This window comes from Cyclospora cayetanensis, unplaced genomic scaffold (genome assembly GCF_002999335.1).
Source record: "Cyclospora cayetanensis isolate NF1_C8 unplaced genomic scaffold, CcayRef3 CcayRef3_contig_4, whole genome shotgun sequence".
NCBI lineage: Eukaryota > Apicomplexa > Conoidasida > Eucoccidiorida > Eimeriidae > Cyclospora > Cyclospora cayetanensis.
Window position 1 is genome coordinate 386,724 of NW_020312369.1, and position 130,394 is coordinate 517,117.

At 53.3% G+C, this 130,394-nt stretch overlaps 25 protein-coding genes across 25 annotated transcripts in view; 14 read left to right on the forward strand and 11 right to left on the reverse strand.

Annotated features, from left to right (window-relative positions):
* Nucleotides 1-7,431: 7,431 nt before the first annotated feature.
* Nucleotides 7,432-9,102, forward strand: LOC34621261 (ras-related protein Rab-2A). The gene is made up of 6 exons (XM_026334317.1): nucleotides 7,432-7,480; nucleotides 7,743-7,881; nucleotides 8,085-8,168; nucleotides 8,285-8,412; nucleotides 8,641-8,714; nucleotides 8,959-9,102. Exons 1-6 carry the CDS (start codon nucleotides 7,432-7,434, stop codon nucleotides 9,100-9,102), a joined length of 618 nt encoding a protein of 205 aa, XP_026190102.1.
* A 2,233-nt stretch (nucleotides 9,103-11,335) lies between these two features.
* LOC34621262 lies at nucleotides 11,336-17,611 on the forward strand. The gene is made up of 7 exons (XM_026334318.1): nucleotides 11,336-12,520; nucleotides 12,686-12,796; nucleotides 12,878-13,085; nucleotides 13,155-13,341; nucleotides 13,552-14,679; nucleotides 14,812-16,129; nucleotides 16,178-17,611. Exons 1-7 carry the CDS (start codon nucleotides 11,336-11,338, stop codon nucleotides 17,609-17,611), a joined length of 5,571 nt encoding a protein of 1,856 aa, XP_026190103.1.
* A 1,543-nt stretch (nucleotides 17,612-19,154) lies between these two features.
* Nucleotides 19,155-20,787, forward strand: LOC113146564. The gene is made up of 3 exons (XM_026334319.1): nucleotides 19,155-19,412; nucleotides 19,539-20,669; nucleotides 20,761-20,787. The coding sequence occupies exons 1-3, from the start codon at nucleotides 19,155-19,157 to the stop codon at nucleotides 20,785-20,787; spliced, it is 1,416 nt and encodes a 471-aa protein (XP_026190104.1).
* A 2,378-nt stretch (nucleotides 20,788-23,165) lies between these two features.
* Nucleotides 23,166-32,204, forward strand: LOC34621264 (the record flags this gene model as incomplete). The annotated part of the gene is made up of 17 exons (XM_026334320.1): nucleotides 23,166-23,316; nucleotides 23,541-23,624; nucleotides 24,024-24,115; nucleotides 24,394-25,164; nucleotides 25,314-25,462; nucleotides 26,094-26,187; nucleotides 26,494-26,770; nucleotides 26,900-27,078; nucleotides 27,244-27,786; nucleotides 27,943-28,173; nucleotides 28,350-28,502; nucleotides 28,708-28,798; nucleotides 29,085-29,248; nucleotides 29,428-29,540; nucleotides 30,446-30,590; nucleotides 30,912-31,104; nucleotides 31,378-32,204. Coding segments are annotated over exons 1-17 (4,257 nt in total), but the record flags the coding sequence as incomplete, so codon positions are not given.
* Nucleotides 32,205-32,272: 68 nt separating this feature from the next.
* On the reverse strand, nucleotides 32,273-34,177 carry LOC34621265. The gene is made up of 3 exons (XM_022734486.2): nucleotides 34,134-34,177; nucleotides 32,933-33,816; nucleotides 32,273-32,424 (listed from the first exon to the last, which is right to left on the reverse strand). The coding sequence occupies exons 1-3, from the start codon at nucleotides 34,175-34,177 to the stop codon at nucleotides 32,273-32,275; spliced, it is 1,080 nt and encodes a 359-aa protein (XP_022588139.2).
* A 448-nt stretch (nucleotides 34,178-34,625) lies between these two features.
* LOC34621266 lies at nucleotides 34,626-45,695 on the reverse strand. The gene is made up of 14 exons (XM_026334321.1): nucleotides 45,371-45,695; nucleotides 44,805-45,191; nucleotides 44,273-44,677; nucleotides 43,813-44,044; nucleotides 42,622-43,603; nucleotides 41,734-42,481; nucleotides 41,490-41,601; nucleotides 40,012-41,050; nucleotides 39,263-39,764; nucleotides 37,458-39,078; nucleotides 37,168-37,240; nucleotides 35,970-36,773; nucleotides 34,942-35,540; nucleotides 34,626-34,716 (listed from the first exon to the last, which is right to left on the reverse strand). Exons 1-14 carry the CDS (start codon nucleotides 45,693-45,695, stop codon nucleotides 34,626-34,628), a joined length of 7,920 nt encoding a protein of 2,639 aa, XP_026190106.1.
* Nucleotides 45,696-49,481: 3,786 nt separating this feature from the next.
* LOC113146565 lies at nucleotides 49,482-54,727 on the reverse strand. Its single transcript, XM_026334324.1, is given in 8 exon segments — nucleotides 49,482-49,763; nucleotides 50,178-50,552; nucleotides 51,297-51,428; nucleotides 52,201-52,313; nucleotides 52,845-53,321; nucleotides 53,469-53,517; nucleotides 53,744-54,000; nucleotides 54,649-54,727. Coding segments are annotated over 8 exon segments (1,764 nt in total).
* A 569-nt stretch (nucleotides 54,728-55,296) lies between these two features.
* Nucleotides 55,297-57,252, forward strand: LOC34621267. The gene has a single exon (XM_026334325.1). The coding sequence runs from the start codon at nucleotides 55,297-55,299 to the stop codon at nucleotides 57,250-57,252; it is 1,956 nt and encodes a 651-aa protein (XP_026190110.1).
* Nucleotides 57,253-57,808: 556 nt separating this feature from the next.
* Nucleotides 57,809-62,452, reverse strand: LOC34621268 (U4/U6.U5 tri-snRNP-associated protein 1). The gene is made up of 11 exons (XM_026334352.1): nucleotides 62,357-62,452; nucleotides 61,856-62,225; nucleotides 60,794-61,541; nucleotides 60,356-60,658; nucleotides 59,630-59,709; nucleotides 59,337-59,472; nucleotides 58,951-59,092; nucleotides 58,725-58,794; nucleotides 58,390-58,511; nucleotides 58,059-58,155; nucleotides 57,809-57,927 (listed from the first exon to the last, which is right to left on the reverse strand). Exons 1-11 carry the CDS (start codon nucleotides 62,450-62,452, stop codon nucleotides 57,809-57,811), a joined length of 2,283 nt encoding a protein of 760 aa, XP_026190137.1.
* Nucleotides 62,453-62,978: 526 nt separating this feature from the next.
* LOC113146566 lies at nucleotides 62,979-63,489 on the forward strand. The gene is made up of 2 exons (XM_026334326.1): nucleotides 62,979-63,223; nucleotides 63,336-63,489. The coding sequence occupies exons 1-2, from the start codon at nucleotides 62,979-62,981 to the stop codon at nucleotides 63,487-63,489; spliced, it is 399 nt and encodes a 132-aa protein (XP_026190111.1).
* A 623-nt stretch (nucleotides 63,490-64,112) lies between these two features.
* On the reverse strand, nucleotides 64,113-64,811 carry LOC34623681 (cytochrome b5 domain-containing protein 1). Its single transcript, XM_022736795.2, has one exon. The coding sequence runs from the start codon at nucleotides 64,809-64,811 to the stop codon at nucleotides 64,113-64,115; it is 699 nt and encodes a 232-aa protein (XP_022586600.2).
* A 3,461-nt stretch (nucleotides 64,812-68,272) lies between these two features.
* On the forward strand, nucleotides 68,273-69,957 carry LOC113146571. The gene is given in 3 exon segments (XM_026334353.1): nucleotides 68,273-68,653; nucleotides 68,784-69,473; nucleotides 69,703-69,957. Coding segments are annotated over 3 exon segments (1,326 nt in total).
* Nucleotides 69,958-71,543: 1,586 nt separating this feature from the next.
* Nucleotides 71,544-74,033, forward strand: LOC34623680 (kinesin-like protein KIN-1). Its single transcript, XM_026334327.1, has 4 exons — nucleotides 71,544-71,592; nucleotides 71,666-72,781; nucleotides 73,054-73,502; nucleotides 73,776-74,033. Exons 1-4 carry the CDS (start codon nucleotides 71,544-71,546, stop codon nucleotides 74,031-74,033), a joined length of 1,872 nt encoding a protein of 623 aa, XP_026190112.1.
* A 328-nt stretch (nucleotides 74,034-74,361) lies between these two features.
* On the reverse strand, nucleotides 74,362-78,154 carry LOC34623679. Its single transcript, XM_026334328.1, is given in 10 exon segments — nucleotides 74,362-74,482; nucleotides 74,707-74,940; nucleotides 75,125-75,304; nucleotides 75,566-75,870; nucleotides 76,201-76,318; nucleotides 76,395-76,633; nucleotides 76,712-76,991; nucleotides 77,174-77,335; nucleotides 77,606-77,751; nucleotides 77,990-78,154. Coding segments are annotated over 10 exon segments (1,950 nt in total).
* A 16-nt stretch (nucleotides 78,155-78,170) lies between these two features.
* On the forward strand, nucleotides 78,171-79,933 carry LOC113146567. The gene is made up of 4 exons (XM_026334329.1): nucleotides 78,171-78,299; nucleotides 78,566-78,867; nucleotides 79,219-79,628; nucleotides 79,773-79,933. Exons 1-4 carry the CDS (start codon nucleotides 78,171-78,173, stop codon nucleotides 79,931-79,933), a joined length of 1,002 nt encoding a protein of 333 aa, XP_026190114.1.
* A 3,613-nt stretch (nucleotides 79,934-83,546) lies between these two features.
* LOC34623678 (small nuclear ribonucleoprotein SmD3b) lies at nucleotides 83,547-84,853 on the forward strand. Its single transcript, XM_026334330.1, has 3 exons — nucleotides 83,547-83,631; nucleotides 84,096-84,202; nucleotides 84,686-84,853. Exons 1-3 carry the CDS (start codon nucleotides 83,547-83,549, stop codon nucleotides 84,851-84,853), a joined length of 360 nt encoding a protein of 119 aa, XP_026190115.1.
* Nucleotides 84,854-88,974: 4,121 nt separating this feature from the next.
* On the reverse strand, nucleotides 88,975-90,089 carry LOC34623676. The gene is made up of 3 exons (XM_026334351.1): nucleotides 89,893-90,089; nucleotides 89,183-89,416; nucleotides 88,975-89,092 (listed from the first exon to the last, which is right to left on the reverse strand). The coding sequence occupies exons 1-3, from the start codon at nucleotides 90,087-90,089 to the stop codon at nucleotides 88,975-88,977; spliced, it is 549 nt and encodes a 182-aa protein (XP_026190136.1).
* Nucleotides 90,090-91,133: 1,044 nt separating this feature from the next.
* LOC34623675 (serine--tRNA ligase) lies at nucleotides 91,134-93,719 on the reverse strand. The gene is made up of 7 exons (XM_026334331.1): nucleotides 93,603-93,719; nucleotides 93,440-93,501; nucleotides 92,573-92,723; nucleotides 92,272-92,349; nucleotides 91,836-91,926; nucleotides 91,438-91,571; nucleotides 91,134-91,226 (listed from the first exon to the last, which is right to left on the reverse strand). The coding sequence occupies exons 1-7, from the start codon at nucleotides 93,717-93,719 to the stop codon at nucleotides 91,134-91,136; spliced, it is 726 nt and encodes a 241-aa protein (XP_026190116.1).
* A 538-nt stretch (nucleotides 93,720-94,257) lies between these two features.
* Nucleotides 94,258-94,964, reverse strand: LOC113146568. Its single transcript, XM_026334332.1, has 3 exons — nucleotides 94,862-94,964; nucleotides 94,594-94,742; nucleotides 94,258-94,431 (listed from the first exon to the last, which is right to left on the reverse strand). The coding sequence occupies exons 1-3, from the start codon at nucleotides 94,962-94,964 to the stop codon at nucleotides 94,258-94,260; spliced, it is 426 nt and encodes a 141-aa protein (XP_026190117.1).
* An 808-nt stretch (nucleotides 94,965-95,772) lies between these two features.
* LOC34621669 lies at nucleotides 95,773-100,672 on the reverse strand. The gene is made up of 12 exons (XM_026334334.1): nucleotides 100,659-100,672; nucleotides 100,485-100,547; nucleotides 100,092-100,180; nucleotides 99,913-99,980; nucleotides 99,575-99,712; nucleotides 99,242-99,387; nucleotides 98,937-99,028; nucleotides 98,150-98,236; nucleotides 97,765-97,925; nucleotides 97,195-97,307; nucleotides 96,461-96,624; nucleotides 95,773-96,233 (listed from the first exon to the last, which is right to left on the reverse strand). Exons 1-12 carry the CDS (start codon nucleotides 100,670-100,672, stop codon nucleotides 95,773-95,775), a joined length of 1,596 nt encoding a protein of 531 aa, XP_026190119.1.
* Nucleotides 100,673-102,477: 1,805 nt separating this feature from the next.
* LOC34621668 (DNA-directed RNA polymerase II subunit rpb3) lies at nucleotides 102,478-106,418 on the forward strand. The gene is made up of 10 exons (XM_026334335.1): nucleotides 102,478-102,690; nucleotides 102,960-103,045; nucleotides 103,289-103,343; nucleotides 103,709-103,867; nucleotides 104,258-104,323; nucleotides 104,790-104,911; nucleotides 105,118-105,173; nucleotides 105,748-105,787; nucleotides 105,921-106,017; nucleotides 106,257-106,418. The coding sequence occupies exons 1-10, from the start codon at nucleotides 102,478-102,480 to the stop codon at nucleotides 106,416-106,418; spliced, it is 1,056 nt and encodes a 351-aa protein (XP_026190120.1).
* Nucleotides 106,419-109,719: 3,301 nt separating this feature from the next.
* On the forward strand, nucleotides 109,720-111,342 carry LOC34621667 (serpin-Z2A). Its single transcript, XM_026334336.1, has one exon. It carries the CDS (start codon nucleotides 109,720-109,722, stop codon nucleotides 111,340-111,342), a length of 1,623 nt encoding a protein of 540 aa, XP_026190121.1.
* A 1,777-nt stretch (nucleotides 111,343-113,119) lies between these two features.
* LOC34621666 (serine protease inhibitor 42Dd) lies at nucleotides 113,120-114,760 on the forward strand. The gene has a single exon (XM_022734864.2). The coding sequence runs from the start codon at nucleotides 113,120-113,122 to the stop codon at nucleotides 114,758-114,760; it is 1,641 nt and encodes a 546-aa protein (XP_022589047.2).
* Nucleotides 114,761-121,465: 6,705 nt separating this feature from the next.
* Nucleotides 121,466-124,685, reverse strand: LOC34621664 (nucleosome assembly protein 1;2). Its single transcript, XM_022734863.2, has 9 exons — nucleotides 124,668-124,685; nucleotides 124,300-124,342; nucleotides 123,967-124,052; nucleotides 123,421-123,582; nucleotides 122,472-122,972; nucleotides 122,103-122,159; nucleotides 121,864-121,955; nucleotides 121,654-121,729; nucleotides 121,466-121,525 (listed from the first exon to the last, which is right to left on the reverse strand). The coding sequence occupies exons 1-9, from the start codon at nucleotides 124,683-124,685 to the stop codon at nucleotides 121,466-121,468; spliced, it is 1,095 nt and encodes a 364-aa protein (XP_022589046.2).
* A 768-nt stretch (nucleotides 124,686-125,453) lies between these two features.
* Nucleotides 125,454-130,394, forward strand: part of LOC34621663 (dihydrofolate synthase/folylpolyglutamate synthase) — a 5,502-nt gene continuing 561 nt past the window's right edge. Inside the window, exons 1-8 of the mRNA XM_026334337.1 lie at nucleotides 125,454-125,742; nucleotides 125,889-125,945; nucleotides 126,247-126,404; nucleotides 126,714-126,849; nucleotides 127,331-127,423; nucleotides 127,954-128,077; nucleotides 128,463-128,766; nucleotides 129,697-129,790. Coding sequence (XP_026190122.1) covers nucleotides 125,454-125,742; nucleotides 125,889-125,945; nucleotides 126,247-126,404; nucleotides 126,714-126,849; nucleotides 127,331-127,423; nucleotides 127,954-128,077; nucleotides 128,463-128,766; nucleotides 129,697-129,790 — 1,255 coding nt within the window. The remainder of the gene's footprint in view (nucleotides 125,743-125,888; nucleotides 125,946-126,246; nucleotides 126,405-126,713; nucleotides 126,850-127,330; nucleotides 127,424-127,953; nucleotides 128,078-128,462; nucleotides 128,767-129,696; nucleotides 129,791-130,394) is intronic.

Below are 130,394 nucleotides of genomic sequence, written 5' to 3' on the forward strand. Positions count from 1 at the left end.
TCGCCACTATATTATGCTGCCGCACCACCGGACTGTGGCACTGCAACAGCCGATCTAAACAACCCAAACGAGAGAGGAATGGAATCCGTCCTTGAGGGTGTGGAGTGGCAAACCCACAGCCAGACGGGATCGAAACCTGTCCATCTATAAGGTTCTTAATTTGGGGGCATCAAATAAGCTTTTTCTAGATATCCTGGTGGGTATGCCTGAATGTAATGAGCAAGTAATAAGGAGGGGATTGGTCATGGCAATAAACAAACCGCGCTAAGCATGGCACCGTATTCCTACCTATTTTTTTTGTATGAGTATTTAGTCGAAAAGAAACACGCACTTGAATAGCTCGCAACTTCATTTCCGATGCAAAGGAGCTTACTCTTAGTTGGTTATGGCATCTATCTACGGCTGCGTACCGCGCCAAAAGGCCTAGTAAAAGACTTGTGCAAGGAGGGATGAGCGAAGCCGGCGAACTATAGCTGCCCTTTAGTGGACTGATACTATCGATTGCGCTTCCAGCTCTTTTTCTTGCAGGTGAAGGCGCTTTTCAAGCTCTTACACCAAAGGATTTGGAGGCCCTATGTGCTCGAAGACTCAGCCCATACAGCGGATTTACACACATGTATGCGAGGGTCTTGCACGACAACAATAACTATGGGGGAATGTGATTATACGGTCATCGTTTTAGGCTTATTTTATTATCCCATACCTAGGGGTAATACTGCAAGTAAGCTACAAAGACAGGATGCAAGGATGAGCAAGTGACATGAACACTTCAGCAAGGTGCTTGTGGTATCAGTGGCACCAGATTTATTGCGCAGGGAGTTATTTATTGCAATCACAGCTTCAACTGCACTCTGTGAAGTTAGCCGCGCTCTTGTCTCGTTTTATACATCCCTTATGCATGAGCTTGTCCCTGTGGCGTGTGGAGATAGTGGTTTTCAACACAGTGTAAAGTAGGGGAATAATCGATAATTAATATTAAATAAGAAAGTGCATGCTTCCATGTGCTTTTTAGAGCTAATTACGGTGTTAGCTGCTTTCTGTTTTGAGCCGTCAACTTTTGCACTTTTTCACAGAAAAAGGCTGCGAACGTTCTTCAGTGTAAGCAGCCAAATTTATTAGGCACTATTATAAGCAATGAGTGAGAACTTGGGTCCTTGAGAATCTATGTGAGGAAACTTCCCGCAGCCCCTAAACCTTTTGAAAGCGTCAGGCTGTCCGTGGAGCTCAGTCGTGTATGCAATTCTGTTTGATTTTACGTTCCAAGGTATTTGAACAGCATGTTGCTAAACAATGCATGCTTTGCGTTTTCTCTTTTTAACTACGGTGTAAAGTCATTAGGGAAAGAGGAACTAAAGGAGCTGGTTAGCTTCGAGAGAGATTTTTCTTTGGGAACCCAGCGGATGGCTCACAAGCCTAGGGATAGGGATACAGAGCAGCTCAACATTATTCCAGCATACCGAGCACTTCAAAGGCTAAAGTGGCGTCAATATCTCGGGACATGGCTAGGGGATCAAAAGGGTGGAAAATGCGTGGTTGCCCACAATTGCTTCATGGAACTGCACCGGTCACTCCGTGAGTGCCGTACCCCATGGTGTAAGGAGGTTACGGTTTAGCATCGAGCCATCAGCTGTAGCATTTTTGAGAATAACATGGCTGTGTGGGCTTGAGCCAATTGAGAAATGATTTATATGTTACGGGAGTGCGGTGCAACCAGGGGCGTCCAGTTAGTGCAAAAGATAGGCACATTCTTGAGGAGACCCTCTGCTCTTTCAGGCCCTAGTTTCGCTTTAACTGATAATTACCAGGAGGGTTTTACATACACTTGGGCCACTGGGGAAGCTATTCCACCGATGTTCTAAACAGTGGGGCTGGCTAGGAGCGCGGGCTCCCTTCGTGCGGAATGCGGGCAGCAAATGCATGGAGCCGGCAAACAGCACGCAGAACGCCGGCAAATTCGACGCACACTTCACTGCAGCAGCAGGAGCAACAGAAAATGCCCCTCAACTCACCCAAAGCGTAGTACTGAGCTCATAGAATTGGCACGATACGGATATATTGCTAGCTGTCCCTTTTCTGGCTTACCCAATTATCCAAAAGCTTCTAAACTCATTTGGGCATATAATGATGAGTAGAGAGTGTAGTAACTTCGGCAGGTAGACGACGTATGCAGCACAAAAGAGCAGCCACCATTGACTTGCTCCTTTGTAAAATGTACAAGCCACAAGGATCGCCAGCGTTGTTAGATCTCGGGGCACAAAGGGAGGAAGGTAGAAATGAAGTACCAAATGACCTGACAATTAAAAATACAGACGGCCTAAGAAAACGAAAGTGCTTGCAGATTGTATCAGCCGGTTAAAGATGTACCTCGCCTTACACCACACAGAAGCGAGAGACGATTCCTTCAAAAATCATTTTTATTGAAGGTTACCTGGGGGCTCTACTCATGCAATCGAAGTCGCCTGACTGCAAGGATTAAAGTGAAAGACCCACCGGCGCGGCTTGCAAAATTGTCAAGTATTGCTTATACCACTTGACTCTAATTGTAAAATGGATCTGCTTTCCCATGAACCAGCTTACAAGTAGAATGTGCGTATCCAGTTATAACGCCGGCAATATGCGGGCGGCTTAGCAGAGCAGAAGAATAATTCAATTTCGAGCATGCATCCCGTCTTACTGGCCCTGCAACAGCTCCCTTACCAGGGAACTGCCTCGAACGTTGAGCCTTAAGAAAATCAGCAATGGGCAAATAGCCAAGGAGTTCACGGATGTGAATTTAGGTAGTGTGCCAGCAGGCTGGCCGCCTGCCGGTCGTCCCGCGCACCGCATTTTGCGGACTCCCGAGTTGCCTCCACGCAATGCCTTAGGAGGTCAAAACCCCACAGTAAAGAGAAAGTGAGGCGCAAGCGGATAATTTGACGTAAAACGGAAAAGTGCAGGGACCCATCAGAGCGTCTAGACACAACTCTATGTTATTTCCGGAAAAGGATGTGAGGTGGCCCAAGTGATTTAGCGTCAAGCTCCAAGCAGAAGTTATTGTGGGGGGAAGTGTCCGATGCCTAGTGCTACCGCTCTACTTGACAACCCACACAGATCAATTGTCTGCTCGGTATTTGACCTGGCAGAGACCTTCCCACAAACGCCCATTCATCCTGAGTCATGAGAGATATAAAAATGTCTTCTCACATTCATTCACAAACTCAAGGATACCTGTATTCCGTTTGGGCTTGTGGAAGTCCCGGCTGAACTACAGCCACAAGCTAATCAGAGTTTCAATGAGCCCAAGAAGGAGGGCTGGATGGTGTCTACATGGACGACGTCCATGTCTCCACCCAAAACATTCAAAATCGTTTACTGCAAAGGGGGTAAGCAGTGCCATATGAAGGTACACAAGTTTTTGCTTTTTTAAGAGTAAGCTTCTTTCTGGACTTCCATACTTTTATTGCATAAGTTAAGTCAGATCCGGCAAAGTTGAAGCAGTCTAGGCGTAGCTTTTACCTAATCGCACTTGCAAGGATGCTGCAAGAATATACAGGCTCGTATCTTGTTATCGAAGCTTTATTCCTGGATATCTCGGATCGCTACTCCTTTGACTAATCTACTGCAGTCTTTAACCTGGATAGAGGAGACTGACGCTGCAACAAGGACGCGTTGCGGCCGCCTAACTACTTCTCCAACACTGTTGCTGCCCGCCCATGAGTGCCACTTTTCCTCTCAACGGAAGCTAGTGATGCAGCTGTGGGTGTCACTCTCTTCCAACAGGCGATTACTTAGCCATGACACCAAAGTATTGCTTCTTATTGTCATCGATTCATCAAATCAAGCAGCGGTATCCAGTAGGAAAATAAGAGCTTTCTGCGGTGTTGCGGACTATTTAGAAATCACAGCAGGATTAATGGAGTTGTCCTTTAGCTAATCCGACCGACCGCCAGTCTGTGATGTACAAACTAATTACATCGGTACTCCCCTCCGCAGCGCCGTTCTGCGCAAAGCACAAGATCATGCCCTTTGGAGCCGTAGTGAGATTCAAATTACATTAGAAAATATCTCCTGGTCTTCTTACTGGCATGTCCTGCGACCCGCAGCTAACGAGTGTTCACAATCACGCTTAGATTGTCAGCAGTTAAAGCCGCAAAGTCGTCCTGAGCTCCCCCCTTTTGCAAAGACCTCCAGTTTCTGAAAGGATTTGGACTACTGTGACTATGTGATTTAATGTTGGACTAGAGGATATCAAGGTTAAAGACAGCATCTACGTCGTTGTCGGCAAACTCCACATGAATGCCAGTTTCATCTCTTACTCCAGCTTTGCCACGGTTCAGAAAGTCACCCAACAAATCTGAGCCCATGCCTAAAAGCTTTACGGCTTTTCAGGAATATATCTCCGGAAAGAGAACGGAATTTTGTTAGTGCCTTCTGATGTGCCTTCATGACCCGCCTAGACATTGGCCAGGTTGTGGCAAATGCGAACCAGCCTGAGGCAGACGCGTAGGCAGAACACGCCCACCGCACTCTTCTTCGATTTGGGGGACTCTACGCTCACGCCCCCCATTAGCTTGGCATGCTTTTCTTCCTTATACCCAGTGGGTACATAATGCAGCAGTGCACTTGTCTATGTCCCCTCATCTGCATCCCCGGTATACACTGCGGAGCCCCTGCCGTAGCTGGGCCTGGACCTGGTGGGGCAGGGTAAGTAGCCACTTTTAGCAGCAAAGAAATATAGGAAGTAGCCCAATAGTGCACGCAAATGTATGGGCGAAAACGCCACCACATGGAATGGCTTGCGGCCAGGTGGCTGGAGACATTTGCGAATCCCTCGCCACTTAGTGCTTCTTTTACTCTGTCAATTTTCCCTCTAAAATTTGGATATGCCACAAATCTATATATGAAGGTTTTTAATAAATTTTCTAGAACGAACTAATTGGCGGATTTTGCCGCGCAGCCAAGTGATCCGTGTAGCTGCCGAGGATCCCCAAGAAGCCGTAGATGTGCTAGGTATCAGGATTCTTGAGTGTTGTGGACAAATTGAACGGGAACTTCTGGTGGAAAGGGATAAAAGCTGCCATCCTAATTGGCTGACGGAGGAGCACCTGCAATGTTTGTTGCCCCCAAGAGACTTCGCGGCTCTGTTTGGTAACAACGCTAGTCGCAATGGATGGTATTCCTCGCGTTCCTTGGTGGTTCTTCCCAGTGCACGCGTTGCCTGGAAGGGCTACCGTCGACATCAAATTTATACGCTAACACTCTCAGCCGTCATGCCTCTAAATGGTTGCGTATGCCGCTTTTGGGTCTTGGAAATAAGCTATGCTGCGTGCACTGGCAGTTCTTATATGCACACATTGCTCTATACTATAGGCACGGAAGCACTTCTGGGTCAAAGTATATTTCGTTTTTCTCTAGATATCATACTTGTGGCTATGTTGTGTTGTGTTAGAAGGCTTGAACATTCGAGCGCTCAGATGAGGGCAAGCCATCGCGCTACCGCGGTCATGTAAGCTTGGTCTTTCGGTTGTTCTGTTTCGCTTTTCTGCTTGCCGGGGGACTGGCGATAGGGCGAGAACTTTTTTGGTGTCGTGCAAGACAGTTGTTATCGATGAACGGCTACAGAACACGATGGAATGTAGTTTGAATTTGGCGGGTGGTGGAAAGGGAGATGCTGCAAGCTGAGATGCACCTAAAAGCTTTCTGCCCCACAAGGTATATTTAGCAAAGAAATAGCGAGAAACTGGCTAATTGGTGTATCCATTCGAAATGTGTTACACAATACAAAATATTGTTAGTATAGCACAGCCAAATACAACGTTTTGTACTAGTGGGTCATGCTATGTGGAGCTCCTTGTGAATTCCGGGAGTGCTCCGGGTGGAGCTTCTCGCAACCTAATCTCCCCTGTCATCTCAGGAACGTGGAGGAGCGCTTCCTGGGGAAAGACCGATTCTCCTGAGAACGATCAATAACCTTTTAAGGTTTGTTTTGAGATATAAGTTAAGTAATTGCCTACGAAGTGTTCAGAGTTACGTAGATATTGGATGGAGCCGTACTACCCCATCCTTCCCCTGCGCATACCCCTCAGCGTTCTGATGTGAGGGGAGAGGGGCAGATAGGGTCAGTATAGATTCACCCTCCAAGCACTTTGAGTAATCACAGGTAGTCTCACACTGCATGCAGCGCACACGCACCCAAAGTTGCGTCTTGTTTTATCGAGCTAGCGACACTGCAATAATACGAGATACGAATTGACAAACTAGTTGGTCAATTTTTATTCACTCTTGGCCAAATGAATGTAGTATAATGCAAGGTGTTGAAGTGTAACTCAGCCTGCTGCAGCGGAAGTGTACAATGGTTTAATACACAACTAGTTGTGTACAGGCTGCACTTGCATTATTCGGGCGAGAACCCGGTTTGACTGACAGGGAGAGTGGTGGCACGATTAATAATGCACATAACAAATCTCCACCATGCCCCTATCTTGTAGGGTTTGAGGTGCTGTGGACCGCTTCAGAGGGCGCAACTGTAGAAAGTTACAACCTACATCCACCGCGGTTACAATTTCTTCACTGGAGGACGCTGTTGCTAAGCCAATGTGTTACACCAGCAGAAGTAACGAGACTGGTATCTCAGTATGAGCTAGGCATGCGATTCCGCGTCAGGCGTTTGGCTATAGGGCTCAGGGTCACTTAGTAGTGTCTTACACTTCCTTTTTAAGGGGATGCTGCAAAGCTGAGGTGTCTATCTAAAAGGGAGCAAAAGTGGAGTGCTAGAAGTAATAGCTTGTTCTGTCCCTGATCATTTTCGTACAGTTTGTCTTATTAATGGTCCTTCGGGTATCCGCTGCTGTCACTGCATGCTGCAGAGGATGGACAACCGCGAGCCGGAAGCGCGGCAGCAGGCCACGAGTCTGCAAGGGGGGATGGGGTAGTCGTTCCTGATTAATCTTTTCGAATATTTCCCCCCTTCCCTTCCGTGGAATGTCTTTTTACTATATGTTTCTATTCATCGCCTTACTACATAGTTGGATTGCTCTGTGCTGTCTCTCATGCTGCCCCTGGTCCGTCACGGTGTACGCACCGCAACGCTGGGGCTTCTGCAGATACAGCTACAGACAAAAACTGCGTTAAAGCAACGTTTATTCATCTTGCGCAGCTTCTTGGCTAGGACGGGCCCCGACGCTGCTTCTGCAGCACAAGCCGTAGCGGCAGGCTCACCGCGAGAAACGGAACTTGAAGGGCGCTTATATAGCAACAGTACCAATAGCACCACAAGAAGGGACACTACAAGTGGTTCCCTCCGAGGTTTGACAGCACCCGCAGCAGGAGCAGCAGTGGTCTGGAAGCTTTGTGCGGGGAGCTTGGAACAGCGTCGGCAGTAGCAACTGTAAAGCCGTACTAGCACAACCACCGGAGGGGCAAGGCAACAACAACACGATTTTTGCTGTCATGATGTCTCCGTATCAGTATCTGTTCAAGTATATCATCATTGGAGATACTGGTTGGTTTCGTACCGTGTAAACTACTGACCACCAGGATTCAACTATATGTCCTCTCATTCGGCTGTAGATAGAGGTTTCCATCCGTGTGAAGCATGTAGAGCATCGTACTGGATAGGAGCCTCTCTAGGGGGCCTATTTAGAGGCACTCTAGACCTTATCAAGCTGCTTTGGTGTTTTATATTCCCTCAGTGAAACGCTTTCCAGGCAGCATGGGAAGTTGGCCTAGACTGTAAGCCATCAGCCGTGTGGTGCGCGTGTTAGGTGTGGGCAAGAGCTGTCTCTTGCTGCAGTTCACAGACAAGCGCTTTAGAACAGACCATGACCTGACCATTGGAGTAGAGTTTGGCGCGCGTCTTATCAACATCGATGGCCGACAAATCAAGCTTCAGATCTGGGACACGTAATAACCGCACAAGGCCAAAGCAGGAACTCCGAGCTTCGTGTTTGATTCCTCATGTAGCTTTGCTTTCTTTGAAACAGCAGCAGCTTGCTCAGAGCTGGGGAATAGCAGATCTCCCGAGTTGCCGCCTGGTGCCTCTCCTTTTCATCAGCTCGTTTGGACATCGCGCGCGGCTGCGAGTGATGCTCTTGTGTATGCTGCAGTGCTGGCCAGGAGTCATTCCGGTCCATAACCCGATCCTACTACCGGGGGGCAGCGGGAGCCCTTCTGGTATACGATATTTCGAGGTGAGACTCTGAACTCTTTCTTGAAAAGAGACGGCCACGTCAACAGGCGCGCCTTTATAATCGTAGCAGTCAGCTCTAATCGTACTTGGAACCCATGCTGGTGCCAATCGCTCTAGGAGGGACACGTTTATTCATTTGTCTCGATGGCTGGAAGAGGTTCGACAAAACTCCAACCCGCACATGACCATCATCCTCGTCGGCAACAAGGCCGATCTTGAAAGGAGAGAAGTTACCTTCCAGGAAGGTCTGGTCGTATTACATGTGCCTCCATGATGCCGCTTTCGTTACTCCCTGGCGCTCCCGCGACTGCACTTCTTGCACGTTCGGTGCCGGTGTGGCTGCTTGTGGGTTGCTCCGGCTGCCGCTGTTGCATCGGAAAAGGTGATAGTACTGTGGCTGTTCTGATAGTCTTGCATATTATAGGATCAGGGCGTAGATTCGAGGGTTTGGGGCTCATTTCCTGAATCTTCAGGGCAAGATTTCGCGCGGCAAAACAATCTGATTTTCCTGGAGACGTCCGCAAAGACATCGCAGAATGTTGAAGAGGTGAGAAGCCAGCCTGCTCCGCAGGGGTCCATCAGGTTGCCGCCGCGACATACCACGCGGGGGTGGGGGAGGGGGAGAAAAAGAGCTGTCCTGATTCCAAATGTAGCTTTCATCTTTCTTCACCGTGAACGTAGAAGGTCCCTGTGGGCGTAAGAGAAGGAGGGAGGGAAGCAGTACTGTGAAGAGCAACAGCGGTTCGAGACACTGCACGCGTTGCTTGCGCTGGCCTGGGGTTGCCCTCTAGGCGTTTATTCTAACAGCTCGGAAGATCTACGAGAATATACAAGCTGGCATTTATGATCTGTCAAACGACGCGCATGGAATCAAGTGCGGGCCAGTGGTCTCTCAACAAGCAACCAGGCTAGGTACATCAATGCGTGGCATTTAAAGACTGCGGCTGCCGTACCTGATGGTATTGATATTGTCTCTATTTAAGTCACTTTGTAGGCCCTCAATTTGTTGAAGCTAAATACATCAGGCCCCTAATGTTTGCTGCTGGTGCTGGGATTGCATATTTTGATGCCATTGCTGCTGCGATTTGCCTTGCAGAGTCAAACCGGCAGGAGCATCGCACTTCTTCTTGCTGCAGCTAGGGGCTTCCTGAGCCTCTTATAGACGTGGCTCTTATCTCGCTAGCGTTAGCAGCAGCAGCGACCACAACGGCGTAGAGCGTTATTGTACAAATGGAAGAGGCACGAGCTCGAGAGGCTGCTTGTTTTTGAGTGTTACCTGCAGGCGTGCGGTATTCTGTTGCAGTGTTTGTCTAGCAGCAAACGCAGCAGTTCGAGTAAGAGTATCGTTACGAGCACTAGTTTTGTTGATGCTGCTTGGTCAAGTCCTATCTGCACATGTAGTCGTGGCTGTCTGGCTCTCTTTTACGCCTCCAAAATAGGTGTTTTCGCAGCCCCGGCTGCAGTTCCTGCTGCAGACAGCAGTAGTAGTGGTAAGTACTGCAGGCAGCAGCGGCGGAAGCGGATGCTGTACGCAGCGATAGCAGCAGCACCAGGAGCTGCTGCTGCGGCAGTTTGCATTTCTTTGGAGGCAAACGTACAGGCAGGGGGCCTGGTCCCTCCTTTTGTTTAGGTGCTATAGTTTGGAGTGATGGGGTGTTGGGGTGTGTGTGTGCCTTTGTGTTGGGTCACCATCCGCTGCATATATACATTTCCATAGTAGCTTGCAACAGCAGCAGTGGCAGAGGATGAGTGTAGTAGTAGGGCTCTTATTTGCTCTGTGCTTAGTAGGCCTTTAGAACGTAACGACACGCGTTACGTAAATGAGGTAGCAACAACAGCTGCGTGAGCTGCGCGTCTCGGTGCCCATCGAGGTGATTCTCGAATTTCAGTCGTATTGTTGGCCAGTCCCCTTGAGTGTTGGTGAGTCACATACACTCAAGGGGACTGGCCGACAATACGACTGACGGCGGAATACCACTCCTACGATCTCTTGCTAAGTCTAGTGCTTAGCGTTTAGCAAATTCTTTGGCCAATTAGATTTGGTATGCAGTTGCCCCTATGAGAGCGGGAGTTTCCAGACTTGTCTGGCTGGAAAGACAGAACTTATCTGCTGAAAGCATCTAGGTTGGAGGCAGAGCGCATGGCCTTGACTTGAGGCTGCCCAAGAGCTCACAAATGCTTCCTGGTCTGGGGGATGTGGGGTTGGGGGGAAGCACTGGAAGCGAACGGTTGTGTCGTAAACGGGATGCCCGTGCACCCCACATGGCCCGGGTAGCTGGACGAGGTGTCAAGTCTTTGGCCAGAGAGAGCTAGAAGGATTGGTATGTGCGGGTTTAAGCAACTATTGACGTGATCTGCGTGTATGCTTCTATTCGCATGAATGCCACGCTAGAAAGTGCTACCCTGGCATTGCTTTTGCGCGCGCCCGCAAGTGTGCTCAGGCGGGCTCAGATCCCTTCGTTGCAGCATGCGTGCCATTCATAATCGAGTGTAGTCCTTGCGAACCCTTTGTCCACAAGCTTATTTGGCAAAGTGGGAAGAAGAACTGGTGAGGTGAACCAGCAATCCTGTGGAACACGTAGCGGCGTTTGCCCCCCTGTTCCCTCTAGCATGCTATAGGAGGGTTTAGGGGCGCACTGTTAAGCGTGCTATAGTTTAATCCGAAGACTGAAAAGGGCCTCCAGTCTAGCCATCGCTAGAAGTCGGGCTTACAGGACAAGCGCTAGAAGAATTGGGCGCCTTGGAGGCACTCACTTTCAGGGCACACAACAAGCACGAGCGTTCGCAAATGAAGGCTTTTGCGCCTTCGATGTGCCCTTCACAGCGTTGCTTTCAATAAACCGGTGGGTCTTCCTGGCTGGGGGCCATTTGCTAGGGGGCCCCCTAGGAGGGGCCCCCTGCAGCAATGGTGGATTCTTTGAAGCTCCACGAATTTCGTTTACCAAAAATATACGCGCCCACCTCCACAATTCAAGCTTAGGGCTTGGGACCTACATCGCTAGGGAGTTCCAAGTTCTTTACAAGGTCTCGATAGGCTTTCGATTCACTGGCTGCACATATTATGGCGCTGGTTGTTTGCCTTTAGTGGGAGTCGTTCGTCCACCTTCTAGTCCGCTAGTAGGGGCTAGAGGTGCTGCACATTTAGAATTGTTTCTGCGCTCGCCGATCATGTGCGCGCTTGGCGGGAACCCAGGGGAGCACTCAGCCTTTGAAGGCCTTTCGGGGGGCCCCCGTGTGGACTTTGCGAGGTCGAGCGCAACGGGCAGTGCAAAGGCTGTTGCAATCTCGGAATGTGGGGAGCTCCTATTTGCTGGAGTTGCCAACACGATTAGACTCTACCGAATCAATGTGACGGCTCCGCAGGATCGGGGGCCCCCACGAGGCAGGCACGTACCTGCAGGGGCCCTTGGGGAGGCCCTTCTATCTTGTCTGCACACAGAAGGAGAGTCCTTGTTCTCGGTACCATTGGGGCCTGCTGATGGGCATCTAGCTCAGCAGGAATCCCCCCTCGCCGCTGTCTTCTTCAGCCCGAGTGAGCACGTGCTCGGCCTCACAGAAAGCAGGGGGCTTCTCGCCGCATATGGCACTCGCCGACTTTCTGTCTACGCTATTGAGGGAAAGGGGTCCACATGGGGACTCGTGGAGGCCCCAGCGCAAGTGAAGGAACCCGTGCGACTGCAGCAGATCTTACTCGTCAAAGACACGCGTCGAATCCTAGCGGCGGAGTTTTTTTTCCTTGCATCAGCTGTACAGACAGCTCCTTCGGCAGCAGAGACAGCGGCAGTAACGAGGGCAGAGGGTTCCGAGGTCTCCGCCGCACAGACAGCACCGAAAATAGACGCAGGGTCACCTTGCTGCCGTCAGGCCTGTCTCCTTGTTGTTCTGTCTGACGGGTGCGTACGGCTGCTGCATGTAGCTACAGGCGAGGTGCTGCTTGAGCGGCAGTGCAGCAGCAGCGCGCTGCAGCTGCAGGCCGCAGCCGTCACACCCGTCGTGGTGCAGCTGTCTGGTCATATTACAAGTGCCAGCTGCTGCACGTCTTGCACTTGTTGCAGCAAAGGCTTGCAGCAGCGCCTGCTGCTCCTCGTGGCGGGGGGGACAGCCTTCTCTGACTTGCTCTTGTGGCTACTGCCAATCGACATGGCCCCAACTTCAGAGCAACCTGCAACAGCGCATGCAGCCTCAAACACGCCCCTTCAGCTGGTGCAGCGCCTAGAAGGACACAGAGGAGGCCTCTTTTCCCTCGCTTTCGCGGAGGGGGGCACTATCCTGGCTTCCGCTTCCGATGACAGGGAGATACGACTGTGGGCTAGCAAACCGTGTACAGCCGCCTGTGAAGCAGCAGCTGCAGTGGCAACGGCGGTGGATCAGAAGGCCCCTGCAGCAGCAGCACGTGCAGGTGCAGCAGCACTCGCGGAACTCCGGGCACTGTGGAGTGCGCCCTTTGGCGAAGCGTCCTGTGCAATGGGGGCCCCTTATAATGAACCCCGAAGGGCCCCTTGTGACTCTTTCCAGAAGCCGTTTACGTACCACTGCATCTCCGTGTTGCGCGGCCATAGGTCTCGAATCTGGATGGTCGCCTTCCTAGACTTGCTTCCTGGCTTACGCTTTCCGCAGCTCCAGCCCCACGCACTGCACCAAACCCGCAAACACCAATCGTCGGGCAGCGCCCAATGCAAAGGAGGCCTCTGCGAAGATGCGGGGGGGAAGGGCAGCTGCTCCTGCGGAGAGCTGCTGCTCCTGCAGTCCGCGACGTGCAGTCTGCTCCTCCTGTCTGCAGGGGAAGACTCGACCGTAAGAATATGGTCTCTTAGAGGCCCATGCTTGTACACTCTAGAAGCCCACAAGGGCCGCGGTGTCCGCTCACTGGCCGTATTAGGGAGCGCGTTGGGGGCTTCGCGTCTTGCGAATCGGCTTGGTTCGAGCTATTCCAGTGGGAGTGCGCAGCGGAGCGAGGCTGTGGGTGGAGAGAACGATGGAACTGGAGGCCCCTGGGGTCTCTTCGCAACCGGGGGAGAGGACGGGTGCATCAAGGTGTGGCCAGTTGAAGCACTGCATTCTCTGTGGGGAGCTCTTCAGCGACACGTACACTCCAGCAGCTTGGAGCTGCTAAGGATGTTGCGGCGCCACCCGCTAGATTCGCAGACTCTATCGGGGCCTGGTGAAAACGGCACGCTTGCTGCTGTTGTTGCTGCTGAGGAAGGCACAGCAAGCGCTGCAGCAACGGCCCAACTGGCAGACGTTTTTGCAGCAGGCGTCAAGCGGAAGATGTGCCGACACAGCCACCCGCCGCAAGAGCCGTTGCATCAACAGACGAATGTGCCGCAAGAGCCACGGGATGAACAAGCCCTCCAGCAGCGAAGACAGAAGCAGCAACGCCGCAGGCCAGGGGATGGGCAGGAACACCACTTGACCTCGGCAGCGGCCGCAGGGGGCTTCGAAGGCTGCACCTGGAGCTGTAGAGTGACGCCAACAGCAGCGGTGCAGGCAGCGAGTAGGGCTGTCTCGGCAGATTCAGGTGAAGAGACAGGCAAGCTTGTGGAGACGACAGGCCCTTGGGAGTTCAGCTGTACGTCCGCTGCCGTTGCCGCACCAGCAGGGCTAAACTCAACGCGCAACACCAGAACAAATGAAACAGCAAGGGTTTTACCGCCAGAAGCTGGATCAGGAGGCAGCCACCATCATTCGGCAGCAATCAAAGCTTCACTTTGCGGGGGACTGTGTGGCTGGTTAGGAGGCAGTGACAAGGATTTTGTCAGAGAAATCTTCTTCTGCTGGGGAGAGGAGACTGCAACAGACACGCTTATTCTGTCTACAAACTACGGACACGTTTACCTAGTGTGGCAGTGTGCAGCGACCTCAGGAGAAGCAGAGGTGGCCGCGGAAGCAGAAGCATCGACAGCAGCAGGAGGCGTTTCAATGGTGCCATTGGATGCAGCATTCACAACGGCAGGAGTGAGACAGGGCACTCAAGCAGTTGCAAGAGCTGCAGGAGCGGCAGCACGTACGTCGGGAGGGGGAGGATCATTTTGTTGGCTGTTGCTGTGCTGCGTACCGTCACCGGTGACTGCAACAGGTGTCTCCGACGAGTGTCTCTGCCTCGGGGGAGCCGACGGCTTCTTGCGGCTCTGTCACCTCCGGCCTCTCCGCCTTTCGATTGCCCGTATGCGGCAGCATTGCCAGCAGCGGCAGTGCTGTGACGATTCGCAAGTGAGGCCTGCCGCAGCTGGAGCCTTGACGGCAACAGAGGCCTTCAGCGATGCTCGCGTTTCCTCTGCCTTTGTGTTCTCCTTGGGAACCCTACAGAACCCGTCCTCTTTGGTTGCTGGGGTCTCTAGCAACACTGGAAATGGGAATACACTGCTGCTGCCGCTGGCGCGGTGTAGCAAGAGCAGCAGCAGCGTCTGGGCAGAAATGCGGCAAGCAAGGACAACACCAGTCCGCCCGCCCCACACAGGGGAAGACTGCCTTGGGGGCTTTGCTATTGCTGGCGACCATACGGGTACCTTCCAGCTATTCTTTTGGAATCTTCAGCAGCAGCATGCATCAGATCCTGCAGCAGCAGCAGCTGCTGCTGCTGCTGCTCCTGGGAACTGTCCTTTGAGGTTGGAAAGACTGGCAATTCTGAATCTTCCACGCCACAGACAGGCCCTCTCGGGAACGGCGGGTAGAACCCCCGTGCCGCGCGTCACAAACCGCTTTATGTGCTGTATCGCTTTGGCATCCTTGGCATCAGCGAGAACCTTCGAGGGCCATCAGATACTGTCAACGGTCTTCCTAGTCGGTGATGAGCACGGCACCTTGCACGTCCTGCTGCTGCAGGTTCCAGCTGTACGAGGGGGAGGCGCGGCAGAAGACAGAGGGCTCCCGCTCCAAAGGCAGCAGCAAGAGGCGCTTGAGTGGGATTGGCCGTCTTCGCGTGTTTTGGCACAGCAACCCTTAGCGGAGTTGCACCCCAGGCGACACGTTGCGTTGCTCACCTGCAGTAACGGCTTTGTTTTCTGCTGTGGCGGGGACGGGAGAATCCTTATTCTTCGCGTGTCCATCGGCAGCTCGAGGTCCAGCATCAGCAGCGTACCAGATCTCTGGGTGCCTCAGCAGGTTGTTGTCGAGCAGCTACAGGCTGTGAAGGTCTCTCAGATACGAACGTTCGTGTGTCTCCTGCCACAAGACGGCCCCTCTGCGTGTGTGGCTCCTTGGTGGGGTGCTTACGCCGCCACATGCGCGGCACCAACGTCCGCAGTGCTGCTGCCGCCTCAGCAGCAACAGCAGGATGGATTTGCGCTGCTGAAGCAGCATGTCGCAGTGGGCGTTAGGGGAGGCGACCTTGTGGGGTTTTCTTTTACGCAGGAGGCGCCGCTGCTGCAGCTGCCATGCGGAGACAGCAAGCGCTCCTTCGCTGTGGGAAGGGGACGGCTAGGAGGCCTCCGCCTGGCCTTCTCGAAGGGAGAGTGCGTGCACATCTACAGCAGCAGCAGCAGCAGCAGCAGCACTAGCAGCCAGAGCAACAGAAACGAGGGAATAAACGCCCAGGAGGCGGAGGAGAAGGAAGAGGCGGGACTGTTGCTGCACAGGCCGCAAGCGCGCTGCTGTGTCTCCTATAATTCGCACAACCCAGGGGGGGACATCCACGCCATTTCTTTCCTGTCTCCTTCGGTCATGTGCGCTGCTGCAGAGGACAACACTCTCAGCCTGATAGCATGCGAAGCGCCCCCCGTAGCAGCAGCACTTCCCCCAAGTCGCTGGAGCTTAACGCACAGTCTGAGCGTTTTCTCCATCACCACAAGGCATCATGCAGCAGTCCGTGCAACCGCAGAGCTGCACCAGTGGCCGCACGCTCGACCATACCCGCAGGCAGGAGGCCCTCTTCCCCGCCTCCTGGCTAGTGCTGGGGCTGCACAAACCCTGAATCTCTTCCAGCTGCTGACTGCAGCATCCACCCCAGCGTCAGCCACAAAGGGTGTACGGGCAGAAACCGAACCGCCAGAAGCTTCAGACGCTGCATCGCAGGGGCCTTTAGAACTCGCACATTCTGCATCCGATGCTGCTTCTGTCGGGATTCTACAGCTGGGGACGCTGTGCTTGGAGGACAGAAATGCCAAGGGCCCCTCCGCAAATGCGCGCTTCACCATGGTTTGCGGCTACGTGTCTATGCTACAGCAGCAATCGCAGTCGAACTGCGACGCCTACGTTCTTGTGGGGGTCTCGACTGCCAGGCTGCTTCTGGTGCGCTTCCGCCTGTCCGTCGCAAATGACCCTCCAGCCGTGGCCGCACCTGCATTACCAGCTAGGACCGAGTCTGTTAATCAGAAACATGGAGCTTCGCGGAGCAGAGCAGTGCGCGCACTGGGGGGCCCCCAGGTTGTCTGCTCCTTAAGCCTGAATGCCGTTCCCCTGTGTTGTCAGCTGGTTCGCCTGCCTTCTCACGCTGAAGCAACACAAATTCGGCCTCCCGCGGCGGCCCCAGATGCGGAAGCCAGCTGCAGCAACAGAGGCTTCGTTGTCTTCGGACAGACGGATGGGTGTGTTGCTTGTGCATTTTTAGAACAAAGAGACACACCCCCTTTGCTGCTGCCCGTAGCGGCTTTCCCAGCGCACCAGAGAGCCGTTACTGCCGTTTGTGTAGAGGTGCTAGAGCAGCACCCCGCAGCAGTAGCATCAAGCCCTGCAAATTCGGCAACTGAGTCATGCCGTCTCCTCATTTGCACTAGTGGAGATGATGACGCGATTTCCCTTGCTATCGTTTCCCTTGTCTGCTATCCAGCAGGGGCAGCAGCGGGGACAGCAGCAGGAGCTCGAGAAGGCGAAGGAACCAGTTGCTGCAGGTGGCGTTTACGCCTGCTGAGTCGTGTGATGCACCCAAATGTTCATGGGTCTTCAGTTCGCTGCCTCGCGTTGTGCTTCCCGTTTCTTTTTAGCGCCGGGTGGGACAGATGGCTGCAGGCTTGGATACTGCATAGAGGCACCGGCACTTGCTTCGACAATAACCGCGCTAGCAGCGGCAGCCATGGAAGCAGCGGAATGCGGACGTGTGTGCTGTGTGAGGAAGGAAGCGTAGGAGGAGCAGCACCAAGTTGCTGCTGCAGACCAACAATTGGGTGCTTTGCTTCCTTAGTTGCTGGTGCTCCTCGTTCGGCTGCACAGCAGAATGCGTGCCTTCTCGATAGGCAACTGGAGGCGCTTTGGAAGACACGAGGGTCTCCCGTACACCAAGGGCAGCGGCAAGAGCAGCAGGAAACTGAAGTTTTCATGCTACAGCGCATTGCATCCGTTCAGACGGGGGTTGCTGAGGTAGCTGCCCTGGCTGCTTGCCCCCTTGCAGAAAAAGACACTCCTAGGGGCCTGCAACGGGGCTTTAATAATGCAACCATCCGTCTGGGCTGTGCCGGTGCTAGTGGGGGTCTCGAGGTGTTTGAATTTCACTACAATCGTACACAGCAATGAGCGCAGACACGACCGCCGAGTCTTTTGTTTCTTTTTTCCCTATAGGGAGTGTCCCTCAGCGCTCAATGGCATGCAGATAGAAATACTAGTAACGTAACATACAGGTAGGTTGAAGAGTAGCTATGGGGAGGCCCTTGCGTACTGTGATGTGGATGGTCGTCCTACGGGTTTGGTCAGGCGCAAAGGAGGATGTGGCCTAGCAGGATGATGCGCATATACTTCCCATGCATTACAAATTGATCATTGTAATCCCGTTCACCTATTCAGAGAGCCCATCTTCCGAGATCGCTGTGCTATTTAGCCGACTGCCTTGTGAGGTCGCTGACTCCGGAGCACGCGATGTACCTACTCACTGGGCGTGCTAGCCACTCGCTAGGCAAGCTAATCGACGCCACCTCTATGCAATCAGTTTTCCAATATGCACGATCAAAGCTTGCGTTTTCGAAAACAGCAGTGCTATACGGCGCTGGAGGGTCGGGACAGAAGGCCGCGCTAGTACCGTTACAATCGGCGAAGTATTGCAGCTTATGGAGCCCCAAAACAAACGCTCCCCTCAAGGCCCCCTATTTAAAGTCTGTCGCCATACTCTTAACCTCTGTGCGCCTGTATGCCGTAGTATGGTCATACCTTTTGGCGTTTTCTAGCCGTACTGCGAAGGCCCCCACCCATTTTACATCCAAGATATGTACACCCCTCCGCCAGCGAATATCGCCCTTCCGCACCTCAACGGATGATATTTCAAAAGGCTGTAGCCTATGGGGGCTTCAGCTGAAACCCCCAAGAGAGGAGCATTGGCTGCGGATTTTGCCGCTGTTATGGAGAACAGGAGGGAAAAACATAAATTACGGCAGTTTTCCGAACACTATGGCTTTAACACTACATACCAGCTGCCGCGCTGTTGACTCCTGCCTTTTTCTGCCATTCGCTATGAATATACACCGAAAACCACCCCAGCAACAACTGCAGCAACAGAGGGCCCCCCGCGAGTCCCGCCCGGTCACCAGCCACTGTGCCACAACAGCAGCTGAACGATAATGCCTTTGTGCGTACATTTGCGATTAAAATATTTTATATTTCTTGGCATTGGCTTTAGGCAGAATTAAATCCAGAAAATTGGCGGTACCTATGCAGTTGCTGCGGCTGCTGGTGCCAGGGCGTGTCGTTGCTCCGCCTCGGTGTGGCGTGTCTAGGTGGTAGAAACCGCCCCCCGAGTACGACATTCTACTGACTCTGAATGTATTTGGCCCTACTCCATTCCCTCCAGACAGGGGCGAAGAGCAGTCCTACTCCCGCCACAGCCGCAGCGCTCCTCCCTCTCGGTGATCCCGAGGTTCAGCTTGACGAGTTCCTTGCGCGGTTGCCGCGAACTGCCGAGAAAATCGGAAACGGACTCGCCTCAGCGGCCTATCTCACTCGCAGCATTCCTAGAAGCAGGTGGGGGAGCGTTGGAACCGCAGCCGCAGTGTTCACCGCCTTTTTACTGAACCCCCGGTCGTTGACAAGAGTATGAACACCAGCAGCAACTCCAGGAAGCGCAAGGCCAATGGTGACCTGCCAAGGCTGTGGAGAGCCTACTGCATCCCGTCTCTGCTGCCCTAAGTGCACGGAGTGCGGTCGCACCTCCTTCTTCTGCTCACAAGACTGCTTTAAAGCCTCGTGGCCGTCTCACAGCAAGCTTCATGCTGTAATTCAGAGAGGAGCATTCGCCGGAGGGAGCTTCGTGGGCGGAAGGGCGCTCCTTGGAAACTCCCTTGAGGGCCACCTCACCGAGAGCACTGCGGACGGCAGAGACTGGAACAGCGCGCGAGAGGATTCCCCCAGCCCCGATGCACCCACGCACAAAAACAGCAGCAGCAGCAGCAGCAGCGGCAGCTCCAGCAGCCGAAACGACAGGGAGGCAGCAGCAGAGAGGAGGAAAGAGGATGAGGTGTCGAGCTCGTTGCCAGTTGTCCCTTCCCGCGTCTCTCGAGGCCTCAGCCTCATTCAGGCCCGCGGGGTCGCCCGCAGCAATATTAGCACCAAAGCTGGCAGCAGCGGCACTCCGTCGAAAAAGACGCTGAGCAGCGGGCTACTGTGGTCTCGTCTATTCGGCGGCAACAAGCCTGTGGAGATTCCCCTTCACGTCAGGGGAGACAAGAGGGACATGGCTGCGAAGGCGTGCCCGAGTGGTGCTGCTGCAGGAGACGCTTCAGGATCTGGAGTTATTTTGTCCCCTCGAGCTCCTCTGTTGCTTTTGCTGCTGCTGGGAGCTCTCCTGTGCTACATCACGTTCGGCGGCCTGCTGTTTACGTTCACCGGAGGCCTTCTAGGAGGACCCCCGCTTTCTGCGCAGCAGCAGCGTGACACAGCTGCAGGCGCCACAGCAGAAGCACCCGCTGATACGCCTACCCTGCAGGCTCTTGGGCAAGCTCTTGTGCAGCTGAGAGAACAGCTCTCAACAGTAGAAGGGGTGTTGAGGGAGCACGATGCCCTTCTAGGGGCCTTGGCCCCCGTCCCCCCGCTCAGTGTTTCCTCCGCTGCTGCCGGAGCCTCGCGCTTCCAACGAGCTAAGGGGGGGGCCTTGGGAGACAGTGTGGCGAGCCATGGGGTTGCTGTCGATCCCGCAGGAGCTGCCCTTGAGGCTGGAGCAGCGAGGGCTCAGCCTCTCTTGCAGTTGCTGGAGAGAGCTCGAGAGGCAGCAGCAACACAGGGGGCCTCAACCCAAGCAGAGGCGCCTTCCTCTGTCTCCCCTTCGCTGATGCAGAGGTCCTTTGCGGCCGATGTGGCCAGTGAGGGAAGGCATTCTCTTCCTGCAGTGTCGCAGCCTGCGATAGCACAAGACTCCGCGACCACCCAAGGGACTGATGGGTTCGAAACTTTGGAAAGTGCATCACAGAAAGAGGAACCCCATGCAGCGGAGAAGGCACAACAGGAGATAACGGAGGCGCAGGAAACTTTCGAGCCATCGTTCGGGGCAGGCGAGTCCGTGGAAGTAAACAAAGAAGACTCTCCGGTGTTATCCGGCGCAACAGACGGAGGAATGGCAAAAGGTAATGCAGAAGGAGGGGGAGGAGCAGCAGTAGCAGCAGCAGATAACGCAGAGGCTGTACCAGCAAGAGCAACTGCTGGATTACCCGAGGCCGAACGTGAGACAAACGTTGCGTCGATAGCCTCTAAAGCCAATCAAGCAAGCGTAAACCGTGGCCTGGGTGGTTCGGCTCTTCTTGGTTTGGGGTTGTATATGAAGCGTAACAAGAGGGGGCCCTTTATGCCCTAGTCGGGGGGTCTGCCTGACCGGGGGGCCTCTAATTCTGCATGACGACCGGTTCTTTCAGCCTGTAGTGAACGCCTAGTGCACGCACTTGTTGCTGCAGTCGTGCAGCAGTAGGCACGTCTACCGCTGTGTTCTGCACGGGGTACTCCACGAGAAGCTGGTGGTGTCTGTCTCAGCTTTGCAGCACTGCAGCACTTTTCCTGAGCAAAGGATACACAATAGTCACCTTGGCGAGGATGGGTACAGCTCTTCTCGGTAGTAGAGCAAAAGAGAGCAAAATAAAGAAAGAGAGAAAGCGAGAAGGCTAGAGAAAAAAGATAGAAGGAGCGAAATCGTGCCACATATACTTAGCGGCAAAGGGTTCGCCTCGATAAATGGCTTCAAAGGGAACAGCTCTTCTAGAGGTTGAGTCTGCTGAAATGATGTTTGGTCGGCTATCACTACCGCTGCTGCCGTAGCTGCTTTCTCGGCGAATGCAGGGGGTGCTAAATAGCATTATTGCTAAATCACCATGTCTGCGTAATCGTGGTTGCTATCGCAAGCAGAGAGCAATGCACTCTCGCCTTTCATCCATGAAGGGTATATGGCGTTTTCCGACATAAGACGAAGCACAGCGCAGGGACCCAAGCGAGCAGTCAAGGCTCACATTTGGGCAATTCAGCGTTCACTGGGAAGGATGAAACGTAGCAGTCGACGCGCTCGCTAGCGCACTTCTCGAATCGTGGCCCTGACCTCGCTAACCAGGTCCACAATCTCATGCAACTTCTGTGGGCAGCTTGGCGAACTGCTCTCGAGGAAATCTTGTCGTGTAGCCTTGTTGTGCCCGCGAGAAACATAGACAGGTGGTGCTTGGAGTTCTTGTCAGCAGCCAACGGCAGGGGCACAGCCTGCTTGCACTGTGAACTCCCCCCTCCCTTAAGAGGGTGGCGACCGCCCTGTGGCCTATCCTCATCCCTAGGGGCCCTCTTCATACTACAATGGGAGAGACCGAGGCCTAGGCCGCCGTTTCAGACACGCGATTCCACTAAACGTGGCTTGCCGATTTCTACGGAGCTGAGCGTTCGGACAGCAGGCTACGAGACACCGGCATGCTGAGACAACCCTTTCACTCCCGAGCCTACTTATTGCCCTTTTTTTTTGTTTTCTGTCTGTTTGCATTTGCCGTCCGCTGTTGCTATGGCCTCCTGCTACATAAGGGCGATGCTGCCTCCTCTTTGTGGGGTCTCGACAGTCAGAAGATTCTCTGTCCCTATAGGACGCGGCTGAGGCCCTGACGAAACTCTTCTTTGCAGCTGCCTAGGTCGCCCATAGAGGGAGGGGAGAAAGGGTAATAGCTGTAACCCTCAGCAGCAGAGCAAGCAGGCGGGCAGGCGTAAATAGGAGTTTCGGGGTTGTGCCTCCTGATTTAGCTCATCCCCTGCTCTGACTAATCGGTGATATGTGCGCAACAAAAGATGCGGCCTTTTAATTATTCTCAGGAGGAGAAGGAGGTTGGTAACTTGATTTGGTGCTGTCCTAAGGCACGCCTAGGTCACCCCGGAAGTTAAAGCCGGGGCCTGCCCTTGGGCAGGCTGCCAAAATAAGATGTAGGTACCCCTGGTTTGCGTGTCTCACCCCCTTAATGTTACACGTTCCTGCTTCCTTGCATGTTTACCTGCCGATATAACGGTTGGTGTGGCAGTTGTTGCCCCGTGCAGCAGCTCACGCGCTTGAGGGGGGAACTTTATAAAGGGCTGCCGCCAGGCTCGCTGTGGCGGCTCCTACGGCTGCTGCGGGTATCACGGCCGTTCTGCAGCTGCACAGCCTGTTTCATACACAAGCTAGGGCTTTAATGCCTTGATCTCATTGATGTTTCTCCAAACAAACCCCATAACAGCCTCAACGAAGCTTGCGCGAGGCCCGTTGCAGGAGCAGCAGCAGCGGCCGCGGCAGCGGCTGCAGCTGCTGCAATTGTTGCTGCGTGCAGCAACTGCCACCGAGACTTTTTAAAATCCGCACGCACAGTACCTTCAGATACCACTTTGTCTTTTCTGCTGCAGCGGGGGTATCTGCAGCCGCAGCAGCGGCGGCAGTTCGTGCCGCAACGGACGGAACTGCGGCACGAAGAGACACACCGAGCAGACTCTGATTGGATTTGTGAGTTCGTGGTGTCAACAGAGAGGCGAAGCAGCAGCAGCGGTGGCGGCGGGTGCAGGGAAGCGGATCGGCATTCGAGGGAAACACCCGTGGAGGGTGACCTCTGCCAAGGAGGGGGGTCGAGAAACACGAGTTGAATCCAAAACAGAGGGACTAATTCTGAAGATGGGCGGCCAGGGCAGTCGCCATGCCCTTGCAGGGGGCTCAAACTTATCCAAGGAGAATTTAAAGCAGTACCTGAAAAGGTTCGATGGAGATGAGGTCGAAGTGCTCAAGAAGGTGTACAAAAGCCTGGCTCTAAGGAGCGAGACTCCCGGTACGGTGCCGCCCCATGTAGCAGCTACTATTTGTGTTGCCTGGTCGCTGAGAAAACTGCCCTGCCCGTGTTGATCTTACGCATATCTGCCTCACATACCGCTTCATGGATTTTCCAGCCACAGCCGTGGAGGAGGCTATTGTTGTTGCACGAGTGACCAGCAGGCGCTTAAGGTTCCTTTCCAGCATTTTCGAGTAGGCTGTGGGCTGCTGTTTCTTTCCTAGGGATTGACAAGGAGACTTTCCTAAGATACTTCCCGTTGCCAGGACTATGGGGAGAGCGACTTTTTCAGAAATTTGACTACAAAGGTGTGTGTTCGTGATGCAGCCACGCCGCATGTCCTCTTTCGAGCTTATGTGCTGTGTGTCTTAAGTGTTGTCGGTGTATCGGATCACTTGTGCAGTGCCCCTCTCTTTCGGCTCCCCCCTACCCGCTATCCCTTTGCAGTTGAAGCTTCTGCAGTGTAGCTCGAGTTAGCTGTCCGCACTCTGGCGTAAGCTCGCCTTCCTTGGCGAGCCTTCTCGTGTTTCCCCAATCGCTTTCTCTCGGCGGCTTCCTCGTAGTTCTCACCTCGCGCCTCGAACAGCTCGTCGCTTGTGCTCGCCTCCCTGCCTACCGCTGCGATGTGCCGCCTACTAGGGCTTTCTTGCCACCGACCAACTCATTCTCAGCTTCCAGCTCTCCCCTTTTCGCGCTTCTCTTTGTAGGAACGGGCAGCGTGGATCTCGAGGAGTTCCTAATTGGAATTGCCGTCTGCTGCCGAGGCACCAAGAGCGACCGAATGTTTGTTTTGTTTCAGGTGAGGAAAGGCTTTTTCAAAGCAACCTCTTTTCTCCCCCTCCCCGTACCCCTTTTCTCCCCACCTCTCCCCGCGTCTTGTGCCGCTGTTTTTGCCCGCTTCCTGCACGTCAACGCTGCATGCCTTGGCGTGCGCTGATAAAACGTGCTGCCCATATGCCGATTCTTCTTTTGAAAACCAATTTCCAGCTGATGGTGCTCTAAGGGCTGCCCTGCCGCTAGTTCGGCGCCTTGCCAGCGCAGCACGAAAGGGATTCGCTGTTTCGGCGATTGCTGCAGGTGTTTGACTTGAATAATGACGGATATATTCAGAAGAGTGAGCTGATTGCGATGCTCTCGAACTTGCCCAATCTGGAGAACTACATTACTGCGCGGCAGCCCGACACGGCAGCAGAAGAGCAGCCGCAAGGCCAGGGGCCGTCTTCGTCGACTGCATCGGAGTTTTCGCCGCAACAGCAGCAGCAGCAGCAGCAGCAGCAGCACGACACCAGCTGGGCTCAAGTCTCGAGCAGGGAAGTCCTCGATCCTGTCGATGAGGAGTCGGATAGCAGCGAGGTGTCCACGCTTTCTGACCTCTTCGTTTATGCCCCTCTGACGTGCCCTGCAACAGCGGCAGCAACGGCGGTGGTGTCGTCAACAAGCTGCGTGGGGAGCAACAGCACGAGCGGCGCATGCAAAGCCTCCGAAGTCGAAAGAGCTGTGTCTGCACCTACAGTTGTTACCGCTGCACCTCTTTTGAGCGCTGCAGGCTGCAGCATCTCGCTGACACTCTCGGAGTCGGGTGCTGCCCAACAGCAGGAAATCCAGCCGCAGCAGCAGCAGCAGCAGGCGGAAGCGGGGTGTGTCGAAGGCAGTAACGAGTCTGGCGCAGCGGGAGAGAGCGAAGGTGCTCTTTTGGGGGCCCCCTCCGCGAGCAGCACAGCCAAAAAGAACCCCTCTCCCGTAGCGCAGCTTCTCATCGACATGGAAAAGGAGCAGCAGCAGGAAACGAGCCAAAAGCCCTCGGTCGACGTGGAGTGCGTTGTTGACAAGATCATCGAGGAATGCGAAGTAAGGAGACTTCCAAAACCTCGCAGACGGCTGCCGCTGCGGCTCCCGTGGGGTGTGCGCCTTCGCACCAACTCCCACACGTGGCCGCAGTGTCTCTGCAGCTGCTCCCATCTTGCGCGAATCTGCTGCTGCTGGTGCGGCTGCTGCAGTTCGTCGAACACGGACGCTTGTCGTTCCCCGAATTCAAGACGTGGCTAGAGCATCACCCAGGCATTCTCTCAATGTTTACTGCATGCCTCCACGAGGAGGTGTGGGGCCTACAGGGAAATGCTCTGTACAGATCTGCATCAGGCCTGAGGTCAGTTGCTGCCCCCTTATCCGCTCGCTCCTACCCCCCTTGAAGCACCATCATCATGCGACGGACTGACAAAGCTGCTACGTCCTATAGGCTGCATATCCCGCCTTTTTTCCTCGCAATCCTTCTTTATGGGCTCCACGCGCATGATCTAAGTTCCCGCTTGACAGCACTTGGCGCCTTTACAGGCCGTGGCTCCAGTCGCTCTGCGTCTTATGGCCAGAAGCCTTTTCTTACATCCGAGTAGCTGTTGTCTCTGCCGCGCGAGCACTCTCCACGCTGCTGCTTCGTAGCGGGCTGCTGAAGTCTTCCCCCTTCCTCTTCTAGCGTCAAGCACTTCTCTCCTTCTGTAACAGTATCTTCTTGCCTACCGCCTCTTCGTGTGCCTCAGTGCCCTGTCAGCTCTCTGTCTCTCTCTCTCGATCGCTTTATTTCTCTCTCTGTCTGTCTCTCCCTGTCTCTCCCTCTTTCTCTCTGTCTTTCTCTCTGTCTCTCCCTGTCTCTCCCTCTTTCTCTCTGTCTGTCTGTCTGTCTGTCTGTCTGTCTCTCTCTGTCTCTCTCCTCTTGTCTCTCTTTCTTCTGCTGGGCTCTCATGAATTTGCCTCTTTCTAATGGGGAGGTGGTGGTGCTGCAGATCGAGCAAGGGGGCGTCGAAGCCAGGCTCTGGGGAGTTTAAGGACTTTAAGGGAACACGGCACACCGAGATTCGACAAGACCAGCTTTACAAGGTAGCGTACATCTCGAGGTGTCGATTTGTGTGGCGTAAATGCGCAATTTGGTGTATGTATATATATGCATATATATATATCTATGTATGTATACATATATATATATATCTATGTATATATGTATACATATATATATATATATATCTATGTATATATGTATACATATATATATCTATATATGCTATATGTATGTACTGTTACAGCCACGCCGCCACGGGAGGCAGGTTTGATGCTTTTGATTGTGCGTTCTGTTTATTGGAGGCGTCTTTTTTGTGGCTGTGTTTATGCATTTGTGTGGGCCTGCAGGTGCGGCGTCTCTTCACGGGTCACCATGGAGGTGTTTCTCTGCAGTCTCGCGTCATTTCTCCGACAAGCCGAGAAGCTGTAGGCTCCAAGACAAAGTTGTCGGGAGGGCAGGGATCGCTCCTGACTGCTGGATCTCCTCCCGCTGGACAGTCGAGCTCGGGGGGGTCCCTTACGCCTGTGCAGGATAGTGGTACGGTTGTTGCAGTGGCACCAGCGAGTGCAGCAGCAGCGACAACGACAGCAACTCCCGCGAAAGCTGGAATGGCGGAGGAGGCTTGTGGGGAGCAACAGCAGCCGCAGGACCAACACCTGGGAGGGGCAGCAACAGCTGTGGCTGTCTCTTCAGGCCAGCAGCCCTCCTCGGGAGCTTCTTCCGTCATTTTGAGACACGAAGATGCTCTCCAAGCAGTAGTACCTACAGCTGCGGCATCTGCAGCAAGACCTCCTGAAGTGCCAGCTGCTCCTGTCTCAGCCGCGGCAGCAGCTGAAGAAGGCGAAGAGGACATGGCGCAAGCGATCGCTCTCCCCACAGCTTCTCGTGATCCTGCTCCGGGGTGCAAACTAGGAGAGAAAGGAGCAGCAGGAGCGCCTACGGCAGCAGCAACAGCTCCAGCCGTGACCCCACCTGCTGCAGCAGCAGCAACAGCAGCTCCAGCCGTACCCCCACCTGCTGCTGCAGTTGCGGAAGCAGCAACTACAGGGGCAGCTCCTTGTGCAGCAGCAGCAGCAACAGCTGAGTCTGCAGCACCTGCTCCAAGCGCAGTAGCGCCGGCATCGGGAGACAGCATGACCAGCAGCTGCCGTCTGCCGTCTTTGAAGGTCTGTGACTTCGACAGATCTCTAAGGCCTGATCTCGACGTACATCTTCTGCTTAAAGGCCAGCCAACTCCGTTGCACCCGCGGCAACAGCAGCACCAGTACCAGCAGCAGCAGCAGCAGCACCAGCTCCTGCATCAGGGGGAAGGCGGCGCCGACAGCCCTGCGTATGTCGCTGACTGTGGAGCAGAGTTGGGCACTCTTCCATCTGTGGCCTCGCTTTCAGGAACCTTAGGCTCTCTCATCAGGGAGCATGCAGCTAAGGAAGCAGGGGGAGGAGCAGCAGAAGCAGCGGCTACCGGAGAACAAGATTTGCATTCGTGCCCTAACTGCCATCGGCCTCTACTCCTCTGCCCCTCCTGCCTTGGGAGGTCCTTGCAGCTGAACCTTTTGCAGGGAAGAGTCGTGCTTGAGTGCGGCAACTGCAGTATCCAGGCAGAAGCATCCAGTTCGGCCTCTTCGCCGGCAGCAGCAGTGGCAGCAGCGGCGGGAGATGGCGGTGCTGCCGCTCCAAAGGTCTCTGATGTGCATGCGGACGCGCTGGACAGCACAGCGAGCGCTCCTGATGCCTCTGCGGCAGCAGCCGCGGGATCGAACGGGCTTCCCAGCAGCAGCAACAGCAGCAACAGCAGCAGCAGCAACAGCAGCAGCAGCAGCAGCAGCAGCAGCGCTGGAGTCGCGCATCGGGGGATCTACACGCATTGCTGGGAATGCCAGTGGGATTTTAGCAGGAGTGCAGAACTTCTTTCCATGAGCGAGGCGGCGATGGACGGCGTCTTGCTGAAGAAAGGGAAGCACCTGCATCAGTGGCAACCCCGCTTTTACGTCCTCATTGGCAACATGTTGTATTACTACAAGAAAAAGGTATGACTCGTCTTCGTGTCGGCTTGGCTTGGGGGTAGGGGTGAAAATGACTCAGGAGCATCCCGAGAGGCTGCGGGCCGGCACTTATTTCTTTTTCCGAACTAGCCCCCGAATCTGCCAAGCCTTTTTTCCATACACATTTCGGAGCTTGTGTTTTCAAGGATGTGTCTCTGCAGGGGGACGCAAAGCCTCGAGGGTTCATGTTTCTGGAGGGCTGCTTTGTGGAAACTCTTACAGATGCCGGAGCGTTAAGGCCTTACGGCTTCGCCATTGTGCATCCCAGAGGAGACTCTGTGGTTAGGCGTGTTCTGTTTGCGCAGTCAGCAAAGGTGTGTTTTGAAGGAACGGCACGTGGAGTCGTGGAGGGTCGTTGCTGTACATACATATGTATGTATGTGTGCTCTTTCGCGTGGGGTGTAATCTGGGTATGCTTGTTTGCCTGTTGCTAGATTGTCGGTGCTTGCCTCGGTGCTCGGTGACGCAATAAAATCTTGTCGTCCTCCGCTGTTGCTGCCTTTCCCTGCAACGCTGCAGGAGCAGCAAGAGTGGGTGGAGGCTCTGCGAGCGTCTACGCGCCAGCAGTCGCTTGAGCACACGTATGACATTCAGGAGCAGCTCGGACAGGGTGGGCTTCCGCATTCTTCTCTAGCCGCCTCTGCTTCCGCTTCTCGATATCTCTTGCTCTCCGCTTTGGTTCACCCGACACAAATTTGACGGAGTAGCTCCGTAGGAGAGACGTGTTCTCGCGGCGTGTGTCAAATTTATGCTGCTGGACCTGTCCCTTCCTGGAGCGCCCTTCTTTGTTATTGGGGTGCGCTTTTACCCAGGAAGCGGGGTGGCTGGCTTGCGGAGGTGGGCCAGGTAGCAAGCGCTTCGCGTCTTGCGAAAGTGCTGCTGTTGTGCTTGTTTAGGAAAATTCAGCGTGGTGTATAGGGGGGTACACATCAAGACGAAGGAACAATACGCCATCAAAGTGATCGAAAAAGGGAAGATCAACAGACACGAGAGAGAGCTGCTCAGGAGCGAGATGGTCATTCTGAGACTTCTTAACCACCCCAACGTCATTCGGCTAAAGGCGAGCCGAGACCACATTCGATGCGCTGCCACCGTTTGTTCCACATACTGCCGTGTTAGGCTTTCTTTTGTCAGCTGCCGCGGCACGACCCTCTTGTTGCACTTGCTACTGCCGCATGTTTATACTGCCAGAGCTGATGCTCCTGCCGCCGCACTTTTGCGGGGCTTGATTGATTCCAGGAAATGGTCGACACCAAGGAGACGCTCTACATCGTTATGGAGCTGGTGCGAGGTGGCGAACTCTTTGATTTGATTCATGCGAATCACCACCTTCCTGAAGTGCATGTTAACAGGTTGGCTACTGGGGAGGCATGGGCCGCGTCTGCTGGTGCTGCTGACTGCCACGCAGGCTGCTGTTGCTTCAGACGTTCATACGGCGTCAAAAGGCTCCTCTGTTCCCCTTAGAGGCGATCCCTTCGCTGCCTGGCTGGCCTTTGTCTTTAAAGCCAGGAAGCTTTTTTCAGTCCGACTTTGGGCACCGCGCTTTAGAAGTCGGCGCAGTTTTCCCTGTCTTTTGTGCCGGCCCTTTTCTCGCTCTTTTCCCCCCTTCCCCGCAGAATCACTAGGTGGCTCCTCGCAGCGGGTTGGCTGCTGAACGGCGAATGCTGCCTCGTCCAGCGTTCGTCCCTCTCCTTTCCGTGACAGCCTCTCTCTGTGTTGCTTCCTGTGCGTATGCATCGGCCTGCCGCTCCCTAGAATCGTGTCGCAGCTGCTCTCGACGGTCTACTACTTGCACAAGTGCGGCATCATCCATCGTGATCTCAAGCCTGAAAACATTCTCCTCTCCGACAAGACGGAGAACGCCACCATCAAGCTCGCGGATTTCGGGCTTTCCACCCTTTGCGGGCCTAACGAAGTTCTCCATCAACCCTGCGGAACCCTCGCGTAGGTCGATTGCGTTGGGAACGCCTGCTGCGGCTTCTTCTGCAGCGGCATTTCCGCGGAAGCCTGCACTGCTGTTGTGTCTGCTGCTCTTCTCTCGCATGCCTGCTGCTTCTCTCCGTGGACTGCCGTGGCGCTGCTTGCGAGAAGATCACAGCGTTTTTCCGGCGTGCGGCTGGGTTGCTGCTCTGCTCCATGCAAGACGCCTCTCTTCAAGGCACTGACCTGCCGACGTGTGTCTTGGGATTCGGCTGGGCAGAGCTCTTGCGCTTCCTGATGAAGCGAGCTGCAAGCCTTGTGTGTTCCCATGGCGCAGATATGTTGCCCCCGAGGTTTTAAGTCTGGAGGGGTATAACCAGCAGGCGGATCTCTGGTCGATCGGCGTCATCACGTACTTGCTCTTGCGGGGCAGACTCCCCTTCCCCATCAATAAACATTTGGGGTCACCCCACTTCCACCAGGTACCGTGTGCTAGTGTGCAGCAGCCGCGTGTTTGTTCTAAAGGGCCACTCGTGCAAAGGCGGCTGGCCATACTCAGAGGCAGAGTATCTTTTTTCTCAGCAGTCTAGGGGTAGTAGACTTCGCCGACATGCCAAGCGGCCCCGTGACATTGTCAGGTTGCCACGCGTTGCGTTTCCGCAGAAGCAACGGCTTTCACAAGCCTCTTCTCACGAGCCCTCGTGTGTAATACTGTTTGCTTCGATGCGTGCGGTCCAGTCTTTCCTTCTGCTTCATTTGCTATCGAGAGAGTGTAAGGTTGCCTCTGTCCTTCCCGTTTGCAGACTTACCCTCTGACGTTTGACGGCCCCTTGTGGCGTCCGATCAGCAGCAGCGCTAAGGATCTGATCCGTAGAATGCTTACTCCAAACCCCAGACAGCGCATTACCGTGGAGGAGGCGCTGCAGCACATTTGGATTAAAAACCCCACGGCTGTCATCAATGAGGCCAACAAGACGGATCCATTCGACCACATCAGTCAGTTGCTTCGTGCAGTGCTTCAATCCTTGCTGCTATATGACCCATTTGCGGCTGCTGAATGTACTGCGGTTCCGCTGCAGAGCTGGGGGGAGGGAAAAGGGGGGTGAGGGGGAAATGCGGGGAGCAAGGCGGGTCGCCGCATCTCCGCTGTTTGTTGTTGCATGCAACAACAGGGCCTGCCATCTTTCTTCTGTTTGACGTAGCCGTCTTCTGGCCATAGAGAGAGAGAGAGAGACACCAGGTTCTCGGTGTTGCGGCGCGTGCATGCAGATCCCTCCGTACAGCCCATCGACCCGCGAGCGCTTGCAGCAGCAGACGGCGCCTCTACCTTCACGATTCCAAACGCGCATAACAGACTGGCGCAACAGCGAGCTCAGCAGCAACAAGCAAAAGCCACCGGGGCACCTGCAGCAGGATCTGCTGCCGCAGCAACGGCTCCGACTCCCAGTCCCCCGCCTGCCGCTCTCAAGGCATCAGCCGATTCGCATGAAAAGGACCTATCAGGATCTGCACCGGCAGAGGCAGCGAAGGCTCCCGCAGGAGCAGCAGCTGCTCCAGCCGCTCAAGGAGGAGCGCCTCCGTCTAGCGCTGCTACCACTACGGTGCCTCAGGCCGCAGCCCAAGCAGTGGCAGTCCCCGTCGCAACGCCAGAAGCGGCAAAGGCTTCTGGTGCGGCGGCTGCTTCACCATCAGCAGACGAAAGCAGCAAGCCAAAACAGCTTCCAGTAAGCCAGCCGCATGCTGCGGCAGCAGCAACGGCAGCTGGCAGTGCTGGAGAGCCACACGACACTCCCGCCGAGCGGCACCCCCCCGCAACAGCCGCAGACCCTGCCGCTGTTGCAGCGGAGACGGCTGCTACTGCTAAGGAGACGGCGAAGGCAGCAGCTGCAGCAGCACACTCTGCTGCAGCGGTGGCACAGGCGGCCGCTGCCGCTGCTGCTCTGCATGCTGCAGCGACGGACGAGGCGTTTGCAGCAGTGCAGCGGGGACCCAGCGCCGATTGTGGGGGGCGGAGGCCTAATGCGATTGAGCAGCAGCAGCAACAGCAGCAGCAGCAACAGCAACAGCAACAGCAGCAGCAGCAACAGCAACAGCAGCAAACCTTCGGTGCATGCGCCAATCCGGCTGCAGCTACGTCAGCCTTGCCCGTCGCTCCCACCCGCGTTCAAACCCCTCCGAGTGCGGCCACGCCCCCTGCTGCTGCTGCACCAGCAGCTCCCGTATCTCTAGCACTGCCTGGAGCTAGTGCATCGCCGGCAGTACCGGCGTCAGCTGCAGCAGCACCCGCTGTAGATGCATCTGCTAGTGGCGCCTCGGCTGATATGCTTTCCAATAGTACAAGAGAGTGCGTTCAGCCTGTATCTGCCCCCGGAGCATCTCCATGTAGCAGCACCCCCCCAGGCACGTGATGTTCTGCAACGAATTCTTGTTTTTGTGCCTGGGCAGTTTCTTCCGAAGCCGCTGCAACTCCAAGAGCAGAGGAGGCAACGGCCCGGGTGTGACAAGTGACGTCGGGTGGCTTTGTCACAAGCAAGGAAGAGCTGCGTTGCCACCTCTCTTCGCTGCGCACCACCGAGTTACTTACGTCATTTGACCATCATTCTCTGGTCTGAGGGTATGACAGGTTCATGAGGGTTCATAATAGTGCTTAGGGAACTAGGATTGTACTGCAGGGAGTGGCGCTCTTAGAGAAAGGATCTGGGGGTGCGAAAAACAGGTTACAGCACTTCACCGTTACGTACACTGCAGAAATTATGAAGAGGGCGCAAGTTTTCTAAGACGTTTCCGATGCCTCAAAATGTGCACCGGCCATTAGAAATGCTGCCTCCGGAGCATTTGTCTTGCTCTTTCCCTGTGTAACCCGTGGGATTTTCCTTGACCCTAAAGACAATCCTTGCCTCGTGGGGGGAGAGAGGATGCGTTTCTATGACAACACAGTCATGCAAATGCACATACACTCGATGAATACGAAGTTTTCCGCTGAGGCTGCACATAAGGACTTTTCCCTGGAGGCCCTCGGGGGCGACAAGGGCCTCCCCAAACGCGGTGGAGACTCCTGAGGCTGTTGCAGCAGTTGCGGCTGATGCTGCGTCTAGCTGCACCTTGAACTTGCCACCTGGTAGACACGCTATCACCTTGCCGGCAAAACGAATGCAGTCCTTGGGTCTATCGCTTTTGTTGCCGTCGCGCTGCCGCTGCTGCTTGCTCCTGGAGTGACCTACTTGATTTGTTTCGCACTGGCTAGCTCCTGAAGTAGCCACAAAGTCACTTCCCTGCCCCCGCTGGGCAGGCGTCCTCAGCGATGCTCCTAAGGCACCAGTGCGTGCACGGGGAAGAGGGGAGGGCTGACAATCCGGTAGCTTGGTGGCGTGTATGCCGGCCGATGCAGCCGTCCTATGATGTCTGAAGAAAGAGAACCAGGGGCCTCTAACATCCCCGGTAGCAAGTTTTACACGAGACCCCTGCAAATACGCAGCAGTGGGGTCATGGGTGACATTGCCAGGGGGGCCCCTGCTCGAGGGTCCTGCATTCTTAGAAACTGGCCGAAGTCCAAGACTAGACGAAACACCAATGCTAAATAAGAGGCCAAGAAGGAGGGCCCCCAGAAGAATACGCCCAGCTGAAACCCCAGATAATAGGGGACCACCCATTACGGCGGAAGGGGGCCCCTGTTCATGGAGAACTGCACACCAGCATACTCGATGTTCCCTAATTGGATAAAAACCAATGAAATAAAAACAGCAGGGAACAGCGTGCAAGCGTTGGTCGTATTTCCCTTGACTGAGGGCCTGCCCTTGGACCCTCAGTTCATCGAAGCTGGGGGTTAGTACGAAGGATCGGAACTTGGAGGGGAGAGGAAGCAGGTGCGCCTCATGGAGGCCAACATACACTGTTTTATGGAACAAAATACTGCTGTTATTAAGCTCTGGATAGAGAAATTCAGCCGACCAAAGATATCTTGGGCACCACGCAAACACTGCCACGGCCCAAATCATGGTCTACAGCGTACTAGCCTATGAATATACCTCTTCGAAATGCACGCTGTACCTGTGTCTAAATGATGTCCCATATTTAGTGTGATTAGAGGACCTGGAAACACTAGCTGTGTGTCTCCTAAGGGGTCACGTCCCCATAAAGCGTAAAATCAGTGGTGCTCAGGTACCACACCCTTGCTGGGGTTCCGAATTTAATGGTAGAGTCGAAGGATGTCAAAAAAATATAAACTGTAGTTCTTTCGTGGTCTAACACTTATTAAATGACAGGAGTCATGGATTCGCTTGAAACGGGCCATACCCTGGATGTACAAGGCGCATTAAAACAGCAGCCCCCCCTATTTTTCCTTGGTACCATTTAAGAACTTTAGCAAGGTTTCGTGTGTAGCAGCTTTTGCGGTATAAACTGCAAGAAGCAGCTGCAACATCTGCTCTGAGTACTCAAACACTACGTGCAGCACCTTTGCATGCACCAAGATGCAACTATTGCATGCAACGAAGTGCAAGCGACACTCTGAGTGAGTGTCAGCCTTCCATCCAGTCCTCCGCGTTGGCTGCCACTACCTTTACAGGCTGCCCTAGTAGCTTCTTCGGCGGCTTTTCTATGCTGTCATCCCTACAAGGTAAAAACACAGAGGAGAGCGGCAGAAATTCACATGGACCAAATCTGGGATTTGAAACTTCATGGGCTACATAAATGTGCGAAGATCAAATTATGTAACCAGGAGGGTGCAAGCCGTTTGACGGGCACATTCTCATACAGCAGCAAGGGCCTCGAATACGACAAAAAGAAATCAACAATGAAGGCAGTGTCAACAGCGGAAAGCCCTAAATCTCTTACTTGTCTGAGAGGTCGCTGCCGGAACTGGCAAGGATTCCTCCCTCCTGGAATCCGTATGCTTCCTCAGTGGATTTCTGTTCCAACAATTTATCGATGCGCTGTATCTCTTCAAACGTATCGCCTTCTTGTCGTTCCGCAGCATCAATCCATTGCAAGTATTCATCTGTACCTGCCTGAAAATCTCCTGGGCTACTACGCAGGCTCTCTAGTTGTTGGGTTAAGAAACGATTCTTCTTGGTAATAGCTTCCAGCTGTTGTTTGACGCTTTCAGCCTCTTCTGGTGTGGGAAGGATTTCCTTGATGTCCTCAGGGGGATTGTTCAATACGCAAGTGGCGGAATCTCTGAATATTTTGAGTTTTCTGTTTTTCATTCGTAGCTGGGATGCCCTCTCCTCCGTTACAATGCCCTTCTTATCCCTAAAAGCCTCGAACTGGCTAGCAATAGCTTGGGGTGACTTGAGCTGTAACTTTAACAGGGATAGATACAGCTCGGAGAGAACAATACCACAATTGAGAAGATTTTCGTCGAACAAATACGTTGTTTCAGCTTGCTCCTCCTCGGTCATTCGTGATACTAACTTTCCTAACTCCAACAAGCGCTCGTCTGAACAAGACAAAACAGTGGAGGCAGGACAGCAAATAAGGGGGATCCCCCGAGGCTTGAAGCTTGTCGTACCGCGGGCATATGACACGATTTATTCATTGCATCTACACGCTGCAAACCTTGTATGGCTGGTTAAGCGATGGCGAACAACGGATCGGGAAAAGCCAATGCATGCAAACATCAATGCAGCGCCTACAACGACTGGTTGATGTGACATTGTAGTGTAGACCAAGAACAAGATCTGATGCAGAGCCCATAACAGCAATTCTAATTAAATTAGCACAGTCACATATGCAAGGGAAACCGGAGTTCAATAAAAGCAGGAAGTGCATCAAGTGAGACAACCAAAAGGTGAAGCCGTATTGAATTCCAAGCAAGAACACAAGTGAAAGCCTATGCATAACCAATGAAGACTCCAGTGCACTTGAGAGCAGTCCTTACTGAGCAATCTTCTCTCTGTATCTCCGTTATCTGATTCACTCTCTGATTCTTCGGATTGTGATTCGCCTCCCTCAAGATCTCTGTTCCTTTCCCTTTTCTCTTCTTCTTCAGACGAACTCAAACTGCTCTTCTCATGTTCATTTGCATCCAACTTTTTTTCAAGCTCGCTGTAGTAATCGTGCATGCGGACGGCCGTGACACTCTTAGTCCTGGCAATGCCCCTGCGTTGTTCCTTTTTAGCTTCCTCCTGCTGTGTCCAATCTAAAAGCTTCGACAAGTCGCCTCCAGCCAGCGCCTGAAGAGAAGCCTTGGTGTTCTGATTGTCTTCTTCTATTTTGGAGAAGGCAAGCCCTAGCCGAAGAGCAAACTCCAAGAAGGACCCAGGAATAACGTCTAGTCGCAAGTGCACGACAGCGAGACCCAGAGCCTCCGCCATGACCTTGAGGAAGTAGCTGCGTTCCTCGAAATTAATACTCTTGTTACGCACTCTGAACAATCTTGAGAGTCTCCCCACCCTTTTTGCAGCCACCAGCTGGATGGACTGGTCGACCTCGTCAAACACAACCACTGGTTCTCTAGCTCTCCTCCTCTCCGAGAGGTATGCAAAGAACCTAAAGACCCTCCCTAAAACCGGAACCCAGAAAAAGCTCTTCGTGGCCCTCACATTATCAAAGTAGGCGAGTATCAGACTCACCGCCACCTCTAGTGCGAACGACAGCACAGGTAAAATGGCAATAGCTAGCAAAACAACGTTTACCATTCCCTGGAACTCGGCCCCAAGCATCAACTGCACAAATATACACAACCATAGCCACCCACAAAAGCGTCACCATCAATTAAAACCGATATCTAATGAAAGATAGTTCTTTTTTCAAACCTTGATAATCAATTATGTGATGAACCGCGATCGAAGTGCCCACTGAATTCAACGGAGATCATCAAGCACTCAAGGAGGCCACTAGGAAGTGCTAGCACACTTACCTTTCCCTACTTATTTGTATATATCGCGACAGCTAACAGAATTGTACGCGTAGGGTAGAAATATCCGTACAGAGGCCTTAGCCCATCGAGTAGAGGGCCACAGGACCGGACGTCTGCTAGGGAAGATGTGCAATATCGCTCAGAAGGACGAAAACTGGCTATGCATGTGACGTAAGGGGAATATAGGGAGACAATCTCACGCTCATTGTGCAAGAAGCCATCGTCCACACTGCCATACTGTGATTTTCCAATCTGTCTAGCGTCAAGTAACTCCTGCGGAGAGCAACAGATCCGGGACCTCAAACACAGTAGGACCTAAAGTGAGGTCGTGATGCTAAAATAAGGTGAGGGGCCAAGCCTCCGCATTCTCTAAAGTGGGATAGGACATGGCCAGAGGGAATACAGCAATAGCGTATCATCCTTCTTGGAAATATGGGGTCAAAAGCACATACACATCAAGAGTAATTAATGGGACTGGTAGGCGGATTACCTTTTGTCAAAGGGTTGGCAGCGCAAGTGCAAAACATTGAAGGCAATAGCAATGGCCGTGGATACGGTAATTGTGGCGGCTGAAGCACTTGAATTGGATACCAAAACGACGGAGGAAACTATGAGGACGCAAAGCTTCCGGGCAAATACAACTGTTTCCCAGTACCAGTACTTTGAAACAAATCCGTTGTGTAAAAAGCCGTACTTCAGGCGGTTCTCCCTGCTGTTTAAATTCTTGCGGTTGACATAGAGTACGAGGAAGGCCCCGAGGGGAACACCAATGCTCCAGAAAACAAGGCCTGTGATCCCCAAAAGGAAGAACGTGAAGTATTCCTTGCTGGGGTGGACCGTGCATTGGACGTTCATAACTGCAGTAAGGAAGGATACGCTCCCGTGTACATCTCCAAAGTTGATGGAAGTGCACTCAAGTAGACTCAGCATTCGTCTGGTTGTCGAAGTGTAGATGAAGAACAGTACTGTGACATATATCGGCGTCATGTCCTCGAAGAACTTGTATATGCGACGCCACATGGACTCCCCAGGTAAGGGTACGTATCTGAACATCATAAAAAGCCTGTCTTCCTCTAGCTTATCCCTCAATTGCTCTGCCAAAGCCATCATGTCAAAACGAATGGTTTGCTGCAGCACCCCCAACTTCCGTTGCGTCGAGTGACGGTAGTAGTGCTTGGCTCTGTCGACGATGAGAAACATTATGAGGGTGGCGATAATGGGCAGCACGATGGGCAGGAGAGCGTAGAAGAGCATGGTAAAGAAAAAGGAATCGCTATACGACAGCTGCAAGCCTTCCCGCAAAAAGCAGTCCACTGCAACCCAATGCGTCTTTTCCGAAGATGAGATTTGCGCCAGCATGTTGGTCTGAACCTGGTAGAACCAGTTGGGCAGCTCAATGAGCTCAAAGTCGACCATCGAAATTACGGACATGCACGTAAGGAAGTTAGACGCGATTTTGATAACAATGGAATGAATAGACCGTCTGTTGAATCCTGCAGCCACGTTCATGTAGGCCATACCAATATTGAACAGCAGCAAACCGACATAATAGCCAGTGCACAGCGCGATATTGAGGCCCATTGACGGGCACTTTGTGCAGACCTCCCCAGGCTCAAAAGTACTCGTGAAACCTTCCTTGCATTCGCTGCAAAGGTAATTATCCATTGTCTCGGAGCACTCTCCATTCTCAAGACAAGCACTAACAACGGGGCACTTGATGAAGAACCAGTCGTCTGGACTCTCAAGCTGTTCATTAATCATATGCAGGAAATATCCAGCGGTAGGGAATGGCTTGATATGGTCCGCAGTGCTGACCACAGCTGTAGTCGCGTCCGCTAATACTCTTTCCTGAGCCTCCTTCGTGAGGCCTCCCAAGCAGACAGCACCAACAGGGCAGGCATGGCAGCCGCCTTCTGCGTAATAAGTCCCCGACTCACAGAAACACTGGTCCTGTTGCTGCATTCCCGGAAAGCTTGTTGAGTGACTACCACACAGGCCGTTACAATTGGAATCATAAACAGAGCTCTTATAAGAGCCCGAGGGACATGGCTCGCAGGTCTTGTTGCCATCTTCGTCATACCCGCGGAACGCAAAGCCGCGGTCGCACAAGCCTGAAAAGGAGCAACAGATCACACCACTCGGCTACCCCGTTAAGGCGCTTATTCTCGAACGTGCGTGTTTGCTGTCTGTGAGGCACTGCTGATTGCGATTTCTGGCATCCCTACGGAGGTACAGAAGCCCAGCTAATTAATCGAAAAAGACATGGGTAGGTGAAAGAGTGAAGATGCGGCTTACAATCGTTCTGGCTACTGGGTGTGTCGAAGCCGGCGGTTATACGTGTATTTTGGGGGCACGGGACAGGGGGAGCTGGCATGAAGCCAGCCACGCATGATGGTTCATCGGTACAGGCGACGCTGCCTCCTGGGCAGTATTTATAGGGGTCCCTACACGCTGTGCACTGCTTGAGTTGATCACTGAAGTAGTAACCTTCCTTGCACAGACACTGTGAGGCAGAGGTGGCTCCTACTGAGCCGGTGCCGGAATTATCGTTACAAGCGCGGCAATATGAGTTGCCTATAGTGTCATTGTAGGTATTTACTGGGCACAGTACGCAACTTTTGTACTCCTCTGTTGCACTGGAAGTGGGTCGGTAGAAACCTTTTTCGCACACGCAATCAGCCGACGAAGTGGCGCGCTCACTGGTGGTGGTCATTTGGGGGGGGCATGCCACCTGGGGCTGATCTTCCTCTGTTTCTGCACTATGTCCTCCGGGGCAGTAATAGCCCATCGGGCACGGCTGCGAAAAAAAAGACCTCAGCAGTACATCGACTTTTGACGTCGGTACAACAAGGTGATTGCATGAAAAGAAATTTGTTAGTTTACATCTGCAAAGAGACACATGGGGTGTGTAGCTACAGTGAAATCTTTGTCCCCTCCGCTATCATTGCAAAAGGAGGATCATGTCCATATGGCTCAAAGAGAGACCCAAACAAGCAGCAAAGATAATAGATCACTCTTCTGATCACGAAAGTAATGAATCCCACTTGTGATCGTAGAGGCTGGCCACTAGGGGATGCGCTTACGGTACATTGGCTAGTCTCTAGATTTTTGTACTCTCCAGGGCGGCACACACACAGCAGCATAGAGTTCGCTCCAGCGGATTCGGATTCAGCACCCCACGGGCATTCCTCAGCTGAAGTGTTCGAATGTGTGTCCTTGAATGATCCTTTTGGAACAGCGGCACAACTTAGTGCTCCTTCGCTCAATTCTACAGAAACAGGCTCGTAGCCAGGCTGGCACCTGCGAAATAAGCAGTGCAAGTAACAGCAGTACAGATCCCCTTTTAAAAGACACAAGGTTTCGACGCCTAATGGAGTTACTTTAAATGCAGACAGGCTTGTTAGCACGGCGAATATGCAGAAAGCCACCTTTCCTTCTACCCAGCTGGCATGTGTACATAAATCGAGATAGGTCCTCTCTACGTACAAGCAACTGAAAGGGTGCGTATTCTTCTCGTTACTCTCGACGGTGTCGGCGTTGAGGGGGCATGACTGCTTGAGTCCAGCGTAGGGTTTGAGAGAGGGGATTTCAGGCTCACTTCCGACACAGAAGGAGCCCAATGTACACTGGCCACAAGGAATGCCCTCATAGGCGGTCTCATAAAAGCCAGGGAGGCACAGATTGCAGTCTTTCCTTGCTTTAGGAGCATAGCTACTTGAATATGAAGACGTGGGGCAGGGCAAACATGCCTCCGCGGAGACGGTCTCCTTGTACCGTGTCCGTCCACAGGGGACGCATACTTGGCTATCTGCAATGCCAGAGTACTCTGGGTTGCTCCTTAGCCACTCTCTAAAGTCGTACTCCACGGTGGAACTGTCAGCGAGCTTCGCAGAATCTGCTGGCTCATACCCCGCTGTACAGAAGCAATCTTGAAGGGAAGTCAGAGGACTCGAAGGGTCGGGCATGGTTGTTGTGTTGTATGGGCAGGGGAAACCCGTTGCCTTGTATCCTCCAGGAGAATACCTCCCTGCTGTGGAGAGGATGCATGAGTCTAAATCCTTATCATAGACGTATCCAGCATTGCTGCAACCCGCAAACGGATGGAAAGCAAAGGCATGAAAACGGAAGCAAATAATAGTGGGATATGCTTGTTCATGCGCAAGTTGGATTCACGAGTTTGTTCATGTGTCTACGTCTCACAGCACACGAAAAGAAACTTCCGTTGATGCTGCCAGTCTGATATAGTAGCTAGGACTACTTCGGCATAATATGCCCTCGTAATACATGAGTGAAGAAGTCCTAAGATTCATAATATGCTATTCATATTGTACAAAAAGGCGGTGTACTCTCCACTGGCGGCCCCAGAGGAGATATGGGATAATGGGTCTCGGTGGCTCCGCGGAAGACTCACAACACATTTAAGGCCTCTTCACAGAGAATAGGAAGATACAATGTTAGGAAAGTACGCAACTGTGGATCAAAAGGAGGGCACCACCGCAAGAAGAACCCAACAGCAACGTACCAGGAGCACCTACGGTCCTCCGATGACTTCGCCCCCGTGACGCTCGAGGAGGAGTTCGATGGGCATTCAATGCCAACACAGCCAGTGTCTGACACAATGTCTTTCCATGTGCCTATTCGCCGAAAGTGTCAAAGCGCAACGAAGAGCGTCAGCATGCAAACGCCACGCACACCTCCAATAATTGAAGTGCAGACATCTAGATGGCCCTCTGCAGCGCTGCAACCATGTCAGCAGGGCATCTCACCTGGCGGGCAAGGGGTGCATCCCTTATCAGGTTGCGTCTCATCGAGGTAATACCCTTTAGCACAGATACACTGTTCCTCTGATGTCGAGCCTTCGGAAACAGTGGATGTAAGATTTGAACATGGCTTGCAGGAACCCCATCTTTCGGTTGGAGACTGTTTCACCAACAACAAACTGTTGTACGTGCCAACTGGGCACTTTGCACACATGCCTTGCTTCATGAAATGGCCGTTTTTGCATGCGATGTTAATAGAGAAGGTGCTGGTCACTTCATTTACTACACCCTTGCCTATTACACTGATCTCCAGAGTAGAATCGGTAAAGGGGGCGATCCGGAGAGTGAGGGTTCCCTTCGTTTCGGCCACATCCGCAATCGTGCTGACATACGCGAAGTTTGAGACATTTGGATTAAGATTAAACGACTTGAACGCTCCCACTGAGGTCCGCCCCGCCATAATGGGCTCCAGTATATCCTCATCTCCCACTGTATACCAGTCTGCATGACCGTATGTGAAAGGTTGGGCAACAGCTGTGGCATCTAATGAGAGTGTTTGCATGGCAACACTGGTGAGAGATGTCCTGTAAAGAACCATCCGTGCAAAGTCGAGCCCTGATCCCTTCTCACCGACCTCTACCACGGCGGGTAGCGAGGGAATCCCCTGACCCACAGACTGCTCCTCCATTGTACTGTAGTAGTCTGTGGTACCGTCATTCTTCGGCACCAAAAGATCAATCGATTGCCGGCCCTCCTGCAGAAGCAGAGCCACTTAGTGAAAGCGCACAGAATTGCCAGAGGGTTAGAAGCCCGAAGGCCAAAGCTCCGAATAAAGGTCACAACACCAAAAGCGTAACCCTAAAGAACAAATATCGAGGAGCACGCGTAACGCACCTGCACAACAAAGAGGAGAGTCTCGCCGTTGTAGTTGAAGGCTACCACATTTAGGGGTCTTGATAGCCTGTCGCCTGCTGTCCCTACTGATGCAAATTCGCGCACCAAAACGGTTCCTTGCTTGACAGCATCGAGCTCTATCTGCACAACTCTGTCTGCATCTCGATCCGCAATGAAGCAGTCATAAACTCCTCTTTGTTTGCTTTCCGGTTCGTCGGAAGAGTGCGATGACGTAACTGTGCCACGAGGAATACATGCCAAGCTACAAGGATATTGCAAGGGTCTCCTGAGACCGCTCCAGTTGTCTCGTGACTCCACAAGCCCAAGAGAGGGATTAAGCCAGACGAACATCCCCAAGCCTTTGTCTAGAAATACAACAGAAGGATTGGATTGCTTTTCTTCATCCTCGTACACTGTGACTAGGCAGCAAGGGGACTGCAGTGAGACAGAGGAAGTTGCTAAAGGACTGACGCTGGCCAGTTTTCTCGGGTCGCTGGCGTCAAACTTATTGATAGCTGGTCGCTTCCCACCCTCTGCTGCATACAGAATGCATCTGTCAAACGTGATGTCCATCGTGAGGGCCCTCCACCCGCTCCTCTTTATAGTTGCAACATGCACGGGGGCAACGTCTTCGTAGGTCCACGAGTAGATTACAACCCCGTCCTCAAATACAGCGAACGAAATGGTTTTCGTGAACTCTCCTGCCGTATAAAAATCCTCTGCCCCTGAAATAAACCCCGTCGTGTCACTTTGAAGCCAATGGAGTCCCAAGGGGCTGAAAGGTTCAAGTATAACCTCATGGGTGCTAAGAGGGACACCTTGAGGGGTGCCCTCACCAGAAACCTGCCAGGTTTCGAACAACCCGAACTCCTCGACAATAGCAAAGCCTGCAAATACCGTCTCCTTTCTATTGTTGATACAAAGATGCAAAGGTGTCCCGGTCGTTAGTTTCCCAACGGCGGTTGGCCTCAGAAGCAAGCCACTATTCACAACACAAAGGCACACATATATGCAAACACATGCAGGCACTGGCCATACTCATCGCGCCTACACGCACAAACCTCCCAGCAGGATGCACAGGGAAATACCAGTTATCAGGAGTAAACATGAGACATAATCGCTACATCTCCACTACATAAGCACGACGGTTTATGGTGGAAAGACGGTACGCATTGCTGGGAGGGAACGCACCTCCCCCGGACGACCTCAGAGTTCTTTGATGACGTGAATGAAGAGACTTGTGAAGACTGTGCGAGCTCCACGCCTTCACAGCGTGAAGCTGAAGCTTCTCTGAGGGTAAAGAAAACTGAATCGTAGTTCAATTGAGAGCCGGCGTAGCGAACATACAGAGAAAACAAGGTGGTGTTGGCGCCAGAGGAAGAAGGTGCGTAGGTAGCCACGTGTCTCGTCGAAGCATCAAAACCTGACAACACCAAACAGGGAAGGGATGGAAGGGATTCCCCTTAGCTGTGAACCCGCTAGCCTAGCATTGCCAATGCCAACGCCAAACCGTAAAGTCCACGAATTATACATATTCAAAGCCTGTAACCCCTTCCCAAAACACTAAGCACTGAGCGCTAGAGCCATATAAGAAGCAACAGGCACTGTTGGGTTTAGGCGTGCAGACTTGTGTGTGTACTGTTGTCGGCACCTGTGGTGTTAAATTTGCCAATTCGTCCAACGGCATGCCCGTCTGTTTCTTCTCCTGTCCAGCAGATGACGTATTCGTCAATACTAGAGACAGTGATCGGCTCAGTGCTTGCAAGGTCGTAGGGTCCTTTCGTTTCAATACTCTTAAAAGTGACAGTGGCTTCCATATTAAAGGCTTGCTCGAGCCATGCGGCGGCTAGTTGGTATGAGGTGCTAATTTGCCCTCCGAAACCCCGAGCAACGCTCAAAGTTCTTCCCAGAGAACGCAAGAAGCAAGAGCTGCTCCCTGTATCTCGTGCGATGTCAACCCTATCCCCCTTCCTAAGCTGCAAGCCAGACACCTCCAACGAGAACGGTTTCGAGGCCGTATAACTTAGTGGAGCAAGCCCTTCTGAAGGTATTGGCCCTGAGCAGCATATTAGAATGCGCTTTGACAGTAGGTAAGCACACATCCCAACATATTCGAGCCCTGATTTTCAAGCATGTAAATGGCAAACTGGAGAAAACAGAATAGGGTTTGGGGTTCAGCGCACCGCCAATCCGCAGAAGTCCTCCGTGCACGTTATAGTCCGAAACATCGGTACACGAGCCGTTCGGGTGTATTGTATATGCGCCAGCGAATTCAAAGTCGCAAATGCAGGCTAAAAGGCTACCAGTCTGACCAAACGAAAGCTTAAAACCAGACCAGACAAGCTTTTGGCTGTCCCCATCCTCGAACAGAGATTCCGGTATTTCTACGAATGCCCCGCGAGGATCAGCGGGCAGTTCCACTCCGAGGGAAAGGGTCAAATCAGAAGAACCACAAAGAGACATTTCTGTCGCTCCCTCGAAAAACCTCAGGGACTTATAGGGAGAAGCTCCTGACGAGTAATACTCCACAGAGAAAGTCGACTCCGGCTGTATATACTGCTGGGTAACTCCTGAACGACATTTGCAGCAAAATTCAAAGGCAGTATACCCTTTTAACGTAATCGCCCTAACACCCCTCACAGAGCTGCAGCGTTTAGTTCATAGAAGTCTCCCAGTATTCTATACAAGTGCGGAAATACGCCCATCCACCCCCAGCAGCCCCAAAGCGTCGTATGAGTTTTTGACGTACCCAACGGTTCACAGGTATCGAAGCGCATTGTAGGGTCTGTTGTAAAGCACCATATATACGACTCTCCTTCGGGGTTCCTGCAGTAGTTGTGCGCCTCCGATTGCAGCAGCTCATGCTTATGAGGAACTTGAGAGGCCCAAGACTGGCAGGTCTTCCCCAACCGAGTGCGCGTCTGGCAGCCGTAATAGAGCCCATTTACCATTCGCTCGTCGCATGCTGAGCAGATTCCCACAGAGCATGACAGTGCAACAGCTGCCATCTCACGAGCCAAGTGAGTAACAAATAAGAGGCTTCCAGGCAGCCAATACGGTGGAGGACGCCACATACTGCAGATGCAAGGGCCAGCCCTGAGCAACAACTCGAAAGGCAAGATTATGGTACTACTGGCGACATACAGCAGTACGTTTTTGCAAGGTCCCGGATTTTTTCCTCCCCGCCCTGGAGGACAGTACCCTTTCCGCCTGTGGACTGCCCGTAGCACACAGCCAAATTTCCACAGTTGTCCACGCAGGTACGTGCCTCCTGATCAGCAGAAAAAAGAGACTTCCGGTCGTAGCATTGCCAGTTTTGTCCGTCCCAGCGTGCTGCCTTCTGATTACCCTCACACATTGAGTCCAATTCTTTTTGTGATTGAGAATTGTCTGAGGAGGGCATAAATACAGAAACATCAAGGACACGATATAGAGCAAGCTAAAGAGATGGTCCTGTCATGATTCCCCTCTGAAGCTTCTAAAGGTCATGCCACATGGCGAAACGGCTGCACAGGGGAGGAAACACGAAACCGCCGGTATTGATTGCCAATGTCACAAACTTTGACGGTTGTGAGCGACACTAGGAGAGCTACATATGACTTGCTAATAAATGCACTCAGTGTCTCTTTTGTCATCTTTCTTTTTGCCTAACTATTTATCTACCTCTACGTGTGCCCGCTTACGGCAGAATTCGGCTAAAACTTTTGTGCTGTCAAAGTCAAGAATTCGTGTCTGGGCAAATGCGGGATCGTTGACAAGGTTGTCCTGCACCTCCGTCGTGAGGGCGCCATGACACATCAGTGGCTTCCCACAGGAATCTATACAGACTTTCGCCTTGGAATAAATATCAATTTCGTCGTTCAGGAAGCAGTACATCTGCAAGACGCTACTGCTCGATCGGGCAGCAGTGTACTTCATGCCTTCGCTCTTGCTCTTGAATTCGCACAGCTCATTCAGGTACATCTGAGCAGCGCTTGTCGTATACGAGTCTATAGATGCTCCATCGTCGGCTGCATAACGCAAAATAGGCCACCCGGTTACTCACGCACAAAAGTGTTAGACCAGCGACTAGAAGCAACACAGCCACTCATTCAAAAGTCGTACACCTACATTAAAATTGTTTTCGAAACTACGGTAGAACAAGTGAAGACACTTTTACTGTGGCAAAAACACATTTACAGACCTTTTGCTTATTGCCCCTCCTCCCTTCCCCCAACTCTTCCCCGTTCGTAATCCCTGCCGTTTTCCCGTTGTCTATTTCTGCAATGCCCTCTCCTTGATCCCTTGTTCCGTTCTCCCCTTGCTTTTGTGTTCTGTGATTTAGTGCAGCAACATTCCCAATATAGGAATCCTTGTAGAGCCACAGTTATTGGCGATCATCTGCCATGTACCTACTGCATCATACCCTACAACGGCTGTGAAAGTGCCTGCTGCCGGGGTAACTGCTTTCTCAGCTGAGCTTACCGACGGCTTGTTGCACGAAGGCCACCTCTGCTCCTTCCAGCGAACCCTCTTTCTTGTCCTCGCCCTTTAAATAGGCAGAGAGCGCTTGGGTCTCTCTTGTTTGAATGTGCACTGAATATGTGGGCGTGGTGACAGAAGCAGTTCTATCTCTCAGTAATTTCAGCATCGCGTCACTAGCATCAGGGGAAGCTGGGCCGTCGTTCCCTACACGAGAGCTTCCAAGGCCTCCTTCCCACGTCTTCTCCAGCTTCTTGCCGGGAGGATCACAGGAGGAGTGCTGCAACGGAAGAGCCTTGGAAGGGCCCTTCTTAGAGCAAGCGGTCAGTCCCACATTTATCGCAGGCTTTTGATGAGTCTCGCAGTAATTTCTTAGCCAGCGGGAGGAGGCACCGTGCAATAAGAGAAGAGTGTCTGAAAAGGATCAGAAGGAGAAGGGGCAAGTTACGCCTCATCAGCTTCATACATAGGAATGGCACACTCAAATAGAAGCAAATAAAGAGATGAGATAAAAGGGAAATACATGAGGGCCATCGGTGCGCTGCAGGACTTTGTCGCTGTAGTTGCAGAGTTGCTTTTGCATGATGACGCACCCGGTGGATCGTGGAAGTGGCTAGGTGATCCGAAAATGTCCGGTGCACTGTCTCCTACGTTTGCATCCAGCTGAGGCACAAGCAGGACAAAAGGCGGAGCGCAACAGCTCCAGATATGCTTTTGTTGCTTGCAATTGTGCTCATGGTGCGGACTTAATATTCATCCTTAGACAAACGATAGTTGGTCAGGCTCACTGTGACCAGTAGGACTGCGCCAGCAGCGGCTGCAGCCCTCAGACAATGCCACATGGTGGACTTTTGTGCGTCTGGTGTATGGACACCCCGAGAGGTCGCACGTTTCTGTGTAGCTGCTGCTTCTCGATGATGACGGAGCCCCTCATGTTGTGATGCTTTTTGCCCTGGCCTATCTTTCCAGGCAACAGGCTTGCATAGCGAAATTAAGAGACTTGACGGTGACCATTCGAAGGAACTTCGGCTCAGACTGAGGGCTTCCAACACCTGAAGAGGAGACCTTCGATATTCCGTAGAGACTGTATATCAGAATGACGGAGGCCGCGATCTAGCCACTTGTTTACACAGTTTGCAGCATCAAAAGCAGTTAAGAAGTATTTCATCTCCAAGAAGCAGCGCAAATGGCCTAAACCGGCTGAAGTAGTAGCGTCAGCTATAGAGCCTGTTTCTGCGCCAGTGGTCCTGCAGGTAGACTTCCACAAAATCGAGACTGCCTCTATCTCCTTTTGCTCACACCAAGCTCCGTGTTTCCCTTGAATATCGTTATGAAATGTTAGGCATGCAAACGAGGTACAAGGCAAACAGAGGACATGAACCCTCCCGGCGGTAGCCTTGTCTCACGCCGAGTCTCTCTGGCAGCTTTTAGATCACTTTGCTTCGCGTATTAGCTGCTTCTTTCCACACTCGTCCATCCTTTCTTAAAGTCCTTGTCTATTTGTAAATTCAGAAGGAAATTCATGATTCGGGCATTATGCACAAACTCCTTTTCCACGACTCCGCACCCCAGTGCCGCGGCTCGCAAGCCTGTGAGTGACGCATAGGTTGCTGCAATGCTCAAATTTAAGCCTGAAGCCCTGAAACCCAAGCCCTCCATCATAATGCCTATCCTTTAGCTACCAGCCGCAGACGATGAAATGTACGGCGGCGGAATAAAGGGGAACAAACACAGCAACTTCATGACTCACAGCTGCAAAACCGAGAGCAGGCCATAAGACTCTTTGATGCAAAACCAAAAATGTGCTCAACAAATGCACATGTGCTAATTCTAAACCTATTCAGTGCGTGTATCAAACGTTATTTCTTGGCATCAAGTCGCAGACACGCCAGAGGCCAGATGAAGCAAGGGAGTTAAGTATTCGTGCAATTTGGGGAGGCATGAAATATTAAGCTGTCTAATTTATAGAGACTCTAATACCCTGCTACTGTGGGCTAGTGACACTTTAAAAAGCCTTGTGTAGGCCTTGGTAACCTCAGACTCTATATATCTACATCCTCGATCGTACGGCGCAGTATTCTCGGGACTAAAGAAAAATCGACTGTAAAACTGGGACTTCTGCAAGCAGGCGCACGCTGCTGCACTGGTAACGCCGTGTTAGCCATCCTCACACTAGTGTACCGACAGCACGCAAGAGCTGCTGCAGCATTGCAGCAGCCCGAGCTGCGGCAGTTGCAGCAGCAGCACAGCTACAATGCTCTTCTGCAGCACCAGGGAGAAATTTAGGGGCTTGCGCAGTGGCAACTTCTCTAGCAGACGTAGATAGAATTTCAGGTGCTTCGGTTGGGTCTGCAGCGTCCCTCTTCTGTGGCTGCCGTATCATGAAGAAAAAAACATATTTATAGTTTCTGCCTTCGAAACCAAAGGTAAACAGCCCCAAGGACAACCAAAGAAAGGGAGGTAGATGCAGCTAGACTGCTCCAGAATACGCCCTCTTTGTCTTCTAATCCGTTTCTAATGTTCATACCAAAGAGCCCTGCGACAGCTGCAACAAACCCAAAAAAAACCGACAGAATGTCCAACGCGATCTCTGTCTTTAGGAACGCATTGCGCGTCGAGGCTAGATGCAATTCCATCAGCTGCAGTGCGTCGTCAAGAGCGTCTTCCGTCCGAACAATCACCTGCGGACAAGAGCACTGCACTTCCTGCCAAGGGCTCTCTGGCACAAGGCTCAACTGCACATTTGCACCTGGTTATTGTGGGTGCCTTCTACTGAAGCGGGTGTCTTCGGCGCGGTGCACCCCCCCACACGTACGAGGCACACAACAAGCAGAAGGGCCACAACGGAGGTCTCGCGCAAGGCTGGGCCTCACAGGAAAGCGTGGGGAAGGCGAGGCAACCGCACAGGATGCGCGCGAGCGTGCTAGGGGGGTACCGTCACACAGCCACCAGAAGATACAGAGCGAGCAGAGGGTGAATGGGAATGCTGGGTCGGCAGAGCAGTTCGCGAAAATCGTGGGGAAAAGCAAACACTCCGCACGCTGCTGGGCACAGGCAAACGCGGCGACAACAGCGTGTCTGCAGGTAAGTCTCACTTGATAGATCGCTTCTACTTCCTGTTCATAGCACTCCAATAAAATTTCCGCGTCTTCTGCATTCGCGGTCTTGGGAGGCGCATCCCATAGCTCGTCGCAGCCCCAGAACCTGCTGAGTTCGAGTCTTGAGAGGTCTTCTTCCTCATTAAGGAGTTCCCTGATAGCTCGCTGAACCCCACAGGCCCTCTCCTTCGTGCTGCACAGCCGGCGTTTCAGCTCGGAGACTTGCCGAAGGCGGCGAGTGCTGCTTGGTTGCTCGTGGAAATAGTGCAACACGCAGTCCGCCGCGTCCTTGAGTGGAGTCAGATCCGCAATCAGGGAGTCGCACGCCTAGGCAAGCAAGCAAGCAGGGAACAGGCCAATCGGGAGGCACGACTAGGGACAGGGTGGACAGCGGAGAGCGATAGATACAGCAGATAAGAGAATATATGCGAGAGCAGCCTGCAACATCGCAAAAAGCTGCTTGAGAGGAGCGGGAGAGAGGATTCATCTCGGGTGGCTGGCGTGCAGAGCACCCCAGAGAAGGAGGTTCTACACGCTTAAAACACTACAAAAGGCAACCACGCAGCTGCAAGGAAGAGGCCACGAACACCGCAGCAGGAGGCGTTTCTCAGATACAGCCGTAGAAAGGCCTTCGCACTGGCGAAAAGACAGGCGTCCATGCAGTCGGAGCATAGGAGCATGCGGTCTGGTGTACGAGGGAGATTTGAAAACAGAGCCGCGGCCGAGAAAGGCATCGAAAGGAATCAAGACAAAAGCGCAAATTAAGAGAAAAACAATTCCGATAATGCCAGACAAAGCGGCGGGTACCACAAAAGCATCCAACATGTGCTCGCAAGGCGCAAAAAGGCGGGCAGAGAAGGCGTCCGAAAGGAAAATTGCAAGCGTAGACACAGGAGGGGACCCCGAGACGCACAAAGATGCCTACATGCGAAGAGGGTCGCACAGTGTAGGGGTTGCAGAAGGGCCGGCTGCATGCGCGAATGCGTGTTAGAGCACAGGCGGTAGAGCAGTGCAGAGAAAGACAGGCATACCGTACACTCTGGACTATCGGCATGGACCCTAGCGGGAAAAGCAATAAAAGCATACAGAACGTGGCAGTATATGTAAGCGCCTTACATGAACAAGAAGAGCCTCAAGCGCAGCGAATTCTGCAGGACCTGATCTCTTAAGTTCGCTCAAGTGCACCAATTTAGAGACCAACATGTCGTACTGCTGATCTCCCGCTTCTTCGGCGGCACTAGAGCCATCCTACACAGACCAACAGAGATAGGGAGACGTATATATATATATATACATATATATATATACATATACATATACATATATATATCCATATTCTTACAGCTATGCAGACTTGGACACATGGACAACGATACACACAAACTCAAGCACAGCTGTACCGAGATGTACGGACATGCTGAGAGGGGGATTGACCTACAAATATGTATAGTCAGACATGCATACATACATTTAGAGAGCCAAACGGGCACACAGAGGTAAATAAGATCTGAAAATACGTATACACAGACATATGGCACGGGTAAATCTGTCTGTAGACATACAGAATTACAGAAATAAATGTACAGCCACACAGCCAGATATCTACAGGCAGCCAGATGTATGAACGTACATCCAGCCAGCGCTAAACAGGCATACACAGAGAGGCAGAGGAAATACCCATATAGATTTTCAGATGCCCGTATACAAACCCACAGAAATGCTGACAGACACACACAGATGCACAGACGCACACATATGCAGATATGCACACACATGCACATATACACACACACACACAGATATGGAAATTCTTACATAGCAATGCAAAAAGGCGCACATCCTAATGTGTGTCAGTCCTAAACTACACGACAGCAGCGTGGCCCTCCCCCCTGGAAGCTGGCCACAGACAAAGCCTGGTAGCAGTACCACGAGTGCTGGTTGTGTATGTATATGTATGTATGCATGTATGTTGTGCGAATGCCAGCATTTTTTCCAGTGCAGGTTCGAGACGAATTTTTACAGGCTGTTGATCCGAAGAGCTTACATCGTCCCCCGTGGCTGCTTCTGACAGTTGGAAGCTGCGTGCGGTTCTAGACACCCTAGAGTTGGTGATGAGCGCGTTGCTTGGTCCCCCTACAGCGGAAGCCCCCACGCGTGGGAAGGGTTTGTTCGGTGGGAGTAGGAGAATGCGTTGGTAGAGGATGATGCAGCGGATGGTCGGCATGTTGACGAGTATGCAATTCCTTCGAACTTCGATGCTAGGACGGCCATCCCCCGAGGAGGAGACCACCTGCCGAAGGTCTCTGAGCTTGAGCGCCCCCACGCGTGTGTCTAGCAGCTCTCCCTTCTTGTTGTGCAGGTGCACCATTCTGAGCAGCTCGGGTGTCTGTACATCGCGGCGGTGGCAGGAACCGCCGGAAATCTCCACCACGCCGAACTTGCGGGGCCTTTGCGGGATCGAGCCGAGGACAGAAAGAGAAGGCAGCCGCCCTTCCCGTCTGTCTTGACTTCCCTCCCCGAACACTCTCGAAGGCAACGAGCTGCTGTTTACACGGGAGGGGAGGCCTCCGAATGAGTTCTGGAGTACCCAGCCGCTGCGCTCTGGAAATCGCAGACGCGCGAACTCGCTATCTGCCCCCGCCTCCCTGCCGAAGATCCACTTACGGCATGCCAGGAGTCTCTCGCGAACGCTGCCTCTGGAGGAGACTGAGGATTCGTTTGTGCAGGCAGCAAGGGGCTGCCGCGTGTCTGGCGTTTCACTGCCCGAGCCTCCTAGCAAGGGCTGCTCTAGAGAGGACGTGGTGTGGCTGCTACCCACGCCAACGGCGAGCGGGAAGGAATACGCGCGATCTTCCTCCACAGCCGCTTGATGCTGCGGCTCCTGGGGGTACACTCTCGAGCTGCCTGCTCGCGGCAGCCCTCCGTGCGATGACACCCCATCCGGGGGCAGCATGCATAGCAGGACAGACACAGAGTCTGCCTCCGCCGAGCCTTCTTTTCTGTACAGCGCATCTGCACAGGGTGCTGCTGGAGCTGACTGGAGTGCAGTGTCTGCTGTCGGGATAGTCGAGGAACTTTTTGCGGTCCATGCACTCCTCCGTGCCAAGACGCCCCCCTTGTCGGAATGACTGCGATGCAGAGCTGTGGGAGACCTCTGGATATCCGTATGAGTCTCACTTGCGGAGGCTCTTGCAAGGCTACATCTGCTGGTGCTCTCCAGCTGCTGGTAGTGCTGCTGCTGCTGCTGTTGTTGCTCTTGCTGCTGCACGTACCGCTGCAGCGGAGAACGTGCAATGCTCAAGTGATCCTCCATGATTGCAAAACCTGTACTATCGATCTTCAACACGAGATCCTGGAAAAGCGCGAGGGACTGCGTGAAGCATGACCGCAATGAGCCGCAAGCAAAACTGCCCCCCTGCGCATCATAGGGTTGCTGGTGTTGCTTGCTATTGTCTTGGCCTACAAGGTTGCCGTTGAAGTTGTTGGGAATGCTGTTACCGCTTCAAGTGCCGCCAATTAGCCAGCTAGTCGCGCTTCCAAGTCCACCTGCTGTATCTTGTTACAGTCAAAAATTTCCCTAAAGGACCTGTTGACTTGCAGTTGCATGCGTCGGTGTAGGTGATTCTTACTGCAGCCGCTGATGCTGGAATAAGCCTTCTGGAATGACGCGGAGAAAAGGACTCCGCTCTGTGGGAGGCATCTAATCCCGCAGAATACCAGCGTGTGTGTGTGCATACAGCGCCAAACGAGACAGGAGGGGTCGCTCGGTGGTAGCGCCAGTTAATGTGCGTTTTGCCGGGCGCAGAGGGCCTCAGAGCAGCTCCAAATGGACAAAAACAAAAGGACAAGTTATTGTGCGCGAATAGCCGGTTCCTCTAAGCCGCACGTTGAGGTTTCTGGGTAAGTCGCACCGCTGGTGTGGCAGGAGGTGCTCTTGCAAGCGTTTCTGCTGCTGCTGCGGAAGAGAGAAAAGCCAGCGGGTGTCAAGCGAAGTTTCAAGAAAGAAAGCGCAACAAGCACTCTGATGAAGTAGTGTAATAGCTGCAAAACTGTAGGGGCCCCGGACTCTGCATTGAGGGGCCCCCCACCAGAGCAGAGCGGCCTTAGCGCGCGTAAGCGTGGTGCTGTGCCGGATGTACAATGACCCACCCACAAGAGGAAACTGCTAGGAACATCTGCTCCTTTAAAATGGACCTCTTTTCCTTTAATTGTGATCGGAACAAGTGTACAGAGTGGCGAGGAGCAAGTGAACCTGGAGGCTAGATTATCGCCATTTGCGTGTATTGAAGCAGAGCTCGCACAACCGAAGGAATGACCAACAGACGCCGGGGGAGCTACAGAGCAGAGTCTTCTGTGCGCTTCAGCTGCTGCTTCAGATCTGCGTTACCGACTAATTGTATTCTGCTGCATTTTTCCTCCTGTCTTTGTGATAGCGCCCCCTCTTTGCCTTCTTCCTAAGTATGTTCGCGCCCTGTTCCCCCTTCTGGGAGTCGTCGATACAAGGGCTCGCTAGTTGGCGGTGCCTGCGAAGCGAATGCAAGTTTCATCCCCCGTATTCTTGATCTTCAGTGTTTTCTAATTTTGCGGCACTTCAGTTTCGGTATTCATGGCCACGAAGCTACTCACAGTGCCTCTGTTTGTCGTGCTGATAACCCCCCCAGAGCACCGTGGAGTTGGAGTTTCCGGATAGAAAATGGTCATTTTATCTTCTCCCGCGGGGGCTTCAGGCATAAGACCCTCAAAGGGGACCTATGCCACAGTGCTCTCGAGGCACTCCGACATAGCCGGCGTCTCGTGCCTTATGCAGGCTCTGGACCGATGCAAAGTGGCATTCCCTTTATTAGTGCTAGTGACGCCGGACTGTAGACACATAGTGCGAGCTCTTATTGCTCAGAGCGTTGGGCGATCCTCAGGAAGCGGCGCTTCAGGCTACCCTCATGCGACCCCTACGAATACTACCACCCCAGCGGCAGTGGGAGGACTGCCGCACATCGCGAGCACGTCTCTGCACTCCCTTGTGGTGAATTTCGTCGAAGTCGAACCCGTTACCTTCGGCAGCAATACAGAAACCCCGCGCCAGCAGTCTAAACAGCACCAGCTACATCCACACCAACAGATGACCCCGCGGTTGTCGTCTGGGGCGCCTTTTTGTTTTACGAAACTGCGTGTTTGGGGTCTTGAGGGGTTTGACAGAGTTGTGTTCCTTGAGAATGATTGCCTGGTATTGCGAAACATCGACTGTCTCTTCCTCCTGGACCTTACAGACGACAAACCCGCCTTCGCACCCACATTCTTCCCTCCAGACGCGTTTGATTCCGGGGTTATGGCGCTCAAACCTAGTAAATGCATGCAACAGAAAATCCTTCATGCCCTTCAGGCTTTTCAAACAGCCACGCGGCAGGGTTCAACAGACACAAACGAACCTCCGGATGCCACTGCCGCCTGTTCATATCCACTTTCACCGCCTCTCGAAGGAATACACACGATCACGCGAGCGGCAGAGGGCCATAAGGACACAGAAAAATTCGCCAATGCCTCTACCGGCCTCGGAAGCAGCCCCTCTAGCAGTGACAAATGTGCACAGCAGAGGGATGGTGCGCTTGCTTCACACTGCTTGCTAGCGCCCCTTTCGCAGGACTCTGCTTCTACAGATGTTGGCGCAAGAATGCAGGATGCTGCGTCGAAAGAAAGCATTTCACCAATGCCGACAGCACGCGCGGAAGTACAGCTGCCACAGGGAGCGCCGGTAGCAGCTAGCCCCCTACCGCAACAACTGCCTCCGCCTGACCTTGAGCTGAGCCCTAATATATTTCTCAATCACTTTTTCTCTTCATGGTTTGCCTGGGAGGCTCCCCACCGTCTCCCGTTCCGTTTCAACGCGCAACACATTATGTTGCAGCTGGTAGGGGGCTGCGCTGTTTCTCTTCCTTCTGCTGCTGCCGCTCCTGCTGGCCCTCTTCCGGGAGGAAACGACATCTCACGGGCCTTTGATCAGCACGGCATTAGTGCCCGCAGTCGGTATACTGCCTCAAAATCACCCCAGCGTCAGGTCCTCTCGCAGATATTCCAATCGCGAGAGCTTCGGTGTCCGTCTCCCCATTCTGCCGAAAACTTTGCAACGCGCTCAGAGAGACGTCTGCCTCTCTGGGAGGCGCCCAGGAAGTTGGAGCCCTCAGCGGGTTCCCCTTCGGATGAACGTTCTCTGTCCGGGGAGAGCTTAGTTCCAGAGACGCCTGTTCTGTCCATGCGTCTCGTGATGGAAGCTATGAAGGGCCTCGTGGGGGAGCTGGCGGGTGTTTCTCTTTCAAGCACAGAGTCGCTTGAACGCGGCGGTGCTTCTTTGTCCTCTTTGAGCGTAGGCTCTGCTGCCAGCCTTTTACCTCTGGAGTCCTCCAGCACTCGCCCTGGCAGGTCCAGCTCTCGGCTTGACGGCTCCAGCACTCGTATTGACGGCTCTCGCTCTCACCTCGACAACTCTCGGCTTTCCGAAGGAAACCTCAGCCGGTTCTCACGTAGGAGTTGCTCAGAAGAAGGTCCGCGCCTACGCGTAAATTCTTCCCTACAGTCCTTGCGCCTCGCTTCTGAGCAGGACGAATACGACTCTGAAGCCTTCCAAAGAGTTTTTGCAAGGGAGCTCAGCGAGCACGTAAAAAAACTTCTACACGGCAGCTCGCTCACTGGCGAGCCAGCAGAGGCCTCTTCGAAAGAGTCACGACAAGGAAGCAGAGAGGAGCGGCAGACGCCGGGGGTGCCGCTCCTACCGCAGCAGCCCTTGCAGCACAACCAGTCACAGGCCAGGGCACTCGCTGAATCAAGGTTATCAATGGAAGATCAGGCTGAACAAGGGGAAACGGCACGGCTACGCTCCTCCAAAACACCCCAGTTCGCTTCAGCGAACTTTAAGCCACCCCCTCTCTGGGCTGCATGCAGGCCCCTTTACGTTGTGCGCTTTTCGAGCAACTCAAAACCTTGGACCCAAGAGGGCATACGGGGGCCTCTCGAGATCATCTGGTGGCGTGTCTACCTTGGTCTAGATCCCTTCAGCGACAAGCAACTCGAGGCTTTTATCTAAGAAACGAGATAGCTCTAGAGTATACTTCCTGTACCCCAAAGGAAAGGGGACATAGCGCCAGATAGACCCCCCCGCACCTACGCCGACCACGAACATGTCAGTTTCTGACTAGCCGTCAGCCTGACTGGCTATCCAGTTGACAGAGTATTCAGCGAGCATGGCTGCTGCATCGCTCATTGCAAGCACCTCCATCTGCTGGCTAGCGGCATTCCTTATTGCGAAGAGGTCCAGCGATAGCAAACTGGTATCTTGTTTCAGTGTGTCCCTACCTGCAAACTCCCACTAACCCCCCTGCATCACCTACCGAAAATCTCAGGAGCGCCTTATGTCTAGCCATTTGAAGCTTCTAGAGAGTGTGAAACGTAGCTAGCCAGCTAGCTATTGGCACTACGTCCACCACGAAGGAGGGCAGCGTTACAATAAGCGACGAGCGAGCAACAGGAACGAAGTAGAAAGGGGGCCGAATACTTCAAATGCGAGAGTTTTAGTGCCGGTGCTTTTTTTCGCCGTTGTGTGGTGGTTGGTCTTTTCGAGGAACACAAAACATGAAAGGCAACTAGCTTTCAATATTGCCCCCCGTCAGCACCAAATGGGCAGTTCCGTCTCCCTCTTGTACTCTTTGTAATGCCTTTAAAGTGGGGAGTGACTCCATTAGGTTCTCTTGCAGCCGCCTCTCTGGAAGCGCATCCACACACATATGCACAATGATGGTCTATAGGGGTGTGGACTCCCCCTGTACATATCCTTTGTCCTTGCATGAAAAACGCGCTGCATGCACGTTTTTTCGAGAAACACCGCCAACTCACCCAGCTCGATCCTTTTCAGTTGCTTTTCCTGTTTTTTAAGACTCGGGAACTTTCCATGGAAGTGCCACGATATCCGGCGGAAGGCGTCCTTCGCATTCTGCAACAAAACCCCCGCAAGAGCGACAGCGCGCCACCCCCCAATCGCCCTGCTGTCCAGACTTCTTTCGCATGCACTATTCCCGTCATCAATGCGCAACCCCTAGAGGCCCCCTCTGCAGTGCACCTCCCCCCCCTCCAAACACTTGCGCCATATCGGGGGGGGGGTAGGCGGGAGCTCTTTCTGGAATAGCTAGCGCGTGCTCGATGGTATAAGATTAGGAATTGCACGGACCATGACGTTGCCGAAGGAGTCCCTGTAATCCAGATTCACTTCCTTTTCGTTCTCTGCATTGTGAAGCGGCAACTCAAGGTGGTGCCCGCGCCTCCGCCTGATTTTATCCAGCGAAAAGAAGTCTGAATGCCAGGCCGCATGCAGAAGTGCAACCCGGACGACCCCCCTGAAGATCCTCGTTCTGCTGCGAATCCCGCTAAGCCCCAGCTAAAACCCCTCAAAAAACCTGCCTGCTCCTAGGCAGTGTCGTAGCAACATACACCCGCCATACAGGTGAAGCAACATGACACAACTAGCACCAGCAACAGAGTGCCTAGCAGCCACTCTCGCTGTACCTTTGCTCTGCAGATACGCAAGTGCCCCAGCAACCGAATTTCCAATTGGCTGCTCTGCCATGAACTCGGGCTGCGACGCAAGCGCGCACATTCAAAAACCTGGGGCACACCTTCCTGCCGCATCCTGCAAACAAACCCTCGCGTACACCTCCCCCTCCCCCCTTTCCCCCGACCTACCGATGCACTCACTCGCATGGCGAGAAACTCGAGACGCGAGTCACCGTACCTCGGAGTCACTGTCGTCGTCTTCCTTCGACTGCTCCTCGACAAGTTCTCCTTCTTCGGCATCCTCCCTCGGCTGACTTTCGGTAGGCGACGGAGGGGGCTTTGCGGACTTGGTGGGGGTGCTATTTGTGACCTTAATGCCTCTGTATGCATGCGGTAGAGAGACAGACAGACAGACAGACAAAACACCTTAGTAAGGCCTCTACCTAAACCTCGCTTCCTTCGACTGAGGCTCGCACCACAACATCCCCAACGCCCTCACAGAAGGACGACCGTTCTAGGTGGCTAGCAAAGCCTGCTTTTTTGACGCTGCAGGCAGGAAATCAATCTCAGTAACGAGAGAAAACGCAAACCAAGCAGAGAAGGCGGGCAGAAATCACAGCTTACTTCGAAGGCTTCGGCCCGAGGAAGGCCCCTCCACCGCGTGCCTCCTGTGCCTTTTCCATTGGCGTTAAAACACTCCTGCAGAACTCTGTGGTATTCGACAGCTGCAGCCCTTCCTCGTCCTTCTCTTCCGCCTTGCCTGCAACACGCGCCAACCAATTCTCTGCCCTGAACCCTAAGCTTGAGGCTTACACGGAGCTCTCTCTCTCTGTGGTGAGAAGCAATGCAAGATTCTGATCTACAGCCACGGAGTAACCGCGCACAAAACAGAGTTTCCGAGATTCCACAGGGCTTACTTTGCTGTGTGAGCTCGACAAGCATCGCTGTCTTCGGCAAAAGGCCCTTGGAGAAAGCTTCTTCCTCTGCTCGCGTCCGTCTGCACACACCCGCCGGGGCACCTGTAGCAGCAGCAGCTGTAGCAGCAGCAACTGTAGCAGCAGCAGCTGTAGCAGCAACAGCACCTGTAGCAGCAGCAACTGTAGCAGCAGCAGCTGTAGCAGCAGCAACTGTAGCAGCAGCAGCTGTAGCAGCAACAGCACCTGTAGCAGCAGCAACTGTAGCAGCAGCAGCTGTAGCAGCAGCAACTGTAGCAGCAGCAGCACCTGTAGCAGCAGCACCTGTAGCAGCAGCAGCACCTGTAGCAGCAGCAGCTGTAGCAGCAGCACCTGTAGCAGCAGCAGCTGTAGCAGCAGCAGCTGTAGCAGCAGCAGCTGTAGCAGCAGCACCTGTAGCAGCAGCACCTGTAGCAGCAGCACCTGTAGCAGCAGCACCTGTAGCAGCAGCAGCTGTAGCAGCAGCAACTGTAGCAGCAGCAGCTGTAGCAGCAGCAGCTGTAGCAGCAGCAGCTGTAGCAGCAGCACCTGTAGCAGCAGCAGCAGCTGTAGCAGCAGCAGCTGTAGCAGCTGTAGCAGCAGCAGCTGTAGCAGCAGCAACAGCAAGAAACACACATTGCCCACCAAGGCCAAAAGGTACCCCAGACAAAAGACAGCACCACCACAGCAATATTTACGGAGCACTATTACCTCTTGATTTGTTGTAGTAGTCGCTGCCTCTCCATTTCTGTGGGATCTATCTCCTCACTACCTCCACCCGTGGTGGGCTGTACGTAGACCCCCAATTCCTCATTTAAAACCTCGGAGAGCTGCCTCACGTGCTCCTCTTGTTTGCTGCTGCTGCCTTTGCTGCCGCTGTCTTTGCTGCTGCGTTCTTTGCTGCTCTTTGATTTGCTGCCTGTGGGGCCACCGTCCTGCCGCGGGTAGTCTTCTCGATCCTTTGTTGCCGCTGCGAGCGCCGTCGCCACCATCTCCTTCTGTGCATTCTTTTCCCTGCACTCGCAACGCCAACCGCCCCCCTCCTAGATCTGTATCCCTCCCTCGCCCTCCGACATCACCACTGCGGGTGCAACGGCTGCCAAGGATCGCTGCTAAGGGCAAATCGTGGCATCGGATCTGCAGACGTACTGCAGCTGCCTGCTACTCCTGGAAGCGTGATCATCTCCCCTTCTCCTGCTGCCACCACCAACACTCTCCGAGAGGTCTTCTTCTAAGTCTGCAGCAGTGTCCTCTTGAGCAGCAGCCAGGCCCAGCCAAAACTCCATTCCAGTCTTCCTTTGCTTCTCTTTCCTCTGCTTCTTCGGCTTCCTAAAGGCCGGCACCCCGAGCACGTCAGCCTCCCCCTCGACTCCTGCTGCTGCCGCCTTCTCACCATCCGCTTCAGCTGCAGAAGCAGTTGCAGCATCCTGCTTCAGCATGTCTTGCAGCATAAACCCCTTCGCCTCTCCTGGGGGTCTCGCAAGGCCCTTCGCTGCCGCCTCTTCCTGCTGCCATTCATCGTAATGCGCAAGAATATCCTTTTTCTCGCCCCCCCCCTCCAATTCCTCTGCTGCGTTGTACGCCGTCTTCTGGTGCGCTTGCTGCTGCCGCTTGTGCTTCCGCTGCAGCATTTCCTTTTCCCTGAGCTGGAGAGACTCAAGAACGTCTCCGTCCTCGTTCAAGGAGCCGTCAGGCGCAAGGATCTGCGCATCCTGCAGGGTCAAGACGACAGCCTCACCCTCCGGCAAATCCGAGGCATCATGAGCCACACGCGCTGCCATGGGGGCGCCTGCCGCTGCCGTGTCTTCGGAGGCTGCTGCCTGCTCTGCTGCTGAATTGGCTGCAGCGCCCTCCTCAGCCTCGGAATCCGATTCATCATCGTAGCGCACACGGTCCACTAAATGAGACACACACATAAATGTATGCATACACCAATTGTGACAGCCACACATAGGCACCCGCCCTTCGAAACACCCCAAAGCGTCGTGCGCGGCTTCTGCTGCCGCCTCCAGCAGCCGCGCTGACAGAGTTCATGCTGCTGCAGAGCAGCAGCAGCACCAGCATCAGCAGCAAGCAAGACCAACAGCAAACGCCTTCAACATTCAAAACACCGCTCTCAGAAAAGCAGCGCCAGGAAGCACACAGGCAAGCGCAAGTAGGATAGCGGCTAACACATGCCAGCACAACCTCGCAAGCAACAGCCATAAGTACCACGGCCTTGGGAGGCTAGCGTTTGCTGCTCCTTCTTCGCCTTCCGCATCCGTGAAATCCACGCAAGGGGATCCAGGATGTCTGAATCTTGAGCTGCTGCCGATGCGATGGTGTCGCCAGAAATCAACAGTGCATGCGCTACCCGGCGCTTCTGCAGTTCTTCCTCTTCTCTCCTTTCCCTTGCGGCTGCTGCTGCAGCTGCTGCAGCGGTATCTGTCGAGGGCTTCGCGTCCTTAGACTCTCCGCCGTCATCTTCTGCTGCAACGGCCGACGCCACGGCTGCACTCGCATCAGCCTCGCGGTGCCGCTTGCCGCTGCTGCTCGTGGAAACTCTGTCATGGCTGCTTGCACCACTGCTGCCCGTTTTGTCCTGCAGCAAACAGCAGCATCGAAGGCAGCCGACTCTAGAAAGGGGCGACGGCGTGCAAACTGCAAGCCTCTGGGGTTGGATGTCTTCCTGTTTGCTCGACTAGGGGTTCCCGGCAGTATGCATGTGCATACCTTCGCATCCAGCCGCAGCGGCTTGAGGCCGAGCTTGGCTCTCAGCGCATTTGTCTCTTCAATAGAGAGCGTCACTTCTTTGCTCTGCGTCGACATTGCTGCGCAGGCAGTATTCTCAAGGGCTGCAACCCTCCCAAACCCTGGCGAGAGGCCGCCGCAAGGGACGCGCCCAAGTGTACACGAAAGAGAAGCCTCAGAGGTTTCCGCGTGCGAGTGTTTGCGTCTTTGAAGATCGATTTTTGCGTTTTCGGAACAAAAAGTTAAGCCGTTAAGGGCCTGGCACCGGCGGGGCCCCATGCATGCGAAGAGGAGCAAGCCTTCGGTGACTGCGGCACTGATGGGTAATAAATAGCCCAGTCTGTTCAAATCCCTGAAGTTTGGGGCTTCCAAAGTCTGTAGCTTTGCAAGGGTCAACGGAGAGTGTTTGGCGGGAGTAACTGATACGCCCCCTTCGGCTTTCTTGCCATTTTTTCTGTTGCTGTGCCTTCTACGCTGGCAGTTGCTCTGTTGCATTCGCTGATCGAATCGTTGCTTTATGACTGCCGAGCGCCGCAGAGTGCTCCTGGGTGGCCTTGCGTGTCTTAAGCGGCGCGCTTCCCTGACGCTTAAGGCGTAGGGTTTGATGATGCAAGACTCGAAGGGCTTATCGGAGAATGTTCGGAGGTTGCGGTTTATGTCTGCTCAGCAGCAGACCCGACCGGTAGCACCAGCAGCAGGCGCGGCGACAGCGGGTGGCAGGCAGGACTGGTGTGCCCCTGGTTGGGAGCAAGCGGAAACTTTGTATGAACAACAGCAACAACAACAACAGCAGCAGCAGCAGCAGGCAGCAAGCGACTCTGCCCTTCACTACGACCTCCTTCTCTTCAGGTGAGGCGGAAGAACGCTCCCGGAGCAGCAGCTGGAGAGCCACGTGTGGCAAGCAGAGAGTCCGTGTGCACTCCCGAGACTCATTTTGATGATGTGGGACTGGTGTCTGCAGGCGGTCCTTCGGCGGGATGAATCCCTTCATCGAGTCTCTTACCAAGAAGCAAATTAGAAAGGCGGCTGCCGCGGAAGCGCACAGAGAAGAGAGAGACCAGGCCCTTCTTCTCGCACGTAGCAGACAGAGTAGGCAGATGCCAGCGGGCCTGTAAGGCGTCGAGCTAAGGGGCCCACGCACGGGGCACGTTGGTTGCCTTAAGTGCTTCTTTGAGTCCAAGATTCTCCGACTTAAACCCCACACCTTTGCTATGGTAGTGTAGCTGACACCCGACAAACGGGTTGGCGGTAGGCTGAAAGCTGCCACTGCCGCACGGATTTCGGAAAGCCCTGTTCAGGTGCTAAGGGCAAATGCCTGTGTCTAGAAGGCACGCAACGACAAGGTCTTCTTCTGCGTGTGCATTAGTACTTAGCAATATATGCGGCCATTTATCGGGTGGGGAAGCAAGCTAGGGACCTTCAAACTAACTCTTGCCGGTCAGGCGTAATGTCTACTGGGCTGTCGCGGACGCTCCGCCACGCAACCAGCTAGCTGAATGTGCGAAACGAAACACGAGGTCGCTGTATGCACACTGGGAGGCACCGTCCGGTCGGCCCTCATGACTAAAAATATACTACGGCTGTTGCTGGGAATCTTGCCTTGCTGAATAACTCAGGAGCTGCGGTTTCGGCGGCAAGAGTTGCTGCTGGTGCTTGTGCAATGCTCGAAGAGGTATGCTTCTTGTGGTGCTTTAGAAGAAATGACAATAGCTTAGGTGTACACTCAGGACTTAGAGGGTCAAATAGCTAGTAGATCATCCTCAAAGTGCAAGAGGATTGTGGGTGGTGGGGGCCTTTCTGCGGGGTCGCACGGAACGTCGTCTGAGTCAGAAACTATATGGATGTCGTTTTGCGTGAGGGATTTGTCGAGGTCTACCGCCCGGCCTCGGCACGACCACGTGTACGCTTCTGCGTGCGAGTTGGCCCCTTTGAGTTGCTGATCTAGAACAAGTTTTAAGGGCTTATCAATCGGGATATGCAGCGCTGTCTTCTGCCCCGTCAGAGTGTTTAGGAAGTACACTGGTGCAACAGACTGTGCTAGTTCGCCCACGATATATCTGGCATCGCGCCACCACGGGGTGCCTGTACAGCCTGAACCGGGAACGTGCAGGAAGGGGGTATTGGGGTGTTTGTACACTTCGGTGGTGTCGCTCCGCACGCGAGCAACGGCCTGGGGTTGCATTGTATCTGGACAGAACCAGTGGGATATGTCTGACCCCGCGTTTTCTATCAGCGGGACGGCGAGCTGGTTCCTATTAAGAGCCAACAACGGTGACAAGTCGTATACGCGCCCGTAAACTGAGACCCAACAATCAGTGGAGACGCAGTGGCGCTGCAGGTCGTCAGGAAGGATAAAACCACCCCTAGGGGGAGGGCGAGCCACTTCACGGGCGTCCACATCGTTGTAAACCTCGGGACGAGCACGCGGTTGAGACATCGTCCTGCTGCTCTTGCTGATCCTGTTGGCTGGTTCTGCATTCAGTGCTAATCGTTTTGCTGCTGCGGGTGAGGTGACGAGCAGAATCAGTAATTAGTGATATAAGTAAGGCTTCGGCAGCTTACTGCTGCGGCAACGCTGCTCTTTGCAGATTCTCAACTTGCTCGCGAGAGGAGTGCGCGTTGGTGGTGCTGTTGTTAGTTGAGCAACTACTGCGAATGCTGCTCCTATTATTGTTGCAGTAGAAGCTGCTATTGCTACTATATAGCTGCTTTCAAAACTGGCTGCCGGATTTCGTGGGCGTGGAACCGTCAGGATGCCCTTACCAACATGGGTCCCTCCAAGGGGACCCCCAGCTGGCTTGCATTAGAACTTGAAAGATAGGATTTAGGGCTTACAAATGACCATTCATTAAACAGCACCTATCAAACCAATTATTGTCTAGTCTTATGACTACTTACGTCACATGTGATGGGTAATAACTCCCGAAAACTCCTGTGGAGGCGAGGTGACCTCGAGCCTCTGTGCGCAGGGCTATCCCATGTACACAGTGCTTCGAATTCACCGAAAAGCGATTTGCTGTTTACAGCTGGAGCATCTGTCTTCAAAACAGACATTTTTCACGGTAAGTCGAATTGCCCACAAGTATTCAATTTGAGCTAAAAGTCAACAACTTTCGGAGTTCTCATCCAGAGTTGTACAGCCCTTGGCTTAGAGTCTCAAGGTTTTGCCCTTCGCTCTTAAGACGTGGTATGCCGAACCTTTTGATATTTTGCCACCTCCCCATCCCTCTCTACAAGTAGTGTGAATGATGTACGCAGCACCGAAAGATATATACAGGAGGAGGCACAAGTGTAGAGGAGGCAGTAGGCGGGAAATGAATGCTAAGGCTTTAGTATAAAATTCTGGACAGAACAGGCAAAAGAATCGGTAGGCACCGAGGGATGCAGAGACCGAAAACTGGCAGTGTCCATTCATAGAGAATCACACATGTAGAACACAACCAGGGGACAGAAGAAATCAGAAAGACTAGAAGACGCACAAATTAAGGCAGAAGCTATGCCTAGGAAAATCAAGCACTTCGTTTCAAGGGGTGTGAGTACAGCCAGTGAGAGAAAGAGCTATAATTTTTGGAACAGACACAAGGTATCCTCCAATGTTTTGGCGCCCTGAAGCTAAAGTTCCAGAGGACTCAAGGCACGACCGACTCAAAGTGACGGCCCCTCTAGCGCATCATAATTTTACGTCTTCATCTTAGTGGCATTCTGCGGGCAAAAGGAACAATTACGTTTTAGTTGTCGAGAGCCAGCAAGAGATGCACCGGCGAAAGGCAATTGCCGTACTGTCAGCAGCACGCGCAGTAGCAGGAGCTGCTGCGCCTGAGCACGCGAACAAACTGTGGCGATTGCATGAAAATTGCTTCAAGAAAAGGGTATCTTACCTTCTGTGCACATAAATTTGTGGAGACGATACCGCCTGGCCTGCTGTCAACCACTTCGTGATTAACGGGCTTGGGGAGAACCACGAGAACTCTTCGTAGAGGTGGTATTTTAGATTTGATGTGGAGAATAAATGCCTCATCAGCTAAGTCAGTTTCCGTCAAAATACAAACGATGGAGACGAGATAGCAGGAAACTGATACTGTCATATTGTTGGTATCAATTCCGATGCTCCGGCAGACCGACTGGAGTCCTTACATATGTGCCGCATACGCTGGCGACTTGGTACACACAAGCTCATGTTTATACCGTGATTCGCCCTCTCTGCGAACATATTGAACCTGGCACAATCAATCTCAGCTAGCGTATAAATGATTGAGCAAGAAGCTATCAAGAGGGAAAAGCTCAGAGGGACATGCACAGTTAACAGGAAGACATGTGCAGGTGCTTCTTTTCGTTACCAGTCACTCCAACACATTAACTTCGCACTAAATGCAGCCTCAGACACAGAGAATGACCAAAAAGTGCGTTTTTCTGTAGATGTCCTATCACCAGAAAACACTGCGTATCTATTTCCAGCGTCAAAAGGGGCACAATAGTGTACAGACAAGCCATCGATAGAAAGCAAACAGACTGTCACGTGTGAAACTGTAAAGCAGCAATCTACCGAGATCAGCCTGTGTAGAGACATAGAAGAAAGTAAAGGGAGATGTGGACATATTGAGTGATGTCCCTTTTCTTCTATCCGCGTGAAACACTGTTTTAAGGTCATAGAGGCGGAACACTTAATCGAAGACAATGCAAACTCTAAAATTCATTGAGTGTTTCCCAGCAAGGCGCCCTAGTTTCCCTGCCCGCAAACCCAAAGTTTGGACACGTGTGGGGAGAGTCAGCTAGCGTACGCGGTGCTGCAATCTCCAAGCACTCTGAGCATTCACAGCTAGTTGCACAAAGCCTCCACCGCACCCGCATACATCATTGCGTCTTCTTGTGTCGAGTAAATAGTCCTCAGCAATGAATAAAATGTATGAACAGCCAAACCAGTTAGTCAGTTCTTTACAATCCTTTTGGCTTCAAAGCGCAGCGTGGGTTACTTCAGCAACCGCAGCACCCCCGCTGTTGCAGAAGGGGCAAGTGTTCAAGAGGCTAGCATCGACCGGGCAGCAGGCACTTGCTCGCTCTGTGTTAGTACAGCGTCAAGGGTTTGGGGTGGCTTACGGCTGAAATTATGCTCTTTTAGCCGCCTAGCTTCTAGACTCCATAAGCGAGGTGGCCGTGCACATGCGGGGAAATTATGCCCCTGGTTATATGTACAAGCAAGAAAACACACGTGCAAATGAGGTAGCTCATGGTGTCTATAATAGCCGTAACAAGCACTGCGGCGGGTGCTGGTGCCGCTGGAGGTGAGTGTGAAGGCAACAAACCAATCGGCAGGGGGGCCCTCTTGGGGCCCCCTCGGGCGCTTCCGGGTCCAGCCCAGCACTTTAAGGGCTTGTGTTCCCCTTGTTGAGGGTTTTGTCATCGGAGTTTGCGGCTCATGACGTCGGTGTTGGATGCATTACACTAAAATTTTTGCCTTGCGGTAGCATCTCATTCGCTATGAGCGTCACCAGAGGGTGCCGCAGCTGCTGCCGCATGCAGCAAACGGAAAGAGTAGAACGGGCGAGAGCAGGGCGATTTTGCACCTTATCCACTGCATTCAAAGAGAACAGCATTGTAGTGTGGCTGTAGATTCTGGCGACAGGCTGGAGCAGACAGAGAGGCCTGCTAGTCCCCTTCAGAAGCGTAGAACATTTTGATATGCAAACCCTATCCCTATCCCGGGCAGTAGCGAATCACCGGTCTCTGTATTTAGGGTAGCATCTCGCCTCGGAGTAGGGTGGAGGAAGTTCGTCGCCGTGCGAGCAGCAGCGGCTGCAGCAGAGGCTGCAACGCCTGCTGCAGCTTCAACAACTTGCGTGCGAGGGGGCTGATTCAGCGGTGAAGATAGGGGCAGGCAGCCTTCAATAAAAGGGCTCTGAGATGTACCGCCACCCATTTTATCCTCCTCTTTCGACGGAGGAGCTGCAGGAGCGTGACGCGCTCCTCGCACTCTGCAAGGGGACCCAGGAAGCGTTTCCCCGAAATTCCATCAGCTCACCTAGCAGCAACGGCTTTCCCAGCAGCAGTGGCGGCAGCCGCGTTTTTTGGGGGAGTATTGATGGGGGCAAAGGCAAGTGCAAGATCAGAAGGAGCTGTTTGGGATTTTCAGCAGACGGCAGCAAGGTGCTGGCGGGCTTTCATGACTCCGTGGCTATTGCCGCTGTCGGTACACTTTCCGCGCATCTCAACATCGGCGTGCCAGGCGTCGGCCTTGTGCTTCCACATCCAGTGCATCCGGAACTTGTAGCTGTTGGATGCCAGGTACAGCTCTCCAGCTGCTTGCTCTGCTTCCTGCTGCACTAGCTGGGGGGGTTATGGCTGGAAACACTCGAGCGCTCTACGTTGCGATCTGCAGTCTGGGGAATATCTGTTTGTCTGTCTGTCTGTCTAGGGGCCGAACCGTACTGGCTCAATTTTGCGGCTGCTGGATTTGCGGCAGCAGCCCCCGCGCTCCCTTGTTCCTGCCGGCAGCAGCAACAGCGATGTAGGAGCTGCGGGGGTGACGTATACCTCGCCTTACGGGGAAGAATGGTGGACAGGGACCTGGCATCCCTCGGGGAAGTATTTGGTGTGTATTGACAAAAGAGATAGACTGCACGCACTTCATCCAGAGCAGCCACAGCAGCAACAGCAGCAGCAACAGCAGCAACAGCGGACAGGCAGTACCACCAGCGCCACTAGCAGCAGCGGTGCTTGCGGATTCAAGCGCAGCGTCATTCAGCTGGAATCAGTGACTTACGGGTGCTGCTTCGGGTTGGGTGGGCGTGTGTTGATAGCCGCTCAAGAAGATGGTTGCTGTCGCGTGCTGCCTTCTGCTGCTACAGTCGACAGTGGAGCAGCAGCTGCTGCGTTGCAGGTGCCTCTCCTTCAGGGTCCAGCAGTGGTGACGGCGGCCTCAGGAAGAGACGGCGAGGTGTTTGCGGTCGGTGGGGGAGACGGCAGCATTCAGATATTGGATACGGCGAGCCTCTCTCCTGTGGGGTCTCTTCCTAGAGGAGATGTGGGGGTGCAATGTATGGCCCTCAGCAGTGACGGATCTCTCATTGCGTGGGCGACTAAGCGGACTCCTCCAGAGAAGTAGGTGTGGCGTGGCTTCAGGGAGAAGCACCAGAGTTTAGGTACAGTAGAAAGCTCTTGCATGGGAGGGTCTCTGTGTGTGCGAGCGAGGGTGTCGCTGAGCGGGGGGTGCTTGGTTACGAATCTGTAGCAATACCGAGGACGCTAGGCGTGTTTCGGGCTTAATGCAAGACCCCGATTCTTGTAGCTTCATGCATGCATGCGACTGTGCTTGTTTTGCATGCAGGGAGGAGTCTCTGATGCGGCGCCTGGACGAAGGCCCACGCCCGGGGTCCCCTAAACTCTGTCTTGCTGCAGTTTCTCCCACTGAGGTGCTGCTGCAACTCGAGACTAGTGGCCAGGTAACAGCGACTGCCTTTCATCCTCACAGGAAGCTCTTAGCGGTTGCCTGTGACTTAGAAAGCAGCGGCAGCAGCAACAGTAGCGGCACCAGCAGCAACCGATATGGCAGCAACAACAAAAATATAGGCATCATCACTTTAGATTGATGCCAGCATTTGCACTAGCAGCGTTTGCAGTTGAAGCGCCAGCTCGGCCTGCAATTTCAGTAACAGGCACGCACACTGCTGCCGGGCTTCCCAATTGCAGCGAAAACGGCAGCAACCGCTGCTGCTGCTGCAGGGACATTTTGCTGATGCATATTTTTGGCGCTCTTTGGGGTTAATCATTAGGCGCAGTACGACTAGAGCGGTACAATTTAGTCTGGGAGCAAAAGTTTGAAGAAAAGGATTCTTCTAGCGCTGTGAGTAACTGTCTACCCAGACACCCCAATTCTAGCATGAGCACGATAGCTGGACAGAAGCCTGGTTGAACGGGCAGCTTACTGAATCTGTGATCGTGCCGCGTCTGACTGCCTCCCTAGGATATACAACCGCCTCCCAGCTGCTCCTGCTGCATACGCGCCTGTTGCACTTTTTGATTCTTGCGTAATCGTGGAGTAGCTGTAGCAACCAGGGAGCGATAAAAGCTCCCAACGCCTATGGACATGTCGACTCTCATTTCCCTACGGAAGGGCATTGCAATGAGTCTCCTAGGATTCTGTAACTCAAGTGCCTCGGGTTTGAATTAAATACAGAGGGTTGTGCGCACAAAGTGGCACTTCGTCATTTCCTGGTACCTCATCGAGCGTGGGTAAAGAGTTGAATGATCGGTGTGTGTCTTAGCAAATCATAACTCTTGCACAACACTGTTGGCTTGATACACGAGGATGCTATGTTGTGTGCAACAGCACTACATGCTCTGTGCAACTAGCTGTCGATGCTCAGAGTGCTGAAGGATGCAACTACGCTCACCCTGGCTGTTTCTTACTCCTTAGGACGGTGGCTCTTGAGGCGCACAGGCCAAAAAAAGCGATAATCTTAATACATGCAATGGGTTGCCATTAAGCTTTTATGAAGTGTGCAGGTAACTGGCGGCCTAGGGAGGCGCTAATTGAAGGGATTTAGAGGTCTTGCACAGGAAGCTACATTGCGCTGTACAAGCTGTTTTCGCCCTTTCTGATGTGTAACGCCACTCTCTGCATGGGAATTCGGGGTTCGGGTAGGCCAGCGGTGGGCCTAGAGGAAAAGAGCTGGACAGAGCCATAGGTACTCCTCAGAAAGGGGTTTGTGGAATGCAATTTGGCCTCCGTACCCCTTCGTTTTCGTGAGTTAGAGCGTTAAATGAATGGCTTAGATGGTTCAGTACCAGGGTTGAGCTGTACGGACCAGGCTAGCACGCTGCGCATCCATCCTTCGCTATGTGCGTTACGGGCATGAGAAGCAACCTGTAGGCTGCGTGCCGTACGGTCGAAGGAGGAGTCTCATGCCATCCAACCTGACCGCACACACCCGAAGTGGTATCCCAGAAATTATATGGAACTAGTCCGTTAAGTGTCGCAACCCACTAGAAGCGGGTAGTGATATCGTGGAACGCCCTCCGAGGTCACTACAAGCGGGAAGAAAACAGCTGAAAGAGCCCTTACTCAGAGTTTATCGTGTTTTCTTCGTCACAGGCGATATTAATTTGGGCAGTTTACTGACTTGTCATGTGTTTCACTCTCGAGATCACCTACCTTACTGTCCTCTTGCACTGAATGTCCACTGGCACGGCACTTGCGGCGAACCCACGCAGTGGAATCGAAGGCCATCGACCGAAATCGATTAGCTCAGAAACGGTCCTGCATCCCTCTTATTTTTACGCGGAGAAATTGCTTAGTGAGATGCTATTGGGGAATTATTGCTGAGGACAACCCCGCCTGCAGCCATGCAATGCAGAATCAGGGGCGCAGCACATCCAAGGATGAAACCCTCAAGAACGAAGGCTTGCGATCTCTCAGGAACGGCGGTCCCAGCAGATCTAGGCGTCTAATTCCCAATGCCGACGCCTCCAGCGAGAACTTTAGCAGCAGCACTGGAAGCGAAAGCTGCAACAAGAGCACGAGCTGCGAACCGACTCGGCAGACTGAGAAATCGGCTTTGCATGTATTTTGCAGAGTGAAGCCCCTATCATTCAAGGAGACGAGTGGTGGCGGCGGTGGCACTGGCAGTGCTGGCAACAGCATCAGCAGCATCAGGAGCACGAGCAACAACAGTCCCCGTACCGAAGAAGGCGCAGTTCGTATTTTGGATGGGCAGCACATTGCCGTCCAACACGCTTGCGATTTTAGCCGAGTGCACAACGGCAGCAGCAGTCGCAGAAACACCTGCGAACCTGCCAACGCAGTCTTTGCTGTGGAGGAAGTCTTTGGGCCTGATAGCTCTCAGCAGCACATATTCGAGTCGGTTGCTCTGCCGCTGGTGCAGCGCTGCTGTAGCGGCCGCGAGGCATGCGTTGTCGTTTACGGCCAGACTTCCAGCGGAAAAACCCATACACTCTTAGGTCCTCAGCAGCAGCCGCATCGCGAGGCTCTGCAGAAGCGAGCTGCCACAAGGGGTTATCAGGAAGCTCTCGCAGTAGATGGTGAAGTGGGCCTGTTACAGCGTGTGGGTGCTGCTTTGCTACGGCTGCCCCAGGAGCAACAGCAGCAACAACTAGGCAGCCAGTTGCGCGTGGAACGCGTGTCGATATCTTTCTTGGAGATATATAAAGAGGTCTTAACGGATCTACTGACAGGCGAGGGACCCCTGCGCTTGCGTCAGCTGCAGCACCCGCACGGAGGAGTGCAAGTGATCGGCCTGAGCGAAATACAGCTTTCTGATGTCTTCACGCTACAACGTGCTGTTGCTGAGGCCCTCAAAAGACGCCGCTGCAACAGCACGCAACTGAACAGCAGCAGCAGCCGCTCACACCTTTTCGCATGTTTTTCCGTCCAACTGAGGGATGTCAGCACCGGTCCGTCGTGGCTGCTGCTGCAACAATCCTGCCAGCTCTTGCTGTTTCTCTCCCTTGCGCTCGCTCGCTCGCTCTCTATCTACCTCAGTCACTCTCCTTCTCTCTCTGCGTATGCGCGTAAATGCGACTCCTGCTGCAAGCACTGGTGCCGCTGCTTAGGGCATGCATCTGCTGGTGCTCTCCGGCAGTCACTCTAGCACACGGACAAAAGCCCCGCAATAAAATGTTGCATCGTTTTTTGAGGTCTTGGGTTGTTGCTGCTGCGGCTGCAGGCGAAGAGCGCAGCGGCGTATTGCGCCTTGTCGACTTAGCCGGCACGGAGCGCAGTAGTGCTGCAATGACGCAAGGCTCTCTGCTGCAGGAAGGTGCTGCAATCAATCAGTCGCTCTTCTGCTTTTGCCAGTGCATTGACGCCCTGGTGTCCAGGCAGCGAGCTCTAGCGGGGGGTGCCAGCAGCTCTGCATGCTGTTGTAACACGCCTACAGGCGTAAACTTCAGAGACAGCAAGCTGACACGGCTGCTGCAGCCGGCGCTAACCGGGGAAGGGGGGGCAGCTGCACTGCTCATATGTGTCTCTCAGCGGCAACAGCACGCGCGCGATACCTTTAATGCGCTGTCCCTTGGCTGCAAGGCTTTGCAGCTCCAGCCCAAGCCCCACCAGCAACAACCGCAAAAGCAGCAGCAACAGCAGCAGCAACAGCAGCAAAAGCAGCAGCAACAGCAGCAATGCTCGGGGGTCTGCAGCAGGCAAAGGCCGCAGACACCGCTGCCGCGCAGGTTCCCGCTAGCAGCAGAAATAGAGGCAGAAACGTCAGCAGCAGCAAGAGCTTTGAAGGCAGCAGCCGCTGCTGCTGCTGCGCTGCCGCTGCACCCTGAGGGAGAAGAAGACAGCAACGCAGGCATCCACCTTCGTGAGGTACCTACTCCTGCTGCTAGAGGCGCAAGTTTGGGAATCTACGGCTTCTTTTTCAGCTGCAGCCTGCGATGCGTGCGGCGGCGGCAGCACCAACAGCAAAAACAAGAGCTGTACAGGCAGCAGCACATCACGACCCTCCGCATGCAGAGTCTGAGAAAGGCGGCCCTCCTGGGGCAGCAACTCGGGGCGCTGCTGCTGCAAAAGCAACAGCAGCAGCTGCAGCAGACGCAGGAGCAGCTCTTGCGGGATACGCGCGAAGCCCTCGCTGGCCAGCTGCAACTGCTGCAGGAGGTGCAGCAGCGGCGCGGCACAAGCGGAGACACTACGTCCGCATAGAAGGTACGTACACCGGAAGCAGCAAGAGCCCAAGCAGCTGTTTTCTTTTTCTGCGCGTCATCCCACTATTACCCGCACAAATAGGAATAAACGTCTCATACGTGTTTCCCTTTGCTGTTGCCATCCTTAGGCTACAGCTGTTTTCTAGCGAAGAAGGTGCAGATGCAAACCACAAACCTCCTTCCCCCAGTGTGTGTCTCTTTGCCAAGCATTAGCTCCCACCACGTCGAAGTGTTAGGACCTGGAAGACGGCAGCCACGGTCCAAAGTGATAAAAGCAAGTAGTCAGGTGCCAACGACATGCACATGGCGGAAAGAAGCACCAATATTTACTGCATTCCAGCGCTGCCTGGCTTCTGCCTCTTCGAGCGTCCCCCCCCCGCTTGTACCGCCTCTTGATGCGCTGCTGCGGGGCTTCTTCCCAAAAGTCTTCGCAGCTTCACGATCGTTCTGCAAAATACCCACACTCTCTGCCACCGTAACGCAAACGTTGTCAACTACCAGGCACCTATATCATCGGCCCGCACCGTTGCCCTCCTATCCGCCACGCGTATTCGCCGCCGAAGCGGCAAAAGCTATGCGGCTCTAGCTCGTTCCAAAAAATAGCAGAGGTTGTAGATCTTTCTCGCTCTCTTAATATAACTACATATATGCTTGCATATAAATATGATCACCTGTAATACTTGGAGTACGTTTCTGCCCACTTCTTGTCGAGGTCCGCCTTCTGCTGCTGCACCGGAAGCTCACAGAGCAGATCGTAGCTCTCCCGTTTGAGCCTCTGCTTCACGCGCTGCCTCACTGCTGCGCACTGGGCACTCCTGTGGAAAGCTGTGCTGTATAAGGGGCCCCCCGAGGCCCCCCGGTTGCAGGGGGTCGCTGCGCGCTTCGCCAAAGGAGCACGCAAGGTTCTGAAACCGTAAACGACACACAGAGGATAGCAGCACCACAAATCGCCTAATTTAAGGATAAGAGGAGCAATAAGAGAAGATGCATCTTCCACGTGGAAATGGTTTAGCAATCCCGCGTGCCACGAAAAATAGTTTCGCTGCAGCCTACCCCCTAAGGCCATGGCGCCGCAGGGCCCCACCAGACCCTTGGCCTGCTGCTGCCTCGTGCCCATGCGGCGGCGTCTGCTGCTGTGCGGTGTCTGGACACCCCACGGCACCGTCGCTCGGCCTCCAGTCCCTTCGTCCCGCGCTGACGGGCGTTTCCTGCACAAGCTCGGGGGCAGGCTCCGGCAGAACTGCTGCCAGGGCCAAGATCTCCGTTAGTCTGCAAAGCACCACACCCCGTAAACCCTACACGTACGAAACGTCAAACCCCTTTTCGACATGACCTGCCTGCCGAAAGCTGCGGGCAGCGCGCGCTGCCAGCGGATAGTCTTTCTAGCGAATATAAAAGCCGCCGTAAAGCGGGTGCACACTGGAAAACGGCTGGCGTTGGCAGGTCCACACGGGCAAGAGGTGGCTCTTAACGCGCTACGTAAGTCCAAATACACATCTCGCGAGCAGGGTAACCGAAGCCCCTTCCCACCTGGCGGCCTGAGTCTTTGTTTCCTTCAACACCCGTCTAAAGCATTCGGCACAAGGAACGCCGGGAGGAGCTGTGTGGAGGGAGATTGAGCCCATGCCTCCCGAGGCCACACCCGATAGGGAGGAAGAGGACGTCGCCGCGCGGAGCTGCTGCGGCTCTAATTCCACGAGACCTGCTGATGCTGCTGCCCCCTGGGACGAGGGGTACAGCATCTCTGGAGAGACAATTCCCAGATCCACCGCCAACTTGAGGCACACTACGTCCCGCAACTGGGAGAAGGATGTGGCGGGGTCTTCCACCGTGAACTGTGCAGCACAGAAGGAACGGCCGTATCAGCAGCGTTCCCAGTACATGCGGCAGCAGCGACTGCAAACGCCCCAGCAGCAGCAGCAGGAGTCGTTACAGCAGCAGGAGTCGTTGCAGCAGCAGCAGCAGCAGGAAGGGTTGCGGCAGCAGCAGCAGCAGGAGTCGCTACAGCAGCAGGAAGGGTTGCGGCAGCAGCAGGAGTCGTTACAGCAGCAGCAGCAGGAAGGGTTGCGGCAGCAGCAGCAGCAGGAGTCGTTACAGCACCAGCACCAGCAGTAGTTACAGCAGCGGCGAAGAGGCCCGCGCGGGGGTGGGCGTCCCTTAGGCACCTCGATAACTTTGGGGTCAAGTATGATATCTTGGTAGACGAACTCCAGCGTCCGCATCCCAATGCCTAAGCCCACCACAGTTACATTTATGGGGGCCGCTGGTTAGTGCCTGCAGTCTCTCTCTATGTGTGGCGGTGTCTGAGAGAGGGCCTCTTAGTTTCGCCTCGCCTGGAGGCACTAGCAGCAGCAAGCGCAGCCCAGCATCCGCAGCAGCAGAAACTCTTCGAGATCGCCAGCAGCCCTGACCTTTGCTTTGCACGTGTGGGAAGACAAGGCACTGACTGAGGCGGCGCCTGTACCCGGTGAGAGCGTAGAAAGTGTACAGCGTGATGATACCGGCGAGCTCACACGGGCCCTCTGGTGGCCTCGCTGCCCCACTCTTTTCCGATTCTTCTCGCTTGCATCGACCTTCCACTGCGGCAGCACCCAGTGTCTCTTGCTTACCAGGGCGTGCATGCGCTCCTGTTGCCGCTGCGACGCCGCTGTCTGCTGCGGCTGCCAAAGGCGTTGCAGCAACGGCAGCCTTCTCTCTCTTAGGCCCCCGGCCGCCTGCTCCCGCTTTCTTACTGTTTACGCGCTGCTGAGGGGCCCCTGCCGCAGCTGCGGAAGCAACAGCCGCCATGTCGGCAGCAAGAGCAGCGGAAGCATCGGGATAAGCCGCAAAAACAGGGGGCGCTGTATAGGCGGCCCTTCCCCTGCCTTCCGCAGCCTCAGCGTCCCCTTCAGACACGGGCAATCCCACCAGACATCCCGAAGCATCCGCGCGCGAACGCATCTCTTGTACGCGCTTTCTGAAGCAAGAGTGAGCAACACAGCCGCAAGTATCGAGCAACGTCTACAGCTGCAGCGCACCCGGCAGCCCCCCGCTGGTGGCTACAGGCTGCCGGTGTGTCTGCACGTATCCGAAAAAAGAGTGATCCTTTTGGAAAAAAACAAGCGTGTGCAGTCGAGAGTTCAAATGCCAGTCTCTCACCGTGCCGTTTCCCGCAGGCTCTTCTCTAGAGGCTCATGAGACGCTTTCGCAAGGTCTCTATCGGAGAGGTAGCATAGGTAAGGCAGCAGCACCACCCATTGGGGGTCAGGATGGATCGAAGACGCCGATTCAATAAACCAATGCAAAAACCACTCTACTCGTCTGCACGCATGCCAAACACGCTGTAGCCTCAGCAGTAAGGCCAGCTACACACCCCTAAGAGAATGCCGCAAGAGGGGGGTTTGAAGGACGCTCCCTTAGGGTGCCTCCATCGCATGCCCGCGCCGCTGTCAATGCATACAGTCCGAGGCGCAAAAGCTAGCGCGTATGGACCTTTCGCGCATAGATCACATACCTATACGCTAATTTACATTTCGGTGCATGGGGATCGGCTATTGGTATGTTACTGGATGAGGCTTTTTTGTATCGCACCTGTGAAGGGCCGCAAAGGCCTTTCCGCTTTCTGTAGAGGAGAAGACACACTCCCGTATCTGCAACAGCACTCTGCTGCCGTTGCTCGCTGGGGAGGGGAAGAGCACTTGAGACCGCACGCGTCCAGGGGGCTTAAAGCTGGCGCTCTGCGAAGGCAGCAACAGCAACAAATAACGGCAGAAGGCGGTGTGGTGGTATGTATGTCTGTATGTAGGGTGTAAGTATGTGTATAGGTGGATGTGTACGGGTAGATGTGTATGCATGGGTGTAATCTAATGCAGCCCCTTGAGTTCTGCAGGGCCAAAGAAGCAGCATCTCAGCAAGAGCTGCAGCGGCTCCCATTATGGGAGGAAGGGCAGCCAGCAGCAATACTGCCACCATCACCATCCTTTCGGGGCAAGCATCAGCGCAAGACCTCTTTGACTTTTTGCTCAAATTCCTCGGGAGTGGTGCAGACGTCTCCTGGGAAGGGCACCTGTTTGGTGAGTGCCTGCATGAGAGCGTTTTCAATGGACTTGGGGTTGGTGGCTTTGCTGCTGACCACCCCATCGAGCTGGATGTACACATGAAAGGTGGTTGGGGTGAAGAAGACTTTCACGCAGACACTGTCGTAACCCACAATCTTCTCGTCGGAAGGGAAAAAATGATGGCAGAAGAGCGGTGTGAAAGAGGTAGACCCCCCCGAACGGAATACGTCCACTGACGAGACAGGAACGAATAACACCCGCGGCAGTGCAGCCAACCGAGGCAATGCCTCAGTCCCGCCATCCACCCCCATCCCCAAAAGGCGCAATTCAAGTTCTGCAAAGCACCATGAATGCCGAATCGTCATGCAACGGGGTGCTTCTAGGACAGGCACACACAGCGCATCGCGGCTGCGGCCCTCCACACTCCAAGAGCCAAGAGTCGGGAAGGCGTATACCGGCAAGATCAAAGAACTTTTCTCCGAATTTACCTTAGAGATCTCTCCTTCCAGCCAAAGGGTGCGGAGGGCCCCTCCAGGGTACGAACGGAACCCGCATGCGCCAACCCCCGGGCCCGCCTTGCTGGGGGCCCCCCTTCTGCCCCCCTCTCAGAGAGGCAGCGGATGGATCGACTTCTTCGAGTTTTGGAGATAATTGGCAGACAGGCCGCCCTTGGAACTCTGTACTTCATAACATTGGAGCGCCAGCCAGTGCGTTTCTTAGCTGTATCGACGCCTCGGAGAAGATCGACGGGAGACTGCACGCCGCCGACTGGCGAAATACTTCTCAAAGGACACGGTTCAACAGGTTACTCAGCATTCGGCGTTATAGAAGCACAGCAATCTAGAGCTCCTCTTCGGTCTTGTTTTGCTGCCTCTCCTGCTCCCCGGGTGGAAGTGCCTGCCTGCCTGCTTCAGGAGTCACAGCAAGAGCAGCTGCTGCAGCAGCAGCTGCTCTTGCGTCTTCCACGCGCCTCCTTCGTTCCCTGACCTCTTTTATGGCTGCCCCCCCGCAGACCTCGCGGCTTCCGCAGGCGCCTGCTGGAGGAGCAGCGGCAGCCTCGGAAGATGTTGGGGCCGCTGCAACTCCCCTACACTGTAATCCATACAGGAGCGGCCAGCCGTGTGCTGCATTTTCGCCCCCTTTAAGGCTTTTGCTTGGCCCTTCTCCACCTCCGTCCTCTGCTAGCCCAAATGTTGGGCCCTTCTCGAAGCGAGGGGAGCTCATGCTCTTCTCTGACAGGAGCAGCCTTCCAGAGGCACTCCTCAGGTTCGACTTTTCGCGACAGTGCAGCGCCTGCGGAAGCGTGCCGCTGCTCTGCCGCTGCAAGACTCGCGGCAACTGCAGCTCCAGCATCCCTGCCAGCAAAGCCACCGAGTGCAAAGCTATACTGGGGGGCCCCGCAGCTGCGAGGATACGAAAGGAGCAACAGCTGCAGCAGCAGGCCTCCTTGTTGCGGACTACGCTACGCTGCTGTGTGGGGCAGCAGCTCAAGTGTCTGCTGACCAACGGCTGGTGGGCTGAAGGGAAGCTACAGGCTCTGCGTGTTGCTCGCATCCGCAACACCAGCGGAAGGGGCTGCCGCCGTCCTAGGCAGGTGCTGCTGCTGCTGCTTTTTGAACCTCTTGTACTGCAAAGGAAAAGCTACCCAGGCCGCCCTAGCGAAAAAGGCCTTCACTTCGCTTCCGGCTGTCTCCGTGTAGCTGAAGCCTGCATCATTAGCCCCGGCAGCAGCGGCAACGGCGATATCACCCTTCGAGCAACACGGGCTGCAGCGAATGCTGTCAAGAACGCAGTGTTTGACACAGCGGCCTCCTTAGGGTCTTGCGCAAGGGCCCCAAAGGGGATTGCAGAAGCTGCCTGAGCGCCTCCAGACAAAGGCACTGAAAAGCACTTTGCATAGTCCAGGAGACTTATTTACGTATTTATATATATATATATATATTGCCTAGCGGTACCGCAGAAGCGGTGTGGCTTTGTGGGTTGCCGAGTGCTCCGAGAGTTGCTTCAAGCGCCTGGTGCAATGCCGTCCGTGCACGTGCGCATCTAGATGGCGCAGTGGAGTCAAATAGGTCAACGGTTTATCTCTAGTCATAGTAACGGTGCCACACCTGCGAGACGCTCGTCTTGCTTGGCTAAAAGAGCAGTGTTAGCTCTTTTCCCTTTGGCTGCAAGCTGCGTTGAGGGTCAACGCAGAGGACGCCGCATCAACGACTAATATTACTCGATAATGGCGGGCAGTGACCGTGGACTTTTGATAAACGCTGTCATGAGTGCCACTGCTGCCTAGCATGGTACAGAGCCGCCTTACGCACGCGTGCTGAGACCAGTGGGATGTTTATACGTACGTTGAGACATCTTCTGTACACGCTGCCCACTATGGAGCGTCACGCTCCCCCAAAGCCCGCTAAGTTTTCACAGACGCTTTTTGGAAGGTAGAGGAGCCATGGTATGTCTTTTTTTCCAGCACACACAAACATCACAGGCGGAAAGTAAAAGGCTTCTGCCCCCTTAACGACCGTTACGCCTTCACAAATCTAAGGGGCTTTTTGCAAATATCCAGCACCCCAACGTTGCAGAAGTTGGGAAAGTGCACACATTGGATGTCGAGTTTCATAGTGGGATGTCCCGAGCGAGTACTTTTTCAGTCAACTTCTGCGGCATGTTGCACAAAGATGAGAAACATTGGCATTGCACTGTTTTAACAACCGAACGAGAGGCTTCTGCATAATCGGTGGTTCAAAAGTGCCGTACAATAGGAATGAGCCCATAGTAATGGAGTTGGTGCCTTGGCCATTCTGTAGCAAGGCTACGAGCTGGGTACATACACCCACGCACCTATGTTGCTTCCTATTGTAGCTCGCGGGTCTTTTTGGTTCCCAGTGCGCAAGCTGTCCATGCCTTAAAACCCACTGATGCGTCTCCTTCCCAGTAATGAGCATGTGCATTCCTGCATTTCCATGAGCAGCACTTTTTGTTGGGAGCCTCTACGTTGCAGGTCTGAGGCATTTTAAAGCCAACCTGTCCATACCGCCACTGCTGGTTGCATTTTCTGAACTTACAGCCATATCACGGGCAGCCTGCAAGTAACTCTTCCTGCACTGCCTGTTCAAACGCTTCGGCGAAGAGTCCGAAAGTCCCTCTTAATGGAAAATGAGGGGCAGATCAGCCTACTAGGCCAAGCGTGCAAGTGCTGCTTGAGGCGGTAACCGCAGCCACCGTGGTACAGGCCTGCCGAACCTACAGACGCTCTTTCTGCGGGGTTCGCTACGGTTAAAGTCTCTTAATGGAATTACGGGAGCTTGCCGAAGGGGAAAAGGATTATTAAGACCTCACAATTTCACTCTTCCACCTGCATGATTCCTCGTAAACTAAACGAACCGTATTTTATGTACGTGTACAAGGTATCAGAAGGCATGTGCTTCCCTTCACGGTCAGCAGAAGAGTGCTTTGGCTCTATCCTTGCTCTCCTTGGATTCCAACAATGCAAATCGATGCGTTTAGTGCAGAGCTACTGTATAATAGATCTTGAGTTAGCTCCTATTATCGGCCCTAATGGCGATAAAACTCTGAGGAGGCGCAAGTTCCATTAGATTCGCAGATCGCTTTTAACCCTCCAATTTTCGAGGGGACGTTGGACAAAGTTTGGGCATGAACGCTTGCAGCTCACGCCCTGGCTAAAAATGCTTCGAAGATTAGTAGAAAAGTGAGTGAGGCTTCAAATGAAACGCCACGCTAGATGACACCGACCAGGCTAAAAGCTTAAGTGTTCATTATCTTGGGGAGACACTATGGTAGTGCAGAAAGTATGCTGGCATTCTGGTGCTGCGGTCATTGCCCCAACAAGGTCAGGCGTAAGATGGCCCCTTTAGACTGTTACAACTTTGCACGACCATGCCACTAAAGATTGCGATGAATGAAACAACACTTTAGGCAGTGAAAATTTCAGCTTAGTCGCCAAACGCAGGTTAGACTTCCAGAGGAAGTAAAATATACCGCTGGCTTAGTATTTGCTGCTGTACAAGCAGCCATACAGTTTGTTGTCCGCATTGCTCCATCTTACCGGCTGCTCCATGCTTTTGCTGTCTCTCTTGCTTGCCTCTAAAGCTGTATAGGACGAGGACGCCCGAAAACACTTCATGCAATACATCATGTGTCAAGCTTAGTCGAATGCATTGCGTACTGTTGCAGCCTCATCATGATTCGGAGCAGCCTTGCAAGAAGCTCACGGGGTCTCCTGAGAGACTGAGAGTACATTGTTGCCATACAGGCAACACAAAGGTGGGTCATCACCAGCAGGCGTGCGACAAAGTGCTCTTCATCAACGTCCTTCAGAAAATTTCACGTAGGATACAGCGGGCTGTGCTACACTTGGGCATTCTCAGCTAAACTGGTTGTATTCAAGCAGTAATTTCGATTGGAATAGGTAATTGGATTATTTGCTTGTGAATGTGATTGATTGCGAAATGGCGTTAGCTCAATACAGTCATAACCAATGGTGTGCGATTTTGCGACCGATACCATACGCAACTAGCACTGGATGTCTGCATTGCTGAGAGGGCGCAACAACGCACACTCTGGCTGCCTCTTTTCCCTACATCGGATCCCTGAAGGGACAAGGCAGGAGAAGCGGGAACTTCCTCAAAAGAGTATGCAATTACTTTTCCTTGACATGTGTAGAGCTGTGGGTGAGTATCTCCCTGCGGAGACTTCAAATCAAGTCTTAGGCGCGGGGTCTCAAGGAGAGCCAAAGGCGATGCTACCACTTTTAGTGAGTGCTTCTGCTATATCGTTCTGTTTTGCATGCAATGATGCTGCCGGGCAGGCGACACTATAGGTATGGTTTTCCCTACTTCAAAAGTTCCTCGGTGTCCTTAGTGATGCTGCTACTGCCCTTGACGAGACGGCCCCTTGAGTGCCCCCAGCAGCCTCTCAAGCTACACTGCACTGCAGCAGAGGTGGTTGTGTCCGTACTGCATTGGTAAGAATCGAACCCTGGGCAAGCATTGGTCGTGGGGAGCGGGCAAATATTCCCCTCTCTATCTGCTTTTTTGCTCTGTAACTAGCTAAGTTGCAGCTGGAGAGACCACAACAACACGAGACCATGCTGCTCAAAGAGGAAACAGAAGGGGCTTGAAAGAATCTCTGTTATGAGGGGGCCCTCCAGTAGGCCTCAGATCAGCTCAGGGTCGAACCTGCAGCCAGCCCCAGCACGAGCAACGACATGGTGTAGGTGGAGCCGCACAGAGGCAGGGAGAAAAAAAGTCTGTTGAACTGAAACAGATCAAGTTTGCTCTGAAGGACGGGTCTTGTCGTTGGCTTTCCTGCCTCTCCGCACTTTCGAGTGTATGTTCATTCAGAAGCCGCATGCTTTAGGGGTGGGGGGCCTTCCTTTTTGCAGGCATATGACCCTCTGCTTTGTTCCTTTACGTTTCCTTCACGATTAGAAGTTTTCTTTCCTTAGTCGGCCCAGAGAAATGGCGAAAGTCGCCTCCGTTGGCATTCCAGTAAAGCTCCTCCATGAGGGGCTAGGCCACACCATTACCGTCGAAACGAAATCCGGTATGTACGCCCCCAAAGTGCACCTCTATCCAACAAAGGACTGCTCTTCAGATACAGCTATGCGTTTATTGGGTATCTTTGGGAATAGAGAGAACCCCCCTTACAGCCACAGCAGCGGACAGAAACCATGTAGACTGCGACCGGAGGCGTACAGCCCACAGCCCCTTCCTCCTCTCCTGAAACTTTTGGGAACCGTGATTCATGGGAAATCTGATTGCGCTGGAGTGCATTGCGCCACTGACGCATAGATAGGGACTGGATGGTTACATTCTAAGGTGCACGAGTGAAATGAGCTCTCCATACGGCTTTCGTAATGAAGAATACGGGCCGCATGGCATGTCGCGTGAACCCCCACCAGAAAATGTATTATTTAGGGCTGTGAGTAGTGAGGGACTTCCTGATATTTGGTCGCATATTGATTCGGGCGTAGGGCTAAAGGCTTCGGGCTGTGTGTTTGTATTCAGGGTCGCTGTACCGCGGGATTTTGGAGAATGCAGAGGATAATATGAACATTTTGGTCCAGGGTGTGACTGTTACTTACAAGGATGGCAAGGTCCTGAATCTGGAGCAAGTCTACATCCGAGGCAGCCAAGTAGGTTTCGAGAGTGTAGGGACACGGAATGCCGGTGCGTGTTCATCGTTTGCCGCCGTGGCGTTTGTTTGCTTGAAAAAGAGTGAAAATGGGTGTATACTACTGCGGCGCATTTTCGCTTTATTGCTTTTTGGTTGTTCATAGGTAATGCGCACAAGGCAGTAGGGTTAGGGGGACACTTTGGGGTGGACCTGGCAGTTTCTGCCTTAAGACCTCTAGCCTTCTGGTTTATCTCTTTTGAAGCCCATGCCATTCGTTTTATCGCATGCGTGCTACTGTAGGCCACTTACTTGAGATCGCTGAGCCTGGCATATATATATATGTAGCCTTGGGGGGGCCCGCCCTTGGGTGTAGGTGGGGTCGCCTGTCGCCCCCGTGTTTTTGATTTTCTGGTTTCGTCTGGTGTGTTTTTGCATTTGAGCTTCATGGAGGCTGCGCCGACTACTCCTGTTGTCTGTACAGGTGCAAATGGTTATTTTCCCGGATATGTTGCGGCATGCCCCAATGTTCAAGTTGCAAGACAGAAGCAAGGGGCGGAGGCCTCTGGGTCTTGTTGGGGTGCGCAGGGCGATGAACATGAGGAATGCGAGAGGACGTGGTCCTAGAGGCAGGGGAAGGGGTGGTCTTTAAGTTTTGCAATACACGGATGGACTCGCATAAGGCTTTGGGGTCGCATCGCACAGTAGAGGGGCTCGCGCTGCTTGTCGGCGGCACTGCAACAACGCGTAGGGAGAGTTTCTCATGAGAGCGCCTCCGATGGGCGCATCGAATACGGCTGCACTGGGTGTAGTCTCAGGGGACTTGCAAACGTTGGTGGCTAGAGGCGGTTCCTTTAGGAAGAAGGGCCTCTAGAAGGGGCGACCGGGGGAAAAGGGAAGAAAGGATGGGACTGTATGTTTCTGTCGGCCTTTTAAGGCAGCGAAAAGAGCTGGTGTTGTAGATGTTCTGAGAGGGCGATGATCTAGTGTCTTGGCTACTGTCGTGTAGCCTGAGCAGGCCTCATGACGCGCACGGGCGCCTGCGGGGGAGGGGAAGTAGTAGCGACCCGGCAAGCCTGGGGCTTCCGCGTGGCATTCAACATCTGGATAGACAAGGTGTGGCCTAGCAGCAGCACTTGGTTGTTACTGCTGCTAGGCGAGCCTGCAGCAGCACCGCATACTCGCGGTATGGCTGTGGTGCTGTTGCTGCTGCTCTTGCGGACAATGGTGTACTGCCTCCCCCTTCCTGGCCTTCTTGAACCCTAGTTTCTCACCTAGCCTGTCTCGCAACTCTGAGGGTCAGCGACACTCTCTCCTTGGCTGTCTCTGTACTCAGGAGCATCCTGTTAGAGGGGATGCTCCCATTCTGGGGCACACAGCCGTGCCACAAAAAGGTGTAAGCCCTTGTTCCGAGGAAGCTTGTAGAGAGCAGGCCATTAGCTCGACGACTTACACATTGAGTGCCTTCTCGGGGGTTCAGTGTCAGGGCAGGGGAACAGGGGGCAGCGCCAAAACTGCAGCAGCATAGCAGGCATGTTAATAGGGCAGACGACTGGCCTTACCTCCTGCGTGGCGATACGTTCAAGAGATTTGAGGACGAGGGACTCTCCCCTCAGGCCACCCTTGATTGCATCACCAAGGGGTTCAATGGGGCGCCATAAAGGTAGTGTCAGTGCATAGTCCCCTGCTCACCCCAAACATGTAACTAGGCAGGTTGGTACGGCATAGGCAGCTGTGTAGAAGAAGGGGTGCTGGGACAAGTCGGTCCGGCTTGTGCGATCGCTACTTGAGCTGCTCGTACACTAGGTTGCCAGCTAGCTGGTCTGGACAGGGCTTGCCTGCGATTAGGGGGATGTTGGCGAATCCATATCCCAAGACACGCTTGCGGCCCAGAGGCGAAACCAGGATGGCCTTCACGCAGGAGACAAGTGGAGGGAAAGACGATGAGGGCAAACCCGACACAACACTCAGGGGAAGGACAGCCTACGCCACACGCCACTGAGAATTCGAGACGTAGAAACACGACAAACAGGTACAGAGAAAACAGCAGGGGGATTATACTTCTCATGTTAGCGATAATTAAAGGAAGGGAGGGCTACGGAGCCTGGGAAAGGTGTTTCGAGTAAAGGTACACGCGGAGTTTGGACCAGTTGCTAAATTGAGATGCATACACTTGAAAGGAGGGTGACAGAAAACACAGTCGGCGCCGCCGCAGTATGACGCACACCTCAGCCTATGGAGACAGGATAGAAAATCGGGAGATTTCGAGTGACAATCTAGGATTTTGGTTGAGGCGTGCAGGCCTTCGGCTGAGGCACAACCCAATTCACCTCTAGGTAGATGCGTGGAGGACTCCCGGGAAGCTCTAAATCGGGAATCTGCCCCATGTAGCCTTTGAAGACAACGCTAACTGTCTGCGCATAGGCCCCAAAACTTTCTCGTCCAAACATTGAAATATGAGTGAATTCCATGAGACCGGGGGCAGCAAAACGAGTCTTATTTTGGTAGTGGACTAGCAAACTCGACTTCTTTTGTCTACCGCCGGGGATTGAACTTGGCATCTACGTCGAGACTAAAGCTGTGTGGCTCGCCTCGCCAAATGCAGCAACGCCGTCTCCCTTGCCCTTGATACTGATTGCCGTGCGGCCTTCCAATCTGAGGGCTCAGCGCACATTGAAGTGTAAATCTTTAGGCGCTACGGAAGATCATGAAAATATGTAGAGTTTGAGGGATGCACTGGACTTGATGCTTGGGAAAAACAATACCCTAGTCCACCCTTGGAATCTTTAATTGAGGTCCCTAGCATATGGGCCAGGCTCAATGGCTTAGACGTTTCGGCTTCTCACGACTTTCTGTCGCTTGAAAAAATCAGAGAGGCACCTCCCACCTCCTCAGCAACCCAGTCTGAACTCGTTACACCCAAGCGTCACTTGCGGCTGCAGCATCTTCCCCTAGGGCCTCTCTGCTAAGACAAAGGGTTAAGGGCCTGCGTTGAATTTTGGCTCTGTCTCACTGCCTTCAGGGGCGACGACCAAGTATCGGAGGAATCTGAGGTGAAGACCAGTCAAATAGGCAAAAGGTTTATAATTCAGGTTGCGCGCTTATAGACTTCGAGTCTTGGGTTTGGTGTCTGCGCTTACACTGCGTGGGGAAGCAGGCGCTCCCATAAAGTGCTCCAGAAACTTGAATTTCGATACAGCTTAGACACTGCGAGGCACAATAAGAGGGTCCAATTCCCTTCCAAGTCAACCTCAACGTACTTAAGCACATGCCTCCTGTACAGACGAAAATACTTTCCCCCAGCCAACGCAACCGCAACGGGAATGCCACTTTTTGGGGGGCCAAAAACAAATTACATACGGAAAAGCGACACCTTCGTGGGCTCCGTTTCAAATCCTTGCGATACCCCAGACTCCTGGAATATCTCGGAGGAGCCCACGCATTCAATGGAAATGCCGACTGATACAAACAGAGAGTTTTGCGACCTGCCGAGTAGACGGCCGAGGCTTTCAGCGTGATTTTGCAAGTTCACGGGAATCCCGCAAACTGAGGGCTTCGCTGCACAGGGAGACGCCTGCAAAGCAGGCAAACGCTGAGGAACTCCACACCCAAGACGTACATCCGGAGCCTCTGAAGAGGGGACCTGGGTTACGCGCACTTCGAAAATCCTGCCCTACGGAAGAAGAGAGAGGGGAGACAGACAATGCCCCTGGCTATCATCTGTGCGCAATTCCTGCTGCTTGATAGCACGCTCATTCAATACATACTCATCATTTCCATATGTCCATGCATATAGCCGAAGAAATACCCATTCGCTTCGGATTGAAGGAGTCACATTTACACGTGCCTCTCGAAGTCTACACCAAAGGCGCCAGATTTGATAAAACGTTGAGAGGCTTGCAAAACTAGATGCATGTGTGCGTCAGGACCTTCGGGGGAATCAGGCAGATATGCAGTGCGAGAGGCACCAGGAGGGAGAGAGAGCCAAGGCACAGAATTGGATGGGGACTAGGCTATGTGGGTCACAGAGATAGCAGAAGTGTGGGAAGAAGCCATGGGGATCCTTCGCTTTCAGCTTACTTTTGGGCTGAGGCATCGATGCCATTGTCCTTGTGTGATGTCCGGCTGCAACCGAGCAGTGGCGGAAGCAGAGTAACCGGTGACAGCAACCGCATTAGAATGCAACAGTTTCTGAGAGACTTTTGAAGAAGGCCTATTATTTACGCATACCGTGATTTGCTGATGGACGGCTGATACTTGAACAAAGAATGGGGAGAGATGGAAATATAGAGAGACAAGCAGATGCGGAAAAGCAAGAATGAAGGGAAAGATGCGGAGCAAGACAGGAACGCGAGAGTGAGGAACTGATGCGCATGCTATAAGTCCACCTCGACGTAAAAGAGTCTTTGGCGAGGGAGAAAACAGCAGCGGCACAATAGCACATCTTCGTTTTCGATGTTCCTGGCCAAATAGGGTGACAGCAGATATAGTAATTACATAGGGTTTTTAGAGAAAATCAAGAGAACTAAAAGAATCTCAGGTGAAAAGACAGTTACGAGGAAATGTCTCGTGGAAAGTGAATGACCCTCAAAGATCGTACAGGACTACGAGCTTCATGTAGTAGAGGCGGATTATAGGGGAAGAATACATTAAAAGAGGAGGCTCGAGCAGCCAGATGCACAGCTGTACAGGCAGACGAGATTAAAACGCCACAAATGACGCTGCAGACAAGCAGAGAGGGGGGATGTGAGAGAAGCATGATACGGGAGCCCCTTACCCCATTCCCTCTAGCTGTGCCATAATGAAAAAGGATTGCTTCTGTTGGGCATCAGCAGGCGGCTCCAGAGGAAACAAAGTCTCTAAAAGGGCCATGTGCAGACATACGGGGAGCCTGCAGCAAACAGTACCTATACGGAAGCCAGAAACAGTACTCTGTTGGACCGACTCTCTACCGTCTACGCTCTCGGACGTAATTGCTTACGCAAGGTTTCCGCCACCAGTCCGCTGCATCCGGAGGAAGAGAAAGGGAAGTGTTTCTCTTATGTCTCCGTCGGTGTAGGTGTAGATACACCTCTTCACCTCCTCTTCCGCGGTTGACCAAGGCACCTCAGTGTTCCTTTGTGCTGCAGCGAGCAACTCCTGGTGATACCCAGCAATGCGAGGACAAGACTGTTGCACATGCACTCCCATTGGCTGCATGTACATCCCGCGTTCCCTGATAATACCAATGGCAATAACAGCAACAGTGGTATGTATACATATATATGTGTGCAGAAACCGTACGTTGCGTAGCTGGGTGTCGTAAACAATTACCAGCAATAAGCCTTATAGCTCTCTAGCTCCTCTGAAATGAGAGTAAGGAATGCAACCAGAAGTTTCGGGGGCATTTTCTAACAAACAGTTGCCATTTTCTCGGCGTCTAAGAAGCAAACAATGCCTTTGGGGAAAGATACACAGAAGGGTTGTTTTGGGGTTTTTCTACATCACTCGCATATACCCTGTTCCTACGTGCCTGCAGAGGACGAGCATCTCTCGTTCTCTTATTGGTCTTTTCTTTGGACTTAACGTGCGCAGCTATCCGTCTCTTTCCTTCGCTCTAGATATTTCGGCACAGCTATTTGTATCCATGCTGCTAAATCTCGTGATGTTACTAAGCAATTTGCAGAGGTGGTCCCCCGTCTGCCCACGTACTTTTGACTAAATACCTTTTGCTGCCATTGCACAGTCAGTGTCTCTTCTTTCCACATATCATCGGGTATGTGCGCATGTGATAGCAACTGTGGAAACTCATGGGCTTCCTTAGTGAGCTGCCTAAGCTGCACCTTCAAGAGGACACCCTCAAGGGTGTCTACGTCATTGCAAAGGAATCCTAATGGCTTATCTTCCATAGTTACGAAAAGTGCAGATGAGGGGGAACCAAGGCACTGATGAAGCTTGCATACACCGGCAGCAGCTAGACCGCGGCTCAGGCGGTGCTCCTGTGGTTGATCTAGTGCAGGGACAAATTAAGGTAGGGCCACATATCCAAAACGTCTGGAGGATATGTGCCATATAGTTGGGGAAAGGGGAAACACACTCTATACAAGGGCGTAGCTGGACGAGATGAACCACCCGCATACGCGCAGGCAGAGGTGTACAAAAACTCCGGACCTAACCACACAGCCAGACACCCCTCCTATGTGTCTGATAGCATCTGTTTGCTTCTTTAAAAGATAATTAATTAACAAGTAAATTATGTGTACGAATTTAATCCCAGGAAAAGCCTGGAGTCGCTCGCTGGCGTGGGGCTACTGGCGCCCAACGGGTGCCCTCATCATGAGGCAAGAAAACAGGGAGAAATTGGCAAGCTGCGCCCAAAACGGAGTAGGAAATAAACGAAACTATGCCAGTATTTTATAGCGTATACCTTTCGAAGGGGGTGAAGAGGATCTCATGCAGCCGTTTCTTGTAGAGGGGGTGGGGTGTTCCAGTGTGCAAAAAGTTGCCACAGAGGTAAGTGCAACTCTTTTCCTCTAAGTGTCTAAGCACTGCATAAGCTAGCAGCTACTGGTATATTATATGAGTCCTTGAGAGTCTCTGTAGTCAAATATTCATTGATACCCTACTTAAGTCGATGAAAAAATCTATCACTGGTCCACCAGTGCGGAGCTTGTACAAGCCACACTGCATTTGTACCCTTGCATACATGGCTTATCCTTCAAAGCAATATATACAACCATATATAAAATGACGCTGAATTTTGCTTGCGGATCCCGCCATGATGCGCTTCTACACAGTCACCTAGAGACATAACTCCTGAACTTGATGACAACCCTGGCAAAGCAGTGTACTCCCCAAACCTTCAAGTCATTCCCATACCCCCGTATTTTTCTACGGCAGACCGACTAAATTCGGTACTACGCCATACACCGTAGGTTCTAGCCCCCCAAACCTCAGTCGTCTTTTGTGACGAAAGTTGCGCCCTTAAAATACGGCCGAAGGGGAGGGGGCAGTCTGATGGCCAGCTCGCCGTTAGGCATTAAGCGCTGCAAAAACAATATGGCGACATAGGCTAGGCAAAAACCAAACACTACAGCAATGCACAAGTAGAGCCCAGAAGTGGAAACAGGAAACTGGAGGGTGATTCGGGCAGGCATCCAGCCTTGGGAGGACTTCATGCCCCCATGGTGACTTCCTGAGCCTTTAAAGCTGGAATGCAGGGTAGAAACTTTATTGGGTATAGGATTGCGGACGCACTTTGTGATTTTCCACAAGGGCTGCAAGGGTTCTCCCAACAGCAAGGGCAGAAGCGTTCAGCGTGTGGCAGTACTGAGGCCGCTGCTTCTGTTGCCGCACCCCGTCGTGCTGCCCCTGTTGCTGTTGCTTCGTGGCTGACACTCGCGCGTCCTTGAAGCGGATATTCAGGCGGCGGGCCTGCATAAAAAAGAAGAGAGCAGTGCGTGCATGCGAATGCAGTGTACCTTATCCTAAGTTTCGAGATAACACCTCGCTTATTTGAGGCGATGCAAAACTTCTGCAGCAGGATAGCAGAATCAAACGCTCAACAGCTCCACCTGAACGAACAGGAGCAGTATAGGCGCGAGCAGGAACAACGAAAGCGTTGAGAGCCACAGTTGCAATAAAAGTTTCAGCACCTGGTGCAGTGGCCGTGCAAATCACCTGGTAGTCTCGGCAGTTAGAAATGGAAGAGACCTCAAGGAACCTTCCAAGAGCGGGCATCCAGACCTATAGACAGAGATGTGTAAAATCGGATGTCGGTGCAACCCAGCAGCCCGATAATGAGGAGGGTCGAAGTAGCAAAGATGCATCCCCGTGACCTACTTGAATACGCCAAATGCATCTAAAAGAGGGGAGGGAAAAACCCAATGACAGGCACAATGACCCCCCAGCAAATGACCAGGTATTCATCTATTACATGCGAGTAAAAGCATTGCGTGCCATAGCAATAATCCGCGTGCTCAAGTCACATTGCCTTCTAGACAGGAAGGCAGCCAAAACAGCATTGCAGGATGGGGTTGAGCATGCACCCGTTTGCTCAGCAACTGCACCCGCTTAACAGCGCATTCCTACCTCTACATCGAAGCAGAGTGCTGCAGCATTCCCCATTTCGCCGTCGCACAGCTGCACGACTCGGTAAGGCAACTCCAGCTCCCTGAACCAATATAGCAGCAGGAATGACAGTGCTCTCAACAAAAGAAAGCAACCGAGATAAGTGGAGAATCATGGTACGGATATACACAAGCATGTAGACTCTAAAGCCCAGAGACCAGAAACGCCCTCTTGTACAATTCAGGCGAAGGCCCCTTGAGAGCAGAAGGCCATCGAGCTGCAGCAAGGAGGAAAGAAGATGCAAGAACAGCAACAAGTTGACGCACTGCAGCATTTGTTCCACGTGCTGCAGGAAGGCCCAGTGTAGCGTTTCGGAGTCCTCAGGCGTACAGACAGCTGCAAGCTCTGTCTTGTAGAATGTGCGCTGCCGATACAAGCCGCGATGTTCGGACCCATAGTTCCCGTCTTCGTTGCTGCAGCAGCAGCAGCAGCGACAGCAGCGATAAGGGCAGCAGCTGGATCAACGGGGAGATAAAAAGCACGTTGTACAACAGTCTGGAGGCACTTTGTGCCCCTAGCAAACGACAGAGAGCGCCAGTTGCAGCAGAAACAGCGGCTGCAGGGGAGGGGAGGTCCTTGACACTGCTGAAAAGGGTGGTCCTTGAATGGCTGGTCCACCAGCAGCAAGAGCAGCAGCCCGCGCACACCAGAAGCCTACCGAAAGCAGGGGGTGGTTGCGGCCAGCTTGAGGGGCAGCTGGTGTCTGCGGAGCGTGCAGTTGCTGCAGCACGAGCAAGTCCAATACAGACGCAAGGCCGCCAAGACTAGGAGACCAGGCAGAAAAAGGATATCCTTTCTCCAGGCAAAGTGGGGGCGGCCCCATGAACAGAGGTAACATGAGGCAACTGGCCGTCACCCACAAAGTACACACGCCAAACAAGCAATGGAGTCCGCGTGCAGGCATGCATGCATGCATGCCGACGAGCTCTCGCGGTGGGGCCTCACGGCTCTCGTTCACGCATGCAGAGACACCTGTGCGTCGGCAGACCTCGACTTCCAGCAAAGGACTAGGCAGCTGCCTCATGGCACCCGATGGGAGCGTTCTGTTCTTGGCCTTCTGCGTACTGCTGTGCAGGCTTCATCGTGTAAAGTCAGAGCATTGATGTGCAGGCGTTGGTATTTCGCGCACCTGTAGAGCCCAATGAGGGGCACTTCTGCCGTTGGCGAGAGGTACATGGTCTCTCCTGCTGCCTGCATGCATTTCCAAAGCATCGAGAGCTGCGCTTGCCCCCAGCACAACCGCTGCGGAGCGAAGGTTCCCAAGGGGAGAAAGAAAGCAGAAGCAAGCTCACCAAGTGCCTCTGATCCAACCGGAAGGCCTCTGCCTCGAGGTGCGGCAGCTGCCCTGTCCCTTCAAGAGCAGAACGCCTTGGACCGCAAGTCGAACCGCACGCACAACAAGGCGGCATAGGGTATTGGGCATGCGGCCCGCAGCAGCGCTAGTTGCAGCAGTCGCACAAAGCATGCAAGTCTCAGCAGCAGCAATACAGCAGTAGCAACAAAATAGCGTCAGCAGATCTGAGCAGCAGCAAAACAGCTGCAGCTCACCTGAGCAGCAGCGGCGGCAATAACAATTCAAATCCGTTCCTGATCGCCGTGTCTTGGAAAAAGTTTGCGAGTGCTGCGTGTAATTGCGCTGCTGCACCCTTCAAGACACAGCACCTACGGCCCCCCACTTTCGCTGCATCCTCAAAGTTTTCCAAGGCCTCTAGAGAAGCCAGGAGCTCGAGGTGACCCTCAGGCGTGCGCTGCAGCAGGCCGCCTGGGGGGATGTAACACCGCAGCTCCTTGTTACAGGTCGCGCCACAGCCGGGTTCAACCTGTACATACACCCAAGCAGAAGCGGCAGCAGCAATGGGGGGGAGAGCGAGAGAGCAGCACGTTTCCGCGATTCTTGCAGCAGTGGCAGCAGCGGTCGTGAACGATACAGGGCAGCATATCATGGGCTTAATAAGGGAGAGAAAGAAGGAGAGGGAGGGTACAAAGGAGGAGGAAAAAGGTGGGGTATAATACTCTGGCATCCAGGCCATTGGGGAGAAGAAGTAAACGCTGCTGAAGCTGCTCCTGCAGCTCCCTTCTCTGTGCTGCTACCTCCCTGCAGCGCGCGTCAAGAGATTCCTCCTAAGCAGACAGCACACCGCCAGGTGTCTCGTCACACATTGCATGCACTGCCCAACGCGTCTGGTCGACCGTAGTATTTGGAATAGAGGTCCTATGCGGATACAAGCCGCTTGTAGCTGGACACCTAGCGGCTCAGCTTCTCCTTTTCCTGCTTCTCCTTACCTCGGCTTTCGAGGAAGCTGCGGAAGAGGGCTGAGTAGGCTCGGGCTGCTGCTGCTGCTGCTCGTGCGGGGGTGCCCTTGCTGCTTCCCTCCGCCTTCGCATGAGAGCGTTCATCTCACTTGACACCCCGCGAAGACGCCTCAGCAGCTCTGCAAACAAAATAGATGCCCCGAGTGTCTGAGCGACGAAGTTATAGGGAGGACTTGTTGGAGGAGAGACGAGGAAAGGACTGGGGTAGGGAGCGGCCTCCGAATAGGTGCGCACTTACCTGGTATGGCTTCTAAGGCATCTTGCACCTCCTTGGCAGCCCCCCGTCGCTTGAGGAGACAGCTCATTGCATCCATATTCTCGACAAGACGGCTAACATCCATTGGCTGCAGAAAGCTGTCGGGGGCTCCTGGGGGCCCCCCTCTAGGCGTGCTGCAATTTCCTGAGGAACCATCGGACAGGTCATCAAGGGATACCCCGTCTTGCAGCGAGTGCGCATCCAATGCAGAATGGAGCCGGTGCTTCTGGGAGGCAGAAAACAGAGGCGAGAACACTCGCGGCTCAAGGCGCTGGAGCTCTTCGGGCAGACAGCCATGCGCGTGCAAGAACCCTGGGATGTGTCTCGCTGGAAGGGGCAGCTTATCCGTGGTGGAAGGCAGCATTCTGCTGCCTTCCACGACTCGCGAAACGGAAGAATGCGCGCAGACCGGCGTCCTCCGGGAGGTCTGGCTGCCCCTGCATCCTGCAGAAACTGCACCGAGGCTGCTAAGCAGCAGCACCAGTACACAGAGGCGAGATGAACGCGCAAGAGTGCGCCCGTTGAAAGAGGCCCTCGGAGGGGGCCCCTCCTTTTGGGAAGCCCTCACGGGGCCCTCCAGCATGCAGGCCAAACAGAAGGCTTCCTTCCAAACGAAGGCGCGGCGCGTTTGAGCCAGCTTGCTGTGAATCCTCGCAGAGGCAAAGCCCTGAATCAGAGATGTGCGAGAAGTCACGCCGCAACCTTCTAGGAAGGTAATCAATAATACCGAAATAGATATTAGGATCGTCCAGTCATGCTGCGAAATGCAGCGATACGGTCTGGCTCGCTGCCCCCCTTGGGGGCCACTACACGAGGTCTGCTGACCCCCGGAGGTGGGGGTGTCTTGCTCTGAACGGGCCCCACCGGTGCTTATCCCTTTAAGTTCTCGGTATTTAAAATGAACAAAACAATAAAATAAGCTGGGAGGCATCAATTAGGGTTTTCCCGCTATGTTCCCCCCTCCCACAAGCCCCATCTGCGTGTGCAAGTATCATCGGCTCGACGATTGTTCGAGGGATGCAAGAAAGCCCTTTTAACGGTGCAGCAGCTGCAGGCTTGCTTGCATGAGCTTCAAAATGTGGAGTTACAGCTTCCTCGTTACGCACTACATGTATATAGGTGCTATCTGAAAGAACAACTTTGGGTGTATAGGCAGCAGCCAGCGATTGGACAAACCCCCCAAATCTAGATCGTAGCCTAGACGCTCTTACGCCACCCCTCTTTAAGTTGAGTTTTGCGCCTACAGTGAGACTCTGGTGTAAGCTGCTCGCCTTCTTCCCATCACACTTGAATGGCGAATCTGCATCGAAATGTGTGCATGGCCTCCTCTCTGCGCGCACGTTTGCGCCTCTTTCTCTGCGCAGCAGCGTGCTCTGGAGGCCTTCTCTGGAGCCTCAGGCCACCCCTAAAAGAGATATGGAGCGCTAGCAGGAAACCAGGCCGAGACCACCCTGCTGCCTCTGATGAGAGGGGGCCTCTTTCAAGAGACCCCCCAACGCTCCCCACCCCCGCAGCAACAAAGCTTTCAACTGCAGAGGATAAAAGCGGCTTTCAGGGCTCTTCGCGCTACACCGCGAGTACCCTTGCCAACTTCTGGATCCGATTGAGAAGGACATCGCCCTGAAAAATGCGGCAAACAGCCGTCAGCAGAGCAGCCACGGATAAGGGAGAAGTTTCTTGTCCTCCGCGCGTTGTTTTCGTTTTTCCGTCTACCCCTATGTCTCGCCGCCGCAACGCGGCTCAGTCTACAGGATCGGCCCGAGAGTCAAGGTGATGTTTTCACCGTTGCGGTGCACTTTAAGAGAAAGAGAGGAATCACAGATTCAAAACACGTGAGGGGCCGCAGGTGAGGATAAAACACAAATGGGACAGACACCTCATGAAACGGGAATGGAAGGAAGGGAGGGGTGGGGAGAGAGAGAGAGTGAGGAATATACATACAGACAATACGATTTGCATGCAAACGCCGTTTTTTCGCACCCGCAAGCGCGAGAGAAAGGACGCAGGGGTTGTTGCCAGATTGGATGAGGCTCAAAAAAGGGTTTGCGAAAAATACACACTGCAGTTGGAGCGAGCAGGGAAGAAACTGAAATGCAGATCAGGACGCAAAAGAAGAGAGAGAGAGAAATAAGCTTATACTGGCACAAAAGAGAAGCGAGATGATGCAGGAAGGCAGACGAATTGATACACATGCATGCACATACGCAGGCATACACGCATAAATGTGCACACACATATACACACACAGAGACAGACAGAAGAGAGAAGACAGACAAGTCGAAAGACACCAGCCGACACAGAAATACCGCCCTCACCTGCTTGATGGTTTGAAGGTACAGCCTGCTCCTTGCGTCTGGCCGGTTGGCCTCCACGACGCCGTTAACTCTGTCAATGCGGCATCCCAATTTTCCGGAAGCGATAAATCCAGCTACTTCTCTGCATTGATACGCACACACATACACATACCAACGCACAGCCGAAAGCCGTAGTTGGGTTGTAAAGCGTCAGGAGACGTACGGCAGAGTTTTCAACGAAAGGCTCTGGTAAGAACGCCACGCAAAGTGCCTTTTATGGCGGACTTCCGGCTGCATGTATGTATATATGTATATATGTATGTATGTATATGTGTATGTATGTATATGTGTGTATGTACGTGCATGTGAATGTGGATGGGTGGTGGCATAGGGTGCAGCATAGGGAACAACAGGAAAAGCCTGCAGCAGAGAGGGTGTATTTGAAGGAGGGTTAGTTTTTTGAGGGAGAGTAATAAGGGGTACGGCTATGATGGGCAGATGTGGAGAGGGCGGGTGCCCCTCTAAAGCCTGAATTGGACGCATGCAGAAATGGGAGGGCCTTTGATTGTATGTGCGGACGGACTCTTCCACGAACTCAGGAGACACTCCGAAAGCCGCAGCCATGTTGGCAATGGTGACACTCTTGTATGGCTCGAGATACTGCTGGTAGGCCCTCAGTCGTATGGATCGGATGAAGTAGAAGTAATGGGGAGACAAGTAAAGGTCGCTTTTTACGCGCTTCGCTATCGGCACTGCAGCAGCCCAGGCAACGCATGCAAACCGTCGGCATCGAGTTTTCCACCATTGTGAAAGGCTCTTCGCAAAGATGGTGGTCCTTCCTTGAAACGGCGGCACGCGCCAGGAGGCCATTAAAGGCCTCAATAGCTCCGTGGGGGGAATGCTGGCTTAGACAACAACGTGCGTCATGATTGTGAGGAACTGGTGCACCCTGCAACGATCTCTCCTCGCCGCATACCGAGGAAGGTCATAAATTCCCTGTATTTTGCGTAGTAGAAAGCGTTGAGAAGGCCCTTCATGTCTTCGTCTGCTCCCTCCATGATGGGGGGGGCAGACACCACCTGCCAAGGCGCACGCGCTGTCACACACGTGTGCTGTATAGAGAAAGCGGGAAGTTCTCAGACGCAGCAACAGCTGCAGACTTTGCTGAGATAAAGAGGCCTGCCGCGGCAGCATGGCCAGCAGCGGTGCCATCGAACAAGGCACGGGAGGGGGGGGAGGTGGCTGCGGCAAAGGGCTTGCATGCGGCAGCAAGGGGTTTCTCTAGGCACCTGCTCCTTCAAAGTTTGCCTGTCGCAACACAGGAGGGCAAGCAGCGCCGCGTAGAAGATGAAACGCTCGAAGGATAACAGTGCGCAGGGCGGGAACGTCGCCAAGACGCCGAGGAAAAGCTTGGAGGCTGCATGCAAGGAAGCGCAGAAAACATTGAAAGGCGGCTCACAAACCCTGCACGGACGGATGGAGAGACATCCAGCGAGAGCGTCAGGCTGAGCGCGGGAAGGCAGTTGCATGCAAAAATCCCAACGGAGGGACTACGGAGCCCTTTGCTCGCCTTGGCAGCTAAGTGGCTCAGAACACAGACGCGCATGCATGCAAGAGCGGCATCCTGGGGAGAAGGATGGGTAGTTGGCTGGTTAATTGGCAATCATTGACATAAGAGGGGGGGGGAAGGGGGGCCAAAGACGGGGGGTGGAGGGGCTGGAGGGAACGAGGATGTGGGGAATCTGCAGAAGAGTGCGGCTCGCCTTCTGCGAAGTTCCTTGAGAGCATAAGATCCACTGCCTCGAATACTTTCAGCTTGTTTCGCCTTTCCCAGTCGCCGCCCTTCTCCATCTCCCTGCATTCATGGAAAGCGAATCGAACGCGTGCAGAGGGTGGAGGGGGGCAACCCCAGAGAAGAAACACGGCGGCCTTCCTCGGCACTCAAAAAGACGCCGTCTAAAGGTGCCCGCCTCCCATGCCAACAGCCGCTGCAGCCGCAACTAGACGAGCAGCAACAACAGCAACTGCAGCAGCACTTTAGCCTTGGCAGCACGGGCTGTTGGCCTACTCCTTTGCTACGATGAGGTGCTTTCTGACGAGGGCTCTATCCCTAAATACGAAGCCGATGCGCAGCAAGGTGAGCGTGATGTCTAGACGCGATCCAATTCCCACTGTCTTGCTGTACGCCACGCCATAGGCTTCGACAGCACGCGGCTGCAGAGACACCCCCCACCCCACACGCCTCCACAGGCACGCGCAGCACGGACATGACGCGACTGCATCAGGAGGGGAGGAAGGGCGGAAAGGGACGGGCAGGGAGGACTGCACCCCTGAAAGCAAGCGGGGGAGAAAACTCAGAGCACTCGAAAGAAACCGCAGCAACACGTGTGCAGAATGTTACGATATCGCCGATCCTGCACAAGAGCTGCGCCTTCGCTAGGAGGGCGTCTTTGACTTCAGTGTCGCCGTAGTTCTCCTTTGCATCTGCCAGTCGCAATTCCAAAGCCTCCAGCTCCTTCTCGTGCTGCGCTTCCATCGCCTGACATACAAGCGGTACAAAACAATTGACCAAAGCCGGGTGTTTTTTCTTGCAACTCTTTCTTCTGAGGAAAGCTGATCCTGTAGACCTTACCCCCTCAATCCCCCCCTTCTTCCTGCTTCCCTCTCTTTTCTCCCTCCTTTCTCTCCCTGCTTCCCTCTCTTTTCTCCCTCTTCCAAGCATCACACACAGAAGCGTACCTTCATCTTCTCCTCATCGACTGACCACCCAAAGGCCTCAACAGCCTTCCGATATAACGGTGACATCGCTGCGAGAGGCGCGGCAAGACAATAAGTGCACACTGCAAAATAAACTACGCCCTGTGCGGCACTTTTTCAGGGTGTTTGCGAGCGGCTCAAGGCACAGTGTTTATGCATACCATCCTTTTCGATCTTTTCCAGCAGTTTGGCCTTCGCTTCAGCGCGCCGCTCCGGCGTGGTGTCGCCTTCGGGAAGCTCTAACTCGTGCCTGCAACAACAGCAAAAGTCGTGGCACGCAGCACTCTTGGCTAATTTAGAGAATTTTACACGTGAAGGACGCTGCTGCTGCTACTGCATCAAGGCGTGTGCAGCAGCAGGAAATCTGACGTAGAAGCCAGCAACAAAGACGCGGCAGCAGGCGTCCAGGCAGCGGCAAAAAAGCGAGCGAAAAAACAACACTCGATGCAGCTGCAGCCGCAAACAGATGCACAGACGACCCTCTCTGTGCCAACGCCGTGGCAAGCCCTTCAAATGCAGAAGCAACAGCACAACAAAAGAGGGAGAGCACGAACCACCAGAGGGCGATGTCGCAACACGGATACGCGATCTCCGCCTCACTAGGATCAAATCCTGCCCTGCAGACAAGACATATATATATATATATATATATATATATATATATATATATATATATATGTATATGTATATATATATGTAGACATAGATGCATGTACATATGAACATACATATATAGAGGCATTATTCATAGAGTCATGTACATATACACCTTGAGGGACAGAATGAGGGCCCCTTGAAGAGCTGTCGAGAGGAGAAAGAAGTCAGGGAGGAGGAGCCAGCATACGATGCCTCATCGAAGAGGAGGAGAGGGGCTGCGCAGAGTGAGCGACACTCATGGGGAACAGACAGTCACGCAGCTGGAAGAGCGGTTTTCTTTATGTACAATGTGCAATGCTGAGACTTCCGGGAAGGAGGGAGGACAAGGGGAGAGAGGGAATGCAAGAGGGAAGACAAGGGGAAAAAAAGAGAAAAGACAAGGCGGGAAAAACAGGGAAGACAAGGGTAAAATGAGAAGAGATAAGGGGAAAAAATGAGAAAAGACAGGGGGGAAAATGAGAAAAGATAAGGGGGAAAAATGAGAAAAGCTAAGGGGGAAAGAGAAGGCGCGGGGGTTTTCGATAAGAGGCGTCACACAGAAAAAGCGTGCGCAGGAGAGTAGGAACACAAAGGAACAACGCGAGAGTAGAAGAATACTGGAAGCGAAATAGCAACAAACAGCGGTACGTGGTGGCATTCGCACGCGTCTGCTTGTCCACTGCCTGTTTCCATCTTGGCAGGTGTCTGGCTGGTCGTTTGTCTGAAGCCTCTGCTGCAGAACGTAGAGCAGGGAGCGCCAGGAGCGCTTGGGAGTAGACGAATAGGCCTTTCCTACGGGAAGACACGCTTTGGGAGAGAGCGCCGGGTAGAGTAGCATATTTCACGAGTGACCTCTTCTCAATCCACACATCAAGGCACCCCCCCCTCCCCCCCTTCTCGCGCTCCCCTGTTTCTGCAGTGTTTTCTGAATTTGCCGCAGTAATTGTGCAGGTGCAACTAAGGATGAGAGGGGCTTCTTATGCGCCTTCCTGCCCTGTTCGGCTGCAGCGTGCGCAGCAGCCGAACTTGGCGCTGGGGGAAACTACTGCACGGCAAGTGTCGTGCTTGGCACCTCGCTGTGGAGGGCAGGGCAGTCTGTTGGCCTTAGTCGGAGTTGCTGCATTAAATCCGTTTGTGAAGGCTCTGGTGACGGCTGTTGTGACAGAGGCAGCAGCAGCTGCTGCTGCGCTGCGGTGTCTGTGTGCTGCTCACCTGAGTGCCCTCGAATACGTGTTCCCGTTCTTGCTGACGACGGCCACACAGACGACGCCGCTGCCTAGGCACCTGGATCATTAATAAAGTGCCGTTTTTTGTTTATTTCTTCATGCGTTGTTGCTGCTGCCGCTGCCGCATTGGCGGCAGCGGCAGCCGTGGCAACTTCAGCAGCCAGCGCCGCGCATGCGTCGGCCGCCCTCTGGCAGGGCGCTTCTAGACTGTACGGACAGCATCTCATGATTCAAGAACGCCGTAACTTCTGGAGCTGGATCCCAAGAAGACGTGCAGAAAACGCAAACTGTCCACGCTGGTGGTCTGCCTCACCCTGGGCGGCCCTGAAGCGTGCGGAAGGCTTCCCGGCGGTTTGTTTCTACGCGGATCGCGGGAGCAGCAGAAGGAGCTCCAGTGCACGTGCGTCTTCTGAGTTCTTTCACCTTGAAGGAAGAGGTGGCCTTCGACTTTGCGGCAACGCCAGCAGCTTGGCCGTTGGGGCTGCTACGCCGCAGCCGCTGCCGCACGCTCGGCGAACAGAATCCTCGCTTCGAAGGACAGGAGCACTGCGTGCGAAGCGGAAAAACAGCGAGAACAGGGCGAGTGAGGCCTTGGTGCCGAAAACGAGCTGCCCTGCTACCCCAGAGAAGGCAGCGGCAGCCTTGACACCCCCGCCTCCACTTAGAGTCAGCTGCGTTGGTCGCAATGAGTAACTTGGCAGACTACGGGAGTTCTCTAGGGGGCTCTGTGGGAGGGCCCACTGCATCTCTGCAGCGGCTGCATCAGCAGCCGCAGCTGCATCAGCAGCAGCAGCTGCTGCAGGCGGCTATCCGCATCACGGAGTTGTCTAGCAAAGTGGTGAAGTTCACCCTCAGCAACTGCGATGCATCCATTGCCAACGCTCTCAGGAGAGTCATGGTGAGCGAGAGAGGAGAATCCTTTCGAGTATCCTTCTGAGTCTGGCTATCGAGCATCATGCACGCCGCACCGGCCGCGTGGCGTGTGACTCTTGCGAAGCGCTCCTCAGGCTGAAAATGCAAGACAGCGCAGTCTGGTGTAGCACCTGTAGATGGAAGCGGGAGATGGAATGGTGCAGGCAGCACGCAGCAAGTCTGGGTATCCGTGTTCATGACGTACGAATTTGCATGCATGCATGCATGCATGCATGCGTGCGGACGTTTGCGTAGATATCGGAAGTCCCCTCGCTTGCCATCGATTTGGTGACTGTTTTCGAGAATACGAGCGTTCTGCACGATGAATACATCGTCCACAGGTTTGCCAAGCACGCCAAGCTTCCCCATCGGTTCCGCCGTTTCTGCATGCAGCCAACGGACGCCTCGTTTTGCTGTGATTAGACGTTAGCGGCTTTTTGTGTCGACACGCGTTCGCATTGGTGGGCTTCGTAGTGTCGGTCTCACGGGGCTACCCTTCTCAGGAATTCTTAAATTGCATGTGTAGATGTACGTGTATCTGTGTTTATGTACGTGTACATATGTGTCTGTTTTCTTCGACTTAGATTGGGTTTGTTACCCATCGACAGTTCGAGCGTCGAGCGCTTTATCTCAAGAGACGTGAGTTGCGCCGTTTAGAGCGTAGAGGGACCACAGCCGCCGGGGCTTGCACGAAGGCGCGTTCGAGGTGGCGCTGATGCGTTTTTTGCTGCTGCTGATGGCTCGCATGACAAATGCCTTCGTGATGTAGCTTGAGCATTATCGGCTGCCAACTCGGGAGGGCAGGGGAATGGGGAGGGGGGGAGGGCAGCCGCTTATCCTTGCTGCTTGTCTGTTTGCATACTATGCTCTTTAATTTTTCTCTGGAGCGCTAGTGTCTTTTGGCTGCACTGTGCTGTCTTGTTGTGCTCTTGTTGTTGCTGCTGTGTTTGGTTGTGCTGCAGCAATGCTTGTGTTCAGATCACTGCGAGCGGTGCTCCGTGAAGTACACTCTAGACGCCACGGCTGCAGAAAGCGATTACTTGGTTGTTACGCATCTGGACTTGGTGGCGGAGAGGACGATCGGCGGCATCACGGGGGGCCCCCACGGGGGGCCCCCTATGCCCGTACCCTCTCCCCAGGACATGCAAGCGGATGGCTTTGCAGTAAGCGCTTGGGCCAGAGCATAAGTTCGCCGCAATAAAAGCTGCACGTGTCATGAGACGAGTCATGTTCTTGCACTCCGTCTCTACCGTTTGGCGCTTTTGCAGTGTCGAGGGTGCTGAATACACAAATGGAATAGAGTCAGAGTCGAGATGTCTGGTTAAAAATAAAGCTTTTGAAAAGGCATTCCTGGGGCTCTGCGCTCCTGCATATTTTCAATCAATGTGTTTCGTTGCATCCCACACGGGGTCATGGCTTCAAATGATATCGCGCTGTACGCATGACGGTTGAGCAGCCAGCCTATTTGTATGCACAGCTTGTTTTCGCTCTTCGCGCAAATCCGAACATGGGACTCTGATGAAATACGCTGCACTCTGGGGTGATGTGCTCAGTCGGGTATTCCCATCGTGAAACTCCGGAAGAACCAAAGTGTTAGCATGTCTTGTCTTGCGACCAAGGTAAAACGTTTGTTGCTGTCCGCCCTCCGCGGTTGTGCGCCTGCTGAAAAGCATGTCTGCGGGTGCAAGGCCTTCTTCTTCAAGAGGGAGAGGGAGAGGGGGAAAGGAGAGGGAGAGGGAGAGGGGGAAAGGAGAGGGAGAGGAGGGGGAAAGGAGAGGGAAGAGATTATGAAAAGGTAGGAGCAGGCAGAATGCGGCCGGGCGTAAGAGGCAAAGCGTGCAGGTTCAGAGATGTTTTTTGGCGGCTTGTCATGAGGGTGAAGCTCAGAGCGAGATGCTTGACACTCGTAGAGCGGCGAGATCCGTGGCATAAACGCAGGGCTGACGGGGAGCCAAGAGAGCGCATGCATTCTTTTGCTGCGGCGACTGCCACGGTCTGCCAGGTAGACGGCGCCGTGTAGCGAAAACTGGGGAAGCACCGAGAGAAGGAACGGTTTCTGGTACACGCTGGGGTGTATGAACACAGGGCATCGGAAAACTTCACGCGAAGTGGAGCCCGGTTGCAACGGCTACGTACAAGTGTCGCCCTATAATCCAGCTGAATGAGGAGATGCTGCAGACGGCCTCGGCACAAAGCAAGAAGGAAATGTACGCGATTGCCTTAGCCACGAGAGCACCGCAAAAAGCGCCGCATTAGCTGCACTTCCTCCTTGCACCGCTCGCTGTTTCGCCTTTTTGAGTATGCAATAAACATAAAGGTCACCGCTCGCCTCTCCCGGTGGCATAATTTTGTTCTTTCACTACTTCATGCAAGTCTTGTAGCTGCCCTTTTTTGCGACCATCATTTGCTGCAGTGCGGACTCGTGTCCTCGTAAAGTTTTTACGTTTGAAGATGACACAGCCGTTGGAGGTCCGTCTTGCATGCACAGACTGGGCTCTCGCGCCATATCGCTTCTCCGCTGTCATTTCGCCGGCACTTCTTGCCCAGCCTCTTCCTTGTATGCTGCCGTCGTAGATGTGGAGTGCTTTCTGTGTCTCGCTGTGCGGTGGTTGTGCCCGCGTTGCCTCCAAGAGTATCTATCTCCCTCCCGTCACTTCGTTTCCTCCTTTTTCGTCTCCTCTATCTGGCTTGCTCTCTCTCTCTGAAACGGGCTGGCATGCTTTTCTGCGTATCTGTCTCGCTGGCCAGATAAACACAGGGCGTGTGCTCCGCTTGCTGCTTCCTTTGCTTTCGGTGTTGCTATTTCCTCCATCTGTGTGTCTTCCCTTGCCTCTTCGTCTTGCTCTGTTGAGGAGGCACCGCGGCCTCTGGTTCGTGCTTTCCGCTTTCTGCTCTTGAGCCGCTCACGACACAGTCTTCTCCTGCTGTTGCTGACCAGCGCCGCTCTTTATGTTGCTTCTGACGCACGTCTTTGTCTCTGCAATGACGTATTTACTCTTGGGATCTCTCCCTCCCTCTCCTTGTTTCGTTGTTGCGGCCTCAGGAACTGGAATCCTAAGAGTTGCGAATCCACTGGACTGCATGTACAGTGCACCCCAACACTTTGCGCTGCAAATGTTGTTGGTGTTCTCTGCATGGCCTTTGCTGCTGCCGCAGTTGGTGTTGCAGGTAAACGCGAGTGTTTTCAGAACGAGAATCACTGCGTATGCGCTGCAGGTTCTGTGATCAATGTACCAAAAAGGCCAAGGAGTTATCGCTACGGGAGGCCATCCGCGTTGCTCCAGATGAACGGACTTTCCACTTTACTGTGGAGGTATGCACAGCACTTTTCGCTTTGGCAGTCGCCTGCACCTTCATGCCTTCTGCAGCCTAACTCCGTGTGGCGGCACTTCCTTTCTGTCTGCTCTTCGGTCTTCTGCTTCTCTGCCGACGTACTGCACTGCCTTACTTGAACGCCTGGTTGCTGCTACTGTCGCTCACTGCCCTGCTTGGTGCCGATGTTTGCATGCATGGAAGAAACGCCCGCGAATATATGTGCGTGTGCGAGCACAGTCCACAGGCGTGATGCCGGCGGAAAAGATCGTACAGATGGCCTTTGATATTCTCAGAAACAAGTTGTCAGATTTAGAGACGCACACTGCCGCTGCCGCCGCGAGAGCCACAGGGCAGCAGCATCAGCAGCCGCCACAACTTACAGCTGTAACAGAACTTTGAATCCTTGTGCGGCAGTAGCTAACTTGCAGTCAGAACTGCTCGAGCGGCAACTGCTCATGCGGCGGTATCTATAGGTAGGGCAAATGCACCCTTCAGCGCTGTAGCCTTTTGTGGTTCTCGCTTTTAGAATACGAGTTACGACACAGAGACTTATTTTGGCGAAGCTCGTTTGTTCGCGCACTGCGGGCTGTCTGTACACACGAGAGATGGTGTGTGGAGTTGCTGTCCTGCTGCTGGTGCAGCAGTGCGTAACTGTTGCTAGTGATGACGTAGTGTTCACAGCTTGCTGCGTCAAGTTCAATAATCGTTGTATTGCAGTTGAGTGATACATACTACTGCTGCACAGATTACCTGGGGTGTGCAACAAACTGGTAGAGCCTCCTGTAGGACGCTTCGTGTAGCAGCACCACTAGTGGCTTAAGGTTTTGTTGCACTAAAACCACAGAGAAAACGGCCGCATGCAATGGGTGTGCGAGATTTTCCCTCTATTTTAGCCAAATCTGGGTAGCGAAAAACATCATCGCTATGCATTCTCTAACGTTGCAACAGCACACGGCTTGCCGAGTATTTCAGCAGGCCGGCTTGCTACAACAGCAACAACAGCAAGCACGCATTTCAATTTGTAGCATTTGGATTGGAGAATCTTCCTGCGCAGGGAATTAAAAAAAATCTCGCTCCGCGCTTGATCCCTTTTGCAGTCTATGGTCAAAGAGGAAGGGCATGTGAATCCACAGATCGATAGACTCCTCACACACAAAGCCTCCGTCAGCCACGACCTTAACCGTAGCTGCTGCTGCCTCTGTCCCTTCCTCGTCAAACAACAGAGCCACCTAATGTATAAAAGCAAAGTACCTTGTTTTTAAGCACTAGGAGGATAAGCGCCTCTTGTTGCGGCATGAGCCTTCTTTGTTTAGATCCAAAACTATTTCCTCGAGTACATCAATCAAGGAGCAACAGTCCGAGTATGTCTAGGATTGAATGTTCGGTAGCCGTATGCAAGCCCATAGAACTTCGCAAAGCTCTTGATCAAGCATAAAGAACTAGGTTATGCTCTTTATTTTCGCTGGATCTGCCTCAATTCCCGCAGCATATAGGATCGAATTCCCCCCAAAATATTCTGTATGGAAAACGTGCACTGGCGCGTCTTCACTTACTATGGCTGGTTCAGCAGTTACTGAATCGCACGCCCTAGATTCCTGAGGTGCTTGTGAATGTCTCGGATAAATACGAGGACGCCATTCATGCAGGCACCCATCCAGCTCTTCTTGATAAGTTCATGGAAGTCTCGACTAACTGCCGCGTGAAGCCGGCCGTAGCCTCCTTGCCCATCGTTGCATTCTGCTGCCCTTCGGCGAATATAAGTTCTAGGCACTGCTCTAACGTAAACAGGCAGACTGCCAACCCTATGCCGTGTCCTCAGAACACATGCCTCGTTGCTGCCAAGCAGTTTGCTTCCGCTGCGCCCAGTCCTTTTGTTCAAGTTCTCCTGACATTTTTAATGGGCTTGCAGTTTTCGAAGTGCATGACCCAATTCCCCACAAGAGAGGCAGGTGCGCTGCTAGGGAACTGCCGGAGGCTGAAGACCCACGTAGTTCCCCTTGTACATCTAACAGTGGCTGATGAGAATATTCGAGTATTTGTTCTTCCTGGCGGCCGCCACCCCTTCAAGGTCGGCATAGCCTCATCGACGCATCCAGAAGTATTTCATTGGTAAACAAATCATGCCTTTCTTCCGCTTGTCGAGTTACTGCGTTCACATCAAGCTGCAGGCCGGCCTCGGCCTCCCCAACCAGCGTTGTGCTACTCTCTACTTCCATCGCCAGAAGCTTTAATCGGACTGCTGCCGGAGAAATCATATTCCTGTACTACCAAGCTAATTGACAGAAGCCATGGCATTCGATGTAGGGAACCCTGGTACTCCACTTCATCCACAGCCACTTGATGATAGGGAGCATCTGCCTTGGACCATCCAGCGCTACAAACTGTAACACTTCATCGAAGGTCTCCGTATTGAGACAATCAACCCCAGACTCAATGCGAACCTAGTAGACAGTTATATAAGGTTTCTAAAGGCGCTCCAATCTTTGCCTTGCCTCACCCCTCAGAGCCTCCACATGAGGGGAGAAAGCCAGCTAAAGTCAGTGTTGTTGCATCCTCCAAGCACTCCGAGTATTCCTAGCTAACTGCGCTCAGCATCTGACGCACAAGCAAACAACATTGTTTTTCGCTGTAGCTATGCAGCACTGCTGCAATAAATAAGAGGTACGAAGGGCCAAACCAATCAGCCGACTCCTCGTTAAGTCTTGGTCAATAGAACTGGTGTAGTGGATGGTGTGCAGGCGTAGTTCAGCCCTCTACAACATGGATTAATATCGCTTCCTCCGGGGATCATTTTTGCAGAGGATCTGTTATTGGGACTGTTGGAATCCGCTAGGGGTGGGTTTTAGGCTAGTGGTGGAACTAGAGAGAACCATAAAAGTGGTCCTATCTGTCCTGTATCCCCCGAGATCCCGTTACCCAATTGTTATTCACGCGTTCCTCAAAATCTTTCTACAGCGTAGACCCAAGTTTGCTTTGGACTACAGAGAGTAAGCACTACAGAAAATGAGCAAATGCAATGCGTATTATTGGCGTCTAAGTACATCTAGTTAAACTGCGATGTCGATTAGTTGTCTCTGCGAACGTGAGAAAAGTCAAACATATGGGTTCTTGATGCCATGAATTCAAGGACCCTGTGTGTGGTCGGCCAGAGAATAACTCCCTCTGGAAATTTATATAAAAGTATTGTAGTTGGTGTCTTGGCTGCTGCCGCGGCTGCCTCTGGGAGATCCTACGCGAGGACGTTAAGGCGAGCTCCCAGGGTCGTGCGCCTCCCTGAGCTACCTGCATTGCCAATTAGAACTCCTTCCTGGTGATTTAAAGCCAAAGGCCGATTGTTCTTATTTACCTGTCGGGCTTCGCTGCGTTGAAACCAGTGACGCCTCCCTCGTGGTCGGCTCTCTGTTTCTGCTAGAGCAGCACTCCAACAAGAATAAATCATTCCCCCCAGTTTTATTTCTTGAACTTTCGCGTTTTGCAAGGCCTATTTTGTCTTTGCTCATTCGACCCTTGTTTCAGCACTACATTCATCGTGGGGCCTTGGGTGACAATCCCCGCGCTTGCCTCGATAGAGATTTAACTCGCTCCCCGTGCACTTTCCGTTTAGACATTCCTTCCGTGCCCACTTAGACCCACACGAATTTGCAGTAAATTGTTTTCACAAGCTTCTTTGCCACGTATACAGCCTAAGGGTGGCCTAAGAATGCGGAATTCCGCGTGCATCCTATACGTTCTCTGCGGGCTGCTAGCAGCAGCATCGCCAATCGTGGTGGCAGCATCAGAGAAAGAATCTGACGCAGAGCCGAAGGACTTAAGGGTTCAGGAGGACTCCGAAGCTAGATCTACGCTTCCAGCAGAGACCATCATGCCGATCGCGTCCCCTAGGTCCCCCCGTCGGGGGCTTTCCACGAAGGCATTTGCTTTTGCGGCTGCACTGGGTGCTTTGGTGCTCATGGTCGCAGCAGGGGTCACAGTTTCTATGAGGCGGGAGGCCCCTGGCCCCCCACCTGTGCCTTTGCCGGAAGAACAACCTCCGCCACCCCCTCAACAACCAGAAGAGCTCCCGGAAGTTCTTGCACGCAAGCTTCTTCTTCCAGAGGGCCCAGACAAAACAGCTGCGGCTCGCTTGGTTGGGGCTTTTTTCAAGTATCTTGACGACATAGAAATGCCTAACTCCGTCTTCTCCCCCGTGTCCGTTCTCTCGGTGTTATCGGTTGTTGCAGAAGGGGCCTCCTGGCCTGTGGAAGAAAGACTGCGCGGATGGATCACTGAACCTGCAGTCTACACGCTTCCGGAGGATCTAGAGGGCTGGCCACACAGGGATGCCCTCAAGGCGCTGCAGGATTACTATGGACCAGAATCCCCCGTCATCGACATGATAGCCGAGTTGTGCGTGGATGAAGACATACGCGACACCCCAGGATTTGCCGCTTTCGAGAAACGCGTTTCCGATCGCCTCGGATACTCCCCGATTAGATCTATGGATTTTACGCAGGTTGTTCGAACAACGAGCAAGATTAACGCGAGAGTAAAAACGGTCACAAGGGGGAAAATAGAAGAATTTTTACATGCACCTATGCTCGTCGGAGCCTCCCTCGTCCTAGTTAACGCCTTTTATATGAAGTCGGAGTGGGCTTCAACCTTTCTGCCTGAACTCACAAGGCAAGGGACTTTCAAAGCATCTACCCCATTTGGTGTGACAAACAAGCGGGCGAAGTTCATGGAGCAGGTGCTAAAGCCTGGGTCGTATCACATTTACCAGGAAGAGGGAGTAACAGTCCTAGGCCTACCATACAAATACCCCGGAGCGGCCATGTACATTTACCTACCAGAAGACGCGGAAGAATTTCGCATTAAAATCAATGAAGACCCTACTCATCTCAGTAGGCTCGTTGCAAAAGCTCGTGAAGCTTCTGTTTCAGGAACAGGTTCCTCTGCAGCAACCACGCCACTGAAGCTGCGTCTTCCAAAGTTTCATCTCAAGACCTATAAAAATAAAGTAGGTTTAAGTGATTTGTTAGGTAATCTGGGACTCGGCGAATTCCTGCTATGGGAACAAAGCATTGCGAACTTGGGGTTGCCACCTGGGGGACGGGTGACGGGCATTTTTCATCAAGCGGATCTGCAGATTGACGAGGAAGGGACAGAAGCAGCAGCAGCAACAGTTGCGATGCAGCCAGAGCCAGTCTCTTCATCTCCAGATGCTATTGAGCTGTCGGTTGACCGGACCTTCTTCTTTGAAGTGAGACTGGAACGGGGACCAAGTGCGGAGCAGGATCTTACTCTCCTCGCAGGAAAAATCTCCGATCCCAGTCTTCTACAGTGAAAATTGTGTGTGCTTGCAGTTGTTGCTTTTGCAGCAAGCGGGGCTGCTAAAAGCTTGGCAAACTGTGGGTTGCTGCACCGCTGAACCATGCGTAGCGATGGTGCTTACTTGTTTTATCGAGCAGCGGGAAATCGAGCTTGCAGATGGCCAAGCTGTAGTGGGGCGCTGCGTCATGCACATCTCGATCATAATAGGAGCTTAAAATATATGGCTAGTGGCTTCCGCTGCTCGTAACTGCAATTCGAGAATATAGTAGATCGATCAAATGCATTGTCGTGTACTCCTGGCTGGCACGCGCTCGAGGTGCTCTGTTCAAGTAGGCGTGAGTTCGACGAGCGATTAGCGGGTACAGGGGGGCGCACCCTCTAGAGAGGCCTCTCCCCGCATGCAGAGACCCTGTTGAGTGGCGGCACCAGCAAGAGGAAGGAAATGTTTTTAAGTGACACTGGCTCGAGGCCGAGTATCTTCATACGGAAGTCCTAGCTAGGGCGCTACAGCTTATTCTTATAGTGGTGCAGAGTGTAATTCTACAGCTTTCTTCGCGCCTCACGCTGCAGCTCCACAAGGTGCGCCTCGTACAACAACGGATTTCGGCTATTGCTGGGGCAATTAGAGGCTTCACCGAGACTTTTACTCGATGCGCTAGTGCTGGTGTACTCAAGCTTCATGTGCAGGACCCCCACACTTTTCTCTGCGCCCTAGATGTTTCGTGAATTCGACGGGTCCGCATGTGGGGCATCGTTCGACCAGCTTCCTACTGCCATTTATGGGTGTCAAAGGCTTGGGATGAATACACTGCGCCAAAGCAAGAAGCCTTGGGCTAGTTGCCTCCCTGGGCATCCAGACGCTCACGACGAGTGCATGGCCGCAGGTCTGTACCCGTAAAAGAGCGCCTCCGTTGCGACACGGAGATTGACCTAAGCCCATAGGAAATGCATTAGCAGGAAAAGAGGCAACGTTCGGTAATGCACTGCCCAAGCAAGCAAGATGAGGAGTAGTTTCCGTCTCCTCCGTCATTCAGATTCCTGACTGCGGGGAGCAAGACTTTGAGAAACTGACTACACGCCACTTTGCGTCCTTTGAAGCTAGTACTGCGCTTTGAGCAACCTCCGATTCACTATTATTGAACAAATCTACACTAACAAGTTGCTAGGGGACGCCAGAAGCCGAAAACAGGAGACGCAGCACTTCAGGGAGACCACTACCAGAACCTCTATGTTTTTTACCAGGCCGTGCAGATTTCATTTTCTGTAGGCTCAGACTAGTTGCTAGCACCTGGGTAGCCGTAAACTGGCACGCGTTATGCATCAAGCACAACAAAAGTCGCAGGTAGGCTTGGCGTATCACAGACCATGCTAAGGAGCGATCGGCATGATCGTACTTAATGCCGATGACCCTATGTCAAAAAAGAGCCGCTCTTAAGCCACTCAAATTACTTAGCAGTGTCAGATTTGGCGATTCGCTTCGCGTAGCTTTCAGCAACTGCGCATCTTGCTTGTTGCTAGACAACCGGTCCTAATAGATCTGATATCTCCCCGCATGACAGGTGTCTCTTCTCCCTCCCGCGCGGTTGTCGGCCGAAATGCCCTTCCCTGTTCCTCCTTTCTTTGTTATTTTTGAAATATATGTTTTTGGTATGTCTTAGCCCTTTGGTTGCGACTTTCTGTCCTACACGTACACCTGGCCCTTCCCGGGTTCTGCTTCGCTCCTCCACTTTGCGGCTCTCCGTGGTAAGCGTGAATCGCGAGTCGTTTCTTCAGCGGTCTTCATCGTCACTATGAGGCAGAAAATGCATTACTGGAAACATTTGTCTCACATTGGATCTCGCATGCTGGTCGCTCGCGTCTTACTCCTGCTGTTGGCAACAGCAGCGGCACTAGCACCAGCTTTCCAAGTAGAGGCAGCAGGAGCAGAAAGAGCCGAGGAGGAACACCCACGGGACGAGAGTGTCGAGCCTACTATAGTATGGCCCTCAGATGTACACTTACAGGTGCCCTCTTCGCCCTCAATTCGACGAACGCCTTCCGTTACGCCTGTTTTGGCCGCTGCTCTGTTGCTTTCTCTGGCAGTGGCGGTAGCCTCAGGAGCAGCATTTTATTTCTTGAAGAAGCCTTTGGCACCCGAGCCACTCCGCCCTCCTTTACCTCTAGAGGATGAGGAGGCTCTTAGAGCCAAAGCGTCTCGAGTGCAGCTGCCGGAAGGCGTGGATAAGACCTCTGCCGGTCGATTGTTTGGAGCGTTTTTGGATTTGAACGACGTGGAGAGCAAGCCTAACGCGGTCTTATCGCCATTGTCGATTCTCTCAGTGTTGTCCATTGCCGCAGAGGGGGCGTCCGGGCCTGACGCACAAGCGGTGCGCGATTTGCTCTCAGATCCCACAGTGTACAGACTTCCTGAAGCGCTAGAAGGCTGGCCACATGCAGAACGGTTGAAGAGTATAAAGCAATATTTGAAGGACGAGGCTCCTGTCATTGATATGCTTGCCGAGGTATATGTGGATAAGGGTCTGGAAGGCGCTCCCGGACTTGATGCATTCACGCAGCGTATCAACATGCTCCTAGGATATCCAGCCCTTCAGACTGTGCCATTCACTGAAGAGCAAGCGGATTTGCTGAACGAAAGGGTCTCCAAACTCACTAGGGGAAAGTTGACCGAACTCTTACCCGCCTCCGCTATTACTCAGTCGCGTCTCCTACTTTTGAACGCCGTGTATTTTAAAGCTGGGTGGCGTACCCCCTTCGCACCTGAAGACACAAAGAAAGACATTTTTAAAGCCCTCACCAAAGATGGTGTAAAAGAAAAGCAGACAGACTTCATGCATGGGATGTTGGAGGCCGGATCGTATCGTAAGTGCACAGTGGGCTCGGTGCAAGTTCTGGAGTTGCCCTACAACTACCCTGGGGCGTCAATGTATATTTACGTCCCGTCTGACATTAAGGAATTTGAGGTTCAATTGCGTGAGGATCCTTCTCTTCTCTCTAACCTCGTTGACCAATCCAGAGGGGCCGATGGTGCGCAGTCTAGCGAGGGTTTATCTTCCGCATCGCTGGAACTTGCTCTTCCCAAGTTTCACCTAGAGGCTGGTGCGAATAAGACGGAAGTTCTTAAGGTGCTGCGTAAGCTGGGTATAACCTCCTTTCTGGAGCAACCAGGCACCGTCGATGGAATAGCGGAGGGCGTAGGACTGCGTGTTCAAGCAATTCAACATCAAGCGGACCTGCAGGTTGACGAGGAGGGGACCGAGGCTGCAGCCGCGACCTTCGCAACGGTGCCAGATGGCCCCATGCCTCGTGTTGAATCTACTAGCATGAAAATTGATACGTCCTTTCTTTTCGAGATAAGGTTGCAACAGGGAACGGAGGCAGCGCATGACCTGGTCCTCTTTGCCGGAAGATTCGCCGACCCAGACGCTGAGTGATAAGGCGTTTGCCTTGTCATGCAATGTTTCTGCTTTTGCAGCTAACATTTCTGTAGACAGCGTCCGTGACTGTATGGTTCTTTGCTCGCTGGTTGAATCCAACAAAGCTTGTGCGGCAAATGGTGTGTTACATTATTCGCTGTGTCATTTACGAAACTGGGCAGGGAACTTTATCACGGATTGAATAGTATAGTTGTGCCAGCGCCTGTATGTGGAGGCACTGCATTTCGTCTGCACGTTTTATCGTACTGTGCTTTGTTCTTCGAGTACCGTAAACTGTTTTCTTCAATGCGCTGTGGCTGGACTATGGATCCCAACGTTTTCCACTGGGTGTGCAGACACGCAGCAGTGCACACACGTAGTGCCCTTCAGATTCAAGGGGTTCTCGAGGTAGTTAGGAAACTTGGGGCAGGACGGAAAGGAGCGGCTGCGAAATGGGGAGCAGTGATTGGGGGGCAGCCATAGTGACTTAGGTGGCCATAACAGCATCGCTCTACTTACCCATTTTTCCAAACGCTTTTCAGTATCAGTGTGCCGATAGGCGGCTGGGAGATCCGATGAAGCAAGAACAAACGGTGTCGCCCTTCAGGGAGCAGGGAAAGGAAATTACTGCTGGAAGTCTGGGCTAAGGCCTTCGCGCAGCCCTACGTGTACGAATATGCTTTACCAAACAATGGTTACCATATTAGCACCTGTAAGTGGACGACTACTACGTCTTCACCAAAGGTGTAAAGCAGCAAAACGAGCATGGCGCAGCACTCCCCTTCTAGGAATCACTATGCACGGAGGGGCACCGTTTTGCTCTTGCGTTTCCACAGCTTCTCTTCAATTATACCTTCCCCTTTATTTAATTTACATGCTTACCTGTTTTCTCGGCTAACGGGGCTCTTTGCCGCCATGTAGGGGTGCCTGTGCTTTTTTAGCGGTAACTGGACCTTTCTCCACTTACACAACTTTAAAATTGTTTTGGAACTGACTATTTGGTTTGGCTGCTCGTACAGCCTATTTATCGTGGAGTCGAGCTACATCGATACCGTCAGAGACAATGCTGTGTGTACGTGGTCTAGATGCGATGGGCAACTAGCTGCAAATGCTCGAAGTGGTAAGAGGGTGCAGCAGCAATTACCCTAACTGACCCTCTCCGCTCAAGTCGGTAAACCGAGGGGTGCATGCAGGAAAGAGAGCTCTTTTTCAGGAAAAATCCCTTTCTATTACGTATGCATTGTATCCAGACTTGACTCCGTGCAGAGGTCCTAGATGGAGCGCTGCACAATTCTTTATTAGTAGGTAGTTGAGTAAAACTAGTGCAGAAGAAAATGCCAAAGTGCAGCTCAGCCTGCTAAATTCACTGCTCAGCTCCATCGCGCGCCTTCGTATTCCTTACCTGTCCGTCGAGACACAAAAGGTGCACGACAGCACGAAAGCTTTCGCCTTAGCATCAGCTTCCAAGCACGCAGGAAAGTAAAAAGCAGCGCGAATGAGAACGCCAAAGTAGCCATCAGTAGATAGAAAAAATTGGACAGGGAAAATAACACGCACGCTCGCCAAAAACAAAGGGGAGATCAAACCAACACGACCGTGGCGGCTTGATGGCTCGCTAACATTGGACCCTTGACATGTGTAAGCCTCCTGGTGCTGGAAATCACAGTGCAAGCAGGACATGTGAATGAATTTCAAAATGCCTACTAATTTAGAAGTGCGTCCGGGCCTTGTAGAGCAAGCTGTGATGCAATTACAGCCGGTGGAAGCAAGATGGTCGAAATCAAGATCCTAGTTGAGGCGCAAGAAACGGTGCAGAGACACGATGCCCCATGCTGCCCGCGCTAATATCTGAGGGTAGGCAACACCAAAGACATAATAACCTGGAGCATTTGGAGCAATACTCAGAGTCGGAGCTAACTTTTCGGTAAGAGCATGCGCTGTGAGACCACCAATGAACGCAAGAAGTACAGTCCATGGCGACTGGGTCCGAAAATTCTCCCTCAGGCAAAGATGCATGCCACAGCTCTCCCGGGAATACCCAAGGATGACGTTCTCTACCCTCACGCAGTCCAAACTCCAGAGCACTGTGTCTCGGCGCTCAAGAGTTCTAGACACCAGCAATTCTACAGCTCCTTGAGGATCCTCCGCCTCCACAGGAGGCCCTTGCCTACGCGACGAAGTCCGCCAATACAATTCGGTGAGTTCAAAACTTCTAACAAAACCACTGTTAACGACTACCTGGAACCTTCAACTTGGAAAAAAAAATCACGTAAGAGCATTGATCTTTTTCAGGGAATCGTTGATCTTTGTAGGCACATGGCCGCAAACTTTATCATTTGGTCACAGTTGGATGCAACTCGCAGAGCCCATGGCTTCACCAAAACCAAGGCCCAGAAAATATAGCCGACCGCCTCTTATCATAATTCTGTGCTTGTCGGTCTTGGGATTTGCGTACACTTTCGCGTGCACTACCCAGCATGTTTTTTTAACCATCAGGTTCCAATCGGAGGGGGATTCCAGTTGAGACCAGAGATGCGAGAGAGCGACGGGTACACGACTGTACTGTTTACTTACAAACCCAATCATAACGAGGCAGGAAATCAAGCCAAGCAGTAGGTTTATTGTGAACATAAGGTCTTCGCAAATGCAGAGGTGTGCGGTTGGTGCTCGCTTTATTTCTACCTGCCTTAGACTGATTCGCAGTGGCGGTATTATGGTCAATGGGCACGTGGGTCATGAAGGCATGCCAGGCCGCAATAAAAATCTTCGGGTAATTGTAATAATAGTCTTAGGAAATCCATAAGCTCCCAGGTATGAGGCAAGAATAATTGAGCGACCTCCTGAGCCGTGAGAGAGAGCTGGAGCAAGGGATGAAATGGGCATAGTTGCCGTGTCTGTGAAGAGCAACGTAGGTGTTATTCTACCCCTTGACCTCCTGCACTCCAGCAACAAAGTTGAACAGATCAGGCCATATATATTCAAAATGGCCAAAAGGTTCTGCGAAGATCCGGCCCTTGGAAAGTGGCACGACTTCAGCTGCCGACAGTCTGGTCAACAACAGTGCATACTCCTCTGCCGCGGGAAGCATACCAGACCACTACAGAAGACCAGGGAAGCTATTCTGATGTACGTTTTGAGCCTCACTGCCACCCAAAGAACAGGATCATGCAATTTGCGAGAAACACCTCAGCGGGGCAAAGTTGGAATGCACAGGTGACAGAGCCTACGCTTTGTATTTAACACACGGCAGGTCGTCCTTGACGTGGTACTGCTTCATCTCATCTTTGATTCTGGATATATGGATGTTGACAATGGCAGCAGATGCATGGATGCTATAAGCATCCGAGTTACGCACCTTTTGTATCTTTTGTGAAGCGTCATGGAGAAGAACGGTTGCGCTGCATGGTAGTGAACTGCTGGGGGTAGCGAAAACGCGTCCACGGCCCTCTTAGTGATGTCATCGAGAGAGTTTATAGCGAAGTCATACTGCAGGAGGCACACAAGACAGCGAACAACTCTAGGGCTATCAAAGTCCTGAAAACTTTTTCTAGGTTACAGTAAAGGCGATGTTTGTTCTGGTCAGCAAATGGTGACCCTGCAAACAGTGCCGGGATTGCTTCACCCCTCATCACACCGCATAAAGGTTTTATCCCTTTCTAGATACCGCTGTTCGCTTACGTTAAAGCGATTAGAATAGTAGGCAACAGTTTTATACCGGGGACAGCCTGTAGCCTGTTGGGAGAGAATAGCACTCATCGCTACGTCACTAGCACCGGTTGTAAAAAACGCAAGTAGCCCATATTCGGGCAGGGCGAGAGCCAGAGGAGTTTTGAGACGGCCAATAAGCGTTTCTTGTTGTGCCACCAGCCTCCTCTGTCCAGGTCTCGTAGACGGTGTTTTCTCAAGTACATCAGTCAAAGAAGCTACAATGCGAGCAAGTCCACAAATGAAATTTCAGTAACACCACGCAAGCCAAAAGAACGTTGCAACGCTTCTCAGAAAGCGTGAAGACAAAGGTCATGCTCAATCTTCACTGCATGCTGTGAAAGCTTTCGATCTCGCGGAAAATAGCTTTGAGATGGCTCGGCGCACAGCTCAATACGGTGCGCAGGACGAGAATCAGATGGCCAGTTTGATGGCAGCTCGTCATTATTCAGCCCACCCGCGAACTCGCGAACTCCTTCCTTCCTATTTACTCACTTTTGTCCTTCCGCAGGTGGAAGTTGTTCAAACGCGTTCTGTGATGAAAAACCACCAGCAGACCCACGAAGACGGGCTGCAAGCCTAGAGTGGTCTACTGCTACTGCGCTGCTGGGCCACCCACAAAGAGATTCTGCACCTGTTTGTTTAGGCACTGCCTGTACCACGCTCACCAAATGTGAAAGCAGCGTTGTTGACGAGACCAGGAGTTGTTTCTTTCTAGTGCGTCCTGGTACACTGAGATCCGCAACGCACAGCTGTGGTCGCATGCGTGTCCTTTATTGGGTCACCCTTGACATGCCTAGAATTACGCAGGGGTGCACGAGTCCAACGTAGAAGTCACGGAAAATGGTGGTAGCCGCGAATCCGAAGTAAAAGACCACTAAGCTCCCGTGACCTCCTTGCCTATCGTTGCATTCTGCTGCCCTTCGGCAAATGTAACTCCCAGGGCTGCGTTGACGAGGAAACAGGCAGACTGCACTTCTTTTCCGTGTCCTAAAAAAAATCTTCACTCTGCATCCAATGTCGAGTAACGCTAGCAACTCTTAGCCAACTGTATGAACCAGTATCAGCGCAAAATTGACCAGTGGGACGCATCCATCTGCGGCTCTCTGATATGTGGTCCCCTCCACTCCGCCTCACTCCGAGACTAGGAGGGGGGCGGGGTTTTCGTTCTCCGAATGCACCTTCGTTGCTGCCAAGCAGTTTGCTTCCGCTGCGCCCAGTCCTTTTGTTCAAGTTCTCCTGACATTTTTAATGGGCTTGCAGTTTTCGAAGTGCATGACCCAATTCCCCACAAGAGAGGCAGGTGCGCTGCTAGGGAACTGCCGGAGGCTGAAGACCCACGTAGTTCCCCTTGTACATCTAACAGTGGCTGATGAGAATATTCGAGTATTTGTCCTTCCTGGCGGCCGCCACCCCTTCAAGGTCGGCATAGCCTCATCGACGCACCCAGAAGTATTTCATTGGTAAACAAATCATGCCTTTCTTCCGCTTGTCGAGTTACTGCGTTCACATCAAGCTGCAGGCCGGCCTCGGCCTCCCCAACCAGCGTTGTGCTGCTCTCTACTTCCATCGCCAGAAGCTTTAATCGGACTGCTGCCAGGGAAATCATATTCCTGTACTACCAAGCTAATTAACAGAAGCCATGGCATTTGATGTAGGAAACCCTGGTACTCCACTTCATCCACAGCCACTTGATGATAGGGAGCATCTGCCTTGGACCATCCAGCGCTACAAACTGTAACACTTCATCGCAGGTCTCCGTAGTGATATACGAAGCTTCAAAACCCGATCGGCACACCTAGACTGCGTGTTGTTGCATCCTCCAAGCACTCCGAGTATTCCTGGCTAATCGCGCACAACACAAGACACGCCTTCTTTACTCAAGGTAGAACAATCCTGCAATGGAAAAGGCAGCTAGACCAATTCGTCAATTCAGTACTCCTTTTTAGTTATGGAGCTAGTGTAGCAGATGGTGTGTAGGTGCTCTTCATGCTGCTGAATGTGAAGAATCACACAAGCTTCGTGCAAAACGCGAGAATTTGGACGCCGTTGACCATTCTGCATACTAGCGTCGACTTGGTATTTGTACTGGAAGCACCAAAAGATAACGTCTGGCACGCAAACGCGAGCACAGCAACTGTGTAAAGCCTTCGGTCTCTTAAAGCCTTCTTTAAAGGCCTCCTAGGTAGAGAGCACCTGGGAATAGGGCTGGACCGTGCCGACTGTGGGGGTTCAGCCTGGAGTTCTCCGAGAGGGCAAATCTTGCGTAGTGCTTTTGCATGCATCCGGTTGCCCCGCATCACTGGTTTTGGCGCTATATTTAAATCCGCAATTCGTGGGGCCTAAGAACGAAGCTGACGACGCCTGAGACTCCACCACTGACACTTTGGTGTCTCTTTGTTGCAAGGCCCTATCTTGATGGGGGTTACTAGCAAGGGAAGCGACTGCAGTTGTTGCTACAGGAGATGATCCTCTGAATACTATGCGCACATCTCTTTGAAACTAGGCGCTTTGCGCCAGTACCCTTAGCTGCGCGTGTCGTCATTCCTCTATCGAGGCGTTTTTCCTCGGGCAGTTGTGAAATCTGGTGCAAACTCCGTCCTATTGTGGTTGAGGCTGGTGTTTTTGCAGGCGCGTGCGTAACCCCAGCAGCATATTCTACGGCTGCGCTTCGTGGGGTCAATATATATATACATACATACATACCCCCGTGTTGTTACACTGACGACGGACGTCCTTAGAAGAAGCTGCATTGGGACACTGTGGGAAGCTCAGGTCTCACACACCTAACAAGACGAAGGAGTCTAGGAGCCGCTTGATATGTAAGAGGCTCATCGAATAAAAGGTGTACCTGGAATGGTTAAGGTAAGCGCAACAGTTCCTAACGCCAGCTGCAGACCGAGGCGTAAAGGCAAGCGCTGCTCTGCGGACTCTTCCGACACACTTGCTCACTATGTGGCTGTACGAATCATCCCTTGCTGCGTTTACAACAGGTACGAATTGGCAAAACTAGAGGGTTTACTGCTGCTTGCAGTCTGGCTTCTGGTCGGGACCTTTACCGTCAGCGCCTGTGATGCCCTGCAGCAATTGGAAAGCGGCAGACGAAAGCGGCAGTATACCACCGGAGACACACACGCACACACACCCTACACCAAGAGAAGAGACAACCGTATACAACAAGCCAACGCGTTCGTGTGTCTCAGTACCTTGGCCGCACCTTTGAGAGAACGCGGCGGCTCTTCATCAGAAGATTCCTCGTCTTCTTCGCTCTCGTCGCTGTCGCTGCAACCCACCACACATCAGAGCAACCCCACTGCATAAGACGCTCGCGCTTTGCAGCCACACGTTGTGGCAGCACGAAGAGAAGAAAGTACTCATTTCCGCTTCCCCGCTCCCCCTCTGCCCCACTAACTGACAATTCTTCATCGTTGAGATCATAGTCTTCAAAGTCCGAATCATCGTCCACTTGACCCAAGAACCAGTCCACAGCCCGAGGGATTATCTTGTCCTGATAAAAACAACAACCCCACCATTCCGTTTCAAGAAGACATCCAAAAGCCGCGCTCCCTCACCTCCTCACTCACCACCCGCGAAACCTACAACCTTTTGAGGGTTGCCTGTGCGTGACATCTGTGATGCAGCGAAAAAGACGCACTCTGATGGTGATACCAATGTCGTAGTCGGCCTCAACGACCATCTGCAACTCCTCGACCTGCACATAGAAGACACACAGACACACACGCACAAAGACACATAAAAGACACACACACACACATACACACATACATAAAAGCCCCTTGAAACAAGAAGTCCACAGAGCCATCCTTACGAAAGGCTCCACAGCACCTTGCGCGTACTGCGTTTCCCTATATGTATACATATACACACATTCCGGAGGCAGCCAGCCGCAAGAAGAGAGCGATAAGGAAAGAAAGAGAGCGAGAGATAGGAAAACAAAGAAGAGACCTATAACCCGCCGTCTAGGCGCGTGCTGTGCGCTAGCCTGAAACGTTGCGCTTCCCACCTCCTTTTCTTCCATCTGCTCGAGCTTCTCATCGGAAGGAATTTCGTGGTCGACGAAGAGGTTGAAGAAGGAGTTCGCGTCCACAGTCTCGGCTACCGTTCGTGTTTGCTTTGTCTTTCGGTTCCTCTGCTTCCGAATCACGGTTTTCTTCGTGACATCCTTGCCCTCCAGCCACTCAATCGGCGTGCTGTGAGTGCTTGTCAGCTCCGCACCACGGCCTCCTGGAGCTACAGACAGCCGGTAATCCTTTACTAGCGTGAGCGGCTTGAAGTAGGGATTCTCAACAAAAGTAAATACCAAGCGGAAGCTCTCGGGGTGAGGAGCGCCTGCCTCCGGCTTCGCGGATTGCTGCTGAGAGGCACCTGCTGCGCCCTCAGTAGGAGAAAGCCACTCGCACTGAATATTCCGCAAATACGCGAGAGGACCCTCGTCGTGCTCCTCAATTATATCTGCCAACAAGCGATTCGCCTTAAGAGCTCGCAGCCAGAAAGAGGGCAGCCCCTGAAAATCGCAGTCCAACAACATAGAAGGAACGACATACAGCCATACTGACCGAGATAGATACAGAAAGACAGAGAGTCATACGGAGAAACATATATAGGCATACACATACATACAGACACCCACAGACATACACATACACATATATACATACATACATGCATACACACACGTATATATACATATATATATATACATATATATATACATACACATACAGACATATACATGCATACATACATATAACATATATATATATATACACATAGAGACCAGCATCCTCGTATTGCTGCAGCTAGGCAGGCGGCAACAAGGCGCTTTTTCCCAGGAAAAGGGCGATAGAGCATCGCAGCCACCCTAGAAAAGAGACGCCCTGTGCTTAGAAGATTCGCATTTCGCATGTAAACACCCCCCTCAGCTGGCAGACGCTCTCCCTTCCCTTCCTTACCGGCGTTCCAGTGGCCTCAGTCTCTGCGGACTGACCCTCCGCACCCTGGGGAGACAGCGCTTCGAGCCGTTTCTGGTAGAGGGGCTGATACTTCGCCTCATATTCAAGCTTAAGGCGCAGCACTGCTGCCTCGAAGACTGCCGAAAGAGCAGCGTGCTCTTCCTGAAGGCAGCCACGCAACAGCTCTCTAGCGGACCGATCAGGGGCCCCTCCCCCGTGTTCAAGAGAGAATATCGCCCTTTTCAGTGCTGCATCTTCTTAACGGAGGCAGAAGAGGTCGAGAAGCAACTGTAAAGCGTCCTATATATACATATGCACGAGGGCAGGCAGAGGCCCCCCAAAAGCCGCGCGCAGAGGGGGCCCATACACCAGGTGCGGCGTTTTTTCGCAGAAAAAAATACGCCGACGCGTTCCCTCCAGCTAGTATTATCAAGCCCCCTCCCCCCCCGTACTGCCCGCCCTTGAATTTTATTCCCCTTGTTGCTGCCCTAAGCTCCGTGAGCGTTTCAATAGGCACAAGCCAGACACACGCTCATGTACGAATACCTGCAGCTCCTTCAGCTTCACCACAACTGCCCTCTCCGAGGCGGACAAGGACTCCTCTATTCCAGCCAGCTCGACCTCCCCCCCATCTGAGCCGAGCACGCATCCAAAAATCGCCTGATTCCCCTCGCTGCACGTCTACAAGCAGCCTTTTTGCCCCTAAGAAAGATCCGAAGGAGAGCGTGTTTTTCTCCCCCTTCTCTCCCCGCTTGCCCCAGCTACCACCCCCCAAGGGAGACGCCACCACAGGGACTGGAAATATCGGCTCCCACGCAAAACTCGAAAAGGGCCGCTAGCAGCGCTCTGTCTCTTCACCGAAACGCGCTGGGAACGCACCAACTGTCACGCGCTGAAGCGCTCCAGTGAGAGCTTCCATGTCCTTTACGACGCAAGCACAACGCAGCACCCACAAGGAGAAGGCGAAAAGGTTCAACTTCCTCTTCCCGCAGACACGAAAGGGCCCGCTCTAAGCAAGCCCGCAGTCCAGGAACGTCCCCAGACAGCGACGGTTGCAGTGCGAAATCTCAGATGGAAAGCAAGACACGCTCAGGAAGCCGAGGCATGCCAAAGTGCCTCAAGGCCCCTCACGGGGAAGGCGAGGAAGTTCGTGGGGTTCCCACGCCGCGTCCTTCCCCAGGAGGGAGGGAGAGCCACACGCGTCGTTGGGCACGCCTGTGTTACGCATCGGGGCAGGAAAGGCCTACTTTCTTGTCTTGCGCCATCTCCGGAAGGAAGCGGTGAGGGTTCTGCGTTTGGAGAGTCGCGAGGTGTCGAAGACTCAGGTGCGCGCAAGAAAAGAGCCGAAGCAAGACGAGCGCGCAATCTCGAGGGCTTATTGCTCAGAGTCGAGGACGTCGAATGTATCGACTCCAGACAACCTTGCAGCTTGGACGGAGAGAAAGAAGGGAGAAAGGGGAAGCAGAAGCCGCGGATTTAGAGTTGGTGACTCGTTTTGCAGACCCCTCCTCCCCGACACAGGCCACAGGACCCCACCCCCCTGTGGCTTCTGGCAGGCAGCAGCTGCAGCCGCTGCAGCTGCTGCCTGCCAGAAGCCACAGCCGCTCTCCGCTGCCCCCTCCCCCGCCTTCCGATGTCGAGACCCCTAAGCAAAGACGGCGTTTTCCCTGCCTTCATTTAGAAAAAAAGGACCAGAATATTCAATTAAGCATGTCTATGCCCATCCGAGTCGTCAAAAATAGTTCCAAAGGTCTTCCTGCCCAGAGCAGGACGCGGTGTACGGACACCGGGAGGAGTAGGCCATGCGATCATTGCTGCCGGGCAGCGCGGAAGCCAAGCCGGTTTATGACTCATTGAGATACTTCGCATAGAGTTTTCAGAACACGGTAGCACCAGAAGCCGCATTAGGCGCATTCTTCGGCTTAACACGCTGCAGTCTCTCGCGCGTAGAGCCAGAAGAGGGGCTCTGCGGCGGAAAAATTGACTGGGTTCTCTCGCAATTATCCTTCCTGCATGCACAGTCTCATGCCGTCATGCCGAATTCGGCGGCTGCGGCGGCGGCGGACCGGAGGAGTTCCTCGGGGGATCTCCCGGGGGGCCCCTCCGAGGGGCCCCCCCAAGGGTCCAATGGAGGCGCTGCAACGCTGCTTTCTACCGCGAGGGGAGAGCACCGCTCCGAAGAAGAAGTCCACGAGGCGTACGTAAAGGTTCTGAAAGAGATGACGGGTACTCCCCCTATGAAGCTGCGTCTCGATGCACTGGAAGAAGTTGCTCTTGCCCTTGGAAGCCCCCATCACAATTTTGAGGCCGTTCATGTCGCCGGTGAGTGCTGCGCAGGTGTGGAGGACGGTCTCTCGGAAGGAGTTGCGTGCGTCGGGTGTGTATTTCTGTGAGATGCATTCTTGTTGCTTAGACACGGCACATACACACTACGCATGCGGGTTGGGGATCGCACCATGCGCTTGCAGGAACGAACGGGAAAGGCAGTGTGTGTGCAAAGATCGCCGCTTGTTTGATGGCCAAAGGTACTTCCAATGAATCAGGGTGGGGGGCGTTGGAGGGGCGGTGGGGAGGGGGATGTTGGGGGTTAGCCGATCTTTTAGGGGGGCTTTTATTACCCTCCTTTCTTGGATTCTGGATTTTTTTGGGGGGTGCAGTTACTCTCAAGGCGCCCGTGCAAACGGTGGCGGCTCTCTCGTGAAAGCTCGGGCAGTCAGTCATAGCAGCCGCAGAGCTGCTGCCAGAGGCTTTTCCGGATGCCTCGAGAACGTCTTATCCTCAAAAAATCATGCATGCAGGAGTGCCTGTGTGCATGCGCCTTGGCAGGCTACCGAGTGGGCCTCTTCACATCGCCGCATTTGTTCAGTCTGAGGGAACGGTTTTCTCTGAATGGCACTTGCATTTCGGAGTATTCGTTTCTGGAGGTCTTCGCGAAAGTCAAGACTGCTGCATCCACGGTTGGCGTCGAGCTCACTTTCTTTGAGGTGCGCATGCGCCGCAAGCGTCTGGGCTAGGTGGCTAGCCAGCTACCTTGTGCAGCTAGCCAGCTACCTTATGCAGCTAGGCTAGCTGCCTGGAAACTCCGTGCTGAGAAGGTCCTCAATAGTAGCGTCTAGCGCAAGCAAGCGTCGTCTCCTCTTTGCCACCTGCCTTGGGGGCTAGGAGCTTTAATCGTTGCTTCGCAATAACGCCCTGCCCCTAACAGAGCTAGCGGGAGGGAGGGAGAGCAAGCTGCTCAGATAGCCACACACGACGCTTCCTTCCCCTCTTTCCTTGGCGCATGCGCATTGCAGGTGTGCACGCTGATGGCTTTTGAGTTCTTTGCGTCGGAGAGGGTCCAATGGGCCGTTATTGAAACCGGACTTGGGGGGCGTCTAGACGCTACAAACCTTCTTGTCAATCCGCGGTGCTGCGTTATTACGTCTATAGGTATCGCTTCCTCACACGCGCGCATGCAGGCAGGAAGGCATGCAGGCAGGGAGAGAGGCAGGCCGTTTATTTGGCCGCCTTGTCAAGACTCCCATTTCATGGTGGTAGTGGTATTACTGGTGGTAGCGGTTGTTGTAGTGGTATTACTGGTGGTAGTGGTTGTTGTGGTGGTAATACTGGTAGTAGTGGTTGTTGTAGTGCTATTACTGGTAGCAGTGGTTGTTGTAGTGCTATTACTGGTAGCAGTGGTTGTAGTAGTGGTAATACTGGTGGTGGTTGTTGTGGTGATGCTGCTGCTGCAGCACGCTTTGTACGCCATAAAAATTCTCCGACACAACAAACAAGGGCCTCCAATTAATTGTCTTCTGCGCATGCTTTTCTGGCGTGGGCTCCCTTTTCGTGGCGTTTTTGTGTTGCACCTTTACAGTTTGGTAGCGCTGTGTTGTTCCGTTTGTTTTGCGGTGTATTGACGCTTCACCAGGCTGGGATCATATGCATATTTTGGGCGAGACGCTTGAGGATATTGCGCAGGAAAAGGCGGGAATTTTCAAGAATAAGGTCAACGTGGTGCTTGGTAGGCAACGTCGCACGGGGTGGGGGTTTAGGATACAGCGCTCAGCGATTAGGCTGAGGCCAGGGGGCCCTTTGGAGAACGGGCGATTACGAGAAAAGCTAGAGTGACTGCATTGTTTGCTGCAGCAGGCAGCCTGTCGTTCCGCTGCTGCTTTCTGCAAAGTTAGCGGCCCCTCTGCCTCGAGCGCTACTGTCTTCTGAACGGGGGGAGAAATGGAGGGGGCAGGGAAATAGCGGGGACAAAAGAAGGGGGGAAAAGAAGAGCTGAGGGAGGGGGGGCAAAACAAGGGGGGAAAAAGAAGAGGAAAAGGGGGGGGAAGAAGGGGGAAAAGAAAAGGATGAAGGGGGAGCGGCTTCTTTGGGGCAGCTTTGCGGGGGGTGCCTCTGGGTGTCGAGCAACGCGGAGAGAGGTTGCAAGGAGTGCCGCGTACATTTATGAAGATGCCTCTGCACGCTTGCAGCAGCAGCAGCTCCTCAGCTGTTGTTGCTCTTTACTCGTTCAGCGTCTCTCCGGCTGTGCGCATTCCTTAGGCCCCTCTGCAGCTGCGCTACCGCTCCTGTGGGAAAGGGCGGCAGCTTTGCAGTGTGACGTGTGGGAAATACGGGTAGATCCCCGGGGAGAGGATTTTGATAAAGAAAACAGCAACATTGCCGAGTAAGCACGCTTAAAAACACGTGCGCTGAAGGAGGCACTATCTCGCATGTGGAATTTTTCTGGCGGTTGCCCTCTTTCTTGAGCAGCCTCCTCTCGAGTGCCCTAGTTGCTTCGTTGACTTGGAGCTATTATGCATCCTCGTGTCTATATCCTCCGCTGATGCTACTGCTACTGTTGCTCTTACTGCTAATTGAGGGACAGGCAGCATGCGGGTAGACACGTATAATGCTGCCTGCCCCTCAATAAGCAGCAACGCGTTGGCGTGCGCTCAGAAGCTATCGCGTTCTGAGATGCATTAAATTCCAGTCTTTCCCCCCTTTTTTCGCAGAAATCCTTGTCCCGTAATTGCTGTCGGCTCTGTGTGTGTGTGTGTTGATCGCCTCAGGCTTGTGGCACAAAATGTGCTGCGGCTGGATCTTACGCAAAGTCAGCTAGCTGCAGCGCTTGCGGTGCGCCCCCCTGCGAGGGAGCAGTGGCTGTCTCAGCAGCAGCTGCGAGTTGCTGCTGCTGCTGCTGCTGAGACCAGCGGCTTTTTCAGCAGCAGCAGCAACTGCAAGACGCAGCAGCAGCAGCAGCACCAGCGACAACAACCCCTGGAGGCCCCCTTGGCAGATCCTGCCGCGTCTCTTCCCTTAGGGGTCGTCATCGACGTGGGGCATAATGAGTCAGCAGTGGATCGGCTTTTTCAAGTAGGGCATCTTCTGCCTGTTTATTGGGCTGCATGCGTTTTTCCTCTGTCGACGCGATGTGCCTCTCTCGCTTATTGCTGTGCAACTGCTTCCGCGAAAAACAGAGTCGACAAGCAAGCCGGCGAGACGGCCTGTGCAGAGAGCATTTCTGCCAGTGCGCAACAGGAGGCTCAAGCGGCTGGCATCTTCTGTTGCGCTGCTCCCTAACACTTTTCTTTGAATCAGCTTTCTGTGGCGGCCTTCTCTTTGGAGTGCCGCATGTGTGTCCTCTCTCGTGCCTCTTTGCCCGCCGCAGTGTCTGTCTTCCTCTGTCGGGCTGCTTTCCAGTTTTTCATTCTGTCTGCGCGCGTAGTACCTGCGTGTTTTTTCTTCCCTGCGTCTGCAACAACACCGTCTCGCGCCGCACAGCTTCTTGATTCCAGCCAGCCATTCAGCCTGGTCATGACAGCGTTTTTTCTTCAGGTTGTAGGCCACCAGCATTTCGGATGCCGCGTGCGCGTCGTCTTTTGCCTCTCCGGGGAGAGGCCCCCCACAGTGCTCAACCCCATTGTTGCTCAGCTCTTCTTCCCGCTGAACCAAAGGCTGACGGTAAGGCGGCCGGCTTGCAAAAACTCAACGCGGCTGCACACGCGTGCATCTCCAGAGGCCTTTTTAAGGCCCTTTTCCTCCCTCTCCCCTGCATGCAGCAAAAACGGCTAGCCTTGCCTTCTTTGGGGCTGCTGCCTCGCGTGCCGGCCTTCCCGGGATCCCTGAAGCGCTTCGTTCTGCCTTGAGGCTCACTCTCCGAGGGGCAGGCGGCTTGCTGCGACTCCCCGCTTTCCCCTAGGCTGCCTCATCGCCACTGCCCCCAGGCGAGGGGAAGACGGTCCAAGGAAACTCGGCTCGTGTCATGTTGAGAGGTGTCGACCTTTTCTTCTTCGTTCTCCGCAGGGCCTTCATCTTGCAACGGCTAACCACCCACGGTGTCAGCCCGCTGCGGCAGTGTTTCGGGATATCTGCAGCAACAGCAACTGCAGCGCAGAGTAGGCGGCTCAGGTTCTTCACCGCCCCAGAGTCGCGCGTGGGGGTGAATGCATATGCTCTCAATCTTTATTGTGTGTTGGCTACACGCATCACGCGCTAGCCATTTGCTGATCTCCCTTTCCCCAAGAATTGTGAGGGCTGCCGGTGTCACGGTCGCCTGCGGGGGTTGCAGCGGATGATGCGGCTTAGCATGCCCACGTCTGTCTGTCCTTGCGCCGAGCGTTCATATCCACCGTTTCGCTCGCTAGGTGCTACTTTGGGGCTTTGCAGGCTTCGCACGCTGGTGACGGACGGCTTCAGGGAAGCGGCTCTCTGGCTGTCAGACACCCCAGACAGGGCAGCAGCAGCAGAGGCAGCAGACCCCATGCAGCTCGCAGCACTTATCACCCCAGGTAGGAGGTGACTGCTAAGCTCGCTGGCTGTGATGGCATCCAGGATGCGAAAAGAAAGGCACCTGACGCTCGTGCTCCCTCGAGAGTGCATGAGGCGGCTCCAGATGAATGGGGGGTGGTATTTGGATATGGTGGTATTTGGATATGGCGGTAAATGGATATGGCGGTAAATGGATATGGCGGTACAGGGTGATTTTAATTATGGATATATTG

What these genes read in the sequence shown, in the direction of transcription:
- LOC113146568 (XM_026334332.1), bottom strand. Translation starts at nt 94,964, where the DNA reads ATGGATGTTAGCCGTCTTGTCGAGAATATGGATGCAATGAGCTGTCTC. An exon ending in TGCCTTAGAAGCCATACCAG is followed by an intron (nt 94,743 to 94,861) that starts GTAAGTGCGCAC and finishes TTTTGTTTGCAG; the next exon opens with AGCTGCTGAGGCGTCTTCGC. An exon ending in CAGCTTCCTCGAAAGCCGAG is followed by an intron (nt 94,432 to 94,593) that starts GTAAGGAGAAGC and finishes CTGTCTGCTTAG; the next exon opens with GAGGAATCTCTTGACGCGCG.
- LOC34621667 (XM_026334336.1), top strand. Translation starts at nt 109,720, where the DNA reads ATGCGGAATTCCGCGTGCATCCTATACGTTCTCTGCGGGCTGCTAGCA.
- LOC34621666 (XM_022734864.2), top strand. Translation starts at nt 113,120, where the DNA reads ATGAGGCAGAAAATGCATTACTGGAAACATTTGTCTCACATTGGATCT.
- LOC34621669 (XM_026334334.1), bottom strand. An exon ending in CACCTCATCGTAGCAAAGGA is followed by an intron (nt 99,029 to 99,241) that starts GTAGGCCAACAG and finishes CCATGAATGCAG; the next exon opens with GGAGATGGAGAAGGGCGGCG. An exon ending in CTCAAGGAACTTCGCAGAAG is followed by an intron (nt 98,237 to 98,936) that starts GCGAGCCGCACT and finishes TGTCTGCCCCCC; the next exon opens with CCATCATGGAGGGAGCAGAC.
- LOC34621262 (XM_026334318.1), top strand. Translation starts at nt 11,336, where the DNA reads ATGTGCGCGCTTGGCGGGAACCCAGGGGAGCACTCAGCCTTTGAAGGC. An exon ending in TTCCGCAGCTCCAGCCCCAC is followed by an intron (nt 12,797 to 12,877) that starts GCACTGCACCAA and finishes GCGGGGGGGAAG; the next exon opens with GGCAGCTGCTCCTGCGGAGA. An exon ending in GCGTCTTGCGAATCGGCTTG is followed by an intron (nt 13,086 to 13,154) that starts GTTCGAGCTATT and finishes ATGGAACTGGAG; the next exon opens with GCCCCTGGGGTCTCTTCGCA.
- LOC34623681 (XM_022736795.2), bottom strand. Translation starts at nt 64,811, where the DNA reads ATGTCTCAACCGCGTGCTCGTCCCGAGGTTTACAACGATGTGGACGCC.
- LOC34623676 (XM_026334351.1), bottom strand. Translation starts at nt 90,089, where the DNA reads ATGGAAGATAAGCCATTAGGATTCCTTTGCAATGACGTAGACACCCTT. An exon ending in CAAAAGGTATTTAGTCAAAA is followed by an intron (nt 89,417 to 89,892) that starts GTACGTGGGCAG and finishes TGGTATTATCAG; the next exon opens with GGAACGCGGGATGTACATGC. An exon ending in ACTGGTGGCGGAAACCTTGC is followed by an intron (nt 89,093 to 89,182) that starts GTAAGCAATTAC and finishes TGTTTGCTGCAG; the next exon opens with GCTCCCCGTATGTCTGCACA.
- LOC34623678 (XM_026334330.1), top strand. Translation starts at nt 83,547, where the DNA reads ATGGCGAAAGTCGCCTCCGTTGGCATTCCAGTAAAGCTCCTCCATGAG. An exon ending in TACCGTCGAAACGAAATCCG is followed by an intron (nt 83,632 to 84,095) that starts GTATGTACGCCC and finishes GTTTGTATTCAG; the next exon opens with GGTCGCTGTACCGCGGGATT. An exon ending in AGGTCCTGAATCTGGAGCAA is followed by an intron (nt 84,203 to 84,685) that starts GTCTACATCCGA and finishes TTGTCTGTACAG; the next exon opens with GTGCAAATGGTTATTTTCCC.
- LOC113146564 (XM_026334319.1), top strand. Translation starts at nt 19,155, where the DNA reads ATGGTGACCTGCCAAGGCTGTGGAGAGCCTACTGCATCCCGTCTCTGC. An exon ending in ACGGCAGAGACTGGAACAGC is followed by an intron (nt 19,413 to 19,538) that starts GCGCGAGAGGAT and finishes AAAGAGGATGAG; the next exon opens with GTGTCGAGCTCGTTGCCAGT. An exon ending in AAGGAGGGGGAGGAGCAGCA is followed by an intron (nt 20,670 to 20,760) that starts GTAGCAGCAGCA and finishes TTGCGTCGATAG; the next exon opens with CCTCTAAAGCCAATCAAGCA.
- LOC34621664 (XM_022734863.2), bottom strand. An exon ending in GCTTCAGCGCGTGACAGTTG is followed by an intron (nt 124,053 to 124,299) that starts GTGCGTTCCCAG and finishes TGCTCGGCTCAG; the next exon opens with ATGGGGGGGAGGTCGAGCTG. An exon ending in CTCTCAAAGGTGCGGCCAAG is followed by an intron (nt 121,526 to 121,653) that starts GTACTGAGACAC and finishes CAATTGCTGCAG; the next exon opens with GGCATCACAGGCGCTGACGG.
- LOC34623675 (XM_026334331.1), bottom strand. Translation starts at nt 93,719, where the DNA reads ATGCCGCCTTGTTGTGCGTGCGGTTCGACTTGCGGTCCAAGGCGTTCT. An exon ending in TGGAACAAATGCTGCAGTGC is followed by an intron (nt 92,350 to 92,572) that starts GTCAACTTGTTG and finishes TGGTTCAGGGAG; the next exon opens with CTGGAGTTGCCTTACCGAGT. An exon ending in TTGCACGGCCACTGCACCAG is followed by an intron (nt 91,572 to 91,835) that starts GTGCTGAAACTT and finishes CGCGAGTGTCAG; the next exon opens with CCACGAAGCAACAGCAACAG.
- LOC34621266 (XM_026334321.1), bottom strand. Translation starts at nt 45,695, where the DNA reads ATGTGGCGTCCTCCACCGTATTGGCTGCCTGGAAGCCTCTTATTTGTT. An exon ending in CGATACCTGTGAACCGTTGG is followed by an intron (nt 45,192 to 45,370) that starts GTACGTCAAAAA and finishes AATGTCGTTCAG; the next exon opens with GAGTTACCCAGCAGTATATA. An exon ending in AGGACTTCTGCGGATTGGCG is followed by an intron (nt 44,678 to 44,804) that starts GTGCGCTGAACC and finishes TATGCTGCTCAG; the next exon opens with GGCCAATACCTTCAGAAGGG.
- LOC34621268 (XM_026334352.1), bottom strand. Translation starts at nt 62,452, where the DNA reads ATGTCGACGCAGAGCAAAGAAGTGACGCTCTCTATTGAAGAGACAAAT. An exon ending in GCTAGCCTCCCAAGGCCGTG is followed by an intron (nt 61,542 to 61,855) that starts GTACTTATGGCT and finishes TGTCTCATTTAG; the next exon opens with TGGACCGTGTGCGCTACGAT. An exon ending in AGGAGTAGCAGGCAGCTGCA is followed by an intron (nt 60,659 to 60,793) that starts GTACGTCTGCAG and finishes TTGCGAGTGCAG; the next exon opens with GGAAAAGAATGCACAGAAGG.
- LOC113146566 (XM_026334326.1), top strand. Translation starts at nt 62,979, where the DNA reads ATGATGCAAGACTCGAAGGGCTTATCGGAGAATGTTCGGAGGTTGCGG. An exon ending in TACGACCTCCTTCTCTTCAG is followed by an intron (nt 63,224 to 63,335) that starts GTGAGGCGGAAG and finishes TGGTGTCTGCAG; the next exon opens with GCGGTCCTTCGGCGGGATGA.
- LOC34621265 (XM_022734486.2), bottom strand. Translation starts at nt 34,177, where the DNA reads ATGGGACATCATTTAGACACAGGTACAGCGTGCATTTCGAAGAG. An exon ending in ACAGCGTGCATTTCGAAGAG is followed by an intron (nt 33,817 to 34,133) that starts GTATATTCATAG and finishes TTATCCAATTAG; the next exon opens with GGAACATCGAGTATGCTGGT. An exon ending in GCAAGACAAATGCTCCGGAG is followed by an intron (nt 32,425 to 32,932) that starts GCAGCATTTCTA and finishes AAAGCATATCAG; the next exon opens with CCGAGGCGCCACTAGCAGAT.
- LOC34621267 (XM_026334325.1), top strand. Translation starts at nt 55,297, where the DNA reads ATGACCCCGCGGTTGTCGTCTGGGGCGCCTTTTTGTTTTACGAAACTG.
- LOC34623680 (XM_026334327.1), top strand. Translation starts at nt 71,544, where the DNA reads ATGTCCACTGGCACGGCACTTGCGGCGAACCCACGCAGTGGAATCGAA. An exon ending in CCCACGCAGTGGAATCGAAG is followed by an intron (nt 71,593 to 71,665) that starts GCCATCGACCGA and finishes GAAATTGCTTAG; the next exon opens with TGAGATGCTATTGGGGAATT. An exon ending in ACTGAGGGATGTCAGCACCG is followed by an intron (nt 72,782 to 73,053) that starts GTCCGTCGTGGC and finishes CTGCGGCTGCAG; the next exon opens with GCGAAGAGCGCAGCGGCGTA.
- LOC34621261 (XM_026334317.1), top strand. Translation starts at nt 7,432, where the DNA reads ATGTCTCCGTATCAGTATCTGTTCAAGTATATCATCATTGGAGATACT. An exon ending in TATCATCATTGGAGATACTG is followed by an intron (nt 7,481 to 7,742) that starts GTTGGTTTCGTA and finishes TGCGCGTGTTAG; the next exon opens with GTGTGGGCAAGAGCTGTCTC. An exon ending in CATCGCAGAATGTTGAAGAG is followed by an intron (nt 8,715 to 8,958) that starts GTGAGAAGCCAG and finishes GTTGCCCTCTAG; the next exon opens with GCGTTTATTCTAACAGCTCG.
- LOC113146567 (XM_026334329.1), top strand. Translation starts at nt 78,171, where the DNA reads ATGAAAGGTGGTTGGGGTGAAGAAGACTTTCACGCAGACACTGTCGTA. An exon ending in AATACTTCTCAAAGGACACG is followed by an intron (nt 78,868 to 79,218) that starts GTTCAACAGGTT and finishes GCCCCCTTTAAG; the next exon opens with GCTTTTGCTTGGCCCTTCTC. An exon ending in TCTGCGTGTTGCTCGCATCC is followed by an intron (nt 79,629 to 79,772) that starts GCAACACCAGCG and finishes GTCTCCGTGTAG; the next exon opens with CTGAAGCCTGCATCATTAGC.
- LOC34621668 (XM_026334335.1), top strand. Translation starts at nt 102,478, where the DNA reads ATGAGTAACTTGGCAGACTACGGGAGTTCTCTAGGGGGCTCTGTGGGA. An exon ending in ACGCTCTCAGGAGAGTCATG is followed by an intron (nt 102,691 to 102,959) that starts GTGAGCGAGAGA and finishes ACGTTTGCGTAG; the next exon opens with ATATCGGAAGTCCCCTCGCT. An exon ending in GCACAAAGCAAGAAGGAAAT is followed by an intron (nt 104,912 to 105,117) that starts GTACGCGATTGC and finishes CATTTGCTGCAG; the next exon opens with TGCGGACTCGTGTCCTCGTA.